The sequence below is a fragment of the Centroberyx affinis genome, unplaced genomic scaffold, assembly GCF_046629955.1.
Source record: "Centroberyx affinis isolate AG114_WGS23_722 - 3 ecotype Tasmania unplaced genomic scaffold, CSIRO-AGI_Caff_v1 ptg002177l_1, whole genome shotgun sequence".
Lineage (NCBI taxonomy): Eukaryota > Metazoa > Chordata > Actinopteri > Beryciformes > Berycidae > Centroberyx > Centroberyx affinis.
The window spans coordinates 65430-182798 of NW_027280485.1; the positions used below are offsets into that span (position 1 = coordinate 65430).

At 42.6% G+C, this 117369-nt stretch overlaps 5 protein-coding genes across 9 annotated transcripts; 4 read left to right on the forward strand and 1 right to left on the reverse strand.

Annotated features, from left to right (window-relative positions):
• Window positions 1–10217: 10217 nt before the first annotated feature.
• tcf3b (transcription factor 3b) lies at window positions 10218–40235 on the forward strand. 4 transcript variants are annotated; one of them, XM_071532238.1, is made up of 21 exons: window positions 10218–10536; window positions 13510–13612; window positions 16032–16104; window positions 21893–21966; window positions 22738–22810; window positions 24086–24126; window positions 24367–24499; window positions 25071–25117; window positions 28664–28763; window positions 29238–29338; window positions 29754–29877; window positions 30056–30114; window positions 30241–30316; window positions 30938–30999; window positions 31268–31465; window positions 32602–32713; window positions 33777–33921; window positions 34289–34342; window positions 35444–35682; window positions 35827–35978; window positions 36524–40235. In XM_071532238.1, exons 2-20 carry the CDS (start codon window positions 13532–13534, stop codon window positions 35970–35972), a joined length of 1938 nt encoding a protein of 645 aa, XP_071388339.1. In that variant the 5' UTR covers window positions 10218–10536; window positions 13510–13531; the 3' UTR covers window positions 35973–35978; window positions 36524–40235. The 4 variants fall into 4 exon arrangements, with proteins under 4 accessions (XP_071388339.1, XP_071388340.1, XP_071388341.1 ...); XM_071532239.1 differs by having other exon boundaries at window positions 31271–31465; XM_071532240.1 differs by having other exon boundaries at window positions 29784–29877.
• Window positions 40236–40613: 378 nt separating this feature from the next.
• LOC139654956 (cytochrome b-c1 complex subunit 10-like) lies at window positions 40614–43320 on the forward strand. Its single transcript, XM_071532231.1, has 3 exons — window positions 40614–40743; window positions 42170–42311; window positions 43140–43320. Exons 1-2 carry the CDS (start codon window positions 40682–40684, stop codon window positions 42288–42290), a joined length of 183 nt encoding a protein of 60 aa, XP_071388332.1. The 5' UTR covers window positions 40614–40681; the 3' UTR covers window positions 42291–42311; window positions 43140–43320.
• Window positions 43321–43827: 507 nt separating this feature from the next.
• mbd3b (methyl-CpG binding domain protein 3b) lies at window positions 43828–51449 on the forward strand. 2 transcript variants are annotated; one of them, XM_071532244.1, is made up of 7 exons: window positions 43828–43891; window positions 46364–46523; window positions 47467–47604; window positions 47827–47917; window positions 48123–48300; window positions 49113–49265; window positions 50029–51449. In XM_071532244.1, exons 1-6 carry the CDS (start codon window positions 43878–43880, stop codon window positions 49258–49260), a joined length of 729 nt encoding a protein of 242 aa, XP_071388345.1. In that variant the 5' UTR covers window positions 43828–43877; the 3' UTR covers window positions 49261–49265; window positions 50029–51449. The 2 variants fall into 2 exon arrangements, with proteins under 2 accessions (XP_071388345.1, XP_071388343.1); XM_071532242.1 differs by lacking the exon at window positions 43828–43891 and adding an exon at window positions 45015–45313.
• Window positions 51450–51828: 379 nt separating this feature from the next.
• LOC139654948 (unconventional myosin-Va) lies at window positions 51829–69150 on the forward strand. Its single transcript, XM_071532221.1, is given in 36 exon segments — window positions 51829–51855; window positions 52743–52853; window positions 52987–53155; window positions 53688–53832; window positions 54028–54184; window positions 54337–54480; window positions 54685–54766; window positions 54922–55029; window positions 55149–55261; window positions 55345–55613; window positions 55705–55786; window positions 56712–56852; window positions 57238–57369; window positions 57937–58020; window positions 58170–58313; window positions 58534–58631; window positions 58768–58847; window positions 59152–59246; window positions 59249–59478; window positions 60236–60392; window positions 60681–60920; window positions 61614–61823; window positions 62000–62093; window positions 62321–62469; window positions 62720–62908; window positions 63228–63328; window positions 63479–63593; window positions 64385–64493; window positions 65094–65219; window positions 66334–66485; window positions 66868–66957; window positions 67384–67522; window positions 67635–67926; window positions 68522–68696; window positions 68805–68885; window positions 68976–69150. Coding segments are annotated over 36 exon segments (4992 nt in total). The 3' UTR covers window positions 69138–69150.
• Window positions 69151–73421: 4271 nt separating this feature from the next.
• unc13a (unc-13 homolog A (C. elegans)) lies at window positions 73422–116092 on the reverse strand. The gene is made up of 44 exons (XM_071532225.1): window positions 116071–116092; window positions 110845–110874; window positions 110615–110714; window positions 107923–108040; window positions 106621–106744; window positions 106174–106244; window positions 105732–105786; window positions 104807–104836; window positions 104016–104211; window positions 102912–103031; window positions 100281–101090; window positions 99950–100043; window positions 98767–98813; window positions 98356–98434; window positions 96739–96744; window positions 96378–96452; window positions 95833–96052; window positions 94873–95100; window positions 94433–94574; window positions 94001–94170; window positions 93709–93824; window positions 92510–92673; window positions 92215–92368; window positions 91836–91904; window positions 91278–91367; window positions 90738–90872; window positions 89270–89403; window positions 88851–88936; window positions 88480–88606; window positions 88224–88320; window positions 87132–87275; window positions 86872–86949; window positions 86459–86536; window positions 86075–86163; window positions 85559–85705; window positions 85219–85342; window positions 83845–83850; window positions 82094–82123; window positions 80854–80910; window positions 80642–80722; window positions 79826–79973; window positions 75320–75412; window positions 74254–74413; window positions 73422–73710 (listed from the first exon to the last, which is right to left on the reverse strand). Exons 1-44 carry the CDS (start codon window positions 116090–116092, stop codon window positions 73422–73424), a joined length of 5433 nt encoding a protein of 1810 aa, XP_071388326.1.
• Window positions 116093–117369: the final 1277 nt, after the last annotated feature.

Genomic DNA, 117369 nt, shown 5'->3' on the forward strand with positions numbered 1-117369 from the left:
TGCTGACTGGCCTTTGATCAAAGATCATACACCCGCAGCAGGGGAATCTATCAGGAGAGAAAGGAGGGAGAAGGGGGTTGGATGAGATGGGGGGAAGAGACAGTTTCAGTTTGCAGTCACCCAACCAATTTAGGATACATTCCATAACTTCATACTGTGATTCCCACTTTGGAGTCTTGGCAGGTGCAAGGTAGGAGAGTTTGAGACAGCAGGAGGGAAATGGTCAACATTTTACAGTTGGCTGTTTCAGTCAGTCTGTCTCTCCTCCCTATCCCTCCAGCCTGTATGAGACAGATATACATATAGACAGACAGTCTGCAAGGCCCCCAGTGTTTCACTGTCCAACTGCCTGTTTTCAGCTTCTGCGATTGTAACAAAGCACTTTGCGAAAAGGCCATCCAGAATTTTGTGTGCTGTTGTTTTATGGTTATCACTATTGTTATTATTTTGTTGTTCTTGTTGATGTTTTGTTTTTCGCATTACAGATGATTATTTAAATGCAAAAATATAACAATATGATGAAAATGAAAAAAAAAAGAAAAACTTGAATATTTGGTATTTGGATTGAAGGTGGTTAACGCTGCCGCCCCATCTGGACACAAACAAACACATCTCTGTTATACTACCACCGTACCTATTATATGCAGCTTTATTGCATATTCACACATTGGGGGGTACAGGACGGGTCTCCCCCTACCCGCTCTCTGCTTACTATCTCAGATCTTGTTGGGAGAAAGGTCATTTGATCTCATTTTGGGAGAGTTCTTTTCTTGTAAAGAAACCTATATATCAGTTGCAAAGCTTTCTGAGAAGGCTAGCTGTGCTGAATGTTAAACATGCAGTGTTGTATCCACTGCAGAATCTGTCTTTGTCTGCAATAACGCCCTGTCTATAGTAAGTAAATGGCTGGATCCGGTATCCATATAGTGCATAAATGATTATGAAAGACAGAAAGATGAAATGGCCAAATGACCATCATGCACTTTTGCAAATCAGTACAGAAAATCTTTGGTCTTGCCATCTATGTCAAATCAAGATTATTGTAGTGTGAAAAGAATAATAATGATCAAAATATACATCCAATAAATCCATAGTTCAGTAAATGGTTTAACTTGGGAGAGAAAGAGATAGGCTACTATTTATAAAAGATTGATTTGTAACTGTGATTATTATGATAATCCTTTACAGAAGTTTAAAACTTTTCTGGTGTACATTTTAAAGCGGCAGAAAATGTCCTGTTTCTCAGGCCGGGACATTAAATAACCCCTTTCTCTTCACAAAAGTCTTTCTTTAGCATAGCAGTCTGTCAGTCCGTATCCGTTGGAAGCTGCAGGGGGGGGATATTGGTGATTTTGGAGAATTTGCACTTTTTGGCGACGAAAAGAAATTGTATTGTATATGAGACCACTAAATCCACACAGTCTAAACCATATAATTCCATTTTGTTTCAATTTTTGTTCTGTTTTTTTTTTTTTCTTTTTTTAATATATCCAAAAATGTCTGGCATCTGGTTGTCTGGTTTAAAGAATATGAAATCTTTCTATTAAAAACAATGGTTGCAAAGTTTTGTGTGTATAATTTTGTGTATTATTGTACCTAATCTATCATACACTATTACAATATCTTAACAACAACCTTTAGTTTCTACATTCAGTATTATAACTTTATCAAGAATGTATAGTAATTAGACAATATTTGACCATATTGTTTGACCCTACCTTAACAGTAAGGTTTTGACAATTTTGAAATCATGACTAATGCTTCTAGAGACACATAAAACCATGAGTGTTTATGGTGTTTTTTTCTTCTTAGTGTATTGTGAATTCACAAGTCAGTTCTCTAAACCTACCAGAAGGTGGCAGTATAATCACTGTTATGATCCATTCAAGGCTGCAGTAATCCCTATGGTGCTGCCACACTTCACTGTTCTCTCTCTCTCTCTCTCTCTCTCTCTCTCTCTTTCTCTCTCTTTCTCTCTCTCTCTCTCTCTCTCTCTCTCTCTCTCTCTCTGTCTCTTTATCTCGCTCGCTTGCTCTCTTTCACACACATGATAGCACAGACTAACTTATTGTTTTACATCTTGTCAGACGCATAAAAATGGAGCCACAAATGCAGCCATGCTTAACATTCAACTGAAATGTCACAATAATAAAGCATCATCATATATAACGCACGCATTACTCATCTTGGTCACAAACACAATGTGTTTTGGGCTGAAATACATTAAGAGTAATGTGGTTCAACACCAATTTTGCTCACCTTGTTTGGTGCTAAAGGACATTCATAAACAGAGGCATACTAGCTATATAAGGCCTTGATTTAGAATATATCTTAGACCCACCTATAGCGTTTTAAATCACTGATTCCTCCCAGAAGTCTGGTGCCAGACTGCAATCACAGGCTCGTTGTCACTCTGTCTTCCTGTTTGTCTCAGAGTCTGTCTCCCTGAGGCTGTCCTCCGGGGTGACAGAGGTCATGGAACAGCTCATTAACCCCACCCCAACAGCCCACATATTGCTCCAGTCCCGGGCCCTGCCTACACACACACACACATTTTATAATACTCCACTAATAGCAGTTAAGTCGACTTAAGCCCACTGCGTGAACAGTATGTTTTCAGGGATGCACTGTGAGACGTGTGTGTGTCTTGCATGTTGTGTCTGCACGAACAGTAGCACCTCTGACAGGTCTACACGTCTACCTCTGACAATCTGACATTTTCATCACTTGTATAAGAGCATGAATCAGTTTTGTGCCAGTCATATAATAAAACTCCTTTAAAACATTTAATATAATACAAAGCCACATAGTATAATATGTTAGGATATGATGTGTTTATTCAAATACATTCACGTCGAACCTGTTGGCCAGATGTCTTGGGGCTCCAAGTCATTAATTCTTATGTTTGTAAGGTATCTAAAACACAGTGGGATACGATGTTATTTTCCATGTTCAGACATCGTTGTTGCAGTCAAAACATATTGGATAAGAGGAACAGCAGCACTTTAGGGGCTAGGAGATGCCTGGGAGCTGTTGTCTGGTGTCTCTAGTGGCATTATTCCCTCAGTCTGTGTGTGTGTGTGGTGTGTGTGTGTGTGTGTGTGTGTGTGTGTGTGTATGTGGCTGTGACTGCTTCTGTTTCTGTTTACATGTGTTTATTTGTCTATATGCTTATGTGTAGAGGGGTGTGGTTTATATTCTTCCTTGCATATGTGTGTGTGTTTGTGTGTATACCATTAAGACTCACAGTAGATGAGTCTCTTACTACTCTCACAATGCACACTTGGAGACAGGCTTTAATGTAAAGGAAAACAGCAACACACACACTAGCCTCATTTTCCCCGGTACACACCTTTCTCCAGGGATATAAAATGCCCCTGCCTCCACACAGTGTGGGACATGAGTTTCATCCAAACTAGCTGCCGTCCTCAATAAATACACGTGAGCAATCTCTGCAGCATAGATTTCCAGTTTCTCTCGGGGTATATTTTGTTCAGATCAGGTGTTTAAACTACTCAATATGACAATAATTAGGCTGTGCCGAAGACATGTGTTCTTTCTTATGTTGATCAGGGACATTGACCTTTAACCCATGCTCCCCTGTAGCCCCCCCCACCCCACCCCTCCCATATGCCCCCACCCAGCACCCCTCCCCTCGCCTTGTCCAACTCTCATCAGGAAGGATAGAGGGGGGACGGGAGAGGCTTGGAGCCTTGCCTCTGGCCATCTCTCCTCCTCCCAGGAGAACAGAGGACTGAGGTGCCTTTAAACCACTGCGGCAAAAACCCTACCAAAACCCTGCAGTCATTAATATGCAAAAATGCAAATGAGTAGGTAATTAAGAGCTGGAGCTCTCTGGAGGCTCTTTGATTGCTAATGAATTCTAATCTGCAAAGAAAGGGGGGAGGGGAGGAGAAAAAGAGATGAAAGAAATAGAGAAAACAACGAAAAAGAGAACCCTCAACCTGAATTTTGTCAAATCCATAAGTTTTCATATCAGATTTGTTTTTACCTGAAGGCTGTAGTCTAAATTATTAGCTCAGTTATTTTAAACAATTACTTGATGATATGTGTACTGGCCCAGAGTATTTGGAGGAATATCAGTGTATTTTGAGCATCTTTCAAAACACATTTAGATCAAATTAGGGGGTGTATTTGTCGCATTTTCACTCAGTAAAAGCCCATTAAAATAAGAAGTCATGTTTGACCAATCCAGATTATAGTAATAAAATGAGTATCAATTGGCAGAAATCGTTTTGTTATGGACACACTGTAGTCACAGCATAGACATAGCTAATTAGAGGAGAACATGACAGGCAAACAGACACTTCTGACCAGCAGCTACCAAAGGAAAGGGAGGATAAAAGGTCAGATATCTCAACAGTGTGTTCTTTGCTGCAGTAGCAGCTGTGTGGTGAAGTAAAGGAGATGTCATTTCATCACTTTTGTGAGCTATAACACATCCCTACTTCCACTTCCACACTAACTCATTCACTCTGTCACTCACGTACACACACACGCACACACAGAGACACACACACACACATACACACACACACACTGCTGTTATTGTTGTTCCAGTGCTCCCACGACACCAACAATCTCTGCTTCCCTCCCCCACACAGGCTCACATCTATCTCCCTTTCACTCCCTCTCTTCCCCCTCCTGTCCAGCACAGCCCTGACATGCCTACTTCAATTGATTTAGAGTCAATTCAGCCTCTGATCTGATTGTTATCATATGACTTTCGGCACACCTCCCCCTCGATATAGGACTACTGTATTATTTTCACATTTAGATAGAGATTTTTGACTTTGCCAGGGATACTCCTCCTCTCTCCCCCGCACTGTCTCTGTCTGTCTCACTCTCTCTTTCTCTCTCTCTTCCCTTTCTTCATCTCCTAACAAAAAAATCAAACTCCCCGGATCATGCTTCCATCTTCAACCACCCTCACAGTCTCATTTGTGCTCTCTTCCTCGGCCATACAATCTGCCGGTCTGGTGGTGGGGTTCTGCGCCTGGTTTTGTAAACAGGAAGCCAGTGTTCTGTTCACTGTACCTGAAGCGTGGGTGGCAGAACAGGGGCACCCATAGAACTGCACAATAATGGGAATCCAAGATGGCAGGGAGGGGTCCCATAAAATCACCAGAGAGACCGGGGGAAGGCGGCGTCCGGGGAAGTGTATGTTAAATGAGACAAGACAGAGGCCAAAAGGATTGTCGATTTAGTTTTTTCCCTTTAGTAAATAGATTGCTGATTTGCTTGGTGTTGGTCTGTCTTTCACACACAGCATTGTGTTCTGTCTAGAACTGTAATGTTTGGGAGGATTAATGTCATGGTCAATCCCTCAAACTCATTTTCTTTCCCTCTGTGGAGCTCTGTGGGAATTACAGTTTTGGGATAAGGGAGAAAAACATTGTATTTTTTTTTTTTTTTTTTTTTGCTGAAGATGGTCCCGTTTGTGATTACATGAACTCTGGGTTCTCTGTGTCCCTTTAGATATCAACTGTTTTGGAGACTGAATTCAAGAAGGTGTGTTGTCCTCATGCGTTCCAAAACAATTGCTCTCTTTCACTTATGTTTCCCCAACTATCGCTGAAAGAGGTTAGCCTAACCTTGTGGATTATTGCCTTGTTTAAATCACTCACTCCAGTCTCCACACATTTTATTGTTGTCTAATATGTTGGGAGTCGGTCCGAGTTTGGGTGTTTTCTGCCAAGCGAGCTGTAATAGGGGGTAGAAGCTTGACGGGAGTCAGTTTATCATGAGCACAGAGAGCACAACAGATAGATTCCCCCTGTCTCCTCCCCTTCAGCACAGATAGACTCAGAGCATGGGCACTCAGCCAACACTATCAATCTATCCGCTCCTACCCCCAGCCTCTAACTCTTATTGGAGGACAGCTTCCAAAGGGGCAAGGAAGCATGAATCATAGCCCAACTACGTGAAGCTTTTATGCCTCTAAATACACGTGTTGTGGGTCAAAATCACTTCGTTGTTTCTCCATTAATGACAGTCTTGCAAGTGATTGTCATAACCCTGTAACAAGTTGCCGCATTTGGGAGGGGCTGAGGGTTTGAGGGAGAGGGATTGTTGGTCTTGGCCTAGTTTTCTTGTCTGATCAGAAACCTATGCACCTCTGCCCTTCCCCCACCCAAACCTAAGCCTCTACTATTACAGGCAATTGGCTGCGAGGGGCTCAGTATGGAAGGAGGTGAGCAGCTTGCCTCACCACTGAGCTCTGTGAGTGTGAGTGTGAGTGTGTGTATGTGTGTGTGTGTGTGTGTGTGTGTGTGTGTGTGTGTGTGTGTGTGTGTGTTCGTGCATGCGTGCTTGTATGCATATATGTATATGGGCTTATCTATGTGTGTGATATAACCTGGTGATGTGGTTTGGCTTGCATGGCTGGCTTCCTATGGGCAGAACAGGAGGACACCGAGGGCTAAATGTGTAGAGAGTGTTAAGACAGGTAGCTAGCATAAAACACAGCCATCACACTGTGGCGAGGTGTAATGCAAGTGTAAATTGTGGCTATTTGTTTGGAGTTCAAGGAAACAAGAATCAATGGTGGCATGTGTAATGCATCCATTATGCATGGATGTTCTACAACAATGCGGGATTGTCCTCCTTTATTTATTCTCCGTTCAAAGTATTATTGATTGAAAAAAAATCCAGGCAGGATTAAGTAATTAGTACACATTAGTACACACTGTTGTTTCTTGTGTGAATTTATGTGACTGTAAAGATGTGTACATAGATAAATATTTCATTAATATGCACAAATATATGACCGATTAGCACCAATGTGCCAAACATATGCTAATTTTCCATGTGCATCTGTCGTTAATTACAGATATGAAGCGGGGAATGGCTTGAAGGAATCAACGAGGGCATGTGTGACAGAATCCCTCCCCGGATTTGTCTTTGACTGTCCATTGTACTGTGAATGTATTTTGAGATTATGGACGACGTGTTTGTGTTTTTGTTTGTTCCTTCCTGCATAATGATGCTGTAAGCTTTAAGGTTACCATGTGGTGGGTTACCCATAGTCAGTTTGGATAATGAAACATAAATTTAGAATAAAAATTTAATCTGCTTTTAGAGTTCTCTATCTGGTCTTTTATGTCCACGTCATTTTACAAAATAAAAACAATAAAGGACAATAGCATGATAGCCTTCATATATTCCGGACGGCACTAATTAAATTGCTTTGCTTGGAAACAGCTGAATGAAAAATTACATTGTTGTTAATTTAACCAAATAACATATTAATCCAGCTACTGGCCTCAGCTCCATTGAGAATGCTGTGCCACTCTAATTCAGTTGTAAAAGACAATAATAGGTATGATGCTGATACTGTGAAAGAGGGGGTTATGCTTCAATAAACATTTGATTGCATCGCTCAGTTCCTCAGTCGTTGCTGCCTGTTTTACAACTAATTTCAGTTTAACCTTGTGTCACCGTTTGATGCACTCTGTGTTCATTTAGTTGAAGATTCTCATTTTTTTCCGTTCTTCTTCTACCGCCCCCTCCCTCTCTTCAGCCTGGTTGCCCTTGTACATGCTCTCCATGTCAGACCCAGCTGTTACTACAAACTACTTGGAGGGCTTACAAGCCTCATTGCTAATACTGACAACAGCACTATTCTTACTCAAGGCCTAACATCTACTGGAAAAAGAGAGAGTAGGAGAGATTTTTCTGCTTCTACTAGAAATTCATTTCCCAAAACAGATGTTTCCATCTGTTCAAATCTAATCTTTTGATTAATACATTCCTCAATGAAAGGATTCCAAATAGGTGTTAGATAAATAGCTCAAGATGCCCTTTCTTTGATAGCTGTGATTATTTTCTGATGCTGCGGCTGTCTTTTCATTTTTTTGGCTTAGTGCATTTTGTGTGTGTATGCGTGTGTATACGTGTGTCTGCGTGTGCATATGTCTGGGTGTTTGTGTGCGTGTGTGTGCATGTGTGGATGTGTGCATGGTGTGTTTGTAAAGGTATTTATGGCCCATATGTGCGTTTGTTCCAAGCAGTAACCCCATTACATTCCAAAGACGGTCCATGAGACTAATTAATGTTCTGTGCTGAGGCTTTCTCCTCACCCAAGGGACACCCAACGGATTATTTACCTATATGTCCTATTGACAGCGAATCCCCTTTCCCTTGGTAACCTTTGTGCAAACAGACAGATTGAGGCATTAGAGTGAGGTTTATAATAATGCTAGCCAGTTACACAGAATTTGCATTTGCTATGGCTCAGTTTTGCTGCCTATAGCTTACACCTAGGGCAAAGGCCTGTGTACGCGTTCTGGCTATATAATGACTCAAAGGAAATATGCTAATGTCCAGTGGTTGATAGTGACAACTGATTTTTAACTTACAAGGTTTATGATGTTGAAGATATCTCTGAATCTTGTTTTTTTAATATAAAAATAATACATGTCTAGAATTTCTGTAAATATAAAATGGTCATTTCTGAGATTGTAGACAGGAAACAGAGAAGGGCCGTTCTAACTTCCCTCCTCTTTGTCAAAGTTTGCCCTTAGGTTAGAAACAGCAGCTGTGTAACACCTACATACAGTTTTCAATAGACTGGTTATTGTGTTTTCATGTGAGCCAAATCACATAGGGATATTGTGTGTGCACATTGAATAAAGGGAGGGAGCACAGAAATTACATGGCACGGCAATCTAAAGTTATACCAATCAAAGTAGATCACCGTCATCCTGACTGAATTGCAGTTCATTTCAAATCTATATGTATTTATCCTGTAAGCTTGTGAAAGCAGCATCTTAATACTGTTGACAAATTCCCGATGATCATCCAGTATGCCCTGCCTGTTTTAACTATTTTCTCTGCACTATTTCTCTCTCTCTCTCTCTCTCTGTCACCTCCTCCTCTCCCCTCCCCCCACATCCATGCTCTCTGTTATGATCCCCTACTCTGTGATCCTATACTCTTTCGTTTCCCTCCTCTCCACTCTGCTCTGGAGCAGGCACAGTTACTAGGGGTGCCTTGGTGTTATGTTTGTCGGATCATTACAGAAAACTCAATGTGAACCGGTGGCTATGTGGACATAATGTTACATTATCTATTGATGCAAAAGCCAAGAGTTGTGAAAGGTTAAAATATGATTCTCTGTCGGCAGGATTTCTTTTATGTTGTATATTTTTTCCAAATGAGCTGTAATGAAACAGCTCATCATTAGCTGAGACTTGTAGTGCATCAAATTTTAAGATGCATCTACAGTAGCCTAATGCATATTCTGCTAGGTGACATATTAGTGTGAAAACAGGGCTGGGTTGGAAAAACTGAGAAGTGCTCCCAAGCACACCATGGTTTCTACTATAGTGTTTTTTGTCTGTTAATTTAAATTCATCAGTTCTTTCAATGCTATTTTTGATAGCCAAGTTCAAACACAGGAATCAGTGAATGGTTCCCCTTCCTAACAACTCATTACATCATTCAACCAATATAAGAAAAGGTGTAGATAAAACATATTCATGTACTACATGTCATGTAGCTCCTATTGTCACTTCACAAATGTAGCTAATACTATCTGTGGCTCCTGTGGCCGTACAGGCTGATGTTTTTATATGATCAAAATTTTGACACAAACCCTGACCATAACAGTGTAATAACGTAATTATTTTAACAAATGTAAATCATAATTCAGTTTACAGTTGTTCTAATGAAAAGAAAATCATTTGGAGCCTAATGGAGATACTCCTTAAAAAAGCAAACGGAGGCCACACCAACCACAGAAATAAAATGATGTCAGCGGGCATATTGAAGCCCCCCTCAGCCAGCCTCCCTGAGCACACAGGGAAAGTGAGCGTCAAGAAGAGGGAGGGTCCAAGCTGTGTTTGCAGCCGCCCGCTGGCTTATACGGCCGCCAATCAACTAAACACGCTTTTCCATTGGCTAAACCTCTTCGCATTTATCGTGCCATCTCGTCAAGCTGCTGTGTAATCGCAGCTAACTTTCTTACGATAGCCTTCCGCTGGAGAACATAGTGCCCGAAGCGCTCCTACATTTTGAGGATTGCAGTCCGAGCGGAGAGACACCGAGCTTCAACATAACACCAATACATCGATTTGACGCTTGGAAGTTATTGAAGCTATATTTCTTTATCCGTAAAAATAGCTAGTCTCTCAAAGGCGTTTGAAATTGGACACCGCTGGCGTTGAGGCCCTCACTTTATGCGGAGGGATACGTTGTTGCGTCTGACAATGTGGACGGAGGTGGTGAAGATGTCTACGAGAAGAATGAAATCATCTCAATTGTAACAACAAAAAAGGAAGACGCGAGATTAGTTACTATAATAGATTTGTTTGCACACAGACTTGTTACATTGTATCAAACACGTGGGCGCTGTATGAAAACCAGGCTTACCAGGACAAAAGGAAGACATCTACTGTGATCCAATGCGTTTCATGCACTGAGGTCGAAATTCTCTTGAAGTTTTATGTTTTTCCCCTTGCGAGTCTCCGCTTTTCTTTTTACTGTTGGATATCACACATTTGGAGAGCAGAGGTAAAACACAATTCTTTCACTACTGTTTTTGGGAAAGTTGCATGAATTCGATAGGTTTCATTGACATACATTTTGACGCCTGCAATTTTCGAAAAGTTTTGGGAATGTGTGGTTAAAGCGGGGGATGTAAGTTTTTGTCTGGTTTGAGGTGGCGAGCCAAGTGTGTGATGGTCTCCGCATCGACCACGGAGAGGAGGAAATTACTCCTTTGTTCTACAAAAAGACTCAACTAAATGTTAGTCCTGTCTAATAAGCCTCGTTTTGATTTTCACCGTGTGTCTCTTCTAGCCTACTTGCACTAGACAATATATGGAAATATGAAATCTTTACGTTCAGTAATGTTGGTGAGCATTTTAAACTTTCTGTTGTACACGTATTTTCCATACAACCATAAACAAACTTTCTATAAAAACGCCTTGGTAGCCCTTTAAACATTCCTTTATGGCAGTGTCTGGGTCCCAAGCTAGACTTTATTTTATTGCACATTTGGCAGGAAATTCCTCTTGCCCCCACCCCCACCATCTCCTTTACTGAACTCCCTCATAATGCAAGACTTGAACCCTAATATCTGAAAGAAAGAGCCCAATATTTGTTGCATAAGTTTGGAGCATTGCCTTTATCCTCGAGTGTCAGGCCACGCCGCTTCTTTTACACATAATTTCTTTTCATTAGGAAGAGATACTGGAGACTATCGTGTGTTTAATCCAAGGATAATTTCGAGATGGTTCAAAATAAATCGTGAATGGGTTAGTTGTCAGCAGTAGCTTGGCCCTGGATGTGGCCTAGCCAAAACGAGATCATCTAGTAATGTATACACCCTGGAGTAGCCTAGATGTTTACAGTCATTCTTAAAACTCTTGGACTCGGTGGTTATTATTTTGGCACATTTACTAATGTGTTTTTGGTGGAAGTCATTTTACATCTGTTTCTTTTGTGCAATATTTGTAGCAACTGTTGAATATGCCTTTCTACTCAGTACGAACGTTCTTGTTCCCGCAGTAATAGCAATTAGATAAACACATATTTACATAGTATTTTATTTAGCTTTTTGTTGTTTTGACATTTTTATTAGGACCAATAACACAACTAAAATTATCCATAGTCTATGCGCACAGAATTGTGCTTTTTAATTATAAAATCTTTCAATGTCAACATATTGTTCCACTAGTAATTACAGGTTTGTTAAGCAGGTAAAGGGAACTTAATCTGACCCATCCTTATGTTTGAAAAACGTGGTCAAAAACTCAGAGAGACACACATCATTTTCATGAACTAGTGCTAAATATGAAGTTTTGTTGCACAGCATCTGTTTAGCTAGCTTCCCCAATGGTTTGTTTCACTGGAGGTGCAGGCTCTTTGGCGGAGGGTGACCTGCCTTCTCTGCCTTGTGTGGGGTGACAAAGACCCCTAATCTGCTTCCTTCAAATATTGATCCAACAGTAGCTGAAGATGCCATTTTGTTACAATAAGCTGCTCCATACTCTACTCCATTTAACTGTCAGATGTGCCCATATATTTGGGAATAGTAGTTTGTGTTAGTAGTGTGTTTGACCTATTTTTTTTTTGTCCTTCATTAGCCATCTTATCCAAAAGTTTGGAAAGGCAGTGACAGGCATATTCCTAGCCTATTTACACTTGGGGCAATGTGTTGTGTTTGCTTACTTCCTTTCCTTGTCTCAAGGTTAAATTAGTTCAGCTAGCCTGAGTTCACTAAACCCAGACTGCCCTGTTTGGCTCCCATGAGGTGACGTGTGTTAATTTTCATACATGTGGGAAAAGGGATTTTATGTTTCACACTCTTGTTAATTTTTTCCATTATAATTTGTATTCAAGTGATTCTCAGTTGAGAAAATCTTTTCTTGGGTCATTTGAATCTTCTGATCTCCTTATGTTTACATTTTAGAAATTACATTTCCTATAAGGCCTTCTTTTGTTTTTTTTTTTATTGCCACAACAATTTGTGCTAGTGCTGGATTACAAAAGAGGCTGTAAAAGCACACCACCTGTTGGTGTCCAAGTGCCTCTATTCCTCCACTCGCTCCCCTTACCACCAGTTCTCTGTGAGGCTTGCAGAACCACTGCTCGGCATCAGAGAGCTGCCTCAGGCTTGCGTTGGAATGCAAAACACAGGGTAAATCCAGTATTCAAGCTCGCTGTGTCATTTGACAAGGTTCCTTCTGAGTTGACATATGGTAATTTGGTAATGACGTGTTTGCATACAGTCATTAACTCTGCCTTTCACCCCTATTTCCTTGGGCTAACAATAGTCCCAATTATGTCTGTAATTGTAAATGTATTACATTCTCTTTTATGTAGCAATGATCGACATATGGCTGTGTTATTTGCCAGGGTTGCATAAAAAGAAAGACAAATTTTAAGTGATTTCTTGGTAGTGATTTGACTAAAGGCAGCGTATTCATCATTTCATGTCAGTGTCTCTTCCACTGCTTGGATGGCAAGGCAGTGTCTGAGTGAAATTAGCATCTTTCAGTAGACATGCCTAAAGGAGTCAATAGTGTTAAATAGCTTAATGTTGTCTATTTTCCCGTGTTGGTCTGTATGTCAATATGGAAATAACTCGGGCTGTATGTTTAGGCTGGCTGAGATTTAATAGATGATCGTTGATTTTCATATTGCAAATTTTGAAATGCACAAGATTTTTGCATAGGACATGAACGGATATGTTACTTTTAAATCTCAAATTTGAATTCCCATCATGGAATAGATGCTTGGGGGGGGGGGAATATGTAAGTTGCATTTGCTTTTTAAGAATAGTGCTGACATAGCCCAGCATTGGCATGTTTATAGGAGATGAATAACTCGCCTACATGATTGTTGTAAGTGATATAACAAACCTGTGGTAGTTTGAATTATGCATTATTGTTTTCCTCCCCTTTTTTTAGAGCCACATTTAATGTGTGTTTGTACTCGCCGGTGCCATTAAAATCCCGCATCTGCAAATTTCTCTCGTAGGGTTTATTAGAGACTGAAGGGTATGAACGAGCAGCAGCAGCAGCAAAGAATGGCTGCAGTGGGAACTGACAAGGAACTCAGCGACCTCCTGGATTTCAGTGCGGTAAGACAGTGGGAGAGCAGCCTGGGTGGTTCTGGGTGGCAGTGGGACGTGGGTGGCATGGGGAGGAAGAGCTAAAGAGAGTGGGATAGGGGTTTGGGTGCCAGTAGGAGGGAGAGAGAGGAGGTCTGAATGAGAAAAGTGGGGTAAGGGGTGGGAAAGTAAGTGGGGGAGATTAATTTTTCAAGATTTGCAACAGTAAATTTTAATGCAGTTTAACAATAGGTAGAGTCAGCTGAAGATTTTTCCATCCTTCATCCTGGGCATGGCAGGGGTAGCACTGAATAGATCAAAGCATGGCCAGGAAAATACAGCTATACCTCAGGTTCACTGGTTACAAATGTATTCAGGCCCTAAATATAGGTTAGTCGGCTGTGTAGGTGATACAATGCTCAGCTACATTCATTCATACAGCAGGGGGGAAGTGGAGCCTGACTACAGGGAAATTACATCCACTGTTGGGAAAACGTAGACAATGAAAATTAAGCATTCACCTAAACAGACAATGTAGAATACCAGGTAATTCGCACATATTTACCGTATACATTTATAGTGTATATTTATAAGTAGTAAGTGCCATTTTAACAATGCAGAAAATAGTGGAAGTAATTCTGGTGTTAGTCCCAGAACCAAATTTACCCCTGTTCGCCTTGTTAACAGAAATTCAAGGGGAAACATTGTGATATATGATCTGGGCCGAGCTGACAGCTTCTGCTTTATTCTGGGGAGATGCATTTCTTTGTGTCACATTTTCAGTCTTTAGGAGGATTATTTTTTCAGTTTTGTTTTGTTCACGGCAAACCTAGTTTGATGGCTGATGATTTTCACAGAGATGCTTTCAGAAGTATTCTCCAGACATCCTCTCCAGAGTGGCTGGAGTTATTCTGTTTGGCTTTTATTTACCTGTGTTTTCATTTGTTTTGAAGCCTTTGTTGAGCTCTGCATTGACATACACACCTCATAAGCCCAATGGAGCAGTGGCAATTTTTTTCCCCTGATAAATTGAATAGCTGGCAAAGACTAAATTGTCCGTTCTGGATAATTATTATTATTGGGGGACAAAAGGTAATTCCACACCATGAATCCTAATGAATGAAATGTTTGTCAGCAGACTTAATGTCCCGTGAGGTTTCTTTTAACTAACTACAGTTGATTAACACTGAGGTATTAAAAGCGTTGCTTGAGTCATTGAAGCCTTATGATGTGTAAGATTGTGGAACTACAGGACTAGCCTTATTTTAAAGTGAATTTAAATGGATTGTTAGGGCATGTATATTGTCAATGGAGCTGTGTTGTAATGGCTTGCTGGATGCAGTCAACCGCTCTATTAATGTAGTTGTATTCTTTGCTACACTAACGGTATGCAGAGGAAAGACGGAGGGGGAAAAAACATTCCTTGTTCTGATGGGGGTTTTGTGGGAGGTGCTCATTAGTCAGTTGCGTTCGCGTTAGAGATGCTCAGATTGATCAGCTGCCAATTTGTATCAGCAGATGTTCAGTCTAAATATGACATTGATAATTGGGTGAGAAACTGTCAACACTGTACAACCAAATTGTGTCCTTTTTGTTTATTTCCTGGCTAGCCAGTGAACATATATTAGATTGGACATGAAAAAGCAAAACTGAACACATTTGAGATATTTACAACCAAATGTGATGGGAACAAACAAAAAAAAAAAGAAAAATGAAAGTCTCCAAATCAGATATCAGTCTGCTTTACAAAGACAAACCCGGTAAAACAAATTCATCAGATGCGGTGTTGGCAGATTGGCTTGTGGTATAGATGGCCTAGATACAGAAAGGTTGGTTCAGTGGAGTTTGATGAAATGTTACCGGAAGACGGCCCTCAGCAGACATTTAGACCAAACTGTGGCCGCAGTGTGGAGCCCACAGTCTCTCTGTGACAAAACCTCTGGCCTCATCTGAGACTTTGACCTGTTTAGAATTCATGCCTTTAGATATTTATGAATATACTTATATCTAGAGTATTTCATTCTAAAATGGTGTATATTTACTTTGGGGAAAATGTCACCTGTTATTTATTGTTCAATATTAAAAATGATGCTGCCATCTTTTTTGAAATGTTACTATTTTGCAAGTAAGGAGCTCAGAAATGCTAATAACTTGATGGTATCTACTAACAAGTTTTACTGTTGTCTCAGCAGTTATTTTGTCAGTGGAGGCATCACGTTTTTCAAATGGCTTATATCTCATTTTTGGACTGACACTCCATAAATGTTTTATTTAGGCTATTTTTCCACAGGAAAAACCCGGAGGAAAAAAAACAAAAACATAATTCAGTAGAAATCACATAGGAACAACCGAAAGACAAAGTATGTGATCTCGCTTATTAGTGGAAATAGGATGTGTGAAGTGAGCCTTCCTGTGCCGTCTTACTTATCTTTCCCCTTCTCTCTTGTAGATGTTCGCACCTCCTGTAGCCAACGGGAAGAACCGACCGACGACACTCGCTAGCAGCCAGTTTGGTGGATCAGGTAAGATTCCCACATCAGATCCTCAGAATATATAATTTTGTTGCCTACTCACTCCCACCCAATAAGTCTTAAAGAAGTGTTATAAATTTCTTGCTCAATATTGAATTATATTTTTTATATTATTTTGTTGTTATGAACTTACCGTTTATTGGCATGGCTGGATTGTCCGCTCAAGCGTGACATCATTTTTTGGCCCAAATAAGGGATTACAGATCCCGCCCCCTTTCAGTCTAACATGAAAATGAATAGGAGTATAAAATGATTGTGTTTAACTACATCCAACACTAATATTGACTATTTTTGCTTTTGGGGGTTTCTCTAGTATGCATTTCTTTATTTGTTGAGGTGGTTTCTGATGAGTTTTGAAGCTGCAATGAAAAAAAAAAAAAATGCTGACCATACTTAGCTTAGCGTTCCAGCATTTTGTGTCTTTGTGAAGAGAGGATAATGCAACATCCACACCATGGTTGTTGGCAAAATATATATTTTTTTTATTCAGCAACATGTTAAAATATGTAATAACTTTGGTATGTCATTTCTATATGCATTGTTTCACCCATTTTAAGAACAGAACGATTGGCAAAATGGGATCCAAAAACCCCATTCATGTTACCCATAGGTGGGGGAAAAAATGGATCTGGATATAATCCGAAAACCCCGAAATGATGACAAAACTTGAGAGGACTGTTCTGTGCCCCATCCATGTGCCTTTTGGCAAAACAAATGTACTAATTGTAGATCAACAAAGCCTTATTTCTCTATTAGCCACATCAAATAGAAATTCACTACATTCAGCATACTTTCACAATTTATAGCTGTTAGGAATTGGCAAATGCTTGTAAGAGAATGAAAATGTATGACATTTGTGTCCAGGAAGTAATGCATCTGTATTTTACCTAGGCAGGGTGAGGAACACATTTGTTTATTTTACTGCTGGTCGTATGGTGTATAGGGCTCGGCACTTAGTGAGTGGTAGTTTTCATTTAGGGACATGCAACAGCTTGCTCTATGCCTGTTTGTGTGGTGGTCTCTCCTGTTTAAACTCTCTGCTTTTATCCATCCATAATGAGCTATGAGCTATATACTTGAAATGTCTTTGGAGTTCATGTAACTGTATGACACTTATTTTGAGAAACAGAAACATAGGACTATAGATTAAAATTTATATAAGTACCTGGAAGATAGTATTAACATAAGGAATTGAGACTATTGTGTGTAGATTTATTAATATGAGTTTATCTAAATTATTTTAATTTTAATACCCCTCTCATCACTATAGTTTTGTCATTTTTTTAGAATCTGGCTCTCTTTACTTCACTATTTTAAAGTGCAAACTGGCTGTCAGTTTCCTCCTCCAAAACACCTGAAGCCTTTGAGCGTGCTTTTCTCTCTTCCTGAATGTTATTAGTAAGTCGTGTTGCTCCATTCCTCTGTCACCCTGCCAACCTGCCGTGTGAAATCGAGTCACACTCCCCAGCGTTCCCCAGAGTGAGAACTCAGCCACTGAGGAACAAAGGCAAAAAAGGGGGCTTATGGACTTGAAACGACTCCCCCACCCTGAAGTGTAAAACACTCCTCCCCCAACACGGCACAGGGCTCTTACCCCCACTGATCTGCAGGAAATGGCTTGAGCCCGAGACAAAGCCCCTCACCCCCAGCTCGCAGCCTCTTAAACTGTCCCAGCATGCAGTGAGTGGCCAGAGTGGAAGAGAGAGCTTGTTGAATAGAGGGATCAGCCTGTGGAAGGCAGGATTCTGTTTGTTTCTATTACGGCAGGCAATTACTTAGCAGTGAGGAGTTAATTCCTGCCCCCCCCCCCCTCCCCAAGTCCTAAAGTGTGCCCCTTGGTCATTGACACCCATTTGAATGCGATACTTCAAGCTGTCACATTTAACTTTCAGAGAACTCCAGGTACCCCTAATAGCACTTGAGAGTCAAAGTGCTAACATCCACAATTCCAGGCCAAGAATTTTTCTTAGATCTGTATCATGTTATATAGTACAGACATAGTACCCGGTCTTTCTAGGTGAAGAAGACAAGAGGCGCTTCAGATGCTGGTGTACATTATTCCTTAGATTTTATGGCTGCTTTTGTCAACAGACGTGCCTCCCATATTTTTAAAGTAAACACAAAAGACAGTCCTGAGGTGCAGTGTTGCATTTACAGTATTGCTTATTATTCCGCAATACTGCATGATTATGGCCGGGAAAACTATTGATCGTAGAAATGCAAGGATGACAATGGAAGGCAGAACAACGTCCATCTATGACGTCACCTTGGCGGCTTGTATACTAGGAGACCCAGCAGCGCGGGAACGGCAGAGAGCAGCCTAGTGGCCCACCAGACCACCTCTATTCATCAACACAAAAGTGCTCAGAGGGGTGCTAATTGCATTAGGCGTCCTTCTCCCCTCCTCAGTGGCCAGAGGCATGTGTGGAGGGGGGGAGGAGAGGGGTGTGTCGGGTAGGAGTGGGAGAGGAGAGGAGGGGAGAGGAGAGGAAAGGATTGGAGAGAAGTGCGGGATGTTTGAGAAATAGGGGAGGCAGAGTGTGACGGTGTGTGGTGGGAGCTGGCCAGCCCACAAGCTTCAGGCAAGGCGTCCCCTCTGTCACCTCTGCAGCTGCTGGCAACGTCTCCAACCCTCTCAACATACACACACACACACACACGCACACGAGATACGACAGGCTTGCTCCCCCCCCCCCCCCCCCCCCCCCCCCCCCCCCCCGATCACAACAAACAACATTGCAAGTTTACACATGCGGTCTCTCTCACTGTCTCTTACTCCCTCTCTTTTTGACTCTCACACTCACACACTCACTTGTATACCCACACACGCACCCACACACACTCGCAGTATTGTGTCACTTGCTTTGCACTGTGTATTGGTGTGTTGTAGCTGGAAAGCCTAAGCCTTGAGACTGAAGAAGACGTGAAGGATTTTGGCTTCCTTCAACTAAATTAGATGTTTTTCAGAGCTTGCAACTGTGAGAAGGCTTTGTGGCTCAGAAAATAAATATTTCTTTGGGCTCTGGTCGTGACTCAATAGTATTTGTCTTGCCTTGTAACTTTCACTGGAGGTTTATTCACACTAGCCTTGCCAAACTCTGGATGGATGCAATCGGGTTGGATACACATCCAGAGAACCTGTCCGCTTGTGTTTTCAAATAATTAACAGGTTGCCAACCCCATATCCTTTGAATTTTGATGTGCACCATTCATTAAATTGAATTGAGAATACGCACTATCGCTATATATATCCTAAATAAGCTTTTTTCTTTTTTCACCTGCTAAAGGCTGGTAAATTAGAAAAACAAGGTACCTGCTAAAAATATTTTTACTGGCCAAAATAATGAATAATAAATTTTTCATAGAAATATGTCACCCTATCTCCTTTCAGTGCCATTTTGTACATAGAATCAGAATTTAAAATTTGCTCACTTATGCAAGTTTGCAATTCACACATCACAAAGTGCAGAAGAATTCACATTACATTTTGAAGTGTAGTTTCAAAGTTTTAGAAGAGGAAAAAAAGACCAAAAGTTTAAAAAAACTGTATAACTGAAGCCTTCAAATGTTATTGTCTCAAAAAGTTATTGGCCAGTCTGGTTGGTGACCCTTATTTATTTATCCACCAAAGACAAATTTTAGCACCATTTGGCGCTTGGTGGGTGTTAATTTCAGACCCTGAACACTATAGACACATAGCACATCTGGGTGCTTGTTGGGTTCAGTTAACTCATTTGTTATGTCGCCAGTTTATCTCTTTGGCTATCATTCAAAAGATATTGATTTTTACAATTTTTTGGTTGACAGCAGTGACAGTTAAATGTGTTACATGGCAACAGTTCAACAAAAATATAAAGATAGCTATCCTCTTCCCTTTGCTCCTCTCCTCTCTTCTGGCATGGCAGTGTTTGGCTCTCGTAGGCTGGCTGAGCTTCAGTGTCACCTCAGCAGCTCTCCACCTTGTTTTAATTGCCTCCGAGTTAATTACTCCACTAAGTGTGAAACAATGTTGTCAGACTTCTCCTGCACAGCCGTGCTCTCTCTCTATCCTCTGCTCCCCCGCTGGCCAAATGGAGGCTTCATAGGAGGGTGAGCGGTGTATTGGAAATGGTAGTGAGGATTATGAGGTTACCTTTATAAACTCAAATTGTTGGCCTGCTAGGCCTACTCAATGCAGATTATTTATTGACAGTGATAATATATAATTTTGCGTGTTACCTGATGGAAGTTTGTGATTGTGCAGTGTTTGTGAAAATACTTAATGTATGCCAGCAAATTTGGATGAAGTAAGATGAGTGTCTGGCAGTTAAAACTTAAATATGTTTATTTGTTGCAAGGCTAGAACCCGACTATTGGCCCATTGGCTTTCATAGATTTGTCTTTCCTCTGAACTGGATTTTATCTCCTTTAATTTGTTATAACTCCTCCTGGCAACAAGCTTTGGCTGAAGTGTCTTCATACAAAGTCTGTCATCTTTATTTAGCAGTGAGCCCATCACCAGTGTCCTGTGTCGTTGGACATGGTTGACGGTGGTGCTGCGCTTTATTAGTGCTGTGGCCTTTCAGCAGGGCCGATCTGACAGTGAGCGAGGCTGATCTTTTGAGGTCCCTTCTCCTCCCTGCTTGCCTGATTCTCCATGCCACTGGCATCAGCTCCATAGATCACGGCTGTCGCAGCGTGTGTAGGTGCTTGCACCGCTCTGTTAGTCTCATCACTCATTCTCACTCGTCAGCCAGGCTGCTGATCTCACCCAGACCCCTCTCACTCTCCCTCCCTCTTTTCCCTAGCTCTCACTCTCTCGCCCTCTCTCTCTCTCTCTCTCTCTCTCTCTCTCTCTCTCTCTCTCTCTCTCTCTCTCTCTCTCTCTCTCTCTCTCCCTCTCTCTCTCTCTAGTCCCCTTGCTTTCTCCTTCCATCCCCTCACTCACTCTTTCTCTTTCGCTCTCTCACACACATTTTTTTAATTAGGCAAAAATCAAAGGCGAAATATGAATATTCATAAGGAAACCACATTAATATGCACAATTATGCAAATCAGCATGCAATTAAGCCTTGTGTCTCCAGAGAGCCTGGATAGCATTAGCGCATAAGACAGGGAGAAGGGGATGATGGGGGTATTTTGGAGTTTTCTGCTCCACCAATCTTTTGGATGTTTTTTCCTTCTGCCACACATTGGCCCTTTGTTTACCTAAAACATATTGGTTCATGTTTTGAGCTTCACACATTTGTTTTATGTCTTAGTTTATGTCTTTATTTGTATCCATTTTACTGAATGGAATTTAAATGTAGTTTAGATGGCACATTGTATCCTATTGGGCTTCTTTAGAGACTATGAACTATGGTTCATTTTCTACTATTCAGTGACCATAAGGAACACTTATTCATGAGCTTGATAATGACTATATTGAGCAGCAGTTCCCATAGGTTTTTCAGAAATAGTCCAACATTGCATTGCATCTTTAATGCGACAGCTACATGCTCGTTGATCAATAGAGATGCTCTCTCTTTTCTGGCTTGTCCAAGCCCATTGAGACTGGTTAATGACATTGGATAGTTAGAGGAGGACTTGTTGACAGGTTCCCCTGACTGATACGATCCAGCATCAGGACATTTCTACATACCTGCAGTGACATATAGGATAATAATCTTGTAGTCTCATTTGGGGAATGCTAACGTTCTTTCACAGCAGTAGCCAAACCACCTCCTTGTTTTTTTCATCTGTACTTCAAGCTAACTTACTGGTCTCCCTACCTATCAATCTAACAACGTGTCTTTTTCAGCACTAGATGAGCGCAGCGGCTCTGGGTCCTGGGGCTCAGCAGAACAGAACAGCCCCTCTTTCAACCAAGGACGAGTAAGAGCTAAACACACACACACACACACACACACACACGCATACACACACACACACACACACACACACACACACACGCATACACACACACACACTCTAGTTAACAACCATACCATTTAATGTGGTTTTTGAGATGTGAGTGTTAATACCTGATACCATGAGGCTGTCACACGCTGTCTCCGTCATACGCATATGAATGTGTTCACATGATCGCTCAGCCACAGATGAACACACATACACCCTCTCTCCCCCCAACCACCATAACAGCTTAGTGTTTTGGCATGCTGTGTGCCATTTTTGATTTGAAGTGGTAGTTTTACTTTCTACCTAATAACCTTGGCTCAGAATCCTGCATTGGCACGCTCTCTGCTAGCCCTGAACCTCTGTGGAAGCCCACCGGTAATTGCAGCTTCACATCCGCCGTAACTGTCTTGGCACAACTCTGTGTAAATACAAGGAACAGGGGGTGAAATAGATGCAGCAGACTTTGATTACCACAAGTTGATAATTAAGAAAGTCGGTGTTTGAATCCCCCGAGCTGATGCAGATCTGCTTGGCATGGATCCTGTTGGTTAGACAGGAAGGCAGAGGGAGGGTAACCACTAAGCCATACAGTGGGAACAAGATGGGGATGGCCTTGAAGCACTGGTTATTATTCAGGTCTGTGTGTGTTAGCGTGTGTCTGCCTAATGTTAGTGGATGCATATCTCTTTTTTTTTTTTTTTAAGTCTCCTCACTTTGTTGTGTATGTGTGTGCCATTGTTCCCACAGGGCTATGGAGAAGGATCCCACTACAGTGAGCATGAAGGCCTGTCCTCTCCATTCCTCAGTTCAGGGATCGCAGGTATGAGAATACAGCCGGAAACTAGAATGCCATTTTAAAACATTATTATTTTTATGCCTTTAGGCACTATGTTTTCGGGTTGTCCGTCCGTCCAGTTCTTGTGAACGCGATATCTCAGGAACACCTTGAGGGAATTTCTTCAAATTTGGCACAAACATCCACTTGGACTCAAGGATGAACTGATTAGATTTTGGTGGTCAAAAGTCAAAGGTCAAGGTCACTGTGACCTCACGTCCGTCCTGTTCTCATGAACGCGATATCTCAGGAACGCCTGGAGGGAATTTCATTACATCTGGCACAAACGTCCACTTGGACTCAAGGATGAACTGATTAGAATTTGGTGGTCAAAGTTCAAGGTCACTGTGACCTCACAAAAGACGTTTTTGGCCATAACTCAAGAATTCAATTCACGCTAATTATGACAAAATTTCACACAAATGTCTAATAGGATAAAATGATGAAGTGATGACATTTTATATCCAAAAGTTCAAAGGTCAACTTCACTGTGACATCGTAATGTTTTGCTTACCACTGTAGCTGAGAAAACGATCTTGGGTCATTCTACAAAAACGGTGGAAGTGCTGTCACTTACTTTTGCAGACACCAAAATCCTTTAAGTTGACCTAATAATCACATTAATTATATATGCTCAATAAATAAAGACTGTCCTTGCAATGATAAAACAAAGTTTATTGGCGGAGGCATACAGCCGCGAGGAGGTTATTTCTAGTTTTAACATATTAATATTATGTGGCCAAAAACTGACTGATTGGAGTTTTTTACACAACATAATAATTATACCAAAAAATGGTAAATGCAATCATGAGTGATTTTTTATGAGGAGATGTTCAACTGCCTTGTCATACCCCAGTGTTAAAATTGTCACATGATAATGGGTTTTTACTTTGTGGTCGATATGACTGTTTGTGCATATTTTGTTATGACCACAAAATTGTTATCTGGGCGGCAAAGTGTGTGTGTGTGTGTGTGTATACATGCATGTGTGTGCATGCGTGTGTGCCTGTGTTCATTCGTTGAGTGTTGGGGATGTTAGGGCACTGGAGCAGAAACCCTCCCCAGGGTTTTGTCTGGCAGGCAGCTTTAGGCAGCTGAGCGTACTGAAAAAGGGGAGGGCATCTCTGGACTTTTTGTACTTTCGAAAACCTACTTTTCATTTGCTCTAGCACACACCATTACCTCCTGTGTGTGTGTGTGTATACAGCTCAGTGTTTTACTTGCATAATCATTCAAACAATTGTCATTTTCATCTTGCAGGTAAAAACGAGAGGCCACCGTACACTCCCTTTGGAGGCCAGGTAAGTTCCCATTAGGCTAACTCCTTGCATCTCACTACACTCGCTATAATTTGTGCCTGAGGTAAATTCATTTAAGGTGCCAGTATGAAGACAGCCCTGTTCTCTCACTTCTCTTTTCATGTGAAACACTTTGAATTAGTGGTCTCCATTTCCTAGAAGAGAGGGCGTTTGTTTGCGCTGTGCACTCCCACACCCCTCAATGTATTATTAGTAAACCCTTGTCTCCCTGTGTTCTTCTAGCCTGGTTTCCTCCCTAGTGACATAGCGATGCCCAGCCCAGATGCCATGTCCCCCTCTGGCCTGAAGTCTGGCTCCCAGTTCTACCCCTCGTACCCCAACAACCCCAGGAGAAGGCCCCCTGATGGAGGCATAGGTAATGTAACTGAACAAGACACTCGGACACTCCTCAGGGATGAGATTTCCTTTTTTTTTTTATATATCTCCGATTGCCATTTATTCCTCATGTTTTTGTGTTTCTGATCATATCCCTGTATCTTCTGTGATCCCATTCACTCGTCTCAGCTTTTTATGAAATGGTAGGGGCAAATATTTGAAATGGAGCTATATTTTTTTATATATTTTTTTCCACACATAAAGACAGTGTAACAGTCTTTTTTTCTAACTGTAATCATTTCGTTTTTGTTTTGTTTTTTTGGTTATATTTGAGCAAACAGTTCAAAACAACGCTGGAATACAGATGAATGCACAGCAACATTCATTCACACTGACATACAGGCGCACACACAAACACACTGACACACACATTTGGGCCATGCTGTTTTCCATGTTCAGTTATTAGATGGTGGATGGAGCATATCAAGACCTGGCACTAACCACTGCACCTGAACTGACGTAACATCAGCAAAATCTGTCATTACTAAATCCTTATTTGTGTTTTTGTCTCTTTTTCACCTTTGTCTGCGTCGCTGTCTGCCTGTATGTAGACACCCAGCCAAAGAAGATCCGGAAACCCCCTGGCCTGCCGTCCTCGGTGAGAGCTCATTTCTGCTCGCCTTCACAGCCCACAGCCAGTCTTTTCTCTCTCTCCCGCTCTCTCTCTTTCTCTCACTCTGTCTCTCTCTCTCACTACACACACACACTGCGCTCCCCACTCTGCTTGAGCAGTTCTGTGACAGACAGGGGTGAGGACCCTCTGCTCAGTCAGACTCTCAGCGAGTTGACAGTCAGGCGACTCGGAGAGCCCCCAATAAACAACATCACTCTGGTTGTCTCTACACTGCACTCAGTTTCAAGTGTTGGTCAGGGTCTGGCTCTCATGTAGACAGGGAAAATTATAGGATTTTAAGGCACTGTGTCAGGCCTAGTAACTTACCTCCTCCAATGTCCCAATTTGGAGAGGTCCTCATTAGAGCGCAGAGGCCCGGGAGTTGGGGGACGGAGGTAGAGATGTTTCAGGCAGGCCAATGCAAGTGGGGTCCAAACAGTATGAAGTAACGGGGCTATCATATAGTCCTTTTGATTTAATGTGCTCAGTGACACATTTTGTCAGTGGGCCCAGAATTCCTAGCAGCTGATGCAACTTATGTGTGGATGCTAGCAACCACACAGAACTGGAAAAAGTAGCCACAGATATGTAGCTTGTATGAATCTTACAGTTGATTTAAAGTGATTTGACCATGAATCACGTTGCAGTTGCCATTTATATATAGTTTCCAATGGCTAAATAAAGCTTATGCTTATGTGTTGATTACCAGCCAGCCATACCATACATTTGCACCTAGTTCATAGATGACTCAAAGTCCATTTACTCATTTGAATATCACATGGGATAAACACAACAGAAACTCCTTTTAATATGTTTCCCCCTTCAGCTACACGTAAATCCCTTCAGGGTCCTGAACTGATGCAGAGCTTTGTAAGACAGTCCAGATTATATTTCAAGTTTGGAGGACCCTGGCGGGTGGTTGCCCATGTTACTGTAGCTATTAGAGGCTGGCGTTCCTGCCTGAGCTGCCATTGGATCATCAATAAGAAATATTGTCATTACACAAACATTTTCTGTAACTCAAACCCCATGCCACACCAGTTCTCAGATGACGGGAGTCTTAGAGTCACGTCACTGGAGCCCCATTTCCACTACAGGCCGTGCCATGGCTCACTCATTACTTAGCCCCTTACTAGTTCTGTAAAGAAATGAAGAAATCTGATTGTTTTTCCTTAGAAAAATAACTGGTAAACGAGTAGAGCTATCAAGCCCATTTTTTTTTAATGCACGGCACTGATCCTGTTGTCCACCTGTTGGTGGTATGTTAAAGGGGCGGGTGAATCTTCTGTGGGTAGACGCAGCTTGTCTTGGTGACTACATCATAGAGATTGAGTGTAAACACTCTGTCTGGCGGAGGCCCCGTCTTTTTCACTCTGTCTGAACCCCAGTCATTCCCCGCAGTGTGAACGATGGCCATGTGGTTTTAGTGCAAATGATTGTGTGTGTGTGAACCCCCCTCCCCCCTTTGCAGAGCCGTCCGCCTACGCTTCGCCACATGATGGCCTGGGTGGGCCTCCCCCTGTGAGTGACCCAGTTGTGAGGCGCGGTGCTTGCGAGGCCTCTTAGCCCCGTGTCTGAGCCCAGATTAATGACTGCTGATGATGATCCTGTGGTCTTTCCTCTTTCCCTCCCTCCCTCCCTTCCTCCACCCCTCCCAGCTCGCACTCTCTCTCTTTCTCTTTTCTCTTTCTAGTGCTGTTATTGCTATCTCATTATAAATGAGTAAACACTTACTAACATCTGTTTGTCAGTAACCATTAAAGCTCCTTTCCCATCTTCCATCTCCTCAAACTGCCTGACTTCTGTAATCCACTAATACCTGTACACCAGATCCTTGTCCTAACCCTGTGAACCTTGACCCCCCTCTCCTCAATCAAACAACAATCAGACAGAGAGAAACTTCTCTTCTGCCCCCTTCTTGTCCACTAGACTCAGCCAGATAACCCTGAATAAAGCGCTTTGAGTTTAGTTTGATGTTAATCTTTCTCTAGTCCCCACCCCTTGTCACAACCCATGTTTTGCCAGTGTTAGGACCTTTACACGGTCATAACCTGAATTACATTAAACCCCTATTAGCGGAGGATTTTACCCTAGAAATCCCTTTTCTTCCTGAGAATACAATTATCCAGCAGCACCAGTCATTGTGTAGTTCTCTGTTCCCATCTAGAGCAGCAGGATTCGCTCGACATTGTTCCCCGTGAAAGAACAACTCAAAGCCTATTGTTAAATGAAGCCATCTCCGTCATGTTTTCCCCTGAATTAACCGTGATCATTTTAAATCCCCTGTTTCCTTCACACTCCCCTGGCCATATCAAGCTTTGTTTAAGTCATTTAGATTACCTTCTTCTGTCCCCCCTCACCACCCCTTATCTCTCTAACCATTTCATAAATCATCAGGGCCTTCATTCCCCCCCCCCCCCCCCAATCCCCCCCTTGCCCCTTTACCACCCCCTACCCACTGCAATCTCCCTCTCTCTTGCTCTCTCTCACTCTCTCACTCACTGACTGGATCCCAGCCCCCATCTCTCTCCCTCTCTTCTCTCCCTCTCCTCAGCCCAGCTGCCTGTGGAGTTGGATGTGGTCCAGGAACAGGCAGATGGCTCTGTAATTAGAAGTGCATCTCTCCATTCCCTTTCCACTTCTCCCTGTTAAATCAAATTACAGAAAAAATCCCTTTTCTGGATTAGCATTCTTTGCAGCATAGCCTCCATTCTCCCTCTCTTCCTCTCTCTTTCTGTCTCTCTCTTTCTCTCCCCCTCTCTAGTACATGTGAGGTAGAGCGAGTGGTGGTTGATGGTGTCGGGGAAACTGAGGGCTTCTCATGTCCGTCTTCAATCTATGGCTGCGGAGCACATAGGAGTGGAATATTACTTCAGGCCCGGCGTCCATTTTTGTTAGCAATACCTAGAAAGGATTATTGAACACCTTGAGGGACTAATATAAAATGTCCAATTTCATTACAGTGGTCCTTTGCATGTTTTCTGTACTTGCACACCAGAATCGAAATCCCCCGTTCATGTCAGATAAAATGCGATAGTGCTAGTTTAAGGGTATTGGAAATGGTGTGTGTGTTGGCTCACTGAATGCATGGTATGTGTGTGAGCTGACACTGAGTGTCTATAGGGAGGGGCTGCAGGCCAGGCAGTGAGTGCGATGTCACTGGGCTCCTGGGAGCTAGAGGAAGCACTCACTGTGCACTGGGATTCAAGCCGTCGCTGTGCCCAGCATGCCATGGCCGCTGTGCTCTCCTCCACAGGCAAGGAGCCGGCCTGCCTCCCTCCCCAGCAGACTCCCTCTTGCCATCTTGTGGCCACTTGGAGCTACTGTAATTAAATGGCTTTGGAAAGCATGCAGGATAGGGTGGAGCAATACCCCTCACTACTGACACGTTTCATTTTATAGATGCTCAGGGTTATATGTGGAGGGAAAATGCTATCACTTTAACTCAGAAGCATAAAATATGTGTTTCATGTTTGTAGTCATTGTAGAAAGCATGGGCCAACTGCTGTCTGCCTGTGTCTGTTTGTTTAGGTGTATGCTTCCACATCTGGTGATGAGTATGCCAGGGACAATGGAGGATATCCTGGTGCTAAGCCTGGAGCCGTCTACCCTGGCTCTTTTTACATGCAAGGTAACCTCTCGCATAGTGCTGGGCAATAAAACAATATCAATTATCTTGATTACATTTTCCTCGATTTTGAATTATAACCAGCTTGATAACTTAGCAGAGTTCCTCTCATACTTAAAAGATAATTCCAGTTATTTTCAACAAATTTTCATTGCTTAATTTCGTTATTCTTAATTAAAAATGGTTATAGTGTTGAAAAATAAGACTGAAAAACAATTACACTCCTGCTTGTTGCCTCTTTAATTATTTATTTTTTGCAGTTTTATTCTGGTAATAAAGAATTGTTTTAAATGAAAGTTAATTAACCCTTTAAACTTGACAGAAATTGTGATTTTACATATATCTGGATTAAAAATTGACATTGCCTGATATGAAAATTTTAATCGTGAGCCTTATCATCCAGCACTACTTCCACATTATAATATGTTTTGACTTACCTTTGTGAACTCATATGCACAAATATATCTCCACTTACAGAGGACCCCTGGACGTCTTCTGGCTACTCTGCCATGCTGGGTAACTCGCCTCACATTGGGCAGCCTGGCACCTTCTCTGCCATCAACCCACAAGACAGGATGGTGAGTAGGACTCAGTCTCAGCCCCAGTCTAATCTTGGACTTTCTGCTCTTTCTTTTCTATCTCGCTCTCTCTTTCTCTTTTGCTTTCTCTCTGCTCTCTCTCTGTTGGATGTAGTGTTCTAATGTTGCTTGTAAGCCAATTATATGGTGAAACTAAGATAGTCACTTTTCTTAGTAGGACTAAATATCTACTAGTATCTGCTTGACAAAGATGTCAGCCCCTTTTGTGTAATAAAACCACAGATATCATATCACATATCTGTAATGTCTAAATTGTTCACTGACAGCTTTATTCAGAGGTTGAGTAATTTTACCGTCACCCTCCCTTTAGAAGTGAATCCATTTGTCACACTATTTTTATTTTATTTTATTGAGGGGTGTGTGCCTAATGAAGCTGCTTGTATCCCCTCTCCAGAAGCGTCACCCCCTGCCTCTGTCCCCACAGAACTATCCTCTGCATGGCAGCGAGGTCAACGGCTTCCACTCAGCCCCCACCAACTACAACCACACATCCACCATCAACGGGGACGGCATCATGGGTAAGGAGTTTTTAAGTGACCTCATCACACAAAACAAGACAAGTGTCTCAGTCGCATGTTTCACTGATTGCAAATCGGTGTGTTGATTTAGCTCCCGTGGTCGTTCCTTAGATTTTTGTATCTAAGAACAAATGCACAAGACATGTGACCCACATTATTATTATTTGTGTCTCCACAGCTAACCGAGGCACCACGGCTGGCAGTTCAGGAGATGAGATCGGGAAGGCTCTGGCCTCGGTGAGTTCTCCTTTTTCTAATTAAAATCTACCAGCTTCACAGAATAGCATTGAAATGCATTGTTTAGGTTCCCTAGTGTATACCTTGCTGTTCATTACATCGAGGTGTTGTGTTTGACTATTTCAGATCTACCCCTCGGACCACAACAGTAACAACTTCTCCTCAGCTCCGTCCACTCCTGGGTCTCCTCAGGGTATTGCAGGTACAATGATGCTGTGCAGAATTCTCACATACAAATAATATACGGACAGTTACAAAATATAGGGTTTTAATCAGTGATGGGTGGGTAAACTATGACCTCCAGTCTGTGATCATCATAAAGCAAACAACCAATATAAACAAAATTTATTTTCTATTCAGAAACCATTCATTTCTGTTTTCTTTTCCCCTTAAATGACTCTATTTTATGTAGCTTTGATCAATTTGTTACTACTCTTAAGACGATGAATACTATGAATTTTTTTTTTTTTTTCATGATTCATGTCACCCTAAAAAGCTGAATGAACTCTCTTCTGCAACCAAAGTTGTGTTGGTGGGTTTACCCTCCATTTCATTCCTGGTTTTAATTCATGCAACCTCTAATTTGGTTAGAATTACAACTTCAGCCACAGAATATATCATACCAGTTTATCTAAACTTGTTTAGTTTGATTACTGCCTTGGTGTTTGCATATGAAAACGAATCAGTGGAAATTGTTTGGGCAAAAATGGCTCTCTTAGCATGTCAGCTTCAGCATAGAAACGACTCTGCAGCTCCACCTGCTGTTGAAGCAGAGAATTACCACTGTATATAGTCTGATCTTAATAATCTATTCTCTCTGCAGGAGCTCAGTCTCAGTGGCAAAGACCAACCACACCCAACTACGAAGGGCAACCACACACACTGGTAAGTTCAGACATCTCTCTGCTTCGTCATTCAACATTTATTTTAGTGTCTTTATATTGTATAGAAAGATTAAGGTTAATTTGAAGTTTGGCTATAATAAATTATTCTACTAAATAGCTGTTCTATACTGCTATTGGTCTTAATTATGTAAATAAGTTCCCTTCATCAGTCCAGTGCGGCTCAGTGTGCTTGGGCTTAAATATTCTTCCATTTCCTTGTGATTTTGTTCATCATAATGATATCCAACATATTTCTCTTACTAATATAGCAGAATAAATTGGAGGACCGTTTGGAGGAGGCCATTCATGTACTGCGCAGTCATGCTGTGGGCCAGGGCCCAGGCTTGGGGGGCGCCCACTCCGACATGCACAGCCTGCTGTCCTCGGTACACAACGGAGGCCTGGGAGGCCTCTCTCCAGCTTTCTCCAATGCTAGTCTGGCCCTCAGCAACAGACACCCTGCTATGGTTAGTCACCTATTCTGCTCACGTTACATTTTTGTTTGTGTGTGTTTGACAGAGACTTGGACATTTGATGTTCTTTCATGAAACATCTCACAACAAAACAGAACCAAAATCCCCCTAGTGACTGACTTGTCTCTCGTTTTGGTTAGTTTTGTCAAGTGGTTAGTTTTGTCAAGTACAAGATATCCACTGACACCTTCTAAACCTTTAAACCAGGAATTTGAGGTTATGGTTGGCAGAGTGGAGATTCAGATGCGTTAGGACATCAACAAAGAGGGCTAAGAACATATTAATTCCCTCAGCCATCACTGAACAGAATGTGGCAAAAGCTGGGGCCAAATGAACAAACTCTATTCTTTGTAACGCACCTTACAAGAACTATTAACGTGTGCAATACACTTTGCTGATCTGTACAATAGCACTTCATCTTATTAAGTGTGTTTTGTTTTATGTGATAATTGTAAACCGACTGCTTTTAACTACGTCCAACACTAATCTTGTTTTTGCTTTTAGGGTTACGTTATTATGCTTTTCTTTTCTTTGTTGAGATGGATCCTAATGGGTTTTTAAGCTGCAATGAAAAGGGAAAAAATTGCTAGCCATACGTAGCTTAGCATTTCAGCATTTCATTTCATTTTAAAAAAAATCAGTAACATGTTAAAATGTGTAAGAATTTTGTCATATTTAATTTCTACTTGCATTATTTCACTTTAAGAACAGAACAATTGGCAAACATGATCCAAAAGTCCCATTCATTTTCACCTTAGACAAAAGAAAAATGACAACCACACTGTGAAACACAATGTCCAACTGTGCCATCTGCTGGCCAACAAGCCGTGTCTAAAACCATGATTATGGGCTGTGCTAGCAAGTGTGACAAATACCTCAAATTACTTATTTCATCCCATTGTAAGCCAGTGCTTTTGCATTGACCTTTTCTCTGTATCTAACTACAGGTAGCCTTCATTAGCATACGTGCAAGCTTATATGAATATGACTAGTCAGTACATTGCAAACCATGATCTTTTCTTTGCACATTGGGCTACCACATTTCCTGTGGGGAAACCCTTCAGTCTGTGTTTTATGATGGTTCGGTGTAGATTGTGAGATTGAGATCATTATGTCTTTACCTTCAACAGGGAGGGAACCACCATGAGGAGCCCACAGGCCTTCCTCCCAGCAGCACTCTGCTGCACGGTCACCATGCCTCTGGACCCACACAGTCAGCTGGCCAACCAGAGGGTTTCACCAGTAAGTCAGACCCATATTTGCTCTCTTTTGTTAGCTACTTAATCTAACTCTTGTCAGTTTATATGCTCATTCTCCATTTCTCTCTCACTCTCCCTCTTTGGATTTCTTTCACTATTCCTCCTTATCTGAGCTTAAAGGGCCCTCGCAGCAACAGATTTTAGAAAATCCCCTGTATTTGCTATTTTCAGATTAGCTGACTCAAGGTTCACTACATCACACAGAGGACAGTCCGCTGTTCTGCTTTGCCATTGACCCACATTGTTTGCATTTCAAAGGCATTCAACTTAATGTAGAGATCTGAGGCTGCGTACGTTAGTCTTATCACAATAACAGAAATTATGATACTACTTCGATATTGCTGCAAAAGATTGAATTCAGTACTGAGTCTTAGAAATGTTTGGTGCTTTCACCAAATGTTTTATGCAAGATGGAATTCCATTTCAACATCTCATCCAGACGGCATGTAAGTTGCGGATGTCATAAGGAATAGTTAAAAGGAGTATGAGCTGCAGTCTGGCTGCAATAGTCAAATTTCAACCAAGTTAAGCAGCTGAAAACATGGCAACTGCATCAAACTGTCCACCACGTTTTGAACTGAATCCAAGTCCACCTCAACTAGTTGACAGGAGTAAATGAGCTTACAGAGCCGACAAAGACACCCAGCTGACATGTCAAAACCCCTGTTCAAATGTTGCTAAAACGCTACAGAAGTCAAGGGTGGTAAGACAAGTTAATTAGTAAAACATCTCAGACCAAAACATTGTATTTGTTCAGTGACATTGGACATTAATAGTTTCTCCTGTTTGTCACACTATCGTGGTAGTATTGAATTTTTAGATATCAGTATTTGTATCGAAGTCAAATTTCTGCTTTTGTGGAAGTGCTATCGTACACATTGATATGTATTTGAGCATGTTTGACTAAAGTGACCTCTTGAACTTCAATATTAGTTTTTTACACAAGTTGTATCACATCGTCTCCCCTAATAAGAGCTGCTTGTCAGCTGAAATTGCAAGGTTTCAGTGCCTCAGTTGAGTCCTTACATCTGTGTGTTTGTCCCCAGATCTCCCTGGTGGTGTAGCCCGTTCCACACACTCCTCCAGCAGCTCAGACATCAAAAGAGAAGACAAGGAGGATGACGAGAACTCATCTATTGCAGACAAGTCTGACGATGAGAAGAAGGAGTCCAAGCTACGCACTCGAGCAAGGTAGCATGGCTCTTACTCCACTCCCTATTCTTCTTACTCTGGATAAGTGTTAAACCTGAAATTTGTTTAAACTATTGAAATGCAGTTTAACTTGAATTTAGGTGCAGACAATTTTATCCCTCAAAGGTGGAAATCTTCCTGTATTATGTCACCCTTTTCCGAGTATGAGAATATAGGGGAAGCCACTTTGTTTTGGAAATTTCAGTAAGGTTTCAAATGTCGGCTGTTAGACAAGTGATGTTTAGATGATATATAGTTCGTGTATGTTTCTGTTATCGACTCCATACTGGATGTCCCACTGGTAGCCCAGGCTATGTTAGATATTTAACTATGTTGACACCCCCTTCCCCTCATTTCACGTTTTCAGAAAGGAGGCGTTGGCCCTCCAGATCCTCTCTGGCCTTTCAGACCAGAAAGATGAGTAAGTCTCTCCGATAGAGAAAACATTTCTTGTGCTTTGTGGCCTCTCAGTCAAACATCAGTCAAAACACATGTTGGTGGAGCTGAAATCACCATTTTGACTGGCAAAGTCACTTTAGCAGATTAAGACATTTTGAACTTGATCATCAGTCACTGACGGACCGGACATACGTTGTATAGCATTAAGCACAGCAGCAAACCGTGCACACACTGGCAAGCTACACAAGTATGAGGATAAAAGTAAACGTTTCCAACTTCTGTGGGATAAACATCTTGAAGGTTTTTCTTTTCTGATGACTTTAAATGGGAGATGTGGCTTCTTAGAGGATGTCTTTTCTTCCACTGTTCACATTCACAACAAAGTATGTGCTTACTCTGTTCTCATTTGTTAGTGCATCCATCCAATTCTCTGTTTACCTGTGGGCATGCAAACTATAGTTGATATATCTGTCTACACAACCATGTTATATGGCTAAAAGGCCAAACAATAACTAATTAGCATACTGAAATTTGTTAAAATTCACACCTATTATGCTGCAGAAAATGCAGCGCTGATTCCCAGTGAGCTGTCAAATCAAGAACATGTGTTTAGCCCAGATTTGGTGTATTTTTTTTTTTTTACCAATTCACATTGAGTCATGTAAGTGCCTCAATATCACAGCAACAATATCAAAAAAATTTTTCCAAATCTGCCACATTGCACCAACCCTAAAAATATATTTTTTTAATTCTTTAGTGTCATCTTTGCAAATATGTCAATGACTGTGTTGATAATGGATATAAGAGTGAATTAACGGTGGAAAATAGTTTATTATTGTTCAAAATATGCTGATTAACCTTATGAGCGATGTTTTAGCAATATTACTACATTCCAAGGGATTCTGTATGTTGTTGGCCATGTATGTTGTGGGTGCGTGGCACCCACAGCACCCATTCAGTTTCCCCTCATGCCTGTGGGTATACAGCCCTTGCTATTGATGCAGCTAAATGTTAATTTGGGTTATAAGGGGACGTGAAAACTTTGATTTGGAATGGTGAAAGTGGGTTTTGAAGTCTCTTCCTACTTATGGCTTCAACCTTTTCCCTCTTTGTTCTCATTCAGTCAGGACGAGGAGGAGGATGATGAGGACCTTCCCCCTGAGGTGAAGATGGAGCGCGAGAAGGAACGGCGAGTGGCTAACAACGCCCGTGAGCGTCTGAGAGTACGGGACATCAATGAGGCATTTAAGGAACTTGGGAGGATGTGCCAGCTGCACCTCAGCAACGACAAACCTCAGACCAAACTTCTCATCCTGCACCAAGCCGTCAATGTCATCCTCAACTTAGAACAACAAGTCAGAGGTCAGTCTCCGAGCAGCAGGTTTTGGACTGGAGGCTTGCACCTTGTTCTCGGCGGTTAACAGAAGTGATTCTTAGTTTTGTTTCCCTCCGTTAAATACATTGTTGGCTACAATGTCTGTTTCTCTTTTGCTGTTTCTCTGTCAGAGCGTAACCTGAACCCCAAGGCAGCGTGTCTAAAACGTCGCGAGGAGGAGAAGGTGTCTGGGGTGGTGGGAGACGCACCCATGCAGCTCTCAGGAGGCCATCCTAGTCTGGGGGGAGATGGCCACAACCCAGTTAGCCACATGTAACGCCAGGTAGGCGCTGCAGTTCAGCTGCTTTACTGATGATTTAGGATGTTTCCAAGGGCTGGGCGATGTATATCGTGTAATATCAATAATGTGATACGAGACTAGATATCGTCTGTGATTTTGCTTATCGTGATATTGCAAAATAACTTAAATGCTACCTGGTCTTAAAGGCTGCGTTACAGTAAAGTGTTAAAATTTTCTGAACTTATTAGCCTGTTCACTTTACCTGCTCATCATATCCACATTACTTTTCAAAAATTTCTTGTGTGTAAATATCTTATGAAAGCACGAATACTCATCCTCAAAATATTGTCACATTAGCGATATCGAGGTGTTCGGTGTAAAATATTGTGATATTTGATTTTGTCAATATCGCCCAGCCCTGTTACCTAAAACATGTTACAGGTTTTTATTCACTTTTTCGTTTTTTTACAAGGACTACACTGGTTTGTAGGAGTCAATGGGCTCAATATTGTCTTCAATATTTTGCTTGATGTTTGTATTCATAATAGAACACTGTCACAATATTTGTGGTCCCTTCATTTTTACAGATCTGGTGGGATTTCCTTGGCTCTCAGAGGATGTGGCCTTAACAGATTCTTCCACCCATTCTTCTCAGTGTGTGTGTGTAGATATGGACGTGTCTGTGTATTGTCCGTTTCAGTTTCAAGATGCACATTCACACACTCTTGTACACACATGCATACTGCCAAAACTGACACAGCCTGTTTGTCGCACTCCCGACCATGACTACCAGCTCAAATGTGAAGAACTTTTAGTTTTGCTTTGTTTTTATACATGTAAGATTTTTTTTTTCTTTTTTGGCTTCCATAAGATGATGGAACACCGGAGTACTTTTGTCCTGCCACGAATTAGGACTTTACACACTGCCGAGAGGTGCTCTGGTGAAAGACAGGAGACCTGACAACCAACAAATTTAATCAAGGATTTGTGCCTAATTGTTACATGTTTTCTATGAGACATTTAAGCAAATTGCTTTACATATGAGGAACATTTATTGTGAGGGATTGCTTATGTGTATGAGCAATTATTTTTAATGTAGTATGTCATTCCCAGCGTGATGGTACAGTCTTACATATGTTATGTAACCAAGCCCATAGCTGAAGTTGAATTGTCTAAAATTCTGACGCTTTTTCCTTCATCTTGTTAGCAAATGTTTGGGGAGAGCAGTAGAAAAGTCAAAAGGAAAAGGTCAAGGTTTTGACAATTCAAACACAGCTTACATGAATGACAGGAACTCTGACCTAGAGACTGTCTGACTGACGCCCTGTCTCATCCCACAAGGCATCTGGAGAGTTGGAAGGGGAGACTCCTTCCTTGAAAGTTAGGATTTATCCAAAGTGGTAGAATCGGTCAACTACGAAACCTTCCTGTTTATTGACCAGACATTCTAGTGTTAACTCCAGTACTCCCTTGTCATAGGTTCAGGTTTTTGTACTGCTTTATTTACTAAAGCATAGGTAGACGAAACAAAGCACAGTTGTATATATATTAGGCTGAAAGTTAAGAGTGTCAACCTGCAGTGCATTTCGAGTCTTGTATAAAAGCCATTTGAGACACGCTTGCTAAGTGATCAGCACTGTTGCTGTTGCTTACTTGAAATGGTTTCCTGACGATGCCAGCAGACAAACAGCTCAAGTTTTTGCCCCTTAATTGATGTTCTAAACAGACTAAAAACTATCTAGGTTCCGTTGAGAGAGGGAATCTTATCAGCCCGCTGTTGTAGTAGCAGACAAGCCTTTGCATAACAGAGGCTTTCTTTTCCTAAATGAGCATTCCCACTGAATTACTCAGCCCCTCACCTTCCTCCTGAGTAAGTTCTCATGTTTTCTTACTGAGACAAGAGTGTGATGTGTAAATTCACTTCATCCATACATTACTCTGATATTGTTTCATTTTGCAAAATTAAATATATATAAGAATATATATTTTTTGTTAGTCTATACATTGTAGATTTCTAAATAACAAATGGCAATATTAGTTTGAAGTTTAGAGTGTATTGTAGATGAGCTGAATGAGGGGATATTTGACATTTAAATGACATTGTTCAAAAATTAATTCAAAATTGAACTGTACTTTGCTCAGCCAGGATGGCGGAGGGAAAGGATCAACTTGGGATAAATGAAAACGTTTGTAAGCCTTTGGTGTATCCTTTATTCCCCGAGTTGGTCATCTAAAAGGTGACACAATGGCCTAAAAAATAGTTTTAGTTCATGGGATTAGAAAGAAGGTGTATTGTCAGTTACCCAGATGAATTTTTTTTCTCCATTTGGGGATATGTGGATGGAGTGTGTGCCACAGTCCTGTTGAAGTGTTCTTACTCTATAGCGGTGAGGCACCATGAGGCAAAATGTGGGAAGGGATTTTTTTGTCTCTCCTAACAGTAATTATGCAACTGGTTTTTTGAATGTAGCTACCATACAAATGTGGATCGCCTTCATTTTCAAATTTATATTCCTGGGTTTTTGTCAGTCCAGTATCATCGTTTTCATTTCAGCGTTGTTTCTTTTTTTTCTTTTTTTTTTTTAATGTCTGCACTCTACCAAGTGGTTCTCGGTGTGCAGCTCACTATAGTATCCTGCACATTTATTTTGGAGGCAGACGTCGGTATTTGAGTGTAAGATAAAAGATAATATGGAGAACAAAACAGTGTTATTGTGATGTTATTCCCATATCGTCTCATGTTGTGAATGGTCTTTACCAACATGTAATCACAGATGGGAGGTAGAGCATTTTGTGTGTCCCGTGATCTTGGTATTGAAAGATCTGAGTTTAATTTCTAGAAAAAGAGATGAAGAAAAAGACCTATACAAATCAATAGTGTGGCCTTTTCATTCTCGAGACTTAAGATGTCATAATGGGAGAGTGATACCTTATCAGTGCCTGAACTTGTATTTTCATTTAAGACAGTTTTATTTTGTAAACCATATCATTTCATTTATCACGGAGATTAAAGAGGTACCTGTTCATTCCCCCACCCTCCCCTCTCCTATGCTTTTTCAATTTTCAGGAAGAAGTTTAAAATGGTATAAAGAGAATTTTTTCAATGTATCTAGTTAAATAAATAAATGCTATGTAGATCTTGTTTAGTTTTTGTTCCTTTCTTCTAATTATTCAACTGGATTATGACTATATTGTCCAAACTGCTGTTTTAGTTAAGGTCATGGGTTCAGGTCATGAGTTTATCTTTCTATCTGCCCCATATTGCTAAATCACTCAACACTACGGGGTTCAAGAGACTCTCATTGTCTGCTTTTTGATGCACATTAACATGTCCGTGTATGTGTGGCTTCAGCTTTGATGTAGGAAGCTGTTTTTATTTTCCATAGTAACTGGAGCTTCTTTTAATAACTTGCAGCAATTTAAGTTTCTGTGTAACAGAGTGCAAGTCCTCTGCTGCAGTGACTTTCAGTATATTTAGTCTTCATTGACAATTTCCTTTACACCGCTGCCCTTTCACTCTTCTGAATGCCAGCTCTTTGGTGGCGCTGACAGTGACTTTTTGTGAGAGGTTCTGTACACTTCTTTCAAAGAGTTGTTTTTGAAGTTTTCTATTATTACAAGATCAATATGTGTTCTAAATATTGCAGATTTGTTCCTGGGGGAATTTGACATCTGGTTTGATGTCATATAGTATTCTGTGAACATCCCACAATGACAACAACCTGTAGCCTACAAGCTATATACTCAGTTATTTGTTAGGGGGGGAACTTGGAGGGTCTAAACTATGTCTCTTGACATGAGTCTTGACACACATTCTGTTTGAAAACTGAAGAAAAGCAACCTCCTCAACAACTGCAGGAGCATACAATGTTAACAGCTAATTATAATATTAATATGATGGAAAGTGTTCAGTTGATGGGCTTGAACTTGATTTGTTTTGGTATAAGAAAGCAGTAATAAAAACTTGCTTTCACCCATTTTGTCATATCTTTGTTGAACTCAAAAGGGGGTGGGGGGGTTGATTATTGAGTGTTGAAAGAAGTAGCTACATTCACAGCTACAGAGCCTGACATCTTGGAGTGAGGACACAGTTCCTCTGAGTGCCTCCAATCCCAGTCTCCTTTTTGTTATTTTGTTTATATATATATATATATATATAAAGTAGTTGAGAACTGTCCTGTATATAACAGTAATGTAGCAATAAATGTGCCATTTTTAATAACAGAATTATACCTTTTCCAATGTCTGGCTTTTGAATCTTGTATACATAAAAAGGAAAATAAAGGAAAACATTGTAATAAAGGGTTTATTGTAGTTCGGAAAATGAATTTGTCCATATTGTCCTATGGTAATAGACGGTTTCAGATAAATGACATTTGTGACTAGTGTATGCCATCAAAGGCATCATTTCGTTAAATTCAAGGCATGATGATAGTTAATTCCATTAGATATCATTTCATAAAGGACTCTAGTACTAGCTAGAAGGTCTCTTAAAGACAATCATTTTAGAGCATTGCTCCTTTAAAACACTGCACTGTCAAAATAAACTTCATTTTAGAGCATTGCTCCTTTAAAACACAGCGCTGTCAAAATAAACTTCTAAAGTGTCCTGATATGACCCTGGGCGGCTGCGCAGCTAGGTGGTTATTTTCAACAGGCATAAGAATAGGCAGTCCATGGGTCCTTAACAGCCATCACCGAGGAAAGATTGCATGGAGTAACGAACTTCAAGAGGGAAGGTCAGAATGGTGCAGAAAATACTAAACAAAGTCGTTGGTACCAAGTACATTTCTATTCTAAGGACGTGGTAAGTTGAACAATAGCAGATGTATAGTAATGTGTTAGAAGTAATCTGTGGGAGCTTTTGTCATGTTCAAAATGACGCTGTCAATGCCTGCACGTCCTGTATGACCCAACTGTTTGGATTATCTAGGTTAGCGAACGTTAGCTACTGGCACTTTATGCCATACAATTTAGCTAAACTAGTTAGCATCGGCTAACTACGTAGTAAGTAAAGGGGGTAAGTGGCAGGGTTTACTCAATGTTAACATTTGTATTTGATGTAACATCTATGCTAAATGTCTCAGTTCAATATCTTATACTGCTGTAATTATGCCTTAGCCCTTTGGCTAATTTACTCATCTCAGGTAGGTTGGACATTAATTGCTGTTAATCATCCTTATTTGATTTAGATTGAGCATCAGCTAGCTAACCTTAAATAGTGAACTAATGGGTCAAAAGCATGGGTATGCGTTTTCGTTGATCATACAAAAATATACTGTCGAAATTACAATATAAACTGTCTGTAGAAAAGACTGTCGCTTGTCTGTACATGTATTTTCTCTGATGCACTAGAGGCTGATACCAGCTTTGCACAAAAAAGATAAAGATGAAACTTTAATGTAAACGCTACCAGCTGTTTGTGAAATATTGAGACTGATAACGAAAGGCTTTGATTTAATTTGCAGTACAAGACTGCTCCTATGAAGTAGTGGAGTGTAATCCCACATTTTATTTATTAAGTAATTTACTCATTAAGTTGATTTCATTCTTTATCATGTAAATATACAGTATATATTAAATAGTATCAGGCTGCTGTAAGTCACATGATAATTTGGTATTTTAAGGGGGAAAAGAACTGACTCGAGCTCATAGTGTACTGTGAAATTGCCCAGCAGCTTATCTTTGTGGCATGCTCAGCCTTGCAGAGTGAACACAGTGGAGTGAAAGACTGGGAGGCTGTAGGTGTGCTAAACTCTGATGCTGACAGTTGAAAGCAGTAATTAATTATCTCAAATTTTCACTTTTTAACCATGCATATCCCAATACGAATTTGGTAGCATTTAACCTCCAATTGTCCACAGGAACCGAAGTCTGTAGCAGTATTCAAGCTGTTTCCTGTGATTCCGGTTATCAGTAATTACAACAAAAAATAACTTAGGACATAGTGATAAATACAGTTTTTGGAGTCCACATTGCCGTAGTTCACAAATCTTGAAAATATGACTTTTACTAAGTTTATAAAATGAAAGCAAGTGAGTCATGTGAATAGATACTGGGTCACTACAAGTGAAAATGTCATGCTAAAGTGAAGTATCATCATGGCAGCTTGGTTTAGGCCTATCTTTACCCAAGGTACATTAGATAAATATATAGAGAAACAGGGTGGTGAAGTTCATAGGATGGTTTAAATTCTGGTTCATTTCTGACTCCCACTGTTCTCTTCTGTCCAGGGTACCAAACATGATTGGCTGGGGAACTGTAGGCGGAGTGGCACTGGTTCACTTTACAGACTGGCGGATAATTCTGGACTATGTCCCATACATAAACGGGAAGTTCAAGAGTGATGAGTAAAGTGTCATAAGGCTATGCATTGTGAGTGAGTTGTTATTGTAGCAACACATCTTTAATTAAGCTTTGATTCACACACTTTTTAAATGTACTGGTTGGTTCGCCCATTAGCTTCAGCCCCACTGATTAGCAAATCCCTACCCAATGCCTAGTCATGAAGATCTGAGATGTGACAAACAGGTGTAGGCCATGCCAAGTGCTTGTACTGAAATTTCAAACTAGCACTCTCGGGTCACTAGTTGAATTTGCTGTCATGCTTGCTTACACCTGTCATATTGTCAGATCTCCACTAGTGCATCTAAGCAAAAATAGCAGGTGACCCCATATTGAGGTCAGAAAATGCCTGTGACTCCAACATCTAAAACATTGATGCTGAACCAATGATTACTGTAGACTGCAACTCAAGGGGACACAGATCGAGCTGCTTGTCAATTGACAATTGTGCACAGGTGTAGTGGCTTGGGGCTTCTGTACAAGCCAAAGCATTGCAAAGGGGTCAGACTGAAAGATAAAATGAGTCAATTGTGGCAAAAACTAAAATTTAAAGAATCTACATTAAGCAGAACTAGCCCAACAGATCTCATGTGCAGTGTATTATTATAGTGTAGTGTTTGTACACCTTTGTAGCCCCCCACACCCATCTCAATCTTTCTGCCCCACCACCATCACCACCCTGCAACCCTTGTTTAAATGCAGTCATGTCCGACCTTGTTCAGTTGTGTCAGACAGGGAATTTCTCAAGAGGGCAGCATAAATCCAGCCTCACTGACAGGAAGGATGTGCTTTTCACATATTCAAACAGAGCTATTTATGTACATTTTGCTAATGAATGGGCTGTGTGTCTGTCTACAGGACCAGAAGTTGGGGATGGGCGCATGGGTGCAGTGCTTACTCAACGCAGGGGGATGCCATGGCACTACAATCAGTCTGTCGCTGAGGGCTTGTTAGGAGTTTGCACTAAATTATGTCATCTGTATTAATGCTGTTTTTGATCCTTTATTATATTTAATGTGAATAAATCTTTATTACCCAAGTGTTTGTCAAATTATTCTACACATTGCCAACTATTCAAATGTTTTGCAGCAACTGTGCTTGGTGAGAGGTTTCCAATGTATTATGTGTTTCATGCTTCATATACCAGAATTTTTGAATAAATATAACAAGGTATGAATATACGTCCGTTTTCTTTTGGTATGTGCATTTACCACAGTGCATGGGACAGTTTTAAAGGTCTGGATTTCTAGCCCCGACCTGTAACAATTGGTCAGGTCATTGTAGTTGTATTGTAAAAGCAGAGTGAAATAACTCTGTAGTTTAGTTTGTAGTTTAGCCTCACACAGAGTTTATGTGACAGATAATTTCAAATGCATGCTTAGTTACAGGCGTATTCACAGGTTTCATTAGACATGATTGCTCTCTGAGGATAAGCTAGTTTCGGGCAGACATTATAGTCATTTTATCAGCCAGACTGCGAATTTTGCGTGGATAATGTCTTTCATTTCTCCCATCGAAGGGGGAGGGGACTGAAAGAGGAGAGGGGAGAAGGGATTTAACACAGCGAAAGGGAGAAAACGAGATAGTGTCTTCAAGATGGATAAAAACGAGTAAGTATATCATCTGAAGGATAATGCAAAGTATCAGCTAGGGGTTTAATAATTTCAGCATTTGATGCGCAATGTGTCGTTTTCATAATGCATTTGTAAAGTATGTTTATCATCGATTAGGCACAGGCGCTCGGTGGTCTCGGTATTGCAAATAGCAATGCTGTGCAGTGATCTCCAGCTAGATTGTAAATGTTTTTATGGGTTTAATTGTGTGATATAATTTTCTTGATGTTGACAATCAACGTTGAATTGAAGCACGGATTCAGCATACTGGATCGGCTATTTGCTATTTCGACATAGATTTTAACCTCAAAGGGCGGTTAATAATTTTACTGCATCATGTTTTTATACACAAAGCTTCCTCAAATGCATGACATGCTTTAAAATGGTGTCTGTATTTGATCGACAAGACCTACTTTGTTCATTCATAAAAGCCGGCTCCAAGTCTGAATGACAAGGGTACATTGTCGTGATGAAACGATTCTCCAGTTTCACGTAGCCTACATGAAACTTTAAAATCACTGGCTTATTGATTGAGCTACAAATAAAGCAGTATGTTATTGCCTCTCGTAGATCTATTCATTTCGTATAATCCACAATTGCTGCCATCACTTCATCGTGCTTACTATGTGCGATCTATTTGTTACAGTAATTTATGTTTCCCATAGGTTAACATTACTGTAGTACTGTCCACCAGTGTCAAGTGAGACAGAATAAAAAAATAGATTTTCCGGTCAAATGTTTTTGAAAATAAAACCCTTATTGATTGACATAAGGTATGCGACGTTTTTATGAATCAAACAAAGAACCAAAGTGGAATATTTGTATTTTTACCATGGCCCGCAATACAATGTGCTATTTTTTAGTATCTATTAACATATAAAGTTTAACTTAAGCTAATAATCCCTTGTAGTATTTTATTTTGATGCAATCTTTCCGATAGTGACATGTTTGCGCTTTTATTTTGAAGGCGAAGCCACCTAATTTCCTGTCCTGTCCTGGCTCACTCTCGCTGGCTTGACGCAGCCGTACTGTCCTATGTTTTCCTTGCGGATGTAGCCCTCTTGCCCCGGCGAGACAGGCAGGTAGTGATGTGGCTGAGGTCCGCGGCGGAGCGATCTTCTCAACGACAAAGAGATGCGATGTTGTCGGCAGGGAGATCCCATTACAGGGAACGCACGTTGTAATATGGTCGAAACAAAAGCGTGAGAAGCGATACAGGCCTACCCCAAAAAAATCCACCAGATTTCTTAAAATACGAGTTGGCTAGTCGCTAGAAGTTTAGTGGATTTCTAGGCAACTCGCGTGGGAAATGGAGAAGAAAAGGTGGGATTGCTCTGCTCTCCCCAAGGGCTGGAAAATGGAAGAAGTGACCAGAAAGTCGGGTTTGTCAGCTGGAAAAAGCGATGTCTATTATTTTAGGTACTAAATGAACGAGGGTTACATAACTTACAGGTGCACAAGACTCCGAGTTGGGAGACGGAAACAGACAGGATTAGTATAAGGGGGAAGGTGGACGGTATAAAGTTTGGGATGGGGAGGGGAGGGGGGGTCTATTTGCAGCAGGGCAACTAGGCCAACCAGGCCAGCTCTCATAATTGTTGGGATAAGGAGCCGGTCCAGCCCAGACATGTAGCCTAGTAGTAGTCTGTCGCCTGGCGAGGCCTTACAACAAAACCTCCGTGTGATCTCAGTGCAATACTCTTACTTCCTATTAAAGTGACTCAACAACGCCAGATTTGTTTTTATTTAGCAGAGGAGAAGAACAAGATGAGGAACAGAGGCAAGAGAGGGGGGAGGCGGGTCGGTTGTATAGTTTGTGGTAGGCTACTGTACAATCATACTGGTGTTAACTGTGGTGTGTGATGTAAGTTACATTTGCATGAATTACTAGCACGTATCAACAGTTGTTCCTTTGTTGGTCATTGCACAGGCTCTCCAAAGTTGTTGCTCCCAAAAGTGGAGTTACAATGTTTCCATTCTGAAACATTTTATCAAACGTTAGTGTTGCCATATCAGTGTGTGTACATTGTGTTCACCAACTGTTTAAGGGTTATTTTTAGCACTGATAATTACAATATTGTTGAATATGTTTTCTGTATAATTAAATTTGCTCCTTATTTGATTACAAATACGTGTTCTTGATCAGCTGTTAATAGGCTACAGGACTTGGGTAGAGCATTCATCTAAGATTGCATCCACTTCACTATTGTCACAAAGTAATGTGATTTCAGTGTCATTGGCGACATATGAATGTGCTTTGCTTTTGTTTGCATTTGACTTGTTGCATGTTGTGGTCCTTTTTTACATATTCTTGTGTCTGCTGTGTTGGTGTGAGTTTGAAGTGTGACCTGTCCGTCTTGTTCTGCTGTCTCCGTGTCTGTCCGCCTCCCGTCTCGCTATCTTTTGTTTTAAGATCATGTCAGGATTAGTATCATTCTGTGGTTTCTCATCTCTCTGCCTCCCTGCTAGTCCGTCTGGGAAGAAGTTTCGGAGCAAGCCTCAGCTGGCCCGTTACCTTGGTAACCAGATGGACCTCAGCTCCTTTGATTTCCGCACAGGGAAGATGCTGATGAGCAAGCTGAACAAGAACCGCCAGAGACTGCGCTATGATAACAACAACCAGAACAAGGTGAGGCGAAGAGCGTCAATGCCAGGAACTCGGTCACTGTCCGTCAACCACGACTGGACCGTGTGTTTTGACCTTTGTTAGAGAGGATTGCAGCCTGGTAATCTGTTAATAGTACAAATTAAGCCCTGCTCCAAATGAAACACCCTCATATAAATATGTAGAAATCTGACATACTAGCTCTAAGATTGAAAACCCCCAGTGAGAAAAAACAAACTCTTGAACTGTATGCACAATGTCCAAGGCACTCTAAATCCAGTAAGGAGGGAAGAGACTAAAAGCTTGAAATTTAAAAAGCCATTGTTGTCATGGTTTAGAGCCAATGCGTTTCGACCATAAGGTCTTCATCAGGGCAAGAAAGTCTACCTGACCTTCATATAAATACTTCATGCGGATTTTGAGAAACTTTTTCAACCTTAATCAAGTTGGATTTTCCTCTTGGAGAAAGACCAGGGTCCTTTAAATATCTGTTCAACGTGAGAATTTTAGCCAAAAAACTATGTAAACAGCTCATTATATCGAACATCAGGTGCATTTCATCAGCGCACCAGATGGCAATGTGTCAATTAATAAAATATTGCAGCAGTAAAGGAAGAATTCTGACTTGGGTATTCAACTTGAAGTGTCTAGAATTGAGTTATAGGGGTGATTTCTCATTTACATACCGTTTTTGAATTGGTAAGCTATGCTGGCCCATATCATCTCTGCCTACAATATGTTTTGTCGGGCTTCATACTTGATTGTACGTTGGCTCAATTAATTCTGCTTTGCTTTCTAAGGCCTCCTCTTAAAGCTGTGTGTTTTGTGTGATTCTCTGACTGGTGGCAATCAGCAGCTTCATAAAATAACATGTTACTAATATATCTATTTTTCTCTCCTTGCTCTTTTGTCTATCGTCCCTCCTGGCCTCGTCCTCCCTCTGTGTGTATGTGCTGTGTTTTCAAAGGGCAAACCTGACCTGAACACGTCACTCCCAGTCAGACAGACGGCCTCCATCTTTAAGCAGCCGGTTACCAAGGTTACCAACCATCCCAGCAACAAAGTCAAGACAGATCCTCAGAAAGCCGTCGACCAGCCCAGACAGGTAAGCGGCCTCAGTGTCCCATGCAAACTGGGAAAGCACAATGTGATGCACAGTCCGGAATGAAAGGTGTAACTTTGCACCTGGAAGAATGTTTTCATAGTCTATTAGTTTTTCCAGACTGTGGATGAGCAACAATGCATTTCTATTCTTTGGAAGAGTTGAATTTATTTCTCTCAAAACTGGTCACTGCTATTATGAACCCACTTTTTTCTTTGTCCACAGCTGTTTTGGGAGAAGAAACTGAGCGGTCTTAATGCTTATGACATAGCAGAGGAGCTGGTGAAAACTATGGAGCTGCCCAAAGGCCTGCAAGGTAATATACTATTTCTCATTGTTACTTCAGACCAAATGAACTGATTATATTCTGAAGAGACTTTTTAATATTACTGCAACAGTCGATCAAAAACACTCCTCACTGTTTATTTTAAACGTGTATCTGAACTGTGCATGAGTACAGTGACCATGTTAAAGCTGTGACCGTTAAAAATCTCTCATAACCAGCCTACTGTCCCCCCCAGGTGTCGGTCCAGGCTGCACAGACAAGACTCTCCTGTCGGCTATTGCGAGCGCGCTCCACACCAGCGCAGCCCCCATCACCGGCCAGCTGTCTGCCGCTGTAGAGAAGAACCCAGGAGTCTGGCTCAACACCGCCCAGCCGCTGTGCAAGGCCTTCATAGTCACCGACGAGGACATCAGGTGTGCAGACACAACACACACTCGCACATGGATACGCTATGTACAATATATAGTATCTTGATTGATATCAGATACAAACTGATGTGCACTAAAGTCAGGTTTAAAATTTCAAATCCAGTGCCTGATGATGTACTGAATTTTACTGTATTTGCTCCATTTCAGCCGTTAAACTGAACTTGTCAACGTGAGCAATTTGTCACCATGTGCGCCTGTGAACAAAGAAACTCAGACCCCCCTGATACAAATCCTACACAGACCTCCTTCAGTGTGTTTGAAAACAGGATGCAACGAGCCAGTCACTAATGTAACTAGAAAGGCACGTCTGATCCGCTCCAAAATTTAATGGGTTCTTCCTTGGCCCATGCTACACCCTTCCACGAAGTTTCATGAAAATCGGCCCAGTAGTTTTTACGTAATCCTGCTGACAAACAAACAAACAAACGGCACCGAAAACATAACCTCCTTGGCGGAGGCAATAATAATGGCTTATCTGTTTTGTGCATTTGATGTTGGTTCCCATTGTATGTCACCAAGCACAATAACAACTGTAAAAGGGTTGCGAGAGATGTAGATGTGAATGAATCAAGAAATCTGCCACATCTGAACTAGGAGTGTTCTCTCATTTTTTGTCATCTTTGATTCACTTAAAGAGAACTGAGTTTAGTTTGTTCAAAGTTTCCGTATTCCACACAGAGTGACCCCGCTCTCTCTAAAAACCCACACTCTGCTCTGTGCTGATTCAGTCGCTATATTCAGTAGCCGTAACTCTAACTGCCAGCGGTAACTGTTTCCTGTTGTGTGTCTGTGTGTAGGAAACAGGAGGAGCTGGTTTACAGCGTGAGGAAGAGGCTGGAGGAGGCGCTGATGGCCGACATGCTGGCTCACGTTGAGGAGGCTGCCAGTGAAGGAGAGGCTCTGAAGGAGGAGGGCAACGGCAGTGAGGACATGGAGGGTGTATAGCACAGGTAGGCCTGGCTCTACTGCTGTGTAGGTAGGCTCATAGGTAACGGGTCATGTCTATTGCAAATTTAGGACTAAGAGGATAAATGGAAGCTGCAAAGAAAATGCATGACTGTGAAATATTCTACTGCACTTCTGACTCACATAGAAAACATCCAAATCCCTATTTTATTCAACTGCAAATACAAAATATAGGCTCTTACTCCTTTCAGGTTTGCTTTCTTGTATCCGAGTTATAAATGCTTTAAGCTAGGGATGGGACGATATGCTTATCTCACTGTACGATTCGATACGCAATATGGGGTTCATGATTCGATACAACCATGATACGATGTAATGAATAAAAGTTCAATGACAACAAAGTCTGACTGTCCAGAATTATGTTAATTTCTGAGCCGCAAATCTTTCTAGCGATGGCATTGACTTTCTAGAATGTAAACAACAATTTAACAGTGTAATTACAAAGTGCAGATAATATAATTTGGATGGAGAGCTTGTGAAATTACGATGGTCAAGCCGTCTCATTTGCGATTACTACATCAGAATAAATTGTATTTGATATCACGATTCATTTTTCTGACCCACGATGCATATTGTCACATTTTTGTATTGCGATATATTGAATTTCAATATATTGTCTCATCCCTTCTTTAAGCCAATGCATGTTCATTGCATTTCTGGCGCGGATTTAAATAATAGGTGAAATGCAACCTAAAGAAGTAGTTTGAGAAGAGGTTTGATCTCATTGCCGACACTTTTCTCTTGTAGGGTTTTGTGAAGTTCGGAATGGTTTTGTTCAACACCTGCCCACACATGACCATGAACAGTAGGAGTCCTACACCAGTCCAGCCCTGAAGAACTGTTCCCTAGCGTCTGCACCCTCATTTAAAAATAAACCTCACTCACACCAGTACGACCTAAAGAACTGTCTTCCCCTCGCCTAACCCTTGACCCCGCGCTACGAGTCTCAAACGCTGCCACACACCATCGACCCCACTGGTTGGGACTCCTTGACTCCAGCGCTCACCGAACGACTCAGACCGAGTAAATCTAAACCAGTTGATCATGATGAGGACATTTTAAGATTTTCCCTTAACTAAAGAACACATCAAAACACTTTCATGGATTAAAAAGAAACAGTTATCTACAGTGTGACAAATTCAGTGTTCAATGATAATTGTATTTTTTACTAAAAGGCATTGTATGGGTTTGCATCTTTTGCGACAATCATGTCAAATCCAAACCTTTTATGTACACACTTTCAAAAAGATGATTTGGGTGCTTTATTTTCTTTCGGGCAGATTGGAAATGAATGTTTTGTATGTCTCTTTCTTGAATTTTATGATGCACTCCATGAGTAGTACAACACAACACACATGGACCGTCTTTTATAGTGGAACCATACGAGTAGAATTCAATTCTATTGAGTAGAACTAATTTGTCTCAGCCTCAGGGCCAATATGAAATAGTAAAGTAATACGGCTGAAGTTACTGATGCAGATGTTGCAGTCTGAAACTTGTGTAAATCCATTGGAGGAGACGTATTGTTGAGTAAACCTTTTATTGTATTCTCAAGGAAATATTATCTTTCATGTCAGTTGTGTGATCATACGAGTCATGTTCAGTATTGACCAAAGAGGAGCCATGTCATTTTGGAGGGGGATTACGTTTTTTCAGTTTTGTCTATCTATCTTTTGTATTTTACCCTAAGCAATCATCTGGCCCCATTATTACAGTCAAACATTAAAGGAAACGTGATGGAGATGAGCACAATGGGGAAGAAATGACTTGAAACCTCGTTCTATTGTGTAATTGTTACTGTTTTTAACACTCATCATCATATAGGTGCTTACTGATGTTGTTGTGAAACATTGCTGTTTTGTGCCAAAGCTTTGTTTCTCCCACAGCTTCAGTCCACGTTTTTTTTTTTTTTTAATGTGTCAATGTTACCACACACATGCTGCCTCCTAGTAAACCCACGCACAAAATTGGTGACAAGTAAATTACAAATAAGATATTGTTTAAATGTCTTCATTTATTTCGAGGAAGAATAATTTTGTATGTTTTACCCCTATTTCTCAAGGTTTGATGGTGAATCATGTATCCAACTGAAATAATGAAATCCCCTACTCAATATCAGCAGGCTGATTGCTGAAATGAATTTGATTGTATTACTTATTAAAAATGAGTCAGTATGTCAACAGGTACTGTTTGTTTTTTTTCCAGTCAAAGTGATAATCTGCAAAGTATTTTCTCTGGTTAAACTGTTTATAATGTGTCCTTGATTGTATTTAGACATCCAAAAGTATCATTCATAAGAGCCACCCTGCTTGACAGTAATGATTCCAACTTTTTCTAAATGGATGAATCACTGCATCCTCACACAGATTAACAGTTAACCTGACAGTCCTCATGCCTCTGTGTTCGCCTGGACAAAGTACACATACTCTCACAAACTGGCTGTTGTGCACAGGAGCGCAGGACGCCGGCTGTCCCTACAGAGGAATCTCTGCATGTTGCCCCTTTTGAAGCTATTCATGCCTCCTCACCTGCTTCATATTAGTTAGGATGGCAACAATGGAGTTATACAGCAAGGTAAGGCTGGATGAAGGGTGAATTGGTTTGTTTGATTTTTTTACAATGATGCAATGTTTATCATTCTTGGCTGTGGCAATTATGTGGTTCCTTTAAACAAGTGGAAGTGGAGTACTTGTTAGTAATTTAGTTTTGTAGAAACAGCTTGTTAACAATGTTTGAGCATTGTTTCATTTTAATGATGTGCAGTAATGTGGTTTTTCAGAAAATTAGTCATTTTGGACACAGCTCACTTGCAATGGGAAATCACTTTTAACTGATTTTTGTGTTCCTGGTCCCATCCCTAACACTGGCACATGTAATGATTCTCTGATCAAACCTGCCAATAATTTAGTGTATTTTACCTACATTTCACAAAGTTTGGTGGTAAGGGGTATTGATCCCCTTGGGGAAATTCAGGAAATTATGTATCCCATTTAAGAAGGTGAAAGTCCCTGCTCAGTATCAGCAGTACATGTATGGAGCAAAATTCATTTTGTGTTTAAGTTGTAATTCTTCAATAAATGGGTTAGACTTTTTTTTAAAAAAAACCTCATGAAGCTGGTGGGTAATAGCTAATCCATACAAGGGAAGTTACAGGAGGATGACCAGTGTTAATTTTTAACGCTGTTTAGGAGCCTTTTATGCTGATGGGAGACAAATGTCTTGTCTGGGTGGGGCCAGGAAGTGTAACATTGGAAGTGTACAGTGACAAACAGAAAATAAAACGTTATGTAATGCTCTCCTGTCATGGACTCCAGCTGGGTCCGATGGAAGCTGAATCCGTTCTCCTCGCTGTCTTTCTCTCTTTCCCTCTCCCTGTCTCTCCATCCCTGTCTCTTTCTCATTCAATCTCACTTTTACACACACTATTTTGACATACCTGAAGCAGTGTGTTCCTTTGCTAGGGAGCGAGTGTGTGGATTCCAGACCCAGATGCAGTCTGGGTTTCGGCCCAGCTGCTTCAGGACTACAACCCTGGAGAAAAACACGTACTGCTACAGCTCTCTGATGGCAGGGTGAGACACACATTTTGGAAGACAGTTATTCTGTCATCTAAAAATCAATGCAAATGCTCAAGCATCATGCCAAGCTCCATCGTCCTCCTTCCATCTTTATAAAACACTATAAAACTCCCCTCTCCACTGGCAGCAGGTACAGTTCCCAGTGGCATCTCCCTCTGACCTCCCTCCCCTGGGGAACCCGGACATCCTGGAGGGGGAGAACGATCTCACCGCGCTCAGCTTCCTCCATGAGCCGGCCGTCTTGCACAACCTCCGGGTCCGATTCCTGGACTACAGCAGTATCTACACCTACTGTGGTGAGCGGACGGGTGGAGAGGGATGCGATGAGAGAAACAGGATGAGACGGGGAGAGTGAAAAAAAAATCTTAAGACAGGGAAGATTGTCAAACCAAAAGTTGGCAAGCCTGAGGGACAGAAGGTTGTGATTGTAGAGATTTCGGTTGGCAAACAGCTTCTGTCTTCATGATTATAGCTCATAGTCCCATCTTTATTACAGCAGGTTTAAGGTTCACAGGAGCAACTCCTTTACTGCCGGACTATATAAAATTGGTTCTTCATAAAGATGTAGTTACATATTATCCACTATTAAGATGATACAAATCTATTTAGATTTGTAATTAGATTTGCATTGGGAATGCTAACGTTATTTCAGGGGATATTCCAATGTTTTTATTTTAAGGGATATTTTATATGTATATTGGGTACAGTCAAAACTAGGTGTAGTTATAACAAATTATGTAGTTTCTTTGGATCTTTCTTTCTTAAAATGATGTCCTATCAGCATCCTTATTCTCCCACTGAGGTCACTTCCTCTCCCTGTCCCTCCAGGTATTGTGTTAGTGGCCATCAATCCCTATGATGAGCTACCCATATATGGAGAGGAGGTGATAGATGCTTACAGCGGTCAGGACATGGCCGACATGGAGCCTCACATCTTCTCTGTGGCCGAGGAGGCCTACCGCACCATGACCAGGTCAGGGCTTAGGGGTCAGAGGCTGGGGGGTCACACCTACAACAACATAAAATGAAAAATTTCCCACTCCCCCTGGCTAATGGTGTACTGTGAAGGATAGTCACAGCATGTCTTCACCATGTGGTGTTTGACGTTCATGATGTAAAACAACTCAAACAGAACTAGTGCTGGTAGTCACAGTATCCGTCTGTACAGGGAGGAGAAAAACCAGTCCATCATCATCAGTGGGGAGTCTGGCTCGGGGAAAACGGTCTCAGCCAAATTCACCATGCGATACTTTGCTGTGGTGGGAGGAGCCGCACAGCAGACCAGCGTGGAGGAGCGGGTTCTGGCCTCCAATCCTATCATGGAGGTGATGGATGGGTGGATGGATGGATGGGGGAATAAATGAATGGGCAGATGGCGCGATGGATGGATGTGTTAGTTAGGAAGAATCATTTATCTCTCACTTAGGAGGTGACTATTGAGATGTTCAAAAAGAAAACACTGGGTTCTTGTCCGCAGTCCATCGGGAATGCCAAAACCACTCGAAATGACAACAGCAGTCGTTTCGGGAAGTACATCGAGATAGGCTTTGGCAGGAAGGGCGACATCATCGGGGCAAACATGAGGACATATCTGTTGGAGAAGTCAAGGGTCGTCTTCCAGGTGAGCTCACCTGCACTGCTGTAAAAATAGAGCCTGGACCAAAAAATTATTCAAACACATTTCATCCTAAGAGATTTTTTTCACATAACAATCTCTCATTTGATTAAAGCTGAAATGGTACTGAAATGGTAATGTAAAGGTCATGTATTTAAGTAATGCATCTGTCCATGAATGTGGTATATACTGTATATTTGTGTATGTCAGGCATCGGCAGAGAGAAACTATCATATCTTCTACCAGCTGTGTGCCTCTAGAGAGCTGCCTGAAATGAGGACCCTCAAACTGGGTGAGACTCCACCACAGACCACTCCTTCATCTTGTCCCAAAAGTTTCCATGTCCACAACGTCCATAGATTGTGATGGTGCATTTTGGGGGAATGTTGTCTCATTTGGGACATTTGCTTACATCATGACTGGGTGTGTTTTGTGTTTGTCCTCCAGATGCACCTGAGCGTTTCCGCTATACCAACCAGGGAGGAGAGATGCAGATACCTGGTACTGATGATTTGGTGGACCTGGAGCGCACTCGCAATGCTTTCTCCATTCTGGGTATAGTATTACCATTCATGCACACACACACACACGCACAGTCATTCTGTTTGAGGTCAATTTCATAATGGCCTGAAATCATTAAAATAAAGCCGACAATTCGTATGTTGAATCTGCAGGTGTGCAACCTGAGCAGCAGATGGAGCTCTTCAGGATCCTGGCGGCTGTTCTGCACCTGGGGAACGTCAACATCCAAGCCAGTGGGAGAGGTGGTGATCGCAGCTATATTGATGTAAGAATTTTTTGTATAACTTTCTTCATATTTCTCTATTAGTGCATATACTGTATGTGCCTAAGTCCCGTGTCTTTTCCCAGGGAGAGGACCGCTCTCTGGCTGTCTTCTCCAAGCTGTTAGGAGTCGAAGGCTCCCAGATGGCCCACTGGCTGTGCCACCGCAGGCTGGCAGTAGGGGGAGAGATGCTGGTCAAACCCATGTCCGGTCAGCAGGCCGTGGAGGCCAGGGACGCGCTGGCTAAACACATCTATGGCCAGCTGTTCACCTGGACTGTCCAGAGGCTCAACTCAGCCCTGCGCTCCCAGAGAGGGCAGCCCAAATCCTTCATAGGGGTGCTGGATATCTATGGGTGAGTGAGTGAGTTTGTTTGGTGGCACTGGATAAAAGGTAATTTGTTGTTTGTTTGAGTTGAACTGACTAGGCTTCCCTCTATCTTGCAGGTTTGAGACCTTTGACAGAAACAGTTTTGAGCAGTTCTGTATAAATTATGCAAATGAAAAACTGCAACAGCAATTCAACAGGGTAAGTCATGTGACAGACAAGTAATTTCTCTCTGCCCCTCTGTATTTGTGTATGTGTGTATGTGTATGTGCATGTGTGTGCACATGCATGACCCGGAGCCAATGTCAGTGTACTCGTATGTGCCAATGGCCATATCAGTGTCAGAGTCTATCACAGTCAACCCTGTGAAATCAACCCTGTCTCCACTGCAGTAACTCCAATTCAATTCAATTCAATTCAATTCCATTCCATTCAATTCCATTCAATTCCATTCCATTCAATCCATGTTGGTTTATTGGCATGAAGTACTTATCGCCAGAGCACAAGCAACAAATAACAGATTATGAACAGAATCAGTCAGCAACCATGATGATGTCACATTAACAGCAACAAATGGTTCAATAATATCATATTAATCAATCAGTAAATCAATATACACATTTATAGAACATGTGATAAGCATATTTGTTTTCACTGTTAATGTTCCTCCTGTCAATAATTGTGACAGGTTAAAACATATTTTGCGTGGCACACTCTTTTTTTCTCCAAGAATCTGTTGTAATATTTATTTGGAAAAATGTGATTAAAATTACTACATATTGTTTTGAATTTAGGAAAATAGGTTTCTCTTATATGCAGGAGGTAGTGCTGCTCTGTCTCCCCCTGTCTTTGGGAGCAGAACAAGCACAGACTGTCCTCCCTGTGTGACGGTCTGTTTCTATGGCCAAGCTGGGCTCGCTCAGCCTGTATTTTGTCAAGAATTTTCTCAGTTTTTCATCAGTCACGATGGTCAGGTAGTCTGCCATCTCGAACTGTCTGTTCAGGGTCAAATATTTTTCTAGTTTGCTTTGGGATTGGTCTGATTTTTTCTCCTGATCTTGATGTTTTTTTTGTTTTTTTTTTGAGTTATGACTTGGTTGTCTCCCCTCCTGTCTGTCGTCTGCAGCATGTGTTCCAGTTGGAGCAGGAGGAGTATGTGCGGGAGGAGCTGGCCTGGAGCAGGATCGAGTTCAGTGACAATCAGCAGTGCATCACTCTTATAGAGGGACAGCTGGGCCTGCTTGATCTGTTAGATGAGGAGTGCAGGGTCGGTCGCACTGTCTCTCTCTCGCTTTCTTCTCTCGCTCTCTTTCTCTCTCTGTCTTCTTTTTATCTGTCTCTCCTAAAAATTTAAATGCCTCCATAGTTGCTATGGTTTGTTTTGTATGTGGTGTTCAAATAGGCTATATCTGACAGGAAATTGATCTGTATCCTCTCTATTGCAAGACAAAATGTTTCAGTCACAAATGTTTAAAAGTAATGTAACTATATTAATGTACTAATGTAAACTAACTGTAGAAATATATGCTGTTCTTTTTAATAACTTGATCTTTTGAGTAGCACAGAAATCTGAAGTCCTTCTGAAATTCATGGGTTTGCTAATGCTCAACCAAACATCAGTCTCTTTGACCTTTGTATGTATGACTGGTCAGATGCCTAAAGGCTCAGATGAGAGCTGGGCAAGGAAGCTGTACGACCAGCACCAGAGTGCCAAGCCGCACCCTCACTTCCGTAAACCTCGCATGTCCAACAGCGCCTTCATCATACTGCACTTTGCTGATACGGTGAGTCAACATACTGCTGCTCTAAACACCACAGAGGAAGACTGGATAAGAACTGAGGTGAATCTGTGTGTGGCCTGCTCTCCACTGACCATCCTCTGTATGTTATTGTTCTCCAGTGAGGTGCCTGAATAAGACTAGAAACCATGTCAAGAAAGTTTGAGTATGAGTATCTTTTCAAATTTATAATCCGTTACTAGCAAAGCCAACAGCATTCTGAACTGCTGTGATCATCCTCTTTATTTAGAGTTTGATTTACTGCCCTAAGTCAGACGATTTAGAACTCCAAGCCTAAAACTAAACACGACTAAGTCCTCTTTTATTGCTATAAATTTTCTATATTCACAGAGATAGTGACCATTAGTAAGTTATTTTTGTGGTCGTGGTAGTCTATGCTGTGTCTTCTATACAGACGTGTATGTGATTTGTGTTTTTTATACTTGGCTGCACAACAAATTTCCCACCTGGCACAATAAAGTTATTGAATTAAAATGTCTAGTACGGTAATTCGTAATTCTCCAAGTATGGCTGTATTTGTATTAACCGATTTTTTTTCATTCTTCACATCAGGTGCAATATGAATGCGGTGGCTTTTTAGACAAGAATCGAGATACAGTCTTTGAGGAGCCCATTAATATTCTGAGAGCAAGTCAGGTGGTTATGTGTTATTTATCATATCTCATAAGTTCAGTTCAGTTCAGTTCTGTGTGAGGAAGGAATCACTCACTTTTTCTTTTTTCTCTGTTCTGTGTCTGTGTGTGCACACTTGCACTTGTGTGTGTGTGTGTGTGTGTGTGTGTCAGTCTGAGCTAGTGGCTGAGTTGTTCCAACAGGAGCCTACAGGAAGCAGTGCGGCCCTGTCGGGGAGTGTGTCCTCTCTGGCCAATGGAAACATTCGCTCAGGGAAGAGAGCCCACAGAGAACATAAACTGACTGTGGGCTTCCAGGTGAGCTGGCTGCTCATGTTTACTGTAGACTGAGCAGAACACTAACACCTGGTGTACAGATTGTTACCACTGTCTGTCATTCTTTTAATGACAATTCAGTTCATTCCTATTCATTTTTGGTACATCTTTGTGTCTTCTGGTCTTAGCAGAGAGTTATCTTCAACAGTAAGCTTTGTATTGATTGTTTTTTTTGTTTTGTGTACTGTATTTGTGCCTGTAGTTCCGTCAGTCCTTACAGCTGCTGATGAACACTCTCAACAGCACCACTCCTCACTATGTTCGCTGTATCAAACCCAACGACCTCAAAGAGCCTTTTCTGTAAGTCAGGCTCTGTCTATATTTGCTTGCTCTTGACAGAATAAAATATGCATATACGCATTATTCGATTTTTGTATCATTTGTGCTGAATGCTGCTGTGTGCAGTAAGCAGTCTATAACAGCCTTTCCTTGTTAGGTTTGACCCTAAGAGAGCAGTCCAGCAGCTGAGAGCTGGGGTTTTGGAGACCATTCGTATCAGTGCTGCAGGCTATCCATCCAGGGTCCTTCATAGACATTCTTCTTACTCTCTACAAAACTCTTATACAATACCAGCACTGAGTATCAGGTGTCAGTCCTGTTTTGTTAGAAAATCATGTAAGAATATCTGCAGCTGCATTCAGTGCTATACCTCTCTTCTATGTCAAGGATAATAGAAACACGTAGACTAGAGTCCTGTTTCCCAAAAGCACCTTGATCTTTATTTTACCTTTAAAGCCAAAGAATAAAGTTGATTTTAGTACACATAATATGCTAAAACATGAAGCTGTTTTCTCAAGGATTTCTGTACTAAATCTTGTTGCCAGATGGACGTACGAGGAGTTCTTCAGCCGGTATCGTGTTCTGCTTCGAGGGCCTCAGAGCGAGGAGCGGGCCCAGGCCTCGTGCCGCCGGGGCCCTGCCTGAGGCTCATCCCCGACCCGGAGCAGTACTGCTTTGGAAAGACCAAAGTGTTTTTCCGGGCTGGCCAGGTGGCTCTGCTGGAGAGGCTGAGGGCCGAGAGGCTGCGTGTGGCCGGAGTGATCATCCAGAGCTCGGTCAGAGGATGGCTGGCACGGATCAGATACACCAGGATCCGCTGGGCAACTGTCACCATACAGAGATACTGCAGAGGAGCTCTGGCCAGACGGTGAGCATGGAGAGAGAGATTTGTGTGTGTGTGTGTGTGAGGCAGAGAGAGAGACACTGAGTATTTTCTGGTACACAATATGTATTATTCCTTGTATAATATCACACTATTGCACCATCGTTTAAGGAATACGGCAGGTTTTTGGGAGATTGGCTCAGTCAATTTACCCGTTAAGGAGAACAGGAGAACTAAAGTCATCCATGTGTCCCTGGTAGATTGTTCTCTCCTGTGCTCCATGCTAACACTGTGTCGAGTGATAGTAGGCATTACAAAGTAAAAGGAGTGACCTTTCAGTAATAAAACGTTAGTAGTGTTTTTTATGACATGGCCTGTACTTTCATGAATTCATAAAAAAGTGATTTATCATTAATTCAGTATAGCTGATGTAGCCAGGTTTACTTTTGGTACTAGTTAATTTGAGCAGCCATGTATTGATGCCATGTGCAATGATTTTTAGCTGTGCAGCAACAAAACTGTCAGACTTAGACGAATATCATTTAAGATTACCACTTATCACTTATCAATTATCACAGCAGCAAGTTCAAATTTTTTCACTTTTGAGATAATGCTAGTCACCCACCATTGTTCTGCTATGCTAAAGAGTTAGCATGGAGCACCAGGCTGAACGACACATGGATGATGTTTTGGTGTCTGTTCTCTCATCAATTAGTGGCCAAGTTGACCAATTGGGCCAATCTACCCAAAACATAATATTCTGCACTTAAATTCTGTCTTGCTTCTTGTCTCTTTGCAACAGGCTGGCCCTGACCCTGCGCTACACCAAGGCAGCCTTGGTAATCCAGAAGACCTATCGCATGGTGGTGGTCAGACAGCTGTTCCTCATGATCCGCCAGGCCACCGTCACCATCCAGGCCTTCACTAGGGGCACACTGGCACGCCGCAGGCATAGACTGGTCAGCAGTCAATAATGGACTCAACCAACTCCATCTGCTTCAAAACCTCTTTAAAAATATCTTTACACACTTGATCTATTATCTGGTCTTGTTTTATTGTTACCTATTTCATACTTTATCTGTTATTACTTCAAATTGATCTACCTCCTTGTCAAACAGACCTGTTCAAATGAGAAGTCAATCATGAGTACTTAGTTTGGGTGATGTGTCCACCTTTGAGCTTGTTTAAACATCAGGTAAGTTAAATCAAGCTCATCTCAAATTTGAAACGATATTCCCCTTCCTCAGGTAGTGGCGGAGCGGGCGGCTGTTTTACTGCAGGCAACAGTGCGTGGCTGGCTGGCGAGGCGGGCGTACAGGTGTGTGAAAGAGGCGGTGGTGTTCATGCAGTGTTGCGTGCGGCGCAGAGCTGCCAGGAGAGAGCTGCTGAAACTGAAGGCCGAGGCTCGCTCAGTGGAGAGATTCAGAGAGCTCAACAAGGGCATGGAGGTCAAACTGATGCAGCTGCAGCTGAGAGCCGACCAGCAGGTGGGTGAAGAATTGAGGAGGAGGGGTTTAATCTTGTGGTGGGCCTTGTAACTTCTTATTTAAGGCCTACAATGCTAAAAATGTCTGAACAAGTCATTTAATCGTATAAATGTGTGTATCAGGGTTGGGGCTATTCATGTATTGAATTGAGAATGCATGGTAAATTCCAATTTAATTCCTGGAGTTGGAATTGGAATGTTACCCAGCTCTAAGGAAGCAGAATGTGAATTGAATTGGAATGTCAGGAAACAGAATTAAATTCCATTAAATTCCATGAAACTCCACTTCTAAGAGAGGTTGTCTTGACTTGCTAAACATTATAAATCAAAGATTATGAATCAAATAAAAGATACATTCAATCATGCTGTATTACAATTACATGTTATGCATGAAATACCACCTGAAAGGTACCTTTAACATTTTATGATATTTAGTATTGATAATATACAGTATAATACTATGTTTCATCTCAGATATGTATGTATATAAGAAAAAACAAAAAAACATGGAATTTCATGTACTTGAATTTAATTGAATTAAATTCAACTTCCTGAAATTCCAATTTAATTCCAATTCTGTTTCCTGTAGGTTTTTTATCAAATTCCAATTCCTCAGCTGAATTGGAATTGATGAGTTCACCAACCACCAACCATAGTGTGTCTGTACAGTAACAATGTGTGTGTGTGCATCCAGGCCAGGGAGAGTGCTGCTCTGAGAGAGACCCTCTCTGCGGAGCGGGAGGCCTCCAGTGCTGAGCTGGAGGCCTTGAGAGGGGCGCTGCAGAAACTAGAGAGCCAGAAACAGGAGCGGCCCCCGCCCGGCCCCGTCGTCAGCGAGAAGGAGGTGGAGGAGAGGAGGAGAGCCGAGGAGAAAGCCACCCAGGAGATCCTTCGACTAACACAGGTGGGCCTAGGAACCCAAGAATAGCTTTGCACCTCTCAAGCTGTGCAGGTGTTTGTCTGTGTGATCATTACAACTGTTCTTGCCAAGTACTATTTTTACAGATTTTTAGGGTAGAGTGGTTTTTCACTATCTTTCTTCTTCTCCTTTTTTCCTCTTACTCTTCATCCTTGATAAAGGAGATGCAAGCCCTGCAGCAAGAACGGGACAGTTTGGGGAAAGAGAAAGAGGATTTCTCTGCTCGCTTGCTTGAACAAGAAAAAGCACAGGAGGGTAGGTTTTCTTTTTGTCAGCATCATAGAGCCTTCAGTCTTCTACTTTTTCTATAACTTTCATTCATAGGTGACCCTTTATTTCTCTTTCTCTCTGCCTCTCTATTGCACACACCTTATCTCTTCTTCTTTCTCTCTCTACCTCTATCCATCTGTATATATGTGTGTGTGTGTGTGTGCGTGCATGTGTGTGTGTGTGTGTGTGTGTGTGTGTGTGTGTGTGTGCAGAGTGTGTCCGTCAGGCCGTGTCCCAGGCAGGTGCAGCTCTGAGGGCGGAACTGGATGAGGAGAGGAGAAAGTATCAAGGTCTGCTGAGAGAGTTCACCAGACTGGAGCAGAGATACGACAACCTGAGGGAGATGAGTCTGCTCACTGAGGTACATGCATTTGCCCACTTACACACGCACACATACACACACACACACATACACACACACACACACACACACACACACACACACACACACACACACACACAAGGAGTAACCCCATTCTTTAGTGCTTACAAAATTATAATTTTTCTGATCTCCACAGTGTCCTATGACTATTATATCCATTCTTCTATGCTGACTCACACTGCATCAAGCACTCATCGTGGTTGCTCAAAGTTTTCTTTTCCCACGACAGCGCACCAAGGGCCACAGACGGACTGACTCCGCTCAGAGCCTGAGCTTCGAGCCCCTCTCTCCCTCCTCCACTTCACCATCCTTCTCCGTCCCCCCAGTCTTCCCTTCCCCAGAGGAGGTCCGCAGGGTCAGTGTGACTTCTCCCACCCTGGAGAGGAGAGTCTCAGTCTGGGGCTGCGAGACGCCCATGGTGAGAGAATGTAGGATCACATGTAGGAAAACAAAGCTCAAAGGGGAATATCGCAACATCTGACATCAAAAGATCGATAGTCATGCTCCCTTACCTATATTAAACGTCTAAGTTTTTCCCCTCATAATTGTAGATGCTTAATTGGCTTTTTTTTCCTTTAGCCAGGTCAGGCAATATAATATCATGTTGTGATAGTATTGTTCTTTGATCTTCTTTGATTTGTAATGAAAACTCAGAAGACCACAGAAAAACACTGCCTAAGTGCGCAACTGGAACCGAACTGGAAGCGAACACATTGTGTTTATTTTTGCACTTATAGGAGCCATTGATGGAGAGGATGGACGTGGCCAAAGACCCGGCAGTGAGGATGAGAGGAGAGGACCTGGCACATGCCTACGATGCTGTACGAGTGGCCAACAAGTCAGTCTATCACTATTCACTCACTAATTCCCACCAGATTTATATCTAGCTACCCATTGATTTTGTGCAACAGCTTTGATTTGTATTGAGATGATTCATTCTGAGTCCTTTTCCTCCATCCTGTTTTGTCTCTCCCTCTGTGTCTGTCAGGTTTCTGGAGAGCCAGCTGCGGAGCCAGCGCAGTCAGTGGGAAGATGATCTGGAGGCTCTGAGGTGCCAGCTTGGTAGAACGATCTCTGATCCGTCCTCTGCTGCACAGCAGCAGGTATGGACTTGATATGTCAGTCATCTGTGATGCAGTCTGAGTGATACTGATGACAAGACTATGGATGAAGGATTTTTTAGGACAGTGATCGAGCCCTAATGGTCTCTGCTTCAACAGTTTTTGCTCCCTATCTGTGTGTGATTATGATGCCATGTTTGTGTGTGTGCATGTGTGTGTGTGTGTGTAAGATAATAAAAAAGAAGCGGTACTAAGATAAAACAATAGTGTACATAATATAGAGACTATGGAGACAGTGCAAAAATGCAAATAATAATAATGATAAATGTGTATTCTTACATATATATTCTGTATATATACATAATCAGGAGTTCAGTCATTAGTGCGGATGAGGGCGGGAGGGTGGGGGGGGGGGGATTTATGACCTCAATCATCCTCTCCCCGCTGAATCATATCCCCTCTCCCACATCTTCCTCCTCTACACAATCTAATGTGCTCTCATCCCCCACAAAATCCCTTCCTACCTTTCTCTATGTAGCTCTTATTTTATTTTTTCTTCACAGCTGCATGTTGTGTATGAAAGGTGCTATAGAAAGAAAGGTTATTATTAGTATTATTTTCCCAGCACTTCTTTCTCACATGATCGGTATAGGGTCATAGTAATACTACCAGCGCACTATTGCTCTAACTCTTGTCGACTGGCTGCTTCTAATGTGGGTTATTTATGAATTGAAGCTTTCTCTACTGTTGCACTCATTATAAGTCACTCAGGTTGAGAGTGTTAGCTAAATGCCAGAAATGTAAAATGCAAATGTGTGTGTATCTGTATGCAGGAGCTGCTGGAGCTACTAGAAGCTAGAGAGCAGGAGTGTGTGAGACTGAGGAGGGAGCAGAAGGAACTCAGAAACACGGTCACACTCAGACGACTCCTGGCTCAAGCAGGTGAAATATGACTCGTTATGATATAGAGTTCAGTGTGGAGGCAGTCCATTCTATATAGCCCCTCTCCAGCACCACTGTTGTCATGTGAATACCTCATAACTCCAATATTGGTGATTTTCATGTTTTAACTGCAGTGCTTCACTTGAAGCACTGCATGGTTCTCTATAGGTTGAGAAACCACTTTCAATAAGCCTAAAGAAGGCTGTTTTTCTCAGCCCCTGAAAAGTTGACATTTTGAAGCTACAAGGTTTTCACCTGACAGTAACGGTATGTGCCTACATTGGTACCGTGCCCTCATATTTTACTCCTGGAAATAATAATTGAAAAACTTGAGAACAGTTTGAATAAACACTAATTATGAGAGAAATATCATCATTAGATCAACAGTTCAAAAAGAAAAAAAGTTAAAAGTGCCTTTAATCCATGGGCTTTTTCACTCAATGGGTTAAAAATGTGTAAACTCAGATGCATTGTGGCCTTTGCTTTCATCTGGGAATACAGCATATAAAGTACCAAACTTACAGTTGAATATTTACTCTCTTACATCTGTGTAGTCTTGTCTTTGCTCTGCTGTTGTGTTGTGGTGTTGTCCCTGTCCAGTCCTACCATCATCGGCTTTGACCCCAGACGGCTCCGGTCTGTCCCAACCTAAACCAGTGACAGTCACCGGGTTGCTGGAGTGTAGGAAGAGAGACGAGGCCAAGCTCATCAAGAACCTTATCACTGGTGAGATTGTTCCCCCGCTGCCTTAGTCATCTTTATCTATCTCTCTTCTACCAGCGTTCCCACTGCATGCAATTCCTGGAATATCAAGTGTTTTCCAAACAATGAAAGAAAAACTATCAAATGCCCTGGGGATGTATGGGAGTATCAGGGACTTTTACAAATGAATCACTTTACAGGAATATACCAGAATATATTTTTCAACTTGTTTGACATATTCATTGCATTAGATGGATCAGTGGTTTTCAGATGTTTTTCTCCACAGCAGCTGTATTTGAAACTATTTACCCATTTAGAACAACATTAACAAACCAGGAAGGATACACTTGAATTTTTAGATCATGGAAGCACTCAGACTTAGATATGGAAAGACACAGAAAAGTAACTTACATCAGGGTCATGGTGGGAACTAGTCAAATTTACTCAAATCAATACCCATCTCCTGTACATTGTCAATAATGGTACAGTTTAGTATGATCAGGGGCAGCGTTAATGAGGGGAAAAGAGGCAATCATTTCAAACAAGAGAGAGCCATTCAGACAGATAATACTGTACTATGTAATAGGTCCTAAATACCATAGTAAACATAGCCTATGCCCTGTTGGAAGAAAACCAGCACCTCATCTTTATAAAGGCCCACTGATGAAAAACTTCACTCTATAGGGGTCAATACAAGGGATTTTATGGCACCCATTTCAGTTTGCCTTTCACACTGTTTAACATAAGAAAGTGTTATCTGATTAGTGTTAAGCAAAAAAAAGTAATTGTAATAAAAGTTTAGGGAAATCACGTTATAGGCATATAACCACACAACAGAAGCTGACCGCGGTGTTTGCAGTATTGACAAGCAGCAAGTCAGACTAGGCAGTTGTGCTGGAATTACATGGTGGTCTCCCAACATGGCCACTACGGCTTTTTTGAATGCTTCTTCAACATCTCTATGTGCTGGTGGGCCCACTGCCACATCTTGTCAGGTGACCCAGAATTTCTAGCAGCGCCTCTGAATATGACTGACTCACAAGAATACACTTTTACAACAGGTAACTCTAAACTAGCTGGTGAATATAACCTGGCCTTGCTCACTGTCCCTTTGCCTCTCCCTCTGTATGTGGTTCAGACGTTCGTGTCGACAGCGCCCTGTCTCTGCCTCCTGGTCTGGCTGCCAGTGTGACGTTCTTGTGTGTGCGGCAGGCTGACTGCAGCGGAGACCGAACTCGAGCTCGCTCACTCTGTAGTGCGACTGTCACCGCAATGAAAGGAGCACTGAAGGTAACCTCAGTCTATAACCTGCTTGAAGTAACAGATGGTTGGGGTTTAACGCATCAGGGCAGTTCAGATCGTGTCAGGTAGGCTGTCACTTACAGAAAGGAATATACAGTTGACTTTGAAACACTCCTATGATTGTCTAAACATTTTGGCACTGATTGCTTTGTCCTATGTATGTGTCTCACCCCAACAGTCTGGCTCCTAAGTTCGAAGAAGCAAACCATAAAAAGCCCAAACAGTTATCAGACATATTTCACATAGACATACCGTACACACACACACACACACACACACACACATAACCACATTGAAATATTTTTTCCCACACGAGCATTGATCTCCAAGTGATGACATATCCTTTTTCTTGTCTTATCTTTCCACGCAGAAACATAGTAACGATGTAGGCATGACGGCTCTGTGGCTGAAGAACGCTTGTCTGTTGCATGACCTGTTGACCCAGCACTCCCCAAAACAGGTAGGAGAAACATTCATTTATTATTTGCATCTTATTGTTTAGAGCATCTTAGTTCTTAGAAATGGCAATGGATAAAAATGATCATAATGCTAAGAAAGCCGGGCCTGACTCATAGATAATACTCTCAAGACTTTTCCCTAATCGTGTACACAGGCCAAAATATCTGCGGGCTCCTGGGCCAGCTAATTTTTATTTTATTTTTTTTATTTAACCAGGAAGTCCCATTGAGATTAAAAACCTCTTTCTCAAGGGAGACCTGGCCAAGATCGGCAGCAGCACAGATAAAAACAAATGGTTTCAGACAGACTACTATAAAAACAAATACAGGAACAGAACAGTCTACAAATGAATGGATTGAATAGAATCTAAACTTATTGAAGAGTAGTTGGGGAGCATTCATGGATCACTGTGATTGATTCCTTTCAGGCTGCGACACTGGATTCAGAGGAACTGGTTCTTTTGACCTGTGACCTGAGTGACTTGAGCCGCGCCCTCAGTGACTTCTGCATCCAGGCCTATCAGCAGCTCCTCTCCATCACTGAGTCACATCTACAGAACGTCATAGGTACCACAATGACGAAGAAGATGCTGTTGATGCTGCTGCTGATGACTCCTCACTCCCCTCCACTGCTCCTCTGGTCTCACACCCCCCTGCCTCTCTTTCTCCTCTCCTCCAGTCCCTGCCGTATTGGAGAGCGAGACCATCCCGGGTTTGTCTGGTGTTAAGCTGGGAGGGTCTAGGAAGCGAGCTGGCTCAGACCCCAGGATTGTGGGAGGCGATGCTCCCACCATGGCCTCAGTGCTGAGGGAGCTGGGGGCCCTTCATACTGCCCTGTCCCATCAGGCTCTGCCCCCAGCGCTGATGGAGCAGGCCTTTCACCAGCTCACCTACCTCATCTCCGCCTCCACACTCAACAGCCTGCTGCTGAGGAAAGACATGTGCTGCTGGAACCGCGGCCTGCAAATACGGTAGACACACATACACAGATAAATATATATACATATGCAGCGTGTTCTCATACAACCGTTTGTATGATACCTTACAAAAAGTTATGCAACTTTGATTTGTACTATACCGATTTATAGCTAGCCTGATTCGTACTATACCTAGTCATGAACTGATCAGTTCAACTTTGGTGAAGGTTAGACAATTAAAACTTTGGTCATGGTTAGGCCACAAAAACAACTTATTTAAGGTTATGGTAAGGTTTTGGCCATGGTTAAATAAGAAAAACTTTTGCTGAAAATGAAAAATTCACTCTCAGCAGAAAACTTCTTTGCAAGCACTGTGAATTAAACCTGGGTAGCAGGAGTTTAAGGCAAATGTATACACCCATTCACCACCTCGATCCCCACTCCCTTACTTTCCACTATGGTATTTCAATGTGAAACTACTGCCTGTTTCAGCCACTTGAGCCCCACATCCTCTGTCACTCAGTCTGTAGAATATCATATGAAATTAGGATGCAATACTTTTCAGAATTATAACTACGAATTTGAGATCAGGCTGATATATGCACACACATAGCGTCATTCTCCTAATCAGCCTCTCTTTCTCCCCAAGATACAATGTGAGCCTGCTGGAGGAGTGGCTGCGTAGCCGCGGCCTGCAGGCAGGGGGAGCTGTGGCCACACTGGAGCCACTCATCCAGGCAGCTCAGCTGCTGCAGGTGGGGAAAAAGACGGAGGCCGATGCACAGGCCCTCGTTCAGACCTGCACTGCCCTGTCCAGCCAGCAGGTGGGTCTCTCTGTCTACTGCAGAAAAATGAGTTGTGCATCTCCAGTGTGTACAAGGCTCAATGTCTGTCTCTTTAACTGTCTGTTGGTCTGTCATTTTATTCCACAGATTGTGAAGATTTTGACCCTTTACACTCCTCACGGTGACCTCGAAGAAAGAGTCACACTGAATTTCATCCGCTCTGTCCAGGTACTGGCTACACCAGTAAGGTTTGTGAGTTTGTTTATGAAATTGAATGCATGTGTCTCTATATAACCGTCTCTGTCTTCGCTCTCCTAGGGGCTTCTCAAGGGCCGTTCTGACGGTCCGCCTCCACAGCTGCTGATGGACGTGAGGCGAGTGTTTCCTGTCACATTCCCCTACCTGCCTCCGCCCGTCCTGCAGGCCGACCAGTTAGACATCCCAGACTCCCTCAAGATCTCCTTTCTACGCAGAGCCTAAAGGCAGGCAGACCGATAATGCACAGTGCCTTCACTTAGGATTATTTGGAGCAAATGTACAGTAGCTAGTCTAGAGTTTCAACATTTTAAATCCCCAAGCTACAGAGAATTTAGTATTTGGAAATTTACAGGACGTCCAAGTGAAACAGTGGATTTCTTTTCTCTCTTACCAGAATTTAATTGATTTTTTTTCAGTGTGTTAGCCGCTAGTTAATTCAAAGAGAGTGCATATGTAGAGTAAATTCACTTATGAATTATCAGTGGATTATATAGATTGATTATATAGATAGACACATGACTTCTGGAAGGTGAGAAGTTATGTTGTTGAACATTTACATCTCTGGTACCTCACTGATGAGTTTGTTACAGCAATGGCACTAATTCATGAAGAGAGGGAATACAGAATATTTTATTACAGAACATAACAGATTTGGATAAGATGAAAAATAGCCTACTATGTATTTAGCAATAGCAAAAGTGTAACTACTTCTCTGTAGTGTGTGACAAATAAGGAGCAAAATCAAGACAGGAGCTTGTTTCATATTTTATTGGAAGCAGAAACACAGTGAGACTGCAGTCCCAGTAACCTCAACCCCCAATAAGAACAACCAGAATAAAAAAAAACAAAAAATTAGAAACATCTTGTGTATAAAAAAATTCTCTCATGCGAGTACTTTGTACCACTACACATCATCAGTAATACATATTTATATATTCACAAACCTCTGAAAAATAGAAAACAATAATGAAATATCAAAATAAATCAAAGAAGACAACAATTGGCAGATAACATCAAATAATTATGCGTGCTGGCACAAGAAAGGTGTTTTTTTTCTTTCTTTTTTTTTTTTTTTTGTTCCTATCATGCACCGTTTCTGAAAGTACAGGACCATGTGCATGTTTCTGTCTGTGTGGACTGTTCAGCTGGACAGAACATGCATGCCTGTCTGCTTGTGTCTGTGTGCTTTTCATTGTGCTTCTATATCTGTGTCCTAAACTTGTGTGTGTCTCCCTGTTCCACATGCCAGCTTGTGTACATGACCAGTAGTACCCCGACACAGACACTGAACCTCTGAAGGAGTACGAATTCCTGCGACTAAAGTATCATTGTCAACAGCAACAAATAAAGATCTTTTGTGGCATTTCCAGCGATGTGACAGTTGCGTACCTGTATGTGGCTTAATTCTTAAAGTCTGTGATCTACAGTCTTCTTAGGCTATGGCCTTAGGATGCAAGGCCCTGTACACACCATGGAGTGACACAACTTCTTTACGTTGAGTTTTAGTGTAGTTAGATAATTAGCTTTATTTTGTATGCTCAGTATGATGGTAAATAACACCAGTTTAAAAAGTCAGTGGCATTTTATTTATTTGGCTCCTTTAAGCATAAGTGTTTAACAATGATATCAGTTTTGTACATATCGGTTAGACTAATTGTTTGTACAAATCAGCTGTGCATCTCCGGTGTGTACACGGCCTAGATAAAGTCAGATGTAGCCTATCTTTCAATAAGAGCTACATGTCCAGATGGGCACCCATACACTCGATTCCCAACCACCCAGTCAGCTAGAGCGCAATTCAAGTCAACAAAAGAGCAGCAAACTTCACTTCATACAGTCTGACGAGTGTTTGGTACATCTGAGCTATTTACAATGCCCACGACCAATAATAACAATCTTTCTGTTCCAGTTTTCATCTATGCTGAAAAGCTGTACAAACACGAGTTCATTCTCTAATCAGCTCTACTACAGCTGTGATATTTGGCCCATTTCAATAGAGACAGCATTTACAACATATCAGACAAACACTTGTGCTGATAATAAGAATAATAATCCACAATGTAAACATTATAAGACTGCTTCAAAAACGACTTGATCTACATAAATGTTATAGATTAGATGCATAGAGTTCAGTTCTTACACTTTGTTGAATAGGGGGTTTATAAAATTCAGATATTCAGTTACTACCATGTCAAGTGCTTTTGGGGGGCAGGCTCTCAGTGGCAACTGAAAAAGGGGCAGCTACATAGAAATAGAAAAGAATGGAGCAGAACCTCCAGTCAATCAAGAACTTTGACTCTTTTTCTGGAGTCGGTCATCCTATCATTTTCTTTCCATAACATTGATTTTTTTTTTTCTTAGGACAGCCAGTAGTAAATTCCAAACGGCTAGTTTCAAGTGAAATAAAGGGTGGAGGTCAGGCCACATTGAGCTGAAGTGCCGGCCATTCCTGTAACTGTTTACAGCCAAGTAACCATGGATTTAATACAGATCCTTGAAACTACTGTCCAACAAAAACCCCATTGTATAAATATGATATAATGGGTTCAGCAAAGACCCTGTGCTTCTAAATCTTATACATCTCCATATACTCTACACTACTTACAGTAAGCAGGCTATACTGTAGACCCTCTTTAATTTACAGTGCCAGGCCAGGTGCGGTCTGGATCTGCAGCCCTTTAGGAGAGGTCTTTTGTTCTCTGCCTTCTGCATCAGCTGAACCATTAGGGATCATGGGTGGTGGGACATTTGGGATTTGTGCTTTCCCTGGGATGAAGGGGAAAGAGAGACCTTGGAGGGGGCTGTGGGACGTGTGGGTTTGTAACCCCTGTAGACATTTTAACACAGATTGATGTTACTATGGCAACATAGGGTCTCTAGAGGTTTTTCTATCACCTCTGTACTGGGAGGTATTGATTCGATTGGCTAGTTGTTTTTAACGAGAGGAAGTGGCTGTTTTTTTTTCTACTATTGGACGGATCTCAATAGTATAATAATACCTCTCTCTATCAGGCACACACACACACGCACACACACCCTCACATGCACACACACACTCGCTCAACCAGTGGGCCTGGCTAGCCATGGAATGTTACAATAAGACAAAGATGAAAATAACCCTCATTAGACATAGCTCACATCCTCCCACAAGTAAAAGACACTTAGAAAATTCTGAAAAATCTACTTAGTACATGAGCATCCTCCCATATGTAATGTTCTTTGTTTGTGATGGCTTTCTGTGATTACATTTGCAGGTAACAGGCAACACTGGCGGCTACATGAGGTCAACACTAGAACATCTTACAAACACACTCATACAGTACAGGCTCCACACACACACCCAAGTGCACACACACACATACATTCACACTCAGTTATGCTCTTTCTCACATATATGGTTTGATGAATCAGTGCTTGAACGCTTGTCCTCATCAGATTCATCTCTCTATACAGAAACTATATAGGAGACAGACATACTAGGGTCAACAAGACAAAAGGCATTAAGGGTGTCAGGCAGTGTGCTCTGTTACTGGGTAGACACAAAGACAAAAAGACAGACAGGGACAATCTTTCAAGTACAATACCTCCACCTAATAGTCCTCTGTTATAACCTTATATATGTCCTAAACATCTTATATATGATATATATAGATATATATAATTATTCAAATATAAATATAATTTGGAAGAAACAGAAAGTAAATCTTTTTAATTAAACCATAATCTGAAAACTATCAGAAGTAAATAGTGCTTTATTCCCAATGTGTGTAACCCCACCCCCATACTGGAATGTTTGAGGCCTTGCAGCCCTTTTTTGTCAGTGGGTCTGTTGGACAGTTGGTCCTCTTGTGCTTAGGGCAGGTCTTGGCATATTTCAGTGGTTATCTGTTGGCACTTCCGGTCCCCTCTCTGGGTGGATGCAGGCCAGTGAAGGGACAAGACGAACTGGAATGTAGGGGGGTAAAGAAAAAGGCAGAGGGAATCGAGAGAAAACCCAAGACAGTAAAGGCTACAAGAAGTTTCACACCCTGACCAGTCAAAGAAGGTATGTAGGTATATATGTGTGTGTGTGTGTGTGTGTGTGTGTGTGTGTGTGTGTGTGTGTGTGAAATGCTAGTTTGGAATGGCATGACTGACCTCTGCGGAGAGAGGTTGAGAGGAAGGTAGATATACGCTCTATGATTTAAACTCTATGTAGAGATGTATTGTTCATCTGATTTGTCAACAAATAGATTTATGCGTCTAGGATGATTGATAATATCTATAACGATAAAGACATTGGTGCTTTTAAAGACAACTAGAGTGATGTTTGTTTAGCACGATGTCCTTTTCAGTGAAATGAATGTATTTACAGTACTGGATGTGTGGTGACTGTTGTTTTATCTGTGCTTTTACAACACTAGGACATCGGGGCAGTGGCTAGCGGTGGCTCAGCAGAGCTCCAGGGCGGCGGGTGGCGACGTCTGAGCCGAGTTTCAGCCAGGCCGCTTCACCTCTCTTTGCTTCTTAGCTGCGGCCCTCCTCTGCAGAGCGCTGGTCAGACTTGAGCTTGACGAATTCCTTGGCCACGTCGTCGTTGTTGCGCTGGGAGAGGATGCGCAGGACGGTGAGGCCCGTCTCGTCCATGTGGATGCGCTTGCCCAGCGGCAGCCAGCAGGCGACGCTGCCTCTGGAGGCCATGTCCTTCAGCTGCATGACGGCCATGCCCACAGTGCGATCCTCGCGGGCGAAGCAGTAGTCCTTCACACACACCTGGAGCTCGTAGCACTCAGGACCCACCTCGCTGCTCAGGGTGCTGCAGGGAGAGGAGAGACGGGTCAAGAATAATCCGACTTTGGAACACAGCTAATGGATTTAAAAACTCTGATAGAGGCAGAGCACCTCCATATTGTAACTCTACCAGTCAAAAGTTTGGACACACCACATTTTTCTTTATTTTTAGTATTTTCCACATTTTAGAATAACAGTAAAGACATCAAAACTGTGAAACAACACAATTGGAGTTATGCAGTGACCAAAAAAGTCACAAATCAAAACTATCTTATATTTTAGATTCTTTAAAGTAGCTGCCCTTTGCCTTGATGGAGAGGCAAAGGCTTTGGAAAGAAATTCATACATAGGCATCAACTTCACTATTTATATTTGTCTAAGAAACATATTTCAAGCATTGAAGCATAAGCCTTTAGATCAAAATGGCTTTAAGATAATGAAAAACATAGTACATTCAATCAGGTGTGTCCAAACCAATGATCAGCACCATTATGACTGTTTGTTGTCATCACAGAATCACACATATTTTAATACATACGTTACTGGCAAGGCTCGGATGTCTACTCACAAAGTGAAGGTTTCGTTGTATTTGGGAGCCCAGCTGTTGTTCTTGGATTTGGTGGCGTATTTCCTCTTCTTGTCACTGAGGTGCGGCCCAATAATATAGACCTCCACAAACGGCCGGAATATCCCTTGCGTCTGCCACCTCAGGTCATTGGCAGCCACCACTGACAGAGAGAGAGAGGTTGGAAATGAAAGGAAAGAGAGTGGGAAGGAGAACGAGTGAGAAAAAAGGGGTGAGAGAGAGTGAGATTCATGTGGCAAGAATGTGTGAAAGTGTGGAGGAGAGAGAGAGAAAATTCAAATCAACAAAGTACTGGCTTTCCCTCAGGCCACATATTCAGCTTCTTGCTAAGATATTGAAGCTGAAATTGGGATTTTATTTTAAGACCAAGTCATAAATCTCTTTGGCAGCTAAAAAGCAACTGGTCACAGCCACTTTTATGCCAGTACCTAATCATTGCAATGTAATACATTCGTATTCCCCTTCCCAATGTTTTGTGCCTCAGACATTGGAGCGATGAAGTTTATTACTCACTGTAAAGCTCTCACTCATCATTGTACCTTATGTGCTTGGGCCGCCCTGCCCAGTTTAGACTCATTCATTGGCACATTTTTATCTTTTAAGTCACTCTGTGTCTGCTTCCTGATTATTTGTGCTCTTACATGTCTAGAAAATTAGGTCACAGGATTTGTTTTTGTTATCTGTCCCTAAGGTGAGAACAAGAATTAGGCAAAATGTGCCTTCATGTAATCAGCTCCTCCTTCATGGAAATTATTTAAAGTAGAAAGAGCTGCTCTTTTGGCGACTTTGTGTGGCAGACTCATTAAGGCGCTATATCCTTCGCTATATCTCTCCACTGTGTGACTTTGATTATGTTTTGGTTTCTGTTCATTGCCTGTCTGCAACTTTTATGTTTGTCTCGATGATGCTTTCTTGGCAAGGGCTCCCTTAAGTAAAGTGATGCTTTATCTCAATGGGACAACCTGTTTAAAAAGGTTAAATCAATAAAATAAATAAATAAATAAAATACATCTTCTGTCTGTAAACTTTGCTGAACACAAAATCATACCTTTTACTGTGACCTTGTGCTCTCCGGTGTTGGGGTGAGTGAAAATCTCCACATGGATGGACACCTCTCCCACGGCGTCGTCCACCCCGGAGCCTGACAGGACAGACAGGGAGTGGGGGGGCAAGTTAGAGCCCTGGGATTTGGAAACATGGGTCCTCTTTGTACTCCTATCACAGGCCAAACACTAACACCAGCCACCATGCCCTCTCCTCCAAACGCTCCTCCTCTCACTCTGATGCAGAAACAAGGTTACCGATCAATTCCATTTCAATTTCATAAATTATACATTGAAATGGATTTGGCCACAACCCTATGCACATTAGATAGAATATTGACGATACAAACATTGCTTCATACTGAAACAAGCATTGCGTAACAGGAGGACTCAAAAGAAGGCATAGTGAGCTGTTGTGCTTATGCTGTGGCCTGTGAGTGGACAATCAGACGAAGCTGCTATGAGTGACACCTGTCAGGCCAGTACAGGTAGTTTTACCATTTTATGTTATAACAGCTGATCAATTGAAATATATTTTCTCTGTCATGTACGATCCCATTCCTTCAAATAGGCATTCTGCACAATGGCAACACACTGACCAGTCTGACTGCAGTGGCTTTTGTACAAATTCAGCAATTGAAAGGTAACAGTTTGGTATTAGGTGCTCACTCATAGATGCATAGTGTCTGTTGTCCCACAGAGTGTGTCTGTTAGGATGCAGGGTGGTTAGTAGGAGGCAGAGAGGAGACAGGAGAGAAGTTGAGAGGGTAATCATCCTGGTTCTCCTGATATAGATCAGGTCAGAACATGCTCAGATGGGTCTATACAGGCGGACCCATACCCATTCCTTGGTAAAGGCCTTTACTCAAGCATGGTGAGGGGAGGGGGGGCAAGAAAGGTGAAGGGAGCTTACTGAGAGAGGAAGCAGGTCAGCCTCTCAGATCTGTCGGTGAAGGACCGCACCCCGATGCACAACTCCCCAATTAAAGCTATGCTGCGTGATGAGGCACACGTCTGGAGGACTCAAATCTTATTGATAATATTCACATTAACTTAACTAGAAAGGGATTCAAATCAGTGGTTCGCCTTTGTATTTTAGCTCGAGAAACCCAATGGATTTGAGTTGGTCCATGTGTGCACCCTCCACCTGAGATAGCTCAACCCTGGACCTGGGCCCAAGCTCAGGCCTTGGGGTCCTTGGCTCCATGCTGCTGGCCCCAGGACTGTGTTGGGGAGAAGAGAGTGACATGCAGAAAGGACCTGTCTAGATGGCTCCGCTCAGGCTCCAGCTCTTTTGTCTGGGAGGGAGGTGTCGACTGGCTAGTGTCTGAAAACAAGGTGGTACCAAGATGGACAAATCTTTCCTCATTATGCCTGTGTGGTTTTGTGCCGCATTTGAACAAGTGGTTAAGATCCACATTAAATTCCGGACGGATACGGTGACAGATGGACATTAATTTTCTGTGTTTTAATTAGTGTCTTCACTCTGTCAACAGCATCTTTGTGGCAAAAACCAGCAGCCTGTGTTTTTGTATGTGTGTGGGGGTGTGTGTATGTGTGTGTGTATGCATGTGTGTGTTCAACCAGCCACCCACTAAGCAAGGTGTCTGTGGGAGTTGGACAGCAGAGTGTTCCTGGCACGCAGCTCTTTGCATCTCTCCCAGGGGCATTATGGGATTGTTGGTCCCCTTGCCAATGGGACCAAAGAGGGCAGCAGTCATCCATCTGGCCTTGTCTATTCTATGGAGGGCTTCCATGAAAGATGAAAAAGAAACTTTGCTGGCTGAGAGCGAGCACGATGCTGCCAAGAAAAAGCAAGCTTTTTGTCTCTTCAATCAACATGACAATCAAAAGTGCATATTTTACTCCACATTGCAAATCTCCATCAGAATAGGCATTAAATCTCTAACTTGTAATGTAATTCTGCCAAAGTATTATCTTTGTGTATGTTCACTGCATGACCCTTCACTTCAATTATTTTAATCATAGCCTAGAATTATTTTAATGCAGTTCATATCCTATTTAACACAGTATGTATGAACGAGAGTCCTACACAATCATCACTAATCACAGTCCTTTTCAGTAATAGTCGATTTCATAACCATAAATTCCTCTTAGCTTTGGAGAGAGACTGTTCCATTCATCCTGCTCTAATTATATACTATAATGTGGCAGGAATGCCTATCCAGTGAGATCTGTTAAGTGGAAAGTGATTTACATCCGCGCTACAGCCAAGGACATCCGGCAGCTGGTGGGAAGCTGAAGACGCACTGCTAATTTCTTCAGCCTATCTCCTTGGCCTCTTTCCATAGGATAACAACTCTATTTGCTATGCAACACATTTCTACATCTATAGGTCTCTCTTATTCCAGCCTTAATCATTTTACCAATCTATTGTAAAGAGTTCTCCATCTGAGACGACTGTGTGATATAACTTGTCTCACACCAGATGAAGCGACATCCCCTGAGACAGCAAAACTAGAGCGAGGCAAGATAAGCAAATATTGACTTGACTATATGCATGTAGCTCCTGCAGCATCCTGTGTGTGAGAGAGTGAGACTGCGTGAATGTATGTGTGTGTGTGAGCGAGAGAGGGAGAGAGAGTCAAATCCTTTGATACTGATCTACAGTGACAGACACCGCAACCACCTGACCCCAGGGACTGTTTCTGATTGGCTGAATCTGTAGCTCACTGGGGGGGATGAGTTGAGGAGGGGTGAGCACCCTTTCTCGTCACTGCTGTAGGGAGCGCCTTGCTGCACATGGGAGATATGTGTGTGTGTGTTTGTATTTGTCTGTCTCTGTCTGTATTTGTGTATATGCGTATGAAAGAGCAGGCAAGGACAGGGAGCCCTCCCAGACAAACTGAGCCAACTGTCATCACCATCACCATCTTCATCATAATCATACTCTTCTTCATCACCGCTCTAACATTTCGGGAGGGGGAGTAACATGGGTGAAAGGAATTCCTCCCAACGCCGAGACCTTGCTAGAGACCCCGTGTTTGTGGTTCAACGACCTTGAAGGCAGTCACACAGCCAGAGCGACTCACTCACTCACATTGCTCTGCTCAGTCACTCTCTTGCCCATGTGCGCACACACACACACACACACACACACACACACACACAGTGCGCTCTGCCCGCGGGCCTCTCTCCATGACATCATGCTGGATCAGGGTTCCTCCATACTCTTAATGCATTTCTATTCTCTTTGTCTGATGTCCGCACATCATGCTTTAGTGTCTGCTCATACATACATAGGGCGTATGTATTCAGCGCAGTACCGTACATACAGACATCAGTGTGTACATTACATGCATGAATGCATAAAATCTATGTTCTGTTTGTTGTGGTGGATGTGTATGCGTGTGTGTGTGTGTTTGAGGAGAGAGAAAGAGAGAGAGAAAAGGGGGACAGAGAGAGAAAGAGAGTATGTGTGTTGTGTATATTGTATTTGTCTATTAGGATGAGTGTGAGCAGGCAGGGCAGTCTCAGGATGCACATGGGGGGTGGAGGGTGGAGGGAGGTGGGCTTTGGTCTGGAGGCTTTCTGGGAGCCCTGGTGTCTCGGGCCCTGAGCCTGAGGTCCACATACCCTTCTCTGGGTACACATCCTCACTAGTGGTGAACCTCACCCCCTTCCCGCCGAACACTGGCCCACAGATGGGGCAGAGGGAGGGAGGAGACACAGAGAGAGAGAGAGAGAGGAGAGAGTAGGAGAGACACATAGAAATATGAAGTGTGCAGACATTGAGTTAAGAATCACAGAGTTGAAAAGCAGACTTACAGTTTTAAATGTGGGCCCAAAAGCTAAGAGAGATCCTGATAAATACACGGTCAGCTCTCCTGCATTGGCTTCATTGTCCTCTGTTTATTCTTCCATTCTGTAGCAGGATGGTTCAGCCACATACACAGCTCACACAGACACACTGCTGCTGCAAAATGCTTAGGTATTCTCCAAAAGCTGCATGGCATTTATGCTAATTAAATTTTAAATGATCTTTCATTCATATGGCATTTCTACCAGTGGTGCTTAGGGACAGTGTGTCAGTACCGGCGCTTGCACAGAGATGATGGCTGTTACATAGCCATCTGATGGAAAGAGGGGAAAAAAAGACAGAGCGACAGACTCAAAGAGCGAGAGAAAAGGAGGGGGCGGATATTTTTTTTTTTATTGCAAATGGCTGTCAGATCATGTAAAGAATATTCTCCGTGTTTCCGGAGGCTGGGTAACTGGAGACTCAATATTTCATAGCAGTGAGAAAATATTGTGCTCCTGCAGCCACGACTTTCTGCTCTACAAAGCATGTGAGATGTTTTCAGGATATAGAGCTGGGCATGTGGGAAACCCTTAAATGAAAAGTAGGGACACATTGATCTCAATACAGGAGAATTACATAACACTGGAAATAAAGGTCACAGTTAGGAAATGAAGTTACTGGAGAATCAAAAGTATGCCAAAGAGAGAGAAAGAGAGAGTGGGGTGGAGTGGAAAGACCATTAGGTTACCTTGTGCATTTTGGGACTGGACAAAGGTCTTGATGAGTTTGTCTGTGGCCTGGGTGTAGAGGGACAGGGCGTAGTGGAGAGATTGGAGATCAGGACTCTTCTCCAGGAAAGTCTTCTTCAGACCCACACCACCGGCATGGAAATATTGCTAACAGAGACAAAGGCAGATGGAGAAAATAGAAGTCACTCATAAGTATCTTTCCTGTAAGACAGATCCTTGTAACTTGATGTTTCGAAAGAAATAATAAAATGCAGGATGACAGAATGATCTCAGACAGAGTGAAGGATTGTGAAGTCCTACAATAATTTCCCAGGAAGTATCTTCCTTCTTACAAGTGCAAAGGGATATAAACTTTCACACATTACTGACATTATTCAACATTGATCCAGCATGCAATCCAGCAAAGGTGAACAAACTGGCTTCACTAAGACTGACTGTGATTACGTATTCTGTCTCTGTAGCTGCTCTTGGCATCTTATAGAGGAGTTAGCGCCGTTTGGCAGGCTGTCAAGCTTTTATTTGAATGACCACTTCAGACGGGTCTCATTTCCCTCGTCTTAAATCACAGAGCTGTGGAGCCACAATATCAAAGCTCACAGTCATAGTCTTAGAGTTGGACCAGAAATCTCTCTGTCAAACAGAGGTGATTTAAACTCTTCTGCCTTGTGGGCCACATCTTTAAACCGCATTTGACCTTTAAAACCAGAACGCAAAATTAACAACTCTCCATTAATCATACATGCTCTTTGTTAAACATTTGAGGTGGCTCATAACCATGTAAGTCTATGTTTGTATATGTAACACTGAGTTTGTACCTTGATGGTGTCCAGGGCCAGCTCTATCACAGCACACTGTTTAGGTGACAGGGCTTTGGCCTCCTCACGAACCATGTGCTCCTGAAGATGACACAGGGAGAAGCACAAACTGAAAATGACCAATTTGTCCATTTTGATACTGTACTTTCATATTTTTTAAGTGATGAAAGCCTTGTTCTGAAGCACTGGTGTAGCCTATAGACATACTGTACCTTCAGCTTGGACAGCTGTCCCAACTCCTTGGCAGCGTTAAAGATGAGTTGGGTACCCTGGAGGAGAGAGAGAGAGAGAGAGAGTACAGAGGAAAGGTAGACAGAAAGAGAGAAAAGAGCACTGTTGTTATCATGACAATACATGACTTAGTAGTAAACGGCTTAGTGTCACACAGAGGACAGCGACTTTTCTGACACACACATTCAAAACACTCACACTTTTAAGCCTCTTTACTCATGTCAAAGTACTTTTTCTTCAAGTGCCGTTATCATACTTATCTCTGTCTTATTCATTCAAAAACATTACACTCAGGTGTGCACACACTCTCTCTCTCTCTCTCTTGTGTAAGCACACACACACACAGCAAGACGTTTCAGTACAAAGAGAGGGGAAAGTGGCTCAGCTCATTGTAAGGGCAAGAAAGGCAGACACACTCGTGCACTCATGAATACACACACACACACACACACACACACACAGTATGAAGGAGAGAGCAACTATGCAGTAGCACTGTGGTGATATATCAGGTATCTGCTGGAAGCCCAGCCTACCGCGATACTCTGGTAAGAGAATATATCACTAAGTGCTGTTGACTGTACATCCAAATCCTGTCTGTGGTTATAGCCATAGACACGATATAGGGTTTTATTGTGTATATCTATGGTTAGAACTTATTCATGGTTACATAGTCTTACAAACAATACCAAAACAACACCAGAAAATGAAACAAAACACACAAACGAGTCTCTGTACACAGGAAATACATTATTATCTAGAAATGATAAAAACGTTAAGTGTGCACTCTTGAAACTGTGTTGTGTCTACTCATTCATGCTGTATTTTAGATACTCTAGAAACAGTGAGGCAAGAAATGCAGTCGGGACTTAGTCATGCGAAAGTAACTCAGCTAACCCTCCATTACTACATTATGGTTCACTGCCAGAAAATAAGGCACAGAGTTGTACCTTCAGCGACAAAAGGTACAACTCTGTGCCTCACATATTTTGTGACAGTGGTGAGGCTGGGGATGCAGGCAGCTACCACTACAAAGTGTGTTAAGGGGATTTTCACAGCTTATCAGTAGCCATATAGGAGGAACGGCATGTAAACATAAAGGTGAAAAACAATGCTTCCACTGCTTTGTTTGACTGGGGAGCTGAGGGAGAGAGACAGAGACACGGAGAGAGGACATAGAGGAGAGAGACAAGACACATTGATCTTAAGGGGTTTAGTCCTTACATCACTGTGAGAAGCACTCTTCAGCCTCCCCTGAAAAGAGAGCATGTGGTTAATACTTCAGGAAGTGGCCGGTCCCTACAGTCTGACTGGCTGGCATCTTGTTAGTAACACTCTCACTCACTCTCAGTCTCATTGGCTAGATGGGAATACGCAATGAAAGAGCATGTATATCGCAAAATGTGAAACTAAATTTGGAAACACCCATCACTGCCAGAGACATCCTCACCATTCTATTAGTATTCATTTGTATCATCAGGAAAAAAAATTGATGTTTGATTTCCATAGCAGAATGTCATACATGTTGACAGGGAAAATGAGGTGTTTCCAAAATTTGCTTAGAAATATGCGGCTGACATATTGACTTTCGTTGCATATTGTTTACACCTAAGAGCAGAGCAGCTCCTCTGTTTGAATAAAGGGTTCTATTAGCGTTCCATTAGCATTGCATTTCTCTGGCTATGCTTTCACATTACTGAGCTCTGTTTCATCAGAGGCTGCAGTAATGGGACCACACTATGTGGTTTGATTTAGGGGGCCAGGTCACATGCAATTACTTTACAGGCTATTTAAGGCAAAGTCCAGAGTTCAGTAACAGGAAAGAAAGGAAATATTGTACAGTTAAAATCCCATTGTATATACTTAATATAAGTGATGACATAAAGTCATATATATGAAAAAGAAAACCTTTTCCTACTGCTTCTTCCTACTCCTACGTCCCCATAAAAGAAAATATACCCAGCTAAAGTAATATAAATTATTAAAATGAGATGCCATGGTAGAAGAACAAAAATGAAAAGTAAAAATTGAAACATTGGAAGCATCAAGAGTATTTCTGTACAGTAAACTGAACACCTGCTTGGACATAAATAGCTTGTGTTTGACCGACATCACTCCAATACCATAACATCTTGCGGTTAGAGAGGCCATTCTGTGCGTCAGTACTACCAACATCATTATGTTACCAGCATTACAGTAGTCATAGTAACAACAGAACATGGAACCAAACCAGGACAGACCAACATGACAGGCCTGCAGAGAGACATACAGTATAGTACAGTGTTGTACTGAGAGAAGACTGCAGTGTTGAAATAGATCAGATGCAAGCAACAAACCCACAGTGGGGGGAGGGGGGACACACTTCAAACAGGTGGGAAAGGTGGGGACAGTGGGGGAGAAATAGGGCAGGGGAGAGGTCAGAAGGGAAGAAAGGGAGGAGGGGGGGTGGGGGATCAGAGGGGCAGGACACCAGATACCAAGCCACCAAGAGGTCAGAGTCACCCCGCTGGAGTCCCGGGGGGGGCACAATGCATGAGAAGAAACAAGGCAACACCAGGCGCGAGAGAGGAGTACCACTTCCTGGTTAAGGAGAGTGTTCAGGAAGAGAGATAGCAGAAGGGGGCATCTGATTGGTGGAGGTTGTAGAGCGGGGGGGGGTAGGACCTATCAGAACCAGTCAGGAATGCACCATGCTTCTGTCTCCTCGAAGAGAGACAGAGTTGGAGACGAGGAGGAGGGAGAGAGAGAAGTGAGGACAGTGAAGAGAAGAGAAGAGAAGAGAAAAGAAGAGAGGAGAAGAGAAGAGAAGAGAAGAGAGGAGACAGAACGACAGATCAAATGAAAGAGAGACAGGACAGATCAGAACAGGGAGGGTGTGATGTAGGGTAGAACAGGGGAGATCGCAGCCACATATAGCAGAGAACCGACCACCGTAGACGAACAGACAGACACACACGCAGGAGTGCCGTACTTACAATCATCTGTGGAGGGAGAGCGGTGGGAGCAGGATGTAATAGTAATAACAACAACAACCAGAGAGAAGGGTCAGTCAAGCTGCAAAGAGCCCCACATCAGTCAAAAACACACACGTTTGGGCCCCAGGGCTGGAGGGACCTGTGGCTAAATGCCTCTAAAGCCTGGACTAAGTCGAGAATTGAGAAGGGCCAGCAAATACGTAACTTGAATTCTGCGGAAATATTCTTGGAGGCAAATCTGTGCTAGAAAATTTTAACAGCAACTCCAAATGAGGAAATGGTTATTCTATAGACGATCATATGGCTTTTGAACACATTTTTTAGCCTTTGCTTGTTCTCCATAGATTAATGCATCCTTTAACGAGTGATATGAGGCTCTTTCTTCAATAACCAAACACAAATAAGAACACATATATCCAAAACAAAAGAAAACAAGAGGCTGCTTTCCAAAATGTATGATTCAACTTGACTGAGGGCCAAATCCCCAGAGCAAAATATCCGCCATTCAGTTGTGAGTTACTCATAAATCAGGAATCGCTCCAAATATTTGTTAGCTGACATATTGGAGAGCAGCCATGAGCTGGGGTTAGAATGATATGGTGCACTCCTTTTTCCTTTTGACTTTTTTTTAGGATTTCACCTTGATTTGGTTGGATGAATGGAGGCATAGGGGGCATTGGTGCATATACTGTATGTGTAGGGGCTGGATAGAGAATAGGGTGCCATGTCAATTTGATGCAAAGGCAGTTCAGTCTTCCTCTGCCATTTCTTAATAGGAGAACCATCTTGAATTGTAATACACACAAAATGTCTGCCTTTTTATTCCCTGTCCTCCTCCTCCACCTCCTCCTCCTGTTCTTTTGAAGCTGTCTTGGCAGTTGGAGATGTGTGTGCATGAGTGTGTGAGTGTTTGTGTGTGTGTGTATGTGTGTGTTACGTGTTCTGTAAGACAGTTTCCTGCTGTCTACCTAATGTTGCGGTCATCATCAGAACAGATCAAATAGTCATCATATCTCTTTACTCCGTGTCACGTTTCACAACAACACTCACGCTCACTAAAAATAAACAGTGATCTTTCTTGAGTCACAACAGATCCTAGGGGCTGTGTGTGTGAGTGTGTGTGTGTGTGTGTGTGTGTGTGTGTGTGTGTGTGCGCGTGTTTGTGCACGTGTGTTTATTTCTGTTTGCATGTGCATGTACATCCAAATACGAATAAAATAATAATTCCATACGTTAAATAAGCACCCGTCTGTATATACTGACATGCACAGTTGTCCAGCTATGAATGCCAAAATAAAATGCACAAGTTTGTGTATATCTAGTTCGTATTTCTGTGTCTGGTGGATGTGTATTCACAGGACTAGGTGCTCTCACCGTTTGGTCTGTGAGTGGCGGCAGAACAATGGTCTTCTCCATCGTGTTCATCACCAGCTTCCACAGCTCCTTCAGCACACGCTTCAGCACAGTCTTCTCACAGATCTTAGCAAACAGCGTCAAGCTGGTACAAGGAGGAGGAGGCAGAAGAGGAGAGGAGAGAGGAATAATGAGCAACAGAAGGAGCCAGACACTGTTCTCCTGGTAAAAAAACATACTGATAATGAAGAGAGCAGGAGAGAGAACAAAAAAGGAGGGACACATGAATATGCATGAAAAAGAGATGCTAGAAAGAGGAACAGATAAAAAAAGACTCCTCTGAAATGGCAGATTGCCTCACTTGCTGTCCAGGAACTCCATGATGGGCTGCAGGACGTTGTCAGCATCCTGGGCCACACTGCTGGCGTTTCCCACATTCGTGGTGCCCTTCACTTGGCCCAAGATATCTCCCATCTGCTTCACATTCTCCTCAATGTGAGGCTGGAAACTACAGGGATAAACACAGGACACACAGGAGGCAGTGGAAGGTTTTACTGAAGGCTGAGCTCAGTGCCAGCAACCTCAACCGGATTCTCAATGTATTTTTCTCATATTGTTAAAAATGGGGTTGTTTTGAAGACTATTTTTATATTATTTCCCGTGTTGGCCAGCATACAGTAGATACTGCAGGGAGCGACAGGAGAAACATGGGAAAATGCAACATAGGTCGTGAGGTGGACTTGACCCCCACGGTTTCCATCTGCTTCCCTGGCAAAGCCCATTCATGTCCTCAAGACCGTGCTGAGAAGCAGTTTGCATGTGCATGTGCATGTGTGTATGTGTGTGTGTGTGTGTGTGTGTATGTGGGTGTGTCTACCTGACGGCAAAGACCCTGCTGAGATCGTCCATGACATTGTTCAGCTTAACCTGCAGGTCCTTCAGGATATCGCTGGCCTCCACACATAGCTGAAGCACACACACGTATACACAAGCACACACACACACACACACACACACACACACATACACAGTTGATTAGAGAGTTTGGCCAGAGATATCATGGAGCACTCCAAGGAAACATTTGGACCAAACAGACGATCTCTGAGACTGCACAGAACTAGGTCACAGAGGCAACCATGAACAAACACACTCTCTCTCACACACACACACACACACACACACACACACACACACACAGCTGAGCTACTGTACAATACAGTCTACTGGGTATTCAGAGAGGACAGAGATGAGAGTCACTTACATCCTTTCCACCCATGGCTTCAAACATCTTCTCCAGCTGAACTCTCAGCTGTTGGATGTTGTTGATCAGGATGCACGGCTGCATGGGGACAAGATGACACACATCTCTCTGAAACATTCAATACCCTGATTGGATAGTCCACGATTAAATACCCTTGGTCAGGATGTGCAGCTTGGAAAAAAAACAAAATCTCAAAATACAGGCATAGGAATCAAATAAATGATGTTTACAATATGTATATGGAAACACCTTATAAACACCTTGAACAGATTCTAGACATATATAACAAACATGTTTTCAATTAAGTAAAAAGAGTAAAAAAACAGTGGAGGGGCTAAACTTAAATAGAAATTCATTTTTTTGTGCCTTAACCGTTGGGTAGACAAATGGGATGGATGCCTTTGGCCACTCACCACTTTCTCCATGGTGACATAGTTGGCAAAACACTTGGAGATGATGTCAGCATAGGACAGAAGCACATTGCTGATGGTCTGGAGAGGGAAATAAGGAAGAGCAACAGGTCCTCAATCATGTCCTAAGCATCTGGAAATGTCTAATATATCCAAGAAAACAATCTTTAAGGGAGAGGGTTAGTTGTGTCTCAGATCCATTTAGCGTATATTGATTTTGTGAGGTATGATATGACTGCGAGTTGTGATTGCATCATATCTACCTTGGCGAATCGTTTCATGTAGTGCCCCACGATCTGAGGGTCTGGACACTCCAGCTTCCTGATGATCTCAAAGCTCTGGTTGAGCTGGGAAAACACGTCCACCACCGAACAGGAGAACAGAGCGTGCTCCGATGTAACCTGGAACTGTAGGGCAGAAAACAGGACAGAGGAGTTTAAAAGTAGTGAGAAAATAAAGGGATAAAGGGAGGAGAGATGAGGGAAAGAGAGGGAGCAAGAAGAACCAGGAGGGACAGTGGGTTAGAAACTGATTGAGTTGCCTGGTGCAGATTGACAGGTTGGTAAGTGGAGCAGGAGGAGAGGATGATGAAGCTGTGATAAATATAAGTGACAACCAGTCAGCCCAGGGGCTTTGCTAGGAACTCTGGGGTAGCTGACAGGGTGTGACCCCCAGGCACCTAAGACCACATAGCAGGACCATAAGAAACCATATTAAACCAGACTTCTGTCATCTTTCCCCACACTTAAAGAGCCCCAGAGCTAGCCAGCCATCCAGCCAGTCAGGCAGCCATCTGGCAGCAGGTGGGAGCTCTCCTGTCTGTCTTTTTGTAATTGGCTGGTGGTAAGTCTCCGCTCCCTAATTGGCTAGAGGTGAGTGTCTAGCTGCTGCTTCAGGGTGTCTGGGTAATGAGGTGAGGACAGATTTTCTTCGGTCAAAAATCGGGAAGAAGGCCATTAATCCACAATATCCCGCTGTCATAAAGTTATCCCTCCTTAAGAACAAGCGCGCCTCGACCGTGGCTCTTTAAACTTTCAAAGAATCTCTTTAAACCACAAAGCACTTTGACTGGAACATCCTCTTAGCCCAGACATGCCTTCTGCTTTGAGCCCAGGTGTGTACTGCTGTGTCCATGCTTCTGTTACTGCTGGGGAGCCTTTGAAGAATGCAGGAGAGGTAGGAAGAAATGTGGGAGGCGAGAGCGGGAGGATGAAACTTTTGGCTGATAACTTTGAGGGTGACAGAGGAGGTACAAAGGATGGATTACAGTAATTCTGCCTGAACAACAACAGCGACTCAGCGGGCCCAGGGGAGTGAAGAGAAGATAAGGAAACAGAAGGGCTGAAAAGTTTTACCCCATCTTTTTTGTCTCTCTCCAGAGCGCCGTGCAGAAAGTCTCGAGACACTTCTTCGTTTTCGTCCAGCCACTGGATGACAAATGGCTCGAACCATCTATGGACAGCAGAAAACCACAGTGCTTGATACATAAAAACTAGCAGAATCACATAAGAAGGTGAATTTTTGTCTTATTTCATTATTGTTATTAACATCTGTCCTCAGTATATGTGTGTCTGAAGTTGCAAGACAGTTGTGGGCACAGATGCTACTCACGCAGGATATTCAGGTACTCTGCTCTTGAAGAAGGGCAGGTCTTTGCAGTACTCATTGTATAGCCACTTGACTTTGAAGTGCAGGTTCATATAATCGGCACTCTTACATAGGCGATTCTTTTCATGTTCTGCGAGAAAAGGAGAAAGAGGATAACCGATGTTAAATTAAAACCAAACGCTCCTGGGTGTTTAAGCTATTGTCGTCCATCCACAATTACCGTAGATCTATTCTGCATACAGCGGCACGAACCCAAAACCTAACACACACACATCCTCACTGTCTTGCTGAATATAATTCTCTAATGAGTCTGCCAGCACTTTGACAAGGCTAGGTCAATACAGAGGCTCAATATATCATTGGCTTGCACTCACCCTCCATCGCGTACTTCATATCCTGAGCAAACAGGTTCCACATCACCTCAGCACTGATTTTACCCACGTTAAGCTCCTGGGGAAATCTTGACAGAGAAGAGAAGGAGGAAGGCATATATGCGTTTAGAAAGAGATATGAGACCGAGCAAGCAGATGGTACTTTCTCTGCCTGAAATCAGCCTTAAAAACTGAGTTTTAAATATAGAGTTATGAAGAGAAACTGTGGAAAAGAGATACAGAAAATGGCATAAACCTAAAATCTTTTTGTTAGGGAAAGGAAAATGTGAAAATGTTCTAGGAGAGAATGAGAGAATAGAAGAATGAGGCAGATGAAGAGTGAGATGGGAGCGAGACAGGATTTGGTAGAGAGAGAGAGAGAGAGAGAGAGAGAGAGAAAAGAGGACAGGACAGGGACGTACTGGTTGAGGCAGGGAGTGTAGGAGTTCTTGTCCTCCTCTATGATCGAGACGATGAGGGTGATGAGTTTGGACCAGAAGTCCAGGTTCTTGATGCTCGGCCCCTGCTCCTCTGGAGGCACGGCCCCCTGCTTGGCCTGGAAAAGCAACGGCACAACTGGAATCACAATCACCCTTAAAGAGCTACACTTTGAGTTTTTGGGAGTTTGGCCCATTGGTCACCTTACCCAATACCTGACGAGAGGACAGACACCAAAATCATCTCTGTGAGTTTAGATGCTGTCAAGTTTTCATTTTCTCACTTTTAAGATAAAGCTAGTCTATGATTACTTAACATACTGTATGCTAAAGCGTTAGCATGCACACTGGACAGAACTATCTACCAGACTCACAGAGATGATTTTGGCACCTATCCTCTTGTCAAATATTGGGTAAGGTGACCAGTGGACCAAACTTCCAAAAACTCAGTGAAGTCCTTTAATGATACTGCATAATAAGGAGACCACTTGGTACTCTACATACACACTCTCTTAATGTGATTTGCACTTGATTTATTCTTCATTAAAAGTAGAAGGGTGGTGAAAATTTTGGGGGGAAATCCTAACAATGTTGTCAATTCAACCCAACTCATACATATTCAACACTAGCTGCACAAACTGTCTTAAAGAGACATGTCAACTGTCAGGACGACTTCTTTGAAATAGCTGACGATGAAGGGGCGGGGGGGGGGGGGGGGGGGGGCGTAAGCCAAGCACCGCAGGGGTTGAAAGTGAAGAATGATCTTATAGAGATTTCAACAAAATATAGCAACGCCCCTCAGGATGAAATGTTTTATTCAAAGGGAAAATGCTTGTTTGAAATTCAGGAGGGGAGTGTGAATGCGGCTGATGCTTTAATGAGGACTAAAACAAGTTCTAGAAATCCCTGATGAAATCCTGTACTGGTGTGATGGATGGAAGAGGCTAGCACACCCAGACTGAGAGGGTGGTGGGGACTCTGCTGGAGTCACACACACACACACACACACACACACACACACACACTTTACGCATTGAGAACAATGTAGAAATCAAGCAAAGAGGGTACAGTGATAACAATCATAAAACCCAATTATACGAGAGGTAGTTTCAGCCAAGCAATCTGATTGGTCAAGGACATCTTCCAACCATGATGATAATTCACAGAGAGCATGACTAGCCAGGCTTCACTGATTGTTAAGCCAACTCTTATGATGAGTTGGGAGCTAGTTGTTTTATATTATTATGTTTTATGTACACTTCTTTGGAGAAAACCTCAGAACGTTCACATTCGTTGGTAACTGTTATATAAAAGCCACACTACTCAGCTGCTCCTCGAAACCTACAGCATCACCGTCGTGCCAATAACTGTGTGTGTGTGTGTGTGTGAGAGAGAGAGTGAGAACACTCACACATTCCCACACACCTACACAGGCTCCACTGTGGCTTCTTACCGGGTCTGTCTGGTACTCGCGGCTGTAGAGCTCATGACAGTTGTTGAAGATGTACTCGTAGGTGGAGTTGAGACAGGCTTTGACACAATCCTTCACTACCTGGCTGGCTCTGGGTGGAGACTGCAGCTCCTGGACCTGAACAAAAAAAAAAAAAAAAAAGAAAGAATTAAAACGAGACAAGTGCACACACTGGCTCATTAGCCCACTAAATTATGGGGCTTCAAAATTGTCTAAGTCATCGTCCATGATTAAATAGACAATGAAATCATGTTTTTTAGAAAAATAACATTTTTAAAAAGAACACTTTCTCACTGAGTGAATATATTTTGGCACTGAGCACCAAAGACACATGTTAGGTTTCCACCATTAATATCAGAGTTAAAATCTGAAATTGCTGATGACTTTGACTTATATGTGGAATTTTGTGAGAAAAATATTATTTTACAGTGAATGAGCTAATGAGCAGGTGGAGTGTGTGAAACACAGAGAAGGAAATTGACAAGGCCCTGAAAGAGAGAGTAGAAAAAGAAGGGATGGTACCTTCATTCTGAAGAAGGTGATGCTTGTGAGGAGATCCACTGTGGACTTGAGGTCCTGCAGCCTCTCAGGACTGCTGGCTGGGAAGTTGTTCTACAGTCAGACACAGAAAGTATTGTGAGCCACAACACGACATCACATTCATCCTTTTCCCTTGAGTGTGTATGTGTGCATGTGTGGTTTTCTGTGTTTGTGTGTGTGTCTGTAGGCAAGATCCAGCATGTCATTGATTTCCACCGCCAACTAACCCTAACACTTGCTGTTGTGTGGGTGTGCAGTATTTCCTGCATGTGTCCATAAATGTGTCTGAGGAGCTGTCATTCTAATTAGCACATCCGCCTGCTTTGTTTTACTGTTTCGCACAAGGAGAGAGATGAGGAGAAAGAGAAATAGAGAGAGAGAGGAGAAGTTTGGTATGGAAGAAGAGGAGAAGTGGGCAGGTCTTCTATCCTGCAGCTCAGCTATCCGACCACGCTGGACTCTCATCTATAATTAACTTTTCTAAGATAAGTGAGTGTACAGTAAACAGTGAGTAAACAGTGAGACAGAGAGCAATCTTACTCGGTACATGGACAGGTCAATCCTCAGAGAGTTGTGCAGCTGGTCTAGAAGCTTGACAAATCGCTCTTTCTGCAGGCAAAACAACACACATGGTAACAGATATCAACACCATTAAACACACTACACTGCAAATTATGAAGGAACAAGTATTCAGCACCACAGGCTAGCAAACAAGCTATTCGTTGAATAATTAATATTGGAATTAAGGGACTGTGCTTCTTCTAGCCTCATTTTTCGAGGAGGGAAGAAACATGGAAGTAATTTAGGCAACATAAAGTTAAAGCTTTAGCAAATAAGATATTTAAAGAATAACACACTTTGCCGCTGGCTGGACCTATGGCATTTATTGATTATGATCCATATGTCTGCGTTGACTCACTCCAAAGTTGGAAGCAGCGAAGCGGTCAGAGGCAGAGACATTGTTGGTTGCCTGGGTGGTGTGGGCGTAGTAGGCATTGATGTTGGCCAGCAGGGTGCTCATCACCGCAGGCACGCCCGGGCACATGTACTTAGATGACAGGCAGGCAAAGTGACTGGAAGAGAGGGATACATGTGAATGCAAACACTGGATACTGATCATTTACAGAGAGAAAAAACACAACTATGCTGACACACAGACTTTCCACGATATTCCAGAGCCAGGGTTTCAGGTTGGTGTTAAGGTTAGGACGTACGTCATGGCCTGATAGATGGACTCCACTCCATAACGCATGGCAAACTCATCCACGATCTCTTGGGGAGTCTCCTCAAAGTAGACCTTCCACGCATCATCCCCTTTAGCATCAGGGATCTTCACCACACCATTATTCTGGATATCTGTCACATAGTGGAACAGGTTCTACAGAGAGAAAAAAAGAGGAGAGAGAGAGAAGAGAGTGAGAGGAGATGCAGAAGATGAGAGAGAGACACGGCAAGAGAGGGAATACATATGAGAGAGCGAAAGAGAGAGAAACAGAAGGAGAAATGGCAAAAGTAGACAGAGAACAGAGGTTCAAAGAGAGTGATGGAGAAAGTGTAAGCAGCTACTGAGATCTTGGTCTGCTATTAATGAGATGATGTTATGTCTAGGGATGAATGGGCTAACTATGTTCATTATGATCACTGTTATAGTGTGTGTTCATGTGTGTGTATGTGTGTGTGTGTGTGTGTTTTGTGTGTGAAGGAGAAGAGCTCTCTCTTCAATCAGTCTACTTACTAGTCAGCTTGTTCAATGGATTGTTATTCATTAATTCACTCATTAAGGACCGGGATAAGCATTCACACATCTCTCAGTTGTAATCAAAGGTTGTAATCAGCCCTAGTATAATGCTGCATTGTACTAAGACAGAGCAGGATTACATCCTATGCCTCTTTATCTGTTTATCTTTAAATGGCTCTACTGCATGTATGACCGTAAAACTATATTATGAGGCCAAAACAAGGTACTACTCGTCCATAACACATTATGCTGCTGTAAGACATTCTGAGTTGGCTATGTGGTTTATAGCCACTTATGTGCAGCAATAAAAGTGGTCATTTCTCGGTTAAGGTTCAGCTAATATGCTCTGTTGAGTAATGGGCCGAGTAATGACTCGGTACGAGGCTGTGATTGGTCTACACTCAATCAGGCAAGTTCTCCGTAGACAGGAGGACTAGAAATGTGTCTGATGTCTTTGCTGTTGGAAGTGGTCTTTATCTTGCTAGACAAAGCAAACATTACGCCGTATTAACTTCTCTTTCATTTGGAATGGCTCCATTATGGAACAGAACATGAGTCAAGTAAATTAACCTGTTTGGCATGGCTCATTAAGATTACTCAGCACAGAGATGCACGGACACCCTCATGTGCACACACACACAAACACACACACACACACACACACATAGAGCTCACCTCATGCAGACAGGTGTATTGAACGTGATATGGGGCGACCGTCTCCTCTCCTTTGATCTCTACATTAATGTGCATGCGGATAGCCCCGGACACGGCTGACTTGTCTGTTCGCTTGTCTGTGAAGAGCGCAGGACATACAGCAAGACAGTTAGCCAATGAAAAAAATCTCAATCAGAAAAATTAATTCAGGCAAACAAGTGTAAGTGAGGTGAACTGTGACAATGGCAGTAACATGCTGTGAGGTAAATACGGTATAAGTACGGTATATATGTCTTAATGCGGTCCAACTGACCCAGATTGTACCAGACGTCCATCTCTCCGCTCAGGGTGCGGACCTCGATGATGGTTTGGCCCAGGAAGTCATCTGACTCCCGTTTGAACTTCTGCTTCACGCGAGACTTGATGTCATCGTCCTCATCCCACACTCGCACCTTGATGCGGTCTGAGGAGTTGTGGCATTCACTACATGGACAGAGACATAGAGTCAGTCACAGTTATGAAATGTATTACTTCCATTGACAGTGGGTCAACAAACCGTGTTGGATTATTTCTAATCTTATTGGACAATCTTGAACATCAAATGCTATCAGTATAAATGCAAAAAATACATAGCCTTCAACAAATCTAAATACATTTAATTCAATCAATATAAAGCACTTAAGGATGCATGTCAGTACAATATACTACTACTACTACAACAATTGCTCCAGAAGTGTCTACTCACAAGTTGAAGTTCTCCTCCCACACAGGGTTGAGGTTGCCGTAGATGGTCTTGGTCCTCTTCTTGGTCTTGCCCACCTGGACGGTGACATAGGGATCACTGGAACCGGTCTTGTCCTTGGCCTGGAGACCCTGGGCGCACAACACTGGGAAGAGGCAAAAACACTAGCCGGTCAGCCACTCTATGTGCTGTTGTGTGAGTTTGTCTGCAGATGGATACCTGCCCTTGTGTGTTTGGAGTCCCACTGAACTCCTCTGACTCCTCTGGTCTACTAGCCTACAAACGCCACCTATACTCTCTTCATACAAACGCCAGCTTGTCTCTCCTCAAAGAAACAACACCTGAGCCGTTGTCGCACGCTCTCTCCTCAGACTTTGATGTTGAGAATGTTGACCATCTCCCTTCAAAGCGACTGTACTGAACATGACTAACCCCCCTCTCACCTGTGATGCTGATCTTGGCCGACCACTTGGAGGTTCCGTCGAGCACGCTCTGTTTGATCTGCTTCATGTGGGTGACGTGAGTGGCCTTGATGACGGAGAACACTTCCTGGATGAGCTCGAAGATCTCAGGCTTGTTCCTCTCGCGGATCTTCATGCGGTCCTTCAGAACCATGATGATGTTCTGTGTTCGGTCCTCTGCGCCGTGTTTGGAGCTCTTCTCCGCTGCCCCTGGTTAGGGGCAGAATTAAGACGGGACAGAAAATAGTCAGATGTGTGATAGCATATAGTAGTGGTGTGACCTGATAGGTGTGTCTGGTTCATGGTGGCCACACAGTTACTGATGATAACAATAAGAGAGGTGATTGTCTTGAGGATAAATATCTACAATATGTAAACCTTATATGAAAATCTGAGGCTGGGGAATTCAATTCAGAATACACAGCCAAGAAGAAGAGCATGCAGGTGATGAAAAAGTAGTCTATAATTTATGAATGAGAGATGGAAACATCTTCAGAGTAAAAGAGATGGAAAAGAGAGGAGGATGTCAACAAAAGACAAATGGTTTTTAATATCCTCTCAAGAAAAACAAGGTAAACTGGAGAGTAGGAGTGTGAGAAGGAGGAGGAGGAAGACAGGAGCTTGGCATGAAAAATTGAGATGAGAGGAAGTAGATGGACTGGATAGTCTAGTGTTATTAATAAAAACAGCCCAGAGACAGCAGGACAGACGGAGGCTTTAGCAACAATCACAAAGCCAAAAACTCAAAACAGTCAGTAAATGGCTGTAAATGGTTCCTATAAATCTTTTACACTACATTTAACCATACTTTGCTTAGGATAAATACATTAGCATACTTGTTATCCAGCCTTTTTATACATTGAATATTGGTGCTTATATGTCAGCATAATACTACTTGTTTGCAAGCTAAACTGGAGTGATCTTTTCTAGCATGTCTCTTACTTTGCAGACAGTCAGCATTGAGCAGATCCTGGCACTTCTCGTGGCATTTGACTCCACACTCGGTGCAGCGCATGCCCTGGCGAGCGATACCCCACAGCAGCCCCTCACACTCGTAGCAGTAAGTAGGGGTGGTGGCTGTCCACACCTCGAAGTTGTGCGGGGTGGTGCAGGAGATGGGATAGATGAGAGCCTGGAGGGTCTTCTTATAGACATGGCTCTTCTACAGGGGAATAGAAGAGAGAGTGGAAATACCCTGCAGAGCTGTCATTTCTCCTTCTAGTGTTTCTTCTAATATTTCTTCTGTCAGAATAAAGCATCGCAGGTGTGGGCATGCTAGAAAGGTTTTTGGTACAGTGTAAGATAATAATAATAATATCTTTATCTATATAGTACTTTTCAAGCTTACAGCACAAAGTACTTCACAGAAAGAGCCGGTAAAATAAGCAGATGGTTAATAAACGAAAGCAGGTAAAAGAAGAAAAGTAAAATCCAGGAATTGATATTTGTTTTGAATTCATTTTGTAAATGAGGACTGAGGTACTGACCAGTTCTTCGTTATGCAGGGTGCTGGACGTCAGCGCTGAGGTGATGCCTGCCTTCCTTGAGTTCTGAACCAAAGACTGAGGGACGGGAGAGGGAGGGGTCAGTTTCTCCTGGCTCACACTTCAATATCTTTTCTGCTTTCTTTTAATCAAGACAAATCTCAGTGTAGCCTATGAGGCCGGTGTGTATTATTACAGTCTGTCTGGCAATGTTCTCCTGAATGGTTACAACAAACTAGAGATGACAGCTGTAGAATTTAAAGTGCTTCCTTCCACGAGAGTGCTCAATTTACTGGTGGGACAAGAAAACTAGTATACCCTCACAACATAAGTGTCTCTATGGCAAATAGTGTTGGTTACTTACCATAGCCTATGGCAGCAAAAGTGAAGGAGGGAGGAACAATGGAGAGGTTTAATGTTAGAAAAGGGCATAATGAGGAAGGAATTTACAGACAATTGAAAACGCAGTGGGGAGATTCCACAAATTGATGCATTCATTCTGCTAATCCTGAGTCCTGAAGCACAGTTATCACAATCACAACCTTGATGGACATTCATGATAAAAACTAAACCACTAAAACAGTTTGCACGCCCTTAACATGGGGGAAATCAACATGCCAAAATGGTAAACCTACTGCCTGAACAATAAGGTGCTTGGTTGAGGAGTATGCATCATTAAAGCAGAGGAAGAGAGTTGTGGAACCTTGGAGTCATAAATCATCTGAAAGGGGAAGAGGCCACTGATGTGTCCAGACTTCAGTGTCTGATCTCTGAATGAATTAGTCTGTGTTTGCTGCTCATCCAGACGGAGCCCCACTCCGTCCAACCCATTACCTGGGAAACTCTGACAATTTATGAGTGTGTGTGTATGTGAGGGAGAGAGAGAGGGAAGGGGGAGAGAGAGAGAGAGAGAGAGGGGAAGAGAAATGTAGGAGTGCCTGCCTGTGTCTGTCTGTGTGTCTGAGCAGTTGCGTCGGTGTGTAGTGGGCGTCGCTGTGTGACAGCAAGATGGATTAATAAAGACAGTCGGCTGAGCCATTTGCTGGTGTATGGTAATGCTTGGTTCCGGTGTTGTTTTGGAGAATGGCACAGTGAGCTTTGCTAAGCTCAGTGCCTGGCAGGTGATACTGGCTGGCTTGTCTCCAGCCTGTCAGAGCTCAGCCAGGGAAACAGATCAATGGGGTTGTTCAACGGAGGATGGAAACAAGGAGCAGACCGTCGATGTGCTGTGACTTTAATAACCTAAGCACCTGCTTTGACAGGCGAATACACACCGACACTTCCCAAGCAAATCTGTATCCATCTGCGGCCTCGGTGATTACAATCGGTCCCAACATTTTCTGACTAGACACTATTCACCTTTTCTGAAGAAACAAGCAAAGGTAGGTTGTGCTGATGAGTGGTTGTTGATAATATTGAACTGACATGTACCTGCTGCCGTCCCCACCCTGTATGGGATTTCAAGACGCTCATAGGAAGCCAAATAGGTTGCAGGTTTCTCCACAGGATTTCTAAACATCTCACGTAGGCTTGTCAGCAGTGAGGCAGTGTCACGGAGACATGGGGACGATGGCAGGGTAACGGAAGGTCTGTTTTTTGACAGCATCTAGCAGGCGTCAATGTCAGTCAGAAAAGACCCCCTGGCCCTCTAAGTCTGGACCCAGTGGCCCCTCAACCCTGGAGCTCACCCTCACAGGCTGTAACAGCAGGGCAACTTCCCTTCATACACGCAGAGTTGATGCAGGGTGGAAGCAGTGCAGAGAGCTCAAAGAGAGAGGAAGACAAGTAAAAAGGAGGGGGCGAGAAGCAAGGCGAAAGACCAGGAGGTAGAGAGAATAAAATAAATAGAGAGAGGAGAGCAGGGAATCAGAAGGTAAGCAAAAGGGGGAATAGCTACAGTAGATGGGAGTGAAAGAGAGATTGGCTGGAGAGAGGTGAGACTTAGTCAGGAGAATATTAAGCGACTACTGCTGAAACTCACCAGATCTCTGACCAGGGGCATGGCTTTCCTCTTCCTCAGATCTGGCATGCTGTCTATGCTATACAGAGCACCGCCCACCCTGGAGACAAAACACACACATACTGATTCAGCAAATGTGTCAATAAGATCCTCATATAGTAGCAATTATAAATGTATGTGACAGTGAATGCCTCAACAGCTCCCAGACATGATGAGCACTGATGACATTTATTTTTTTTCTCTTTCAGTAAGAGTTGTTAATTTGAAGCTGGACATGATGACCATGCTAACACGTTTCATAATTAGTTTGACAAAAATTTCATTCAGACACGAAAACAGTGGGCTTGCCTATGGCTCTATAAGATATAGATAGCAGTCTTGACCGTTGAGAGTCTCAGCGACCGTAGTAATTAGAGTGTCTTGATGACTTACCCTGCTGATAAAAGCAGAGAGGCAATGCCAACGCTCTCTCCTCGGGCCTGTGGAGAGAGAGATGAGGTGGGAAAGGTGGGAAAGGCAGGGAGAGCAGCCATTAGAGTACTGATTGGAACAAAAGGAGGCACAGCATATTATAGTACTGTACATAGTGCTTTTATATTGTCTTTTTTATTGCGTAACTAGCAAAATCTAGAAATATGGTATTCCTTGGTAAAGAGTCAGCAATATTTCACTATCGGGTTCCCTACTAGCTGCTGCTGCCATAATGACCACAAGTGTACCCAGAATTCACAAATGAATAATACAGCAGAAGTAAAAGGGGAGAGAGAGAGAAAGAAAGGGAGAGATGAGGAGAGAGGTGCAGCTTTCTGTCTTTCTGAGTGAGTATGGTGGTTATTGACGTCAGTGAGGCCTTTGTGTTTGAGAAGCATAGTAAAAGTGGATTACTGCCAGATGGCTATCTGTGTAATCATTCTTCTAATTCTATCTGCTCTATTATAGAAAGACATGTTCTTTGTCTCTCTGCCTGTTCAAAGAATGACACACAGCACTGATACTCACGTCACACTGATCCATAGAAATAGAAGTCCTAATTGGCATAAATGTCAGGCTTAGAAAATGACACTTAGCAGACTTACAGCAACAGTGGACAGCTTACTATATGTTGCTTGGCATCCATAAATATCTCTGAGCCACATAGGATACATACTCTATAAATTACTCTTAATTAGCACACTCTTGGCCACACCCACCTGAGAGTCTGCTCCAGCCGTGGGTTATCAGAATGGACAACATGCAAATCGCTACGAGGATGGCAAACAACTGAAAAGAAAATAATGAAATGGCAAACGATACAAGGGGTAAACAGAACCTATCATAACCAAATAAAGACAAGACAATACAACCCACAGCAATCAACAACTGAGGAAAAAATAGTAGGGCCAGTCAACATAAGCTGGAAAAACTACAAGGACATGCAGGGACTGATGCGACAAGTCAGAACTCAAATAGTAGACTTATGAGTTAAAGCAGGAAAAGACAACAGAGAAAACATATTACACACACTCTCACAAGCGCATGCATACGCCTGTATGAATGTACACGTTACGAAAATGCACAACCATGTGCACACACACACACACACACACACACACACACACACACACACAGACCCTACCTCTTGCAGCTGTAGTCGTACCCTGCTGAAGAGCCGAAGCCAGTTGGCCTTGGCCCTGGCAGGACCAGGCTCCATGATCTCTCTCTTTGGGAAGCTGACCGAATGGTTGAGGATGGAACAAGAATGGATGGCAAAGGAGTATGATTTTCAAAAGGTTATTTCTGTACAACTGCAGACTGTATGTACTCTATTATCTTATGTCCTGAATGTAATTATGCAGATCAATTACCTCGGACTAACATTTGGAGAAAATTAATTGACATTAGTAGGTAACTGAATTATGATATCCTCAAAGAAACAGACAGTATGTCAACAGCATTAGGGTGTTCACCTTGGAACAGGAGGTTCCTCTGTTTTCTCTTCAGGAGCAGCGGGGACGCTGTCCACTGCAGGCGGCTGCTCTGGGGGTGGAGGCTCATCAGGCTTGAGCTCAGGCTCCATGGATTGGGTATCTGGGGCTGGGACCTGCGGTAGAGCTGTGGTGGCGGCGGTGGTGGATGTGGTGGAGATGGACAGACCTGGCTGGGTGGGTGTGAAGGGAGGCTTGGTGGCTTCTGCGCTGAAAGGGGGCATGGTGTTGTCCTGGGTGACGGGAGCCAGACCGGGGGCCATGCTGGGGGGCTGGAGCTGAGCATGGGGCGGCTGCTGCTGGTGCAAGGAGGTCTGCTTCTCCAGGGGTGGCCTGGTGGAGGATAGGCTCTCGGAGGGTTGCAGCAGGGAGGGGGCGGTGCCAGTGGGTGTCGGGGTGTAGGGTAGCTCCTGGTCTTCGCTGAGCGTGCCGTCCAGTGGGTACATATCTTCATCTTCCTCATACGGCATCTCCTCCTCATCCTCATAGTTGTACTCTCCTTCCTCCTCGTACATCTCTCCGTCCTCTTCGTCATACAGCGCCCCCTCCTCGCCTCCGTCTTTGATGTAGCCTCCCTCGTCGCTGTAGACCCCCTGGGGCTCCTCGCCGTCCCAGCCTGTGGAGTCCTCCTTGCCGTAGCTGACAGAGGAGTGGCAGGAGTGGTAGGAGTCATTTTCGTCGTAGAACTCGGAACCTCGCAAGCTCTCACCGTCTTCAGGACCGAACTCCTCGCTGAGCTGAGAGCTGCCTCGACTCAGCTCGCCTGACGAGGCGTAACGACTGTCTGTTGGACTGAAGGGAGAGGGAGATATGGAGAACAGTTACTAAACACACAAACACACACAAGTGTAGGAGAACAACTAAAGAGGTTCCCAGACTTGCATGTTAAGGGGTTTGTCTGCCAGGGTGACAGTTAAGGAACTTGTGTGTTGGGGTCAGGGAGGGAGACAGCTAACCTATGGGAAAAGAGGAGTGGCTTTGAACCAACCAATCAGGAGACAAGCTAGTGTTTACAAATGCATGTGTGTGGGTTAGCTGGAGAGGTAACTGCAGGGGGAATCATCTTCTTAGTAGTGGGAAAGATTACTTGTGGATGCTTGTAGAAGATAGAAGGACACACACACACACACACACACACACACACACTCACTGACAGAAACACATACCACACACACTTGATCGCAAAAACTTGACAATTGATTTGCATATCTAAGACATAAATAGACCTAATCAAATTAAAGAAAGTCAACCTTCAAAAGTATGACAGACCCAGCTACGTAAGGAAGGAGAGAGAGAGAGAGAGAGAATGAGAGTGAAAGAAATAGCGAGAGGGAGAGACTGAGAGGAAGAGGATCATTTATTAGGCTGACAGAGGAAAAACAGTCTTTCTTTTGCAGACAAATAAGAGAGGAATATTTATTCAGAATGATGAATGAGGCTATTAGACAATGAGACGGGCCATGAGTCAGAGAGAAATATCAGACACATACGCAAACGTGCATACACACTCGAATGCGCGCACACAAACATACACACACACATACACTATCGTTGAGACTATTGATTACAGACGTGTTGGTTCAATAACGCATGGTGTAGGATCAGTAAGGGAGTGGAGAGTATAATGGCCTCGGGCTGCGAACCAGATGGAACATAGGGGTAAGGATGAATGGACACATGAACACTCAATCACGACTGTTACTCTACGCTCTTTCCTTTTCATCAGCTCTCTCACCACCCTCAACTCACACACAGACTGACACAGACGCTGACAAAGGCTTGCATAACATTTGATTCAAATACACATGTCTGCCTCCCTTCTCAATAAAGAAAAAAACAACGATAGATGGAAAAAGTAAAGTAAAGCCAAGTAAACTGTAGGAGGATGTGTGTCCTCTGTCTTGCCCTCTCTGCTATGGATCCATTACTGGGCTGAAGGTCTCCTGCTGTCTTACAAGTGGGAGGCAGATCTGTATAATTGGCAACTGTGGGACACCCTGAATTACATAGGGTTCTTCTCAATGTCTCACACATAGGAGAAGGCAGTAATAACAGGTTGCCACAAAAGCAGATATGCAAGCACACACACACACACACACACACACACACACACACAAGCTCTTACACAAACTCTGAACAATCAGCTGAACAATCAACCAACAATTAACCCCTCTGACTCTGACTGTTACGCAACAACACATACACGCATACACAAATACACACACGCACACGCACACACACACACACACACACACACACACACACACACACACACACACACACACACACACACACACACAGGCAAAGAAGTTGCATATAAAAGTTAGAGTTACAATGGAGAAGATGAGCATGGTACATTATTTGTTATACTGGTCAATTAGTCACCAGGAACACAGTATAGATACAGTAGATGCAGGAGCAGTAGATCTCTATAACGATATACAATATACATATATAGAGAGAGGGTACGAGCACATGCATGCAAGCACAGCGAGCGAGGAGGACAGGACAAGTCCACCACTGACGTCACAGCGAGACGGAGTCACAGGCCGGAGCAGGAGGAAGAGGAGGAGGAGGAAGAGGAGGAGTTGGAGAGGAGGTACAGAGACCCACCTATCGGACAGCGAATGCCTACTGTCTAGAGAATACTGACGGCTGGTGCGCCGGCTCGACCCCGAACCTGAGTCGATATCGCTGCGCCCGTTGGTGGCCGAGTCTAAACTATCATAGCGTCTGGTAAGAGCAGGAGGAGGAGGAGGAGGAGGAAGGAGGAAGGTGGGGAGAGGGGAGAGGAGCATCAGTAGAGCTCGGTGCAAATCTGTCAAAGAAAGCGCTAACCAAAGTGAGCCTCTGCACTGCCCCGTTAAGCTTCTGTATAAAGACCTCTCACTGATGAGCCAGGAAGAGGTTGTGCACTCGAAGGAGATTTATTTTACCCATCTAAATCTAACTCAAATGTGATTACTGGTGAATTAAAAAGGACAAAGAAAATCAAACTTTCTGCAGTATTGGATCTCACCATGCAATGCATGAGTTTTGATGGTCTGGCGCCTTTAAAAGTGTGTCCAGAAAAAAATGTTAACAAAAATCATTTTGTTTTCTGCAAAATAAATTAGTGTAGAAGAGAGATTACATGGGGTTTCTGATGCTCATACACTCACACATGCACACAAGCATGCTTGCATACACACACACACACGCACACCCATACACTCACAGAAAAGATAACCACAAAGGCTCTCTTCGTACATGACCTGTATACAAGAACTCTGCGCCCCAGCATGCTTGTATACACTGAGGCCAGGGTTATTCTCTAGAGGGGGAGAGCACAGTGGGACAACATGTTACCATGTACAACACAGTGAAACAAAACATGACCACTGGGAATCAGCTGTCTCAGGACTATATGCTAGGTGGATAAAGACTCAAGTTATTACCAAAGACATATTCTTAAGATTGTGAGTGGTACTACATTTTCAACATTTAACGGTTTTGTTCCTTGTTCTTCTTCCCTTCATTTCCCACTGAGACCAAAAGAAAGCCTGTCTCTCTGTTAGGCTTATCGATACTTTTGGACAGCTCCCCTGTGTAACTTGATGGGTGCACATAAGCAAGGAAACTCAAGTGAAAGAAACCACTCTGCCTCAGTTTTTGTGTGCATGTGTGTCCGTGCATGTGTGTGTGTGTGTGCCACAGTAGCTGTACTATGTTTGTTACCTCATGGCTCTGTGGTCGTAGTCCAGCTCATGGCTGTCTTCGTTGTAGGAGTGTCTGTACTGCTGGTGCCTCATGGGGTACTGGTGCATGGAAGCATTGGGCTGCGAGGTGGTGTAGTAGGGAGGAGGGATGCTGTTACTGGTCTCGCTGCGGTAGTCGCTGTCCCTGTCGTCCACAGCACTGTCTGGGTCCTCATCTGTTTGCACACACAGCAGGACAGGGGACAAAGGGAGGGCCCAGACAAGGTGAGGATCATCAGTCAGACTTGTAATCAAACTGTATTTGCAAATTATTCACACCATTTGTTTTAATCTGCTTGGATGGGGTTTAGGAGAATTCATGTGACAGGCAAGGTGTCAATCACTGAAAAGACTGACTTTGCTTGTTCACAACTTTCTGGTACCATTGTATTGCTCTATGTGGCAAACCCCACCCATCTGGCACCTAAATAAGATAAATCAAACCAGAAAAAACTTTGCAAATAATATTTGGAAGCTGGTTTGGTTACTGGTGGAAGACATGCTCATAATATATCTTGAAAGAATACCATTTTCATTTTTCTGTGATTTATTCAGTATAATTCAAACAGTTTTGCTGTCAAATCCATCAGCAGAATACTGATATGAGCTGCCAGAGAGTTTGGAGAGGATGAGAGAAAAAAAAAGGTAATATGGCAGCTAATGATCTCAGGGGAAAACTGCACAAGGAGATCATTACGTTAAGTGAGACATGGACAGTAAATACAAAATTACTCCCATAGTCATTAGTAGAAGTGCATGAAAGAAACTTACTTTGCTGATCTCCCCACAGACTCCAATTACCTGCAAGGAAATGAGAGGTTGGAAAAACACAATTGGGTTTGGGCCATAAATTAAATACACAAGCAGTCCTAGAGCCAGGTACCAACACACCAGAGTGAGTGAGAGCTCCGTGGCCTTGAGAAACAATCTTTTTAACGTTTAAATTTGTGTGGAGGAGAGTCAGTGAGTGAGCTAAACCCGTATGTGTGTGTGTGTGTGTGTGTGTGTGTGTGCGTGTGCGTGTGGGTGGTGTGTGTGTGTGAGCAGGGAAGAAAAGCAGGGGGCCCAGTGTGTGGGTTTTAGTAAAACCCAGACAGAAATCAGCTATTACTCACACCCTGCTAGCCTGTGACTCACAGCAGAAAATACACACATACTGTAGCATCTCTCTTTTTCTACACGCACACACACAAGAGAATCATGCCACCCACCAAAGCCTCTGCAGATGTGTCCACAGATTTATACTACACACACACACACACACTCATCCACCAGGTGCCTTTGCCATCATCAACCAGACAGACAGACAGACAGGCAGGGTGGTGTGTGTCTGACAAGCCAGTGTATGTCAGTTCACATTCATCACACATCTAGCACCTATAAGTCATTCTGCTGCTCGGGCAGGCCCGCTCGCCTGATTCGTCACGTCAGCTTTCCTCCCCCCCTCCCACCATCCTGTGCCTCATCTATCAGCCTCATTGCAACCTCCCGTCTAATCCTGTCCTCAATGAGTCAGGAGAAAGAAGAAGAGTCGGAGTGGGAAGAGAAGGAGAAATAGGAGGCATAATAAGGACGGAGGAGGAGAAAAGGCAGGAGGAGCAGAGAGGTATCAGAGAAGAGAAGTTAGGATGGCAAAGATGAAAGTGTAAGAGGAGTGTATGGATATTTTGTATTCGACTAGTCTGGAGGCACTCACAGCACTGTGTTGATGGTGCATGGAGTGGTCGCTCCTGCTCCTCTTGATAGGCATACTGAAAGAAAAAAAAAAGGAAACACAACAGACATCTCAGAAAAAAGGTATCCATTACTTCAGCTGAGGCAAATTACTGGTAAATGTATTGACTGTCTGCAAAAAGCCATCTGCCATTATTGGCAGCCCTTAATTTGAGAAATGCCATAGAACGTAATTAGAGAGAGAATATGGAAAATGGAGAAAGAGAGGAAGGAGATGGTATGGGGGGAGAGAGAGAGAGAGAGAGAGAGAGAGAGAGAGAGTGACCAACACATACGCACACACACATGTGCGCACGCACACACACACACACACACACACGAAAGGCATGAAAGTTTACAAACATGTAAACTGACAGGATGGAGAGGAGAGAGGGTAGAAAGCGAGAGAAGAATGATGTTCTTACGTCTTGGTCTCTCATGGCGTTTAGTTGTTCTAGTTTCTTGGCCCAGTATCTGGCCTCTTCCTCTGGAATGTCTGCAGCACACAACACAAAACTCTCAGAACGATGCCCTAGTCCGCATATTAAATATTGGACACTATACACTCAGTATAAACATTGGTATAGAGCCAGACAGCAAGCACGTCATTTTCTTTCAACAGCTTCATGACAACAGCAGGAGTATAAATATTGGTGGCAGTAGCAGTAGTACTAGAAGTAGTAGTAATAGTAAGAGTATCAATAATAGAGTATCAGTTGTAGTATTTTATCTTATTACTTACTCATTACAAATTACATATTACATATTACATGCTTGTAAGAAAGGGCTATATAAATAAAACTTGATTACACTTGAACAATTCTCAACCAATAATATTATATTAGTATTTTGCACAGTATGAATGGCCTGACCTAGTGGCAGTTCAAAGCGGGTGTCGAGCAGCACCCGGTGGAAGGTTGGGTCTTTGGTTCCGCAGATCTCATTCTCAGCCATGATCACATTGGAGTCCAGGGTGAGCCACTGGCCTGGACCCTCCTGCAGGAGACAGAGACAGAGGGGTACAGAAACATTACCATGACAACAATATGATATTAAATATGCCATTTTGTATGCGCTTGAAGCTGCACCAGTCAAATCTCAATGTTAATCTACTTACAGCTAACCTTTTACTGTAACTGAAAAAAACAGCAGCCTATATTGTGCTAAAAATAGCCCCAACTATAATAAATGTGGAGAGATATTCCCTTGAGATGCTATCACTTGATCTTCATTTACCCTTCATTACACTCTGAAAACAGTTGACATGTTTCCAGTGCTTGAGCATTGATGGAGAAGACGATTCACAAGATATCTGTTCAGTGCATCTAGCTACCTAACTTAAAATGGTCATGTGTAGCATCACGAATACTGCAACGGTTAGGGCGTTAAACTCCTACATGGGCGCCAATATTTAAAAAAAAGTATGCACTCAGTTGTTGTGGGACATTCAAAATAAAATAAAAGCATCCGTCAAATGGCTTACATTAAGTTGTGGTCATTTTAATACATTAAAGTGCACAAAGAGTTAGGTGGACCATTTTTTGCAAAGTTAGTTGAGACTTGAGATATAGCTTTGGGTAAATCAAGGTGACATAGACTGAGTTTACATGGACACCATAATCTAATTATTGCACTTACTCAGAATCTAATATAATAAGTATAATTCTATTAAGGTGCTCGTGGCAAAAGAATGTTCTGTTAATACTCCAATTATTGAGTGAATATATCAATCACTTCTATAGACTACAAGTGATGTCAGCCTCCACAATTCCTTCCTATCCTAAACGGCACTCATATTGTTCACAAAGTGTTTCATGTTGCTGCCATTTAACTTTCCCGCAAATTTTCAGACTTGAGAAAGAAACTCACTCTTGGGAAATGGAAAGGTTAACCGTACAAAGATAATAGATGTTAACATGACCAATTCAACATATGCTGCAACTTGTAAAAACTGACCATAATCTGACTCCTCCAATCATTCAAATAAGCACTCTACAAATCCCTGACTATGGCCTTCATTAAACTAACATTAAGATTGATGTGTTTACATAACCCATATAGCATTCTCGTAATTAATTCACATCAGAGTGTTGGTGTGCATGTAAATGTAGCCAATGAATGCCAGGGTTGGGGGAGTCAGACCCGCAGCAGAGCCAGAGACAGAGGGAGTGTACCTCGTTGGACTGTCGTATGCTGCGCAGGGGGATCCATAAGGTTCCCACCATGGTGTCCCAGATCAGCCCTTTATTCCACACCTCCACTGTCAGGCCCAGATCCAGGCGGTTTATCTCACTGCTCAGGCGAAGGAAGGAGGGAGGGGGAGAGAGAGAGAGTGAGAGAGAGAGAGAAATGAGTCAGAGACAAAGCAGAGGAAGCAGAGTAAGAATTGCAGAACGTAGGAAAGAGCTGAGTGCAGACAGCGTTTTATACAGACACCTCGTAGCATAAAACGTCTTCAACAGAAACGCAATCTATGCCATCAGGAGCTGCACTCAAATCCAGTGAAGGATATGTGCTGTGATTCAATCTGCTGAGGGAAATGAGTCACTCAGCATGAAGACGGAAAGGGAGCGGGGGATTGTCAACTAGACTGTCGGCAGGATATAAGAGGGAGTGCAGACAGGAGGACAATGCAGACTATATTTCCATACAACAAACAGCAGTGAACTCTAAGCATCATTTTTCTCATCAAGCTACAGGTGTATATAAAGCTATGGTCAGGACTAGCCGACCATAATGTGACTACAGATCTGACTGGCTAATATCTAAGCTCTCTACATGTCTCTCATCGTCAGGCAATACCTCTTCCTCTTCTCTTAGACCCACTGGCTCTCCTAAGTGAATCAAATCCTAATAATAGCCACAGCTTTGATATGAAAATGCATCTTTCTCTTTCTCTGAGAGCCAAGGAAGTAATCTGGCAAACAGATGACTGGGGTGGTGCTTCATAAAAGAGAAAAGAGGAGGAGAAAGGAGCAAGAGAGAGACAGGGGAGAAGGAGAGGGTGAAAGATCTAAGGAGAAGGCAAGACAGATCTGTGCTGTTTTTTTGTATTGACTTATAGCAGATTAAGGATTGTTAAAAAAATGGGATGACATGCCATTTCTATCTGTTCTGTTTGGCAGCTTTTTTCTGCTTGGTCAACTTGCGGGTCTTATCAGCAGTTGTGAAGCCCAGATGGGGAGAAAACATCTAGACTTGAGAAAGGAAGAGAGAAGAAGGGAGCAAGAATGTCCCTTTTGGGCAGCAGAAATGCACCATGTGAATTAACACTCTATCTGCCTTTCTCATTAAAGATACAATATACATTATTTCACCATTTAAACTTTGGGGCATTTTTTTTTTTTTTTTTTTAACCATTGCAACTCAAAATATGCACGTTTACAACCAGCCTTTACACCCATTGCAACTGTAAACACACATTTTACAGTCTTAAAATGAGATAATGTCAGTCCTTGCATGACCATATAATAAAATTCAGAGTGATAGAATAATGTCAACAAATCAACAAATGACTGTGTAAACAAAGCCAGACGTAGGGACAGAGTGTTTCAACAGAGAATCACACCGCGGTCAAAGATTGGGGCTTTAACTGCCTCCCCGTCTCCCTGGCCCCCCTTTTACTCATCTATTGGCTCCATTCTTGCCCTCAAAAACTGTCTGCCTGACTGTACGCATATATGTACGGCAGCGTATTGATGCCACAGTGGGAAAAAAAAAATCGGCTCAGTATCTCGTTATAACGAGATCTTTTTCTCGTTATAACAAGATATTTTCACGTTATAATGACATCTTTTCTCGTTATTATGACATACCAACTTATCTCGTTATAACGAGAAACTTTTCTCGTTATTATGACATACCAACTTATCTCGTTATAACGAGAAACTTTTCTCGTTATAACGAGATACCAAGAAACTTTCAAATGCTGTTATAATGAGAAAAAAAATATATAGCCAAATGAGAAAACAGCCTATGGACATCAGGGAAATTGAGAATGGCTCGTTTACACGATTTAATCAAGTTGACTAGACTCATGGAATGAGACAACTCAGCAACAATCAGACAGGGGGTCTGGTCTTCATGTTACATGGATCCATACCATAAACACATATGAGCACGCACGCACACGCACACGTACGCGCGCGCACACACACACACACACACGCACACAATAAACTCTTACACACACAGTCACATAAGAAATCAGTATGGTGTTACGTCAACAACATATAATGGGATGCTGGATGGTACAAGCTCCACACTGCATCAACAATAAACTGCACAAACATTTCACAATGCTCAGCACTACAGCCAACTGGCTAATACAGTCAGCTCAACTTATCCTGACTCAGACACAGTCAATATCTCGTTATAACGAGAAAAGTTTCTCGTTATAACGAGATATGTTGATATGTCATTATAACGAGAAACGTTTCTCGTTATAATGAGATAAGTTGGTATGTTGTAATAACGAGAAAAGATGTCATTATAACGTGAAAATATCTTGTTATAACGAGAAAAAGATCTCGTTATAACGAGAAAAGTTTCTCGTTATAACGAGATACTGAGCCGATTTTTTTTTTCCACTGTGGCATCAATACGCTGCCGTATATATGCTAGCCTGTGAGCCTTACTCTACCACTTGCCTGCTTCCTTCCAATCTACCTGCCTAACTGCCAAGGGACATTTGCAATAGAGAACAACCCTTTGTCCACCTGGGAATAATCTGGGAAAGCCCTCCACCCATACTCCAATTACTAGTACAACTCGACGCAGGGTGGGAAAAGACGACTCATTACACAACGGGAAGGAGCAGGGAGGAGAGGAAGAAGAAAAAAGTGAGAGAAGGCAAGAAAGACTCACAACATGAAGTCCTGCTCCCAGCATGGCTGGCTGCCACGCACAGCGATGGTTGTGCTCTTAACATTCTGCACCTTCAGGGTCACGTAAGTGTTAAATTTCTCTGTAAAAGCAAAGAAAAATACAAACGCCCTTGGTAATGCTATTGAGTGTGTTTGTATGTTTCTGTTAAACCAGTTCAATAAAAACAAGTCACAAATGGATGGACCTCCACAGTGATGCCAGCAACTCACCTTGGGGTCCATCGAGCTTGGCTTTCTTCACTGCAAAACAAATTAAGAGAAGACAAGAGTCAGAGACAATAAGAAATCTGTCTACTTCTTGGAACAGAGCTGCAATAGCTGTTTTTCACACCTATCAGCTGAATATTTGCCACATTAAACAAGTGATTAAAGTTATGTTTGTCCAATTGTATCAAATTTCCAAAGGAGCCAACATCAAATATTTCCTGTCTTCATCTTGTGATCGCATATGATCTTTGATTCAAATGAATACTGAAGGACTATAAGCAGCTGGCCATTTTTCTGGTAGATGTGAGATAACCATCTCAATGAGCCTGTTCCCAAGCCTTTGTAGGGCTTATGCCTGCAGCTTCATGTGGCTTAAGCCAGAAGTCCATGCAGGCCTCTGCCGGAAGCACATGTGCGTGCAAGTATGGTTGGCTGGTGATTGACAGGAGCCTGGCATTTTAGAGGGAGGAGGAGGAGGGGTCTGTTCTCGTCAGCCCGGGCCTCTTTCCTCTTTGGGCAGAATGGCAGAATCTCAATATCAAAGGCTGCCTCTGTTCAGCAGGAGATGTCGGGATCTCTGAGTCACTCTGTGGAGGGTCACAAGGTAGTGGCTAGGGCAGGGAGGAGAGTGGGCACCTGCCATTTCTTCTCTGAATGATGTGTGTGTGCATGTCGTCCTGCATGGTTGACAGTAGGGGGTGGTGGATGAAAGACTGAGCACCGCTGAGGTTTGTCTGACACAATAGGCACGGCTCTGCCAAGGTGCCACTGCCACGTCCGCCACTGTGGGGACCTCTGGAGGTACCAGAGTGACTTTTAAAACCACAGTGACGTCAAAAGCCCATTCATTATTCATTCAATCCCGCACCCTGCTGATGCCATTCACCCCCATGTACAGCAGCAAGGCATTAATATTCAAAGTGCTGGTTTTTAGCCCCTGCTGATTGCCTCCTTTCACTGAAGATACATTTAAGAAAAGAAAGAGGAGAAAAGGCATTTAAAACATTTAAAAATCCGAGTTTGGGTGCCCTGGTGGCTCAGCTGGCTGGGGCGTGTGCCATGTGGCCACGGCGTCCTGGGTTTGGGTCCGGCCCGGGACCTTTGTCGCATGTCATCCGCCTCTCTCTTCCCCCTTTCCTGTCTCTCTCAACTGTACTGTCTAATAAAGCAGAAATGCCATAAAAATAATAATAAAAAAAAAAATCTGAATTGGAGCTCAAAGGCAAACCCTCAAAAAGCTTCTCTAAGGATAGTGCTGTGAAAAGTAGCATGTAGTCAGTGCTAGGCTACAAGCAGCGCCATCCAAATAGAAAGTGTGACCCACAGACAATTAACAAAGAAATAACTACTCCCTCCTAAGCATCAACTTATAATACAATAAACAACAACAATAAAAAGTTAGGTTGAGAAAGTAAAGCTGTTGGTGGCAACCTGAATTGATGTAATGGAGAGAAGAAGTCTGAATCATTTTCTGAGTCAGTGACAGCAAAGCAGGCATGATAATCATCGCGGACAAATTGGGTTCCAAAAATAGTATCACCCCAGCAAAGCCTTAGGACAATGCTTATCAGTTAAATATTCTGATTCATGAGGCAGGTGCAGGAGTAAGTGGTGTGGTGGAACATGTGCTGCTTCTTACCCAACTTCAAAGTGAAATCCCCTTCCTGATATTTTAACTGCTGACAGGGCACTCGCGCCTCAGGGGGGCAAGGAAGCTTCATTTCCATGGAAGTGATGAATATACAGTTGGCAAAGAGGCATTCGAATGAGTTATTTCTTTTCACCCTGCTTCTATAAATGGAAGCTAATTGACAGAAGCACCTCAACTGTCTATTTCTCAATACGCTCACCCTTGCCAGCTCTCTCTCTCTCTCTCCCTCTCACGCTGTGCTCTCCTCACCATCAGCCTGTCTGGATTCCCTCTCTCCCTCTCCCTCTCTCCCTCTCTCTCTCTCTCTCCCCCTCACTCAATCACTCACTCCCACACGCTCCCCCTGCCATGTGGCGAGTGTGCACGTGTGCTCCCTTTCTATCTCTTTCTCTCTTGCTCCATTAATCTCTCTGTGCAGCCGAGCGCGGGCAGAGCGAGCTGCATCCCCAACACTAAAAATAACCACTTCAGTGTGACAGGAGTGGATAGGGGGGTTGGGGGGTGCCGGGAAGGGGAGGGGATACTTACAGCTCACAGGCATAATACTAAACCAACACTGCTGCAATTGCACGGGGGAAGGAGTGAAGGGGTGTGGTTTCTGCAAACCCTCAACAGAAAATGTTGAGTCCCTGGCACAGCAATTACAGGATCTCATTTTCTCTTTCTTTGCTGAGGAAAATTGGACGAATAAAGTCACTCATGCCCTGGTGTTGAAGAGCTAAAGGGGCTTTTACTTCCTGAGGTTTTCCAATCAAAAGCTTACAAGGAGCCCACACTTCAGAGCAATTGTATTGACAGCAGGAACAACAATATAAACCTGTAGCCAGAGAATACGGTAAAAAAAATCCTCAAGATTATGACAAAAAAATTATTGACACACATGCACAATAAAATAAAAAACTATTTCCAAGAGTGAGAAGTCATTACTTCAAGTCTCTTCCTGTCTTCACTGCCAGATAAAATTCAATAACTCACCTATACCTGGGGGAATATATCAGTAATGTTGATTATAATTTGACAGTCATAAAACTACACAATAGGGGTCACTGTGATTTCTAATTTTACAGGTTCCAATTATGCACTAACTACATAAAGACTAATAAAAAAAAAGAATCTGAAAATGTAGGTGCAGAATGTAAAGACATTTCCAACTTGAAGCAATCAGCATTTCTGAGAATATATAGCCTGGGCATCGTGTAACACAGTATACATCCGTGCTATACATCTACTGTATACCATTACATGAAAACAAAATGGCCCTTGGCTAGCTGAAGATAATTTGAATTACAGTGCGATAGCTGTGTCACTTGACATGAAACTTGTCGCATGAGATACTGAGGAATGATGCAGAGGCATTACAATGCTTCGGTATACATTTATGAGAAAAATACAACTATTTATAGACTCCCAGTATCCCTAGTCATTATTACAGTAAGATAGCAGTGTGTTTGATATGGTAATAAGACACAGAACTAGCCAGGGAGGATTCGGCCCTAAATTATATTTATTTCTGATGTCGGACTTCACTAATGATCTGAAATACATATTTAAATAGTCTCAAATGGATGTTTGAATAATGCATTAATGAGAGAAGGTGATATTAATGAGGATGTCTCCCATGGGCCACTCATAAGAATAGTTTGTTTGTTATGATGGGGGTTATATTCTCTCACCCATGCTCATTCACTCTTGCTACAGGGTATGGCAGTAATAGGATGGTCACCAGATCTGAATTGGCCAGCTTCTCTGACATTGCCTATCATTTCAAAGCCTATATCCAACAGGACGAGGCACGGCAGTAGGGTATACACACATCTGTGACCACACAGTGTCATATTAGCTTTTGCAATGCCTATACCTAAAACCCTGAGTAAAGGATCAGCCTACATCATCTTAGCATGCAGACCAAAGTGAAAAAATATGGTCACTATCCACTTTATCCTCCTAGTCTTCTCATACCTACCATGAATAAACATGATACCAATATGAACATAGCTCCAGGCCTATAACGGAGTGTATGTAAACTGATGAGAAAGAAGCAGAAACAGCAGAAGCCAAAACTACCACTGGGGTTGCTATGCCAACAAAGCTTCAGGACATGAAGGGACCACCAACGAGTCTCAATCCTGACATCTGTGCAATCAGCTTGCAGCTCCAGCACAAACACCACACCACCACCACAAGCCTGCTCCAGTCTCTCCCTAAATCTGGAGAAGCTTGGAGGATTGCTATTCCGCCTTTCCTTTCCTTTCCTGCACCCTGATAAAACCGGTGTCTTTATAACCGGAAGAGAGGGAACAGTCCTTTTGTCAACACTGGTGCCTGTCACAGCGGCACACCGGCATTTGGACTGATTCTGAATGACAGGCAGACAGTGAGTCAAATGGCCTTGTCTAGGTGGGTATCTACCTGTCAATTGGCTTAAATCAATCAAAAGCAGTATCATTTCCAGGCTTGTCATCATCCTGTTTGTGTTCACTTCTTACAGTAAGTGAATTGTTACATCTGAGTGCTTGACACCAATACACAGATGAGGTCAAAGCCCTGGAGACCAGATCTCTCTTGGCTCCACTTTCTGCATGTTTCTCTGGAGAAATACATCACAGACAAACAACTAGGCTTCACCAAAAAAATGACATGCTCACCATTAATTATATTGACTAAAACATATTCAGTGAGCAACTATAGAGCCACTACAGTTGAATATAAGGAGTCTGTTCCTGGTATACAGTAGAATGACTGGAAATGGTACCTTGGATGCCACTTGGGGGAATTGTAATTTCTTAAAAACAAAAGGTTGTGGTTGTTATTTATTACCTTATAGTCCAAAAGCTTCCCCTTGCCAGTCAATAGGAGAAAACACGCAAATGTATTAAAGAATTGTATAGCCAATCACGTGGTTTAAAAGAAAAGAAACCCAATACAGTACACGCCTTTTTGCTCTGCGCAATTACGCATGAAAACTGAGTTGAAATGTCTGCATTTCGATTATAACATGTAAAAATCTGAGTGCAATCTGATTCACGGACAGGTAGAACATAAAACACCTCTACGATGCTGTTATCGTGGGAAAATAGAGAGTGGAATGATTACAACTTGTTTTACTATGTTTGACAGCGGCTGCCAGACGCAACCCACCTACTCCATTTCTAAATCGATCCGGTTGTAACCCAGCCTTTGTAAGACTATTCTACAGAACCGATGGTCCCTTCGAGGATTCTGGGTGAATTCTTCCAAGCTAATACAGGCTTAATTATCAATGAGTCCAATCGCTTAAAAATAAGATAAATCGCCAATCGTGATTAAGTAGCCTATCGTTTCGCCTATTGTGGGCTATAGCAAGATTTACATTAAATTGGTGTTTTTTCCCCGTTCCAAATAAAAATACTGAGATTCCTGAATATCAACAATATTGCAAAATATCGATTACAGGTCAATATCTTAACAATTAAAAGCACAGAAAGCTGTGAAGATGCGACTTGAAGCAATTAGGCTGACCACAGCAGCTGGTCACGGAAACGGCCAGCAAGTCAACATAATCTCAAACTGCCAAAACATTATTGTTGTTTTTTCCTTACCTCCAACACACAGCAATGACATTTCTTAAATGCGCCTTTAGTCGTGGTCCAATTTCTTCACCAGCCTCCTTCCTTCCTTCAGCTAATCTGTTCTATAGACAGCCTTGGAGTAAATTGGTAGGCTTGTGATGGAGAAGCCTACCGTCGCTACTGGACTAGGCCGTACTACGGCTTGTCACGCTTGACTAAAATAAAACTCTTCACAGTTCAAGAGCGAACACCAGTGTCGCGCTCCCCTCTGTCTGTTTTTATGCTGTGTCTGGTTAAATTTACGACTCTTTATCCTTCTTTCTCAGCTCTCCGCTCCCCAACACACAGCCATCTTGTTCAGCTTCAGCACCGCCGCTGCGTGAACAGCTACCGACAGTGACGTCAGGGCGGGAGATGAGGGGGAGGGCTGGATGCTGAAACACCTGATTATAAGCCTCTCCTTCAATAATTTAACCCCATCTATCCCCAAAGAATCGTGACATATAAAATATAATAAAGCAGGCTAGAACTCTACAAAAAAATGTGTAGGCACCACACAGCAGTCTAGGATAATAAGAGAATACTAGGATAATAGTCTCAAGAAGTTGAAAATACTGTGCACACCTGGGATGTGTCTCTGTGACCGGTGCATAGGAGTGGTAACACAGGATCTAAAAGGATGAGCATATTTCTTCATTTGCTAATAAATTATATTTATCAAAGAGCAACTTTTCGGTCTATGTGACCTTCATCAGGCATCTAGGATAATTAGCCTATCAAAATAGCATATTTATTAGTAGATGTATTAAGTTCAATTTATTAGTATTTATGCTGACAACAGAAGCATCAGTTGGATATGGCAAGGTATGGTACTCTTCATAACTTATTAAGTTATACCTAAGTGAGTCCAAATTCAATCTTGCATGTTTTAACAGAAATTGAACTAGAAAGGAAATCTTCAAAAAAAGAAATAAAAAAATAATAAAATCAGTGGAGCATTCATCACTAAGATGTGTCAATTTGGTAACATTTAATATTATCAAAATGACTAAATAATAATGATAGGCTATCTTGTTAGTCATCAGTCATTTGTCTGCAGGAATGTAGTTGATGTAAGCAGGTTTTGAATTTTTGGTGACAAAGCAAAATGGGAAATCCATTACTTAGTACTATTAGTAATGTTTGAGCCTTGGTCTGACTGAACTATCTGAAGTATCCTGTTGGTCTAAAATCAGAGATCTCAGGGCAAAATTGTCCAGGCTCAGTAACATTGAACTCAAGGAACCAAATTGGCTCCAACCAGACTGTTGTTTCCATAACTGTAACTAA

Coding starts and splice junctions, on each gene's coding strand:
- mbd3b (XM_071532242.1), top strand. CDS start 45,204: ATGGAGAAGAAAAGGTGGGATTGCTCTGCTCTCCCCAAGGGCTGGAAA. Junction 45,314..46,363: donor AGCGATGTCTATTATTTTAG/GTACTAAATGAA, acceptor CCTCCCTGCTAG/TCCGTCTGGGAAGAAGTTTC. Junction 47,605..47,826: donor CCGTCGACCAGCCCAGACAG/GTAAGCGGCCTC, acceptor CTTTGTCCACAG/CTGTTTTGGGAGAAGAAACT.
- unc13a (XM_071532225.1), bottom strand. CDS start 116,092: ATGTCATTGCTGTGTGTTGGAG. Junction 94,575..94,872: donor GGCCAAGATCAGCATCACAG/GTGAGAGGGGGG, acceptor GCCTCTTCCCAG/TGTTGTGCGCCCAGGGTCTC. Junction 89,404..90,737: donor GCGAGTACCAGACAGACCCG/GTAAGAAGCCAC, acceptor TTGCTTTTCCAG/GCCAAGCAGGGGGCCGTGCC.
- tcf3b (XM_071532238.1), top strand. CDS start 13,532: ATGAACGAGCAGCAGCAGCAGCAAAGAATGGCTGCAGTGGGAACTGAC. Junction 21,967..22,737: donor CCTCTTTCAACCAAGGACGA/GTAAGAGCTAAA, acceptor TTGTTCCCACAG/GGCTATGGAGAAGGATCCCA. Junction 35,683..35,826: donor CTTAGAACAACAAGTCAGAG/GTCAGTCTCCGA, acceptor TTTCTCTGTCAG/AGCGTAACCTGAACCCCAAG.
- LOC139654956 (XM_071532231.1), top strand. CDS start 40,682: ATGGTGCAGAAAATACTAAACAAAGTCGTTGGTACCAAGTACATTTCT. Junction 40,744..42,169: donor ATTTCTATTCTAAGGACGTG/GTAAGTTGAACA, acceptor TCTTCTGTCCAG/GGTACCAAACATGATTGGCT.